This window comes from Leucoraja erinacea, unplaced genomic scaffold (assembly GCF_028641065.1).
Source record: "Leucoraja erinacea ecotype New England unplaced genomic scaffold, Leri_hhj_1 Leri_84S, whole genome shotgun sequence".
In the NCBI taxonomy this organism is placed as follows: domain Eukaryota; kingdom Metazoa; phylum Chordata; class Chondrichthyes; order Rajiformes; family Rajidae; genus Leucoraja; species Leucoraja erinaceus.
In genome coordinates, this window is record NW_026576784.1 from 227914 (window position 1) to 372092 (window position 144179).

The following is a 144179-nucleotide window of genomic DNA, read 5'->3' on the forward strand; positions in this document are numbered from 1 at the left end:
ACACATTCCCATTCCCATAGTGAAGTCTCTGTCCTGGGCCTTCATCACCAGAGTGAGACCACACAAGCAAACTGGAGGAACAGCACCTTATATCCTGCTGGGGTAGTTTACACCCCTGCGGCTTAAACATTGAATCCTCCAATTTTAGATAACACTCTCTCCTGTATCCCCCCCCCCCCCCCCCCAACTCCCCCCCCCCCCCTACTCCCCCCTCCCACTACTCAGCCCCCTCCACCTGCATCCATCATTTGAGCTTTACATTCCCCCTCTCCGTGATGTGATCAGCCACCCTTTGTCTCCTTTTGTTCCATGGTCTTGCGTCCAGTAAGTTTGGTCGGGGAATCAGGATGATATCATGCTGGTGGCATGAGCAGTCTTCTGGAGTTGGTGACTTGTCTATACGTCTGCGCTCTGCTGGCTGATGTGGTCAACCCTTATGTGGAGAGAGGTAAAGCAAACATAGCCGACAAAACAAAGTCGTGAGGGTGCCGGACATCTGTGGCAATGCTCCACAACTTGGGCAGTGACCAGAGAGAGACAGAATGAATGTTTCCCTTCAGTGAAGCTGCAATAGCCAAGTGCAGAGTGCCAGACTTGGCTGCTTTCCCATTTGAGATTACTACTACAAATGCCCCCTACACTATCTGTTCATTCTTCCAGGTGTTACAGAGTGTTACAGTGAATCTCCCCCTGAATCCACTCAGTTTCAGGGCAGTGCAAGAACCCATCTGGTGAGTCCGATGCCAAACTATCAGGATTTGTGAATTATTGGAATGTTCCCGTACCAGAAACATCAGCTCTGTTTCTCTCTGGATGTTGTGTGATATTATTCAAATGTTTTAATGGATACTGATCTCATTTCAATATTACAGTATGTAGATCTCCCGGTGAATCACTGATGGAAAGTTTAAAAAACGGTAGCGTTCAGAGAACTGCTTAACTGTGGTGGTCATTTTATGTCATTTCACAGGAGTTCGGATTGTTTGGTGAGAATAATTTCCATCGGACTGGTTCATGGCCAGTGTGTCTCAGTGCACAGGAAGCACCTTGTAGAGTTCTCCACTGCCCACATCACAGTCTTGGCCACTTTGTCCACTCTCCTGGAATAATTCCAAGTTTAACATGACTCATCATGCATCAGACTGTGGTCACCCTCATCACCAGTTCTCTGCCCGTACCTGTCTGCTGCCTCTGGTCATTTGGCCGTAGTTGGCTAAGAATGTGCAGGATGGTATAAGCGCAGTAATGATTGGACACAGATAACACTGGCCGGTTGCCTTGCCCACTGCTGTGTGTCCTGGAAGTGTGTGAGCCTGTGTTGCGATTCCGATTGTCCTTCTGATCATCAATGTCCTTTGATTTCTCATAGTTCAGAACCTTCCACTGCTGGTTGACAGCTTGCCAGCGCTTAAATATACGGTAAACCGATGGCCCTTCGTGAATGATCAGTCCTGAAAAAAGCAGCAGAAAAAACACTCAGAACCTGTGTGATTATTGTAGACAGCTCAATCCCAGCTCCTAAATATACTGGAGTCACGTCAGTGTGAAGCAGTATGGCACGCAGCCCATTCACCTCCAGCCAATATTAGCCCAGCTATGTAAGCTCAACTCTTCCTGATGCTGGAAACTTGACATAGACTTCATATTTGAAGAAGCATCTTCAACCTGAGATGTTTTCTGCAAATGTGTGCAGAGTGTTGCCGGTATTTTCTGTGACAATCCTCGTCAGTATTAATAGTGGAAGCCAAGATATTGAAGCCATTGCTGCTGCTCTAGTCAGTGCAGATAGAAGTGTTTGTCCATCTTTGGGTTTTGGTTCTAGCAGGGGTAGTAGTGGAGGGGCTAAGGAAGATGCATAATGATCTAAATGCGAGTTGTGGCAGAGGTTGGCGGGAAGGGAGTGCATTTGCTTCAACTCATTTTGTATTCTGACTATTTTGTGATTCTCTGGTTCAGGTGCAAACTCGTTCCAGCCAATGTCCCTCCTGGAGCCAAACAGCCAGTACAGTTTTATTCATTTTCAGTATCTGGATATCTGCATTTCATCATCATATCTAACTACCATTGAGAAGGTGGTGGTGTTTAAGAAGGAACTGCAGATGCTGGAAAATCGAAGGTAGACAAAAATGCTGGAGAAACTCAGCGGGTGCAGCAGCATCTATGGAGCGAAGGAAATAGGCAACGTTTAGGGCCAAAACCCTTCTTCAGACTGGGGGTTTCGACCCGAAACGTTGCCTATTTCCTTCGCTCCACAGATGCTGCAGCACCCGCTGAGTTTCTCCAGCATTTTTGTGTATCTGAGAAGGTGGTTGTGGCTGGTCGGTGAAGGAGCTCCCACCCACCATGCTGTCTCCAGCTGCCCGTGACGTGTGATTTGGAGCGGGCAATGTTTCTGTACCGTTGTTGTCCGTTGTTACTGAGTATAGGAGCAGGGAGGTTCTACTGCAGTTGTACAGGGTCTTGGTGAGACCACACCTGGAGTATTGCGTACAGTTTTGGTCTCCAAATCTGAGGGAGGACATTATTGCCATGGAGGGAGTACAGAGAAGGTTCACCAGACTGATTCCTGGGATGTCAGGACTTTCTTATGAAGAAAGACTGGATAGACTCGGCTTGTACTCGCTAGAATTTAGAAGATTGAGGGGGGATCTTATAGAAACTTACAAAATTCTTAAGGGGTTGGACAGGCTAGATGCAGGAAGATTGATCCCGATGTTGGGGAAGTCCAGGACAAGGGGTCACAGTTTAAGGATAAGAGGGAAATCCTTTAAAACCGAGATGAGAAGAACTTTTTTCACACAGAGAGTGGTGAATCTCTGGAACTCTCTGCCACAGAGGGTAGTCGAGGCCAGTTCATTGGCTATATTTAAGAGGGAGTTAGATGTGGCCCTTGTGGCTAAGGGGATCAGGGGGTATGGAGAGAAGGCAGGTACGGGATACTGAGTTGGATGATCAGCCATGATCATATTGAATGGCGGTGCAGGCTGGAAGGGCCGAATGGCCTCTACTCCTGCACCTAGTGTCTATGTTTCTATCTAGACCTTGGTTGCAGGCTGTTGACAGTAAGAGTGAATAACCTTGGTGTATTTTGTCAATGGGGCCCGTTGTAATTGCTGGGGTGGAGGGAGGTTGATGGTGAGGGTGGCTGATGGGTTGGAAACCATATGGCCAGCTCTGTGTCTCCCTCCTCGATGGGGTAATGGGCCCACTGAGCAATTGCACATTTATCTGTTGCATTTCAGACACGGCTAACACATCCATGATAATCCCTGTTACTGCTCTTCACCTGCCACTCCCGTTCCTTGTCCACTCTTCTAGATGTCTGTGACAGCCTTAACCTCCATCACACACACTGTGCTCTCCAGACGTCAACCTCTCTCTGTATTAAATATCTCCTGGAAACTCCCTTGTTGCTCTCCTTGAACCTGTCACCTCTAGTCACAGTGTGGAAGCTGTGTGGTCAAATTAGGTCCAACTTGCCCACACCGACCAACATGCCCCGTCTACACAAGTCCCACCTGACTGTGTATGCCTCATATCCCTCTAAACCTGTCCTATCCATGAACCTGTCCAAGTGTCTCTAAAATGTAATAGTCCCAGCCTCAACAACCTCCTCCGGCAGCTCATTCCATACACCCACCGCCCTGTGCAAATATGTAACCCCTCAGGCACCTTCTTTCCTCCCCCCCCCTTCATCTTGAACCTGTGTCCTCTGGTCCTCGATTCCCCTACTCTGGGCAAGAGACTCTGTGCGTCTACCCGATCTATTCCTCTCATGATTTTATACACCTCTATAAGATCTCCCCTCATCCTCCTGCGCTCCATGGAATAGAGACCCAGCCTACTCAACCTCTCCCTGTAGCTCACACCCTCTAGTCCTGGCAACATCCTCGTAAATCATCTCTGAACCCTTTCCAGCTTGACGACATCTTTCCTATAACACGGTGCCCAGAACTGAACACAATTGTAAAAACTGTAACCTGGCCTCCCCACTTCTGGACTCAATACTCTGACTTGATGAAGGCCAATGTGCTGCAAGCCTTGTTGACCACCTTATCTACCTGTGACGCAACTTTCAGGAACCACCTGCACTTCTAGATCCCTCTGGTAATATAGTCTTTGACACCGTGCCACAGGGAAAATACCTTATTATCCATCCAATCAATTTTGTATACATCACATTCATAGAAACACAGAAAAATAGGTGCAGGAGTAGGCCATTTGGCCCTTCGAGCCAGCACCACCATTCAACATGATCATGGCTGATCATCTAAAATCAGTACCCCGTTCCTGCTTTTTCCCCATTTCCTATAATTCCTTTAGCCCTAAGAGTTAAATCTAACTCACTCTTGAAAACATCCAGTGAATAGGCCTCCACCACAAATGGAATATTGGCCTTTATAACAAGAGGAGTCGATTATAGGAGCAAAGAGGTCCTTCTGCAGTTGTACAGGACCCTGGTGAGACCACACCTGGAGTATTGTGTGCAGTTTTGGTCTCCTAATTTGAGGAAAGGACATCCTTGCTATTGAGGGAGTGCAGCGTAGGTTTACAAGGTTAATTCCCGGGATGGAGGGACTGTCATATGCTGAGAGAATGGAGCGGCTGGGCTTGTACACTCTGGAGTTTAGAAGGATGAGAGGGCATCTTATTGAAACATATAAGATTATTAAGGGTTTGGACACGCTAGAGGCAGGAAACATGTTCCCGATGTTGGGGGAGTCCAGAACCAGGGGCCACAGTTTAAGAATAAGGGGTAAGCCATTTAGAACGGAGATGAGGAAACACTTTTTCTCACAGAGAGTTGTGAGTCTGTGGAATTCTCTGCCTCAGAGGGTGGTGGAGGCCGGTTCTCTGGATACTTTCAAGAGAGAGCTAGATAGGGCTCTTAAAGATAGTGGAGTCAGTGGATATGGGGAGAAGGCAGGAACGGGGCACTGATTGGGGATGATCAGCCATGATCAAATTGAATGGCGGTGCTGGCTCGAAGGGCCGAATGGCCTCTACTCCTGCACCTATTGTCTATTGTCTATTGCCCTCTGTGGCAGAGAATTCCACAGATTAACAACTCTCTGGGTGAAGACGATTTTCCTCATCTCATTCATCTACTTCACCATATAACCATATAACAATTACAGCACGGAAACAGGCCATCTCGACCCTTCCAGTCCGTGCCGAACACATATTCTCCCCTGGTCCCATATACCTGCGCTCAGACCATAACCCTCCATTCCCTTCTCATCCATATAACTATCCAATTTATTTTTAAATGATAAAAACGAACCTGCCTCCACCACCTTCACTGGGAGCTCATTCCACACAGCTACCACTCTCTGAGTAAAGAAGTTCCCCCTCATGTTACCCCTAAACTTCAGTCCCTTGATTCTCAAGTCATGTCCTCTTTTCCCCTACTTCAGGGAAAACAAGCCCAGTAACTCCTCTGGTGTTGGGAAGAAGTGCAGATGCTGGTTTACATCAAAGGTAGACACTAAATGCTGGAGTAACTCAGTGGGACTGGCAGCCAGTGACTACTCCTACCTGAAACATTCCAACCAACCCACACTCTCCTCTGTACCATCATATCATTCCTGGAGTGTGCCAGAACTGCCTGCAATATTCTAGCTTTGACCCAACCAAGGTTTGTAATGTTTCAGCAAGGTCTCTCTACTCTTAGCTCCGGTGTCCCGGCTCATGAAGCCAAGTATCCTGTAAGCCTCCTTCACCATTTTATCTACCTGCTTGATGAATGTGAACACTGAAGAACAGGTGTATTGTATCTAGTGTAAGCAGTGGTGGACTGACCAGGGTGTCAGCTTGCCCAATGTGTAGTGGACCCTTGTAGTGGTGGGTGGGCTCCCTTTGTCTCCTGGCAACCAATATTTTTAGGCCCAGCCCGCCACTGAGTGTAAGCTCATCGCTGGCCACATTGTAAATACAGACGGTGGCTCAGAGGTAGAGCTGCCGCCTGACAGCGCTTGCAGCACCACAGACCCGGGTTCCATCCCGACTACGGGCGCTGTCTGTACGGAGTTTGCACGTTCTCCCCGTGACCTGCGTGGGTTTTCTCCGGGCGCTCCGGTTTCCTCCCACACTCCAAAGACGTGCAGGTTTGTAGGTTAATTGGCTTTGGTGTCAATGTAAATTGTCCCCAGTGTGTGTGTAGGATAGTGTTAGTGTGCGGGGATCGCTGGTCGGCACGGACTCGGTGGGGCCGAAGGGCCTGTTTCCGCGCTGTGTCTCTAAACTAAAAACTAAAACTTAAACAAAAAGTGCTGGAAATGCTCAGCAAGTCAACCAGCATAGAATTGTGCTGCATCTAAACAGGCCATTCGGCCCAACTTGTCCATGCTATCCAGTGGGCACCCTTCTGCATTAACCCCATTGCCTAACATTTGGTCCATGTATCTAGCTCAATTCCAGCCAGAATTAGCAGCAGATGCACTAACTGCCCACATTAGTCCTGGTGCTAAGGTGTTGACAATGGATAGGATTATTTCAAATGAATGTTTGTTCTTGCATAACCAATGTTAGTGTGGTCCTGTTCTGATGAATGACAATGGTAATACTGTATTTCAGCAGAGGTAGCATCACAGATCATCTGACCCAAGCTGTGGTCTAAAACAATGTATCATCCACTTTGGTGCTGGAGTCACCTCTATTCTCGCCAGTGTAGCATTAGAATCAATTTCATTTCTAGTGTAGATTAATATTGGCACAGGTTCAATTCTCACCAGTATTACGTCACGTTTGGCCCAGCCACGTTTGGCCCAGTCACGTTTGGCCCAGTGGCCCAGTCACGTTTGGCCCAGTGGCCCAGCCACGTTTGGCCCAGTCACGTTTGGCCCAGTGGCCCAGTCACGTTTGGCCCAGTGGCCCAGCCACGTTTGGCCCAGTCACGTTTGGCCCAGTGGCCCAGTCACGTTTGGCCCAGTCACGTTTGGCCCAGTGGCCCAGCCACGTTTGGCCCAGTCACGTTTGGCCCAGTCACGTTTGGCCCAGTCACGTTTGGCCCAGTCACGTTTGGCCCAGTCACGTTTGGCCCACCCACGTACGGCCCATCGGCTTATTGACGTTTGGACCAGTCACGTTTGGCCCAGTCACGTTTGGCCCAGTCACGTTTGGCCCAGCCACGTTTGGCCCAGTCACGTTTGGCCCAGTCACGTTTGGGTCACGTTTGGCCCAGTCACGTTTGGCCCAGTGGCCCAGTCACGTTTGGCCCAGTCACGTTTGGCCCAGCCACGTTTGGCCCAGTCACGTTTGGCCCAGTCACGTTTGGCCCAGCCACGTTTGGCCCAGTCACGTTTGGCCCAGCCACGTTTGGCCCAGTGGCCCAGCCACGTTTGGCCCAGTCACGTTTGGCCCAGTCACGTTTGGCCCAGTCACGTTTGGCCCAGTCACGTTTGGCCCAGTGGCCCAGCCACGTTTGGCCCAGTCACGTTTGGCCCAGTCACGTTGGCCCAGTCACGTTTGGCCCAGTCACGTTTGGTCCAAAGCCACGTTTGGCCCAGTCACGTTTGGCCCAGTCACGTTTGGCCCAGCCACGTTTGGCCCAGTCACGTTTGGCCCAGTCACGTTTGGCCCAGTCACGTTTGGCCCAGTGGCCCAGCCACGTTTGGCCCAGAGCACGTTTGGCCCAGTCACGTTTGGCCCAGTGGCCCAGCCACGTTTGGCCCAGTCACGTTTGGCCCAGTCACGTTTGGCCCAGTGGCCCAGCCACGTTTGGCCCAGTCACGTTTGGCCCAGTCACGTTTGGCCCAGTGGCCCAGCCACGTTTGGCCCAGTGGCCCAGCCACGTTTGGCCCAGTCACGTTTGGCCCAGTCACGTTTGGCCCAGTCACGTTTGGCCCAGTGGCCCAGTCACGTTTGGCCCAGTGGCCCAGCCACGTTTGGCCCAGTCACGTTTGGCCCAGTCACGTTTGGCCCAGTCACGTTTGGCCCAGTCACGTTTGGCCCAGTCACGTTTTTGGCCCAGTCACGTTTGGCCCAGTCACGTTTGGCCCAGCCACGTTTGGCCCAGCGGCCCAGTCACGTTTGGCCCAGTCACGTTTGGCCCAGTCACCACGTTTGGCCCAGTCACGTTTGGCCCAGTCACGTTTGGCCCAGTCACGTTTGGCCCAGTCACGTTTGGCCCAGTCACGTTTGGCAATTAAGAATCAGCAGACATAGGGTTAAGGTGAGGGGGGGAAAGATTTAATAGGAACCTGAGAGATAGATTTTTCACACAAAGTGTGGAGGGTGAATGGAACGAGCTGCCTGAGGAAGTAGTTGAGACACGGACTGTTGTAATGTTTAAAAAACATATCGACAGGTTTGTGTGACCCTCTTCAGAGCCTTTCTTCGCAACTTGAAACATCACCTATCCATGTTCTCCACAGGTGCTGCCTGACCCGCTGAGTTACTCCAGCACTCTGTGTTCTTTTGTGTATCTGCAGTTGCTTGTTTCTACATCAGTATCATTCTGCATCTTAAGACTGTCTCCCCGCTATCATAGGACACAGAACAGTCCAGCGCAGGAACAGGCCCTTCGGCCCGCGATGTCCGTGCCGTACATGATGCCAATGTAAATGAATCTCTTCTGCCGGCATGATCCGTATCCCTCCATTTCCCACATATCCATGTGCCCGTACAAAAGCCTCTTCAGCACACGGTAATGTGCTCCAGGCATCCACCACCCTCTGTTAAAAACATTGCCTCACACATCTCCTAGTCACAGAGTGATACAGTGTGGAAACAGGCCCTTCAGCCCATCTTGCCCACACCGGCCAACATGCCCCAACTACACTAGTCCCACCTGCCTGCGCTTGGTCCATATCCCTCCAAACCTGTCCTATCCATGTACCTGTCTAACTGTTTCTTAAACAATGCAATAGTCCCAGCCTCAACTACCTCCTCCGGCAGCTCGTTCCATACACCCACCACCCTCTGTGTGAAAAAGTTACCCCTCAGATTCCTATTAAATCTTTTCCCCATCACCTTAAACCTGTGTCCTCTGGTCCTCGATTCCCCTACTCTGGGCAAGAGACTCTGTGCATCTACCCGATCTATTCCTCTCATGATTTTATACACCTCTATAAGATCTCCCCTCATCCTCCTGCGCTCCATGGAATAGAGACCCAGCCTACTCAACCTCTCCCTGTAGCTCACACCCTCTAGTCCTGGCAACATCCTCGTAAATCTTCTCTGAACCCTTTCCAGCCTAACAATATAGACAATATCTTTCTATAACACGGTGCCCAGAACTGAACACAATATTCTAAATGCGGTCTCACCAACGTCTTATACAACTGCAACATGACCTCCCAACATCTATACTCAATACTCTAACTGATGAAGGCCAATGTACCAAAAGTCCTCACCTTAGTTTCCGATGGCTGCATCCATATTGTGACCCCCCCCCCACCCCCATCCAGAGGCACATTCATGCCTGCATTCACACCGTCAAAGCCCACATGTATTGAGTATGTATAAGAGATTGATTGAAGAGGACCTACCGATGCAGACAATGTCCATGAATCCATACATTCCATAACAGATCTGGAAGAGAAGGTCCTGTCTCTGCCACTTTGCTGAAGGACTGATTGTTGACCACACCAACCAAGAGATGCTTGCCATCAGGAACAAGGATCCAAGGATTGCAGCTGCAATCTGTACTCTCTCAATCACTGTCAGGGATATTGCCTGCCACTGAAGAAGGAGCAGAAAGAGATCAAAGTCTTTAATACAGGAGTAAATCAGGGCCTTTTTATTTTCACCATGTAATTGATAGTTTACTTATATAACAAACATGAATGTAAAATCTGCACATTAGGGATTGGCAGTGAATATTCGTACTGCAATCAATGCAACGAGAATGGGTACACAAAATACAAACTCAGCATGGTTTTATACAGGATAAAGGTGGCAGAGAAGCTTCTGGGGGAATTGCAGAGGGAACGGTTGCAGACAGAGTTGCCAGAGGCTGGACAAATGGAGGTGAATGTGGAAGAAAGAACTGCAGGTGCAGGTTTAAATCAAATGTAGACACAAAATGCAGCCTGAAGAAGGGTCTCGACCTGAAACGTCACCCATTCCTTCTCTCCACAGATGCTGCCTGACCCACCCGCTGAGTTACTCCAGCACTCTGTGAAACGTCACCTATCCATGTTCTCCACAGATGCTGCCTGACCCGCTGAGTTACTCCAGCACTCTGTGAAACGTCACCTATCCATGTTCTCCACAGATGCTGCCTGACCCGCTGAGTTACTCCAGCAGTTGTGGACATGCTGTAGGTAACAATTAAAACAGTGGTAGACAAAAATGCTGGAGAAACTCAGCGGGTGAGGCAGCATCTATGGAGCGAAGGAATAGGTGATGTTTCGGGTCGAGACCCTTCTTCAGACCCACCCTCACATCAGTATGAAAAAGGGTCTCGACCCGAAACGTCGCCTATTTTCTTTGCTCCATAAATGCTGCCTCACCCGCTGAGTTTCTCCGGCATTTTTGTCTATTTTCGATTTTCCAGCATCTGCAGTTCCTCCTTAAACATTTAGAACAGTGGATTGTTTGATGGGTGTTGGCGTAAGAATGTAAAAAACAAAACTGTGAGGAGGTCTCTGGTCCCAGAACTACTCTGTAATCCTGACAGATCGTAGCTACTTCCCAACCTCAGCCCCACCTCCCGGCTATTCCCATGTTTTCCCATTTCCCTGTTGTCCAAAACTTGTTTTCAGACTTGATGCTTTATCAATAAGCAGCATTTGCATCCTTCTCCGACGAAGATTTATCACCCTATGTCACAGAAACCTCTTACCTCAATCCTAACTCACCAGATCAGGTCTGACCCGAAACGTCACCCATTCCTTCTCTTCAGAGATGCTGCCTGTCCCACTGAGTTCCTTCTTGCCATAGAGGGAGTGCAGAGAAGGTTCACCAGACTGATTCCTGGGATGTCAGGACTGTCTTATGAAGAAAGACTGGATAGACTCGGTTTATACTCTCTAGAATTTAGGAGACTGAGGGGGGATCTTATAGAAACTTACAAAATTCTTAAGGGGTTGGACAGGCTAGATGCGGGAAGATTGTTCCCGATGTTGGGGAAGTCCAGGACAAGGGGTCACAGCTTAAGGATAAGGGGGAAATCCTTTAAAACCGAGATGAGAAGAACTTTTTTCACACAGAGAGTGGTGAATCTCTGGAACTCTCTGCCACAGAGGGTAGTTGAGACCAGTTCATTGGCTATATTTAAGAGGGAGTTAGATGTGGCCATTGTGGCTAAGGGGATCAGAGGGTATGGAGAGAAGGCAGGTACGGGATACTGATTGTGGATGATCAGCCATGATCATATTGAATGGCGGTGCAGGCTCGAAGGGCCGAATGGCCTCTACTCCTGCACCTAATTTCTATGTTTCTATGTTTCTATATTTCCTCCAGCATTTTGTGTCCACCAATGCTTACTAGAAACTGATCCAATTTCCAGACCTTCCGTTTGAATCATAGGGTTATTGAATCAAAGAGTCACACAGCGTGGTGTATGGCCCTTCGGCCCACCTTGCCCATGCTGACCAACATGCCTCATCTCAAGGAAACAGCTACTCACCATAACTCCTCTAGCTGCTCTCTGCCTCAGTAAGATCATCTCTCAACTCCCGCAAATACAGATCAATATTATTCAGTCTCTCCTCATCCCAAAGATGCACGCAGATCAGGATGAGAATCTCAAACTGTAGTACTGACAGTAAACCTGAGCAGACCGTTCCAATTGACTTCTGAAGTTCAGTTTCAGCTTCTATATTTTATTCTCTAATCCTCCTTCAATGATGAGATCAGTTTAATTTGTCACCATGCTCAGTGCAAACATTTTAGCTACAGGTGGTGGGCGGCACAGTGGCATCAAGGTAGAGCTACTGTATTACAGTGCCGTAGACCCGGGTTCGATCCTGACTACGGGCGCTGTCTGTACGGAGTTTGCACGTTCTCCCCGTGACCTGCGTGGGTTTTCTCCGAGATCTCCGGTTTCCTCCCACACTCCAAAGACGTACTGGTTTGAGGGTTAATTGGCTTCGGTGTAAATGTAACTTGTCCCCAGTGTGTGTGTAGGATAGTGTTAGTGTGCGTGGATCGCTGGTCGGCACGGACTCGGTGGGCCGAAGGGCCTGTTTCCGCGCTGTATCTCTAAACTAAACCAAACTACATTATGGACAAAAGGACCCGTTTCTGTGCTGTTCTGTGTTCCATGTTGCCCGGCCTCTCTCCAATGTGTCCATCGAGTTGTGAGTCTGTGGAATTCTCTGCCTCAGAGGGCGGTGGAGGCCAGTTCTCTGGATATTTTCAAGAGAGAGCTAGATAGGGCTCTTTAAGATAGTGGAGTCAGGAGATATGGGGAGAAGGCAGGAACGGGATACTGATTGTGGATGATCAGCCATGATCATATTGAATGGCGGTGCTGGCTCGAAGGGCCGAATGGCCTCTACTCCTGCACCTATTGTCTATTGTCTCTTTCCATTCCTTATGTTCTTCTTTGTGTCGTCTGTTTTTCTTTTTATGAAATGTTTTGTGCATTTAGTTGCAACATTTCTTTACCATTTGTATTAATTTGCTGATCAACTTGACTTGCCTTTAATCAAGGTCTACTTGTCTTCTGTCTAGCCCAGTCCGGCCACCACCTACTCTCTTTGTGTCAACCTACACCCTACAGTAGTTGTCCAGTTTGTCAGGACAATAGTCCAAGCCTGGATTATGTTTCCCAATGAAATAGCTGTGTGTTTCCCCAAGACAGGGGTTCAAGTTGTTGCCCTCAGTGTAATTTAACTTTCATCTGATCATAACTTTTCCAGTGGCCAATGGTCAGGGTTTATCCTCTTGGCTGAATCTCATTATTATTCTCATCATTATTCTCTTGGTTGCAGCTCATTGCTCAGAGATTGACAGCCGTGATCACAATGAATAAATGTGGGTAAATGTGAGGTTATCCATTTTGGTGGAAATAACAGGAAAGCAGACTATTATCTTAATGGTGGCCGATTGGGAAAGGGGGAGATACAGCGAGACCTGGGTGTCATGGTACACCAGTCATTGAAGGTAGGCATGCAGGTGCAGCAGGCAGTAAAGAAAGCGAATGGTATGTTAGCTTTCATTGCAAAAGGATTTGAGTATAGGAGCAGAGAGGTTCTACTGCAGTTGTACAGGGTCTTGGTGAGACCACACCTGGAGTATTGCGTACAGTTTTGGTCTCCAAATCTGAGGAAGGACATTATTGCCATAGAGGGAGTGCAGAGACGGTTCACCAGACTGATTCCTGGGATGTCAGGACTGTCTTATGAAGAAAGACTGGATAGACTTGGTTTATACTCTCTAGAATTTAGGAGATTGAGAGGGGATCTTATAGAAACTTACAAAATTCTTAAGGGGTTGGACAGGCTAGATGCAGGAAGATTGTTCCCGATGTTAGGGAAGTCCAGGACAAGGGGTCACAGCTTAAGGATAAAGGGGAAATCCTTTAAAACCGAGATGAGAAGAACTTTTTTCACACAGAGAGTGGTGAATCTCTGGAACTCTCTGCCACAGAGGGTAGTTGAGGCCAGTTCATTGGCTATATTTAAGAGGGAGTTAGATGTGGCCCTTGTGGCTAAGGGGATCAGGGGGTGTGGAGAGAAGGCAGGTACGGGATACTGAGTTGGATGATCAGCCATAATCATATTGAATGGCGGTGCAGGCTCGAAGGGCCGAATGGCCTCTACTGCTGCACCTATTTTCTATGTTTCTATGTTTCTATAACAGCAACAAAGGAAGAGACACAAAGCTGGAGTAACTCAGCAACAAGACTGGCTTAACGCATGGGCACGTTGGGCAGTTGCCCGGGGCCTCATGAGCATAGGGGCCCCATGTATGTTGTGACTTGCTGTCAATAAATAAATCCTGGATTACAAGCACGGATTGAACAACTGAATGAGTTCACCATCTATGTCCCCTGTGCTGGACACAGCCTGAACTTGGTGGGTGTTAATGTGTTGTCTACAGACTGTAAGATTCTTTAACTTGGCTCAGTGCCTGCATTCCTTTTCTCTGCTTCTACACATTGATGGAATGTTCCGGCATCATCTTTAGGTTGACCATGTTGTGGCCAAGCATCTGTCTGACACGAGATGGCCGTCACATTTTGATGCAGTTCATGTTGAAGAAGGAACTGCAGAAGCTGGAAAATCGAAGGTAGACAAAAATGCTGGAGAAACTCAGCGGGTGAAGCAGCATCTATGGAGCGAAGGAAATAGGCGACGTTTCGGGTCGAGATCCTTCATCAGACAAAGAAGTTTGACCCGAAACGTGACCTCTTCCCTCGCTCCATAGATGCTGCCTCACCCGCTGAGTTTCTCCAGCATTTTAGAAACATAGAAACATAGAAATTAGGTGCAGGGGTAGAGGCCATTCGGCCCTTCGAGCCTGCAACGCCATTCAATATGATCATGGCTGATCATCCAACTCAGTATCCCGTACCTGCCTTCTCTCCATACCCCCTGATCCCCTTAGCCACAAGGGCCACATCTAACTCCCTCTTAAATATAGCCAATGAACTGGCCTCAACTACCCTCTGTGGCAGAGAGTTCCAGAGATTCACCACTCTCTGTATGAAAAAAGTTCTTCTCATCTCGCTTTTAAAGGATTTCCCCCTTATCCTTAAGCTGTGACCCCTTCTCCAGCATTTCTGTCTACCTTTGATGCTGTTTGTGGAGGTTTGGAGAAAATTAAATGCACTGGATTCTGTAGCAGCTGACACTGAACAGGAAGTGAACACAAGGCAAGAGGCAGAAGGGTTGAGCGGGAAAATGGACAACCTGGAGACGATCTTTCTCACAATTCTCTGGAACAACATTCTGGAAAGAGTGAACAGAACAGGTAACGTTCTGCAGTCACAGAATGTTGTTGCCATGAATCTTCTCGAGTCTCTGAAAACCTGGCTTCAGGAAATTAGACACAAATTTAGTGAATAGGAATTGAAAGCCAGTAGGTGTCCAGATTCAGATTATAGTGATGTGAAAAAACGGGAACGAAAGTGAAGGCAGGGTCACATTGAATGGTGGTGCTGGCTCGAAGGGCTGAATGGCCTACTCCTGCACCTATTGTCTATTGTCTATTGTGTCTTACTAGATATGAGTTGGATCTTATAGAAACTTTCTGGATCTTATAGAAACTTACAGGATCTTATAGAAATTTACAGGATCTTATAGAAACTTACAAAATTCTTAAGGGGTTGGACAGGCTAGATGCAGGAAGATTGTTCCCGATGTTGGGGAAGTCCAGGACAAGGGGTCACAGTTTAAGGATAAGGGGGAAATCCTTTAAAACCGAGATGAGAAAAACATTTTTCACACAGAGAGTGGTGAATCTGTGGAATTCTCTGCCGCAGAAGGTAGTCGAGGCCAGTTGCTGGCTATATTTAAGAGGGAGTTAGATGTGGCCCTTGTGGCTAAGGGGATCAGGGGGTATGGAGAGAAGGCAGGTACGGGATACTGAGTTGGATGATCAGCCATGATCATATTGAATGGCGAATGGTGCAGGCTCGAAGGGCCGAATGGCCTCTACTCCTGCACCTATTTTCTATGTTTCTATGTTTCTATGACGGATCAGAAGTAGAGGATCAAAATAATTTTGTACAACTTGTGTTTCCCAATGTTGAGATTGGACTCTGTATTCATTGTATGATGGTGACCAGCTGTGCTGAGGAACATTCATTTTCAAGACTGAAACATTAATAAATCAGCTTGGCAGCCCAATGGGGCGCAGCGTTTGGCAGCCCAATGGGGCAGCAACGTTTGAACTGGCTTTAGTTTTATCGACCATTTAGATTTTTATTCCTGTGAGTGGTTGTGTAGGTCGGGGCCCCAGTGCTCTGCTTTGCCCGGGGGCCCATAATGCTGTTAAGACACCCTTGCTCAGCGGGACAGTCAGCATCTCTGGAGAGAAGGACTGGGCGATGTTTTTGGTCGAGACCCTTGTTCAGGCTGACAGCAATAACACTGATAAAGGAAATGATGTTGATGAGAACCCAACTGCGGGGAAGTGGAGGACAAACGAGGACAAACACAGGACATTAGAGAAGGGAAAGGGGAATTCAAAATATCGTGTAGACCCGTGAAGAGGAAAATAATTGTCAGAGGAGAGATGAAGCCAATCAAAGATCACCAGCAAATGTTCTCATGAAGTAGGGTTGAGTTCCAGGGACAGGTTGGGCTGGCTGGGACTTTATTCAGAACAGGGGGATATAGGGTGATCTTATAGAAGTGTATTAAATCATGAGGGTACTTGATAGAGTGAATGCACAGAGTCCTTCACCCAGGAGAGAGAAATGAGGAACTAGAGAACAGCAGGGAAACAGGTCCTTTGGCCCAGCTTGTCCATGCCAATCAAGATGCCCCATCTCCACTAATCCCACTTACACCAGTCCTATTCAATATTGCCCCACTCACTTTAAACCTAGGTTTCCTAGTTCCTAAATACCCAACCCTGGGTAAAAGATTCTGTATTCGCCCTATGTGCTACCCTTGTGGTTTTATACATACACCTCTATAAGATATCCTTGCATCTCCCTGCATTGCAAGGAAGGAAGTCCCAGCCACCCCAACCTCTCCCTGTAGCTCAGGCCCTCAACTCCTGGCAATGTCTCGGTAAATCTTCTCTGCATGTTTCCATTTTAATAACATCCTTCCTATAGCAGGGTGAGCAAAACTGAACACAATGTGACCTCACCAGCGTCTGTACAACTCTAACATAGAATCATAACTTTTATACCCCTGACTGATGAAGAGCATTGTACAAAAAGCCTCCTTTACCACCCCATCTACCTGTGATACCATGTTGTGGGATCTATGCACCTGTTCTAGTTCCACAACATACTCCTGGGCCTTCAATTTACTGTGAAGCCATTCCTGAAAGACAAATACGCCTAAGATTTTGGAAGAGGCTAAACATGAATAAAGAACGTGCCCCAGAAACTGTACTTCACAAAGTTAAATCTCCAATAATACATTTGAAATGATTGAGGGAAGTAGAGGTAGGAACTGCGACGGCGTGGGCCCAAACCTTTCATGGATCCACAGACTCACAACTCTCTGGGAGAAAAAGTGTTTCCTCGTCTCCGTTCTAAATGGCTTACCCCTTATTCTTAAACTGTGTGGCCCCTGGTTCTGGACTCCCCCAACATCGGGAACATGTTTCCTGCCTCTAGCGTGTCCAAGCCCTAAACAATCTTATATGTTTCAATGAGATACCCTCTCATCCTTCTAAACTCCAGAGTGTACAAGCCCAGCCGTTCCATTCTCTCAGCATATGACAGTCCCGCCATCCCGGGAATTAACCTGGTGAACCTACGCTGCACTCCCTCAATAGCAAGAATGTCCTTCCTCAAATTAGGGGACCAAAACTGCACACAATACTCCAGGTGCGGTCTCACTAGGGGCCTGTACAACTGCAGAAGGACCTCTTTCCTCCTATACTCAACTCGACCCGAAACGTCGCCTATTCCTTCGCTCCATAGATGCTGCCTCACCCGCTGAATTTCTCCAGCATTTTTGTCTACTTTCCATTGTTCCAGCAGTTCTTTCTTAAAGATAGAGTTTTAGCCTGCTGTACCTGCATGCTTACTTTCATAGGCTGATGAACAAGGACCCCCAGATCCCGTTGTACTTCCCCTTTTCCCAACTTGACACCATTTAGATAATAATCTGCCTTCCTGTTTTTGCTACCAAAGTGGATAACATAGAAACATAGAAACTAGGTGCAGGAGTAGGCTATTCGGCCCTTCGAGCCTGCACCGCCATTCGATATGATCATGGCTGATCATCCAACTCAGTATCCCATCCCTCACATTTATCCACATTAAACTGCATCTGCCATGCATCTGCCCACTCACCCAACCTGTCCAAGTTACTCTGCATTCTCATAGCATCCACCTCACAGTTCACACTGCCACCCAGCTTTGTGTCATCTGCAAATTTGCTAATGTTACTTTTAATCCCTTCATCTAAATCATTGATGTATATTGTAAATAGCTGCGGTCCCAGCACCGAGCCTTGTGGGTACCCCACTAGTCACTGCCTGCCATTCTGAAAGGGACCCGTTAATCCCTACTCTTTGTTTCCTGTCTGCCAACCACTTCTCTATCTATGTCAGCACTCTACCCCCAATACCATGTGCTCTAATTTTGCCCACTAATCTCCTATGTGGGACCTTACCAAATGCTTTCTGAAAGTCCAGGAACACTACATCCACTGGCTCTCCCTTGTCCATTTTCCTAGTTATATCTTCAAAAAATTCCAGAAGATTAGTCAAGCATGATTTCCCCTTCGTAAATCCATGCTGACTCGGACCGATCCTGTTACTACTATCCAAATGTGCCGCTATTTCATCTTTTATAATTGACTCCAGCATCTTCCCCACCACCGATGTCAGGCTAACTGGTCTATAATTCCCTGTTTCTCTCTCCCGCCTTTCTTAAAAAGTGGGATAACATTAGCTACCCTCCAATCCACAGGAACTGATCCTGAATGTTTGAACTTCCAAAATACATTTTATAGACAGTAATAAACGTGTAGATGAGACAGACTGTGTAGATAAGTGGCAAAGGTAGGAAGAATGAGAAGAGACGATATAAACTTCAGTGCAACATTCTAAACATGTTATAGAAATAAAGGGTTCCAGGTAAAATGTGTAAGAAAGAACTGCAGGTGCTGGTTTAAATCGATGATCGACACAAAATGCTGGAGTAACTCAGCGGGATATGCAACATCTCTGGAGAGAAGGAGAAGGGTCTCGACCCGGAATGTCACCCATTCCTTCTCTCCAGAGATGCAGCCTGGCCCGCTGAGTTACTCCAACATTTTGTGTCTATTTAAAGAGGTCCAGGTATATATGTTTAAACATAGAAACATAGAAACATAGAAATTAGGTGCAGGAGTAGGCCATTCGGCCCTTCGAGCCTGCACCGCCATTCAATATGATCATGGCTGATCATCCAACTCAGTATCCCGTACCTGCCTTCTCTCCATACCCCCTGATCCCCTTAGCCACAAGGGCCACATCTAACTCCCTCTTAAATATAGCCAATGAACTGGCCTCAACCACCCTCTGCGGCAGAGAGTTCCAGAGATTCACCACTCTCTGTGTGAAAAAAGTTCTTCTCATCTCGGTTTTAAAGGATTTCCCCCTTATCCTTAAGCTGTGACCCCTTGTCCTGGACTTCCCTAACATCGGGAACAATCTTCCTGCATCTAGCCTGTCCAACCCCTTAAGAATTTTGTAAGTTTCTATAAGATCCCCTCTCAATCTCCTAAATTCTAGAGAGTATAAACCAAGTCTATCCAGTCTTGTTTAGAGATACAGCATGGAAACAAGTCCTTTGGCCGACTGAGTCCACACTGACCAATGATCCCGCTACACAATAGGGACAATTTACAGAAGCTAATTGACCTACAAACCTGAATGTCTTTGGATTGTGGGAAGAAACTGGAAACCCACGCGTTCATGAGAAGAATCTACAAACTTTGTACAGACAATGCCTTTGATCAGGATAGACCCCGGGTCTCTGGCGCTGTGGCAGAACTCTACCACTGAGCACCATATCGAGCATAGTTCATTGAAGATATATACAGAATCTTGGATTCTATAGATAGTCCTGACACTGAAACATCACCACACCTCTAGTGGAGCAGTGTGCAGTTCTGCGTGTCCATATTTAGGGTACAGTTGCTGCACCACCGTGATTCCAGGTGCGAGAGACCTTTGTTCTGTGGGTCTACGGGACCTTTATTCTCCGTTACAGGGGAGGTTTGAACAGACTTGAGGGAGGAGTTTAAAATCATGAAAGATGGCAAAATCTTTAAGAATAAGGGGTCGGCCATTTAGAACGGAGACGAGGAAACACTTGTTTCTCACAGAGAGTGGTGAGTCTGTGGAATTCTCTGCCTCAGAGGGCGGTGGAGGCCGGTTCTCTGGATGCTTTCAAGAGAGAGCTAGATAGGGCTCTTAAAGATAGCGGACTCAGGGGATATGGGGAGAAGGCAGGAACGGGGTACTGATTGGGGATGATCAGCCATGATCACATTGAATGGCGGTGCTGGCTCGAAGGGCCGAATGGCCTCCTCCTGCACCTATTGTCTATTGTCTATTGACTATTGGCTATCTCACAACTCAGCAATCCGGTTTTAATTCTTTCCAACGGGATCCCACCACCAGCCACATCTTCCCATCTCCACCCCTTTCCGCAGAGACCGTTCCCTCCGTAACTCCCTGATCAACTCGTCCCTTCCCACCCAAACCACCCCCTCCCCTGGTACTGTCCCCTGCAACAGCAGGAGATGCAACACCTGTCCCTTTACCTCCCCCCTCGACTCTATCCAAGGACCCCGACAGTCTTTCCAGGTGAGGCAGAGGTTCACCTGCACCTCCTCAAACCTGATCTACTGTATCCGCTGTTCCAGGTGTGGACTCCAGGCTTGGCGATCGTTTCGCTGAACGCCTCCGCTCAGTCTGCCTTAACCTGCCTGATCTCCCGGTTGCTCAGCTCTTTAACTCCCCCTCCCATTCCCAATCTGACCTTTCTGTCCTGGGCCTCCTCCATGGCCAGAGAGAGGCCCAGCGCAAATTGGAGGAACAGCACCTCGTATATCGCTTGGGCAGTTACACCCCAGCGGTATAAACATTGACTTCTCTAACTTCAAGTAACTCTTGCTTTCCTTCTCTCTCCATCCCCTCCCCAGTTCTCCGAACAGCCTTACTGTCTCTGACTACATTTTATCTCTGTTTGCGTCGTTGTTAGCTTCAACCAACCAACAATGATCTATTCCACATTTTCCTTGATCTCAATTCCCTTTGTCCTGTTTTCACACCTCACACTTCCTTATCTATGTACCTCCCACTCCCCAGGCATCAGTCTGAAGAAGGATCTTGACCCGAAACATCACCCATTCCTTCTCTCCAGAGATGCTGTCTGTTCCACTGAGTTACTCCAACATTTTGTTCCTAATCCCATTTTAATCCTGAACTCCAGTGTTGACTGTGTGGAGTTTCCATGTTCTCCCTGTGACTGCTAGGGTTTCCTCTGAGTTCAATGATCTGCTCCCATTTCCTCCTCTATAAGGTCACCCCTCAACCTCCAAATCCAAGCCTTTATTCCCTTGAGCACAGGAGACTGTGAGATTATATTATAGTGGAGTATAAAATCACCAGGGTGAATGTTTTGTTTAGTTTAGAGATACAACATGGAAACAGGCCCTTCAGCCCATCAAGTCCATGCCAACCATCGATCACCCGTTCACACAAGTTCTATGTTATCCCACTAGGGACAATCTACAGAGGGCAGACCTGCACGTCTTTGGGATGAGGGATGAAATGTATCAATCCATTACTTATATTCTCAGTCAATAGAGAGAAACTGTTCCCCACTAGTGGAAGGGTCTTGAAAGGAAGAACAGAGAAAGATCGTAACTGGCAAAAGAATCAAAGAGATGTGGAACAATGAATTACGCTGTGGTTGGCTGGTATCTGAAACTGCCAGAGGGGAAATAAGGCCTGTGATGGTGGAGAGGGAAATGGATTTGTGTTTGAAAAGAGAGAATTGACAGAGAAGACAGGAATGTGAGCAACAGGATTGCTTTTGCATGGACCTGGCATTGACTTGCACGCATTCTTCCTCACTCTACACTCTGGGATTAGAGTTCGGAGTTAACTGGTGGAAGTATCAAGTATTACTGAAGATATTCTTGCTCATTCAACAAGTAACTGGGATCTGGAAGCCACCAAGTGCAGGGATGGGAGAGACATCAATCCTCACAGGGATTAGATGTAGAAGCAATGATTTAAAAAAATCCTTGACCAATATTTGAAGAATCTTAACTCACGAAGCTGTGGACCAAGACCAGCCGGTGGGATTGACGACCACATGACCTCAGGCCGTTCCTTAGGCTTCTATGTTTCCCCGGTACTATCCTATCACGGTGGGTACAGGGTGAGGATATTGCTGCCGTATTCACAGCTGAACAGGGAGAGTCACGGGTGGATATTACATCCTCTCAACTCTGTTACCAGTTTGTAGAAATCTAACATATTTACAAGTAGAAAGATTGGAAAGGCAGGAACGGGATACTGATTGTGGATGATCAGCCATGATCACATTGAATGGTGGTGCTGGCTCGAAGGGCCAAATGGCCTCCTCCTGCACCCATTGTCTATGTTTCTGTGGGACATTACTGGTCCCTGACCTTTGATGAAATTAAATGAAGACGCAATGATGTTTGTCAATGAACCTAAACTAGCAGAGAGCTTGACAATGACAAATAAAACTCTGGCACACCTCCCTCTCTACCCCCTCCTCTCCCCCCTCCCTCCCCCCCCCCATCTCATACCATCTCCCCCCCCCCCCCCCACACCTCCCCCCCGCAACTGCGCGTTGATGGGATGGGACCCAATGGGTCCCCTTGGTCTAGTGACAAATAAAAGTCTGGCATGCAGGAAGATATCAATAGATGGGTTTGGGGAAATGTGATCTAATGCATGGTGGTGGGAAAAGAAGGCAAGGGAATTTCAGAGAAATGATAGCGTAAAGAAGTGTTGAGAAGCAGAAGTAACGTTAGTGAATAACACAAAGTCCTTGTGAGGAACAGGGCAGATCAACAAGGAGGTTCTGATGAAAGATCATTTATCGGAAACGCTAACTCTCCACATGGAGGCAGCTTGACCTTCTGTGTTTTCCCAATGTTTTCTTAGCTCGAGATCAGTAATGAGGATAGACACAAAATGCTGGAGTAACTCAGCGGGACAGGCAGCGTCTCTGGAGAGAAGGAATGGGTGACGTTTCGGGTTGAGACCCTTCTTCTGATTGAGGACGTACGTTTATGTCCATTGTGAGGCTGAGATAAGATAAGTCTTTCCCCAGGCCAGGGGATTTTAGAACAATAGACAACAGATGCAGGAGGAGGCCATTTGGCCCTTCGAGCCAGCACCGCCATTCAATGTGATCATGGCTGATCATCCCCAATCAGTACCCCGTTCCTGCCTTCTCCCCATATCCCCTGACTCCGCTATTTTTAAGATCCCTCTCATCCTTCTGGCAGGAGGAAAGGAGGCAAATTAAAACCAAGGTAGACGGATGTTTGGTACCTGGAGAGGGTTCTTGGCACTGATAGCGATGACGTGGTATTTGTAGTAACACAACTCACAGCTCCACGATCCTCGCTCACCGATCCATTTGATCAGACACGGTTGGTGCGTGCAGCGAACTGAGCCAGCGCAGCGACATGGACTCAGCAGATCCCCCTGGAGAACAAAGACACAGTGTAGGTGTAGGTGTAGGTATAGGAGTAGGTGTAGGTGTAGGAGTAGGTGTAAGTGTAGGTGTAGGTGTAGGTGTAGGTGTAGGTGTAGGTGTAGGTGTAGGTGTAGGTGTAAGTGTAGGTGTAGGTGTAGGTGTAGGTGTAGGTGTAGGTGTAGGTGTGGAGGTGTAGGTGTAGGTGTAGGTGTAGGTGTAGGTGTAGGTGTAGGTGTAGGTGTAGGTGTAGGTGTAGGTGTAGGTGTAGTGTAGGTGTAGGTGTAGGTGTAAGTGTAGGTGTAGGTGTGTAGGTGTAGGTGTAGGTGTAGGTGTAGGTGTGTAGGTGTAGGTGTAGGTGTAGGTGTAAGTGTAGGTGTAGGTGTAGGTGTAGGTGTAGGTGTAGGTGTAGGTGTAGGTGTAGGTGTAGGTGTGTAGGTGTAGGTGTAGGTGTAGGTGTAGGTGTAGGTGTAGGTGTAGGTGTAGGTGTAGGTGTAGGTGTAGTGTAGGTGTAGGTGTAGGTGTAGGTGTAGGTGTAGGTGTAGGTGTAGGTGTAGGTGTAGGTGTAGGTGTGGGTGTAGGTGTAGGTGTAGGTGTAGGTGTAGGTGTAGGTGTAGGTGTAGGTGTAGGTGTAGGTGTAGGTGTAGGTGTAGGTGTAGGTGTAGGTGTAGGTGTAGGTGTAGGTGTAGGTGTAGGTGTAGGTGTAGGTGTAAGTGTAGGTGTAGGTGTAGGTGTAGGTGTAGGTGTAGGTGTAAGTGTAGGTGTAGGTGTAGGTGTAGGTGTAGGTGTAGGTGTAGGTGTAGGGTAGTGTAGGTGTAGGTGTAGGTGTGTAGGTGTAGGTGTAGGTGTAGGTGTAGGTGTTTGTGTAGGTGTAGGTGTATGTGTAGGTGTAGGTGTAGGTGTAGGTGTAGGTGTAGGTGTAGGTGTAGGTGTAGGTGTAGGTGTAAGTGTAGGTGTGTAGGTGTAGGTGTAGGTGTAGGTGTGTAGGTGTAGGGTAGGTGTAGGTGTAGGGTGTAGGTGTAGGTGTAGGTGTAGGTGTAGGTGTAGGTGTAGGTGTCGGAGGAGTAGGTGTAGGTGTAGGTGTAGGTGTAGGTGTAGGTGTAGGTAGGGTGTAGGTGTAGGTGTAGGTGTGTAGGTGTAGGTGTAGGTGTAGGTGTAGGTGTAGGTGTAGTGGTGTAGGTGTAGGTGTAGGTGTAGGTGTAGGTGTAGGTGTAGGTGTAGGTGTAGGTGTAGGTGTAAGTGTAGGTGTAGGTGTAGGTGTAGGTGTAGGTGTAGGTGTAGGTGTAGGTGTAGGTGTAGGTGTAAGTGTAGGTGTAGGTGTAGGTGTAGGTGTAGGTGTAGGTGTAGGTGTAGGTGTAGGTGTAGGTGTAGGTGTAGGTGTAGGTGTAGGCGTAAGTGTAGGTGTAGGTGTAGGGTGTAGGTGTAGGTGTAGTGTAGGTGTAGGTGTAGGTGTAGGTGGTGTAGGTGTGTAGGTGTAGTGTAGGGTAGGTGTAGTGTAGGTGTAGGTGTAGGTGTAGGTGTAGGTGTATGTGTAGGTGTAGGTGTAGGTGTAGGTGTAGGTGTAGGTGTAGGTGTAGGTGTAGGTGTAAGTGTAGGTGTAGGTGTAGGTGTAGGGTGTAGGTGTAGGTAGGTGTAGGTGTAGGTGTAGGTGTAGGTGTAGGTGTAGGTGTAGGTGTAGGTGTAGGGTGTAGGTAGGTAGGTGTAGGGTGTAGGTGTAGGTGTAGGTGTAGGTGTGTAGGTGTAGGTGTAGGTGTAGGTGTAGTGTAGGTGTAGGTGTAGGTGTAGGTGTAGGTGTAGGTGTAAGGTGTAGGTGTAGGTGTAGGTGTAGGTGTAGGTGTGTAGGTGTAGGGTGTAGGTGTAGGTGTAGGTGTAGGTGTAGTGTAGGTGTAGGTGTAGGTGTAGTGTAGGTGTAGGTGTAGTGTGTAGGTGTAGGTGTAGGTGTAGGTGTAGGTGTAGGTGGTGTAGGTGTAGGTGTAGGTGTAGGTGTAGGGGTGTAGGTGTAGGTGTAGGTGTAGGTGTAGGGTAGTGGTAGGTGTGGTAGGTGTAGGTGTAGGTGTAGGTGTAGGTGTAGGTGTAGGTGTAGGTGTAGGTGTAGGTGTAGGTGTAGGTGTAGTGGTGTAGGTGTAGGTGTAGGTGTAGGTGTAGGTGTAGGTGTAGGTGTAGGTGTAGGTGTAGGTGTAGGTGTAGGTGTAGTGTAGGTGTAGGTGTAGGTGTGTGTAGTGTAGGTGTAGTGTAGGTGTAGGTGTAGGTGTAGTGTAGGTGTAGTGTAGGTGTAGTGTAGGTGTAGGGTGTAGGTGTAGTGTAGGTGTAGGTGTAGGTGTAGGTGTAGGTGTAGGTGTAGGTGTAGGTGTAGGTGTAGGGTGTAGGTGTAGGTGTAGGTGGTAGTGTAGGTGTAGTAGGTAGTAGTGTAGGTGTAGGTGTAGGTGTAGGTGTAGGTGGTAGGTGTAGGTGTAGGTGTAGGTGGTGTAGGTGTAGGTGTAGGTGTAGGTGTAGGTGTAGTGTAGGTGTAGGTGTAGGTGTAGGTGTAGGTGTAGGTGTAGGGGTGTAGGTGTAGGTGTAGGTGTGTAGGTGTAGGTGTAGGTGTAGGTGTAGGTGTAGGTGTAGGTGTAGGTGTAGTGTAGGTGTAGGGTGTAGGTGTAGTGTAGTGTAGGTGTAGGTGTAGGTAGGTGTAGGGTAGGTGTAGGTGTAGGGTGGTGTAGGTGTAGGTGTAGGGTGTAGGTGTAGTGTAGGTGTAGGTGTAGGTGTAGGTGTGTAGGTGTAGGTGTAGGTGTGTAGTGTAGGTGTAGGTGTAGGTGTAGGTGTAGGTGTAGGGTGTAGGTGTAGTGTAGGTGTGGTAGGTGTAGGTGTAGGTGTAGGTGTAGGTGTAGGTGTAGGTGTAGGTGTAGGTGTAGGTGTAGGTAGGTGTAGTGTAGTGTAGGTGTAGGTGTGGTGTAGGTGTAGGTGTAGGTGCAGGTGTAGGTGTAGGGGTAGGTGTGGTGTAGGTGTAGGTGTAAGTGTAGGTGCAGGTGTGGGGTAGGTGTAGGTGTAGGTGCAGGTGTAGGTGTAGGTGTAGGTGTAGGTGTAGGTGTAGGTGTAGGTGTAGGTGTAGGTGTAGTGTAGTGTAGGTGTAGGTGTAGGTGTAGGTGTAGGTGTAGGTGTAGTGTAGGTGTAGGTAGGTGTAGGTGTAGTGTAGGTGTAGGTGTAGGTGTAGGTGTAGGTGTAGGTGGTGGTGTAGGTGTAGGTGTAGGTGTAGGTGGTAGGTGTAGGTGTAGGTGTAGGTGTAGGTGTAGGTGTAGGTGTAGGTGTAGGTGTAGGTGTAGGTGTAGGTGTAGTGTAGGTGTAGGTGTAGGTAGGTGTAGGTGTAGGTGTAGGGTGTAGGTGTAGGTGTAGGTGTAGGGTGTAGGTGTAGGTGTAGGTGTAGGTGTAGGTGTAGGTGTAGGTGTAGTGGTGTAGGTGTAGGTGTAGTGTAGGTGTAGTGGGTGTAGGTAGTGTTGTAGTGTAGGTGTAAGTGTAGGGTGTAGGTGTAGGTGTAGTGTAGGTGTAGGTGTAGTGTAGGTGTAGGTAGGTGTAGGTGTAGGTGTAGGTGTAGGTGTAGGTGTAGGTGTAGTGTAGGTGTAGGTGTAGGTGTAGGTGTAGGTGTAGGTGGTGTAGGTGTAGTGTGTGTAGGTGTAGGTGTAGGTAGGTGTAGGGTGTAGGTGTAGGTGTAGGTGTAGGTGTAGGTGTAGGTGTAGGTGTAGGTGTAGGTGTAGGTGTAGGTGTAGGTGTAGGTGTAGTGTAGGTGTAGGTGTAGGTGTAGGTGTAGGTGTAGGTGTGGGGGTAGGTGTAGGTGTAGGTGTAGGTGTAGTGTAGGTGTAGGTGTAGGTGTAGGTGTAGGTGTAGGTGTAGGTGTAGGTGTAGGTGTAGTGTAGTGTAGTGTAGGTGTAGGTGTAGGTGTAGGTGTTAGGTGTAGGTGTAGGTGTAGGTGTAGGGTGTAGGGTGGTGGTGTAGGTGTAGGTGTAGGTGTAGGTGTAGGTGTAGGTGTAGGTGTAGGTGTAGGGTGTAGGTGGTGTAGGTGTAGTGTAGTAGGTAGTGTAGGTGTAGGTGTAGGGTAGGTGTAGGTGTAGGTGTAGTGTAGGTGTAGGTGTAGGTGTAGGTGTAGGTGTAGGTGTAGGTGTAGTAGGTAGGTGTAGGTGTAGTGTAGGTGTAGGTAGGTGTAGGTGTAGGTGTAGGGTAGGTGTAGGTGTAGGTGTAGGTGTAGGGTAGGTGTAGGTGTGTAGGTGTAGGTGTAGGTGTAGGTGTAGGTGTAGGTGTAGGTGTAGGTGTAGGTGTAAGTGTAGGTGTAGGTGTAGGTGTAGGTGTAGGTGTAGGTGTAGGTGTAGGTGTAGGTGTAGGTGTAGGTGTAGGTGTAGGTGTAGGTGTAGGTGTAGGTGTAGGGGTAGGTGTAGGTGTAGGTGTAGGTGTAGGTGTAGGTGTAAGTGTAGGGGTAGGTGTAGGTGTAGGTGTAGGTGTAGGTGTAGGTGTAAGAGTAGGTGTAGGTGTAGGTGTAGTGTGTAGGTGTAGGTGTAGGTGTAGTGTAGTGGTGTAGGTGTAGGTGTAGGTGTAGGTGTAGTGTAAGTGTAGGTGTAGGTGTAGGTGTAGGTGTAGGTGTAGGTGTAGGTGTAGGTGTAGGTGTAGGTGTAGGGTGTAGGTGTGTAGGTGTAGGTGTAGGTGTAGGTGTAGGTGTAGGTGTAGGTGTAGGTGTAGGTGTAGGTGTAGGTGTAAGTGTAGGTGTAGGTGTAGGTGTAGGTGTAGGTGTAGGTGTAGGTGTAGGTGTAGGTGTAGGTGTAGGTGTAGGTGTAGGTGTAGGTGTAGGTGTAGGTGTAGGTGTAGGTGTAGGTGTAGGTGTAGGTGTAGGTGTAGGTGTAAGTGTAGGTGTAGGTGTAGGTGTAGGTGTAGGTGTAGGTGTAGGTGTAGGTGTAGGTGTAGGTGTAGGTGTAGGTGTAGGTGTAGGTGTAGGTGTAGGTGTAGGTGTAGGTGTAGGTGTAGGTGTAGGTGTAGGTGTAGGTGTAGGTGTAGGTGTAGGTGTAGGTGTAGGTGTAGGTGTAGGTGTAGGTGTAGGTGCAGGTGTAAGTGTAGGGCCACAACATGGGTACGTAACACCACACACACTCACTCACTCACTCACTCACTCACTCACTCACTCACTCACTCACTCACTCACTCACTCACTCACTCACTCGCCGCTTCCACACAGGAACATTCTGTTTACTTGCCAACAACCTGGTCATTCAACACTACAAACATCAACTCCACTTGGAACTCTCGACTGTCTTGATTGCACTACTTTTGCATATTGTGTTTTTAAACTTATTGGACTTTTTTTTGTTTGTTTGTGATGTTAAGGATTTAAGAGAGAGTTAAAAAGGATTTAAGAGGGAGTTAGATACAGCTCTAGGGGCTAGTGGAGTCAAGGGATATGGGGAGAAGGCAGGCACGGGTTATTGATAGGGGACAATCAGCCATGATCACAATGAATGGCGGTGCTGGCTCGAAGGGCAGAATGGCCTCCTCCTGCACCTATTTTCTATGTTTCTATGTTATCTATAGAAAACTATGTTTACACAAATGTCGTGCTGATGCAAGTAAGAATTTCATTATTCTGTGGGTTAAATCAGGCAAAGCCGGATCTTAAGGGTAATCCAGAGATGTTGGGAAAGCGAGAACAGTAGTGGATTAGATGATCAGCCACAAAGGGTCAAATGTCTGCCCTCATGTGAACCTCTTTGTTAGAGATGGTTTTGTTTTGGGGTCAGTGCGAATAGTGGCAACATTTGTTTGTGCTGTTTGTGAACCTGAACTATCTCTCACCATCAATACTTGGTAAGATAACCTTCATCTATCCAACACTGCCCTGTGATCCCATCAGTTACTGGAAGTAGTGACAGGCCTTCATGAACAAAGATCTGACTATGTTCAAACGTGTTCACGTGGAAACAATTCAATGACATCAACCTATTGTCATTTCCATGTCATTTCATTGTGTTACCCCAGTCATCCCTCCCACGGGTATAAAGTTGTCCTTCTGTCTAGAAGCTGCGTGGACATGGGCTGAGAAGCTGCGTGGACATGGGCTGAGAATCTGCTGCGTGGACATGGGCTGAGACTGCGAGGAAGCTGCGTGGACATGGGCTGAGAACTGCGTGGACATGGGCTGATAATCTGCGTGGAAGCTGCGTGGACATGGGCTGAGAAGCTGCGTGGACATGGGCTGATAATCTGCGTGGAAGCTGCGTGGACATGGGCTGAGAATCTGCGTGGAAGCTGCGTGGACATGGGCTGAGAAGCTGCGTGGAAGCTGCGTGGACTGAGGTCCAAGAGCAGGGCAAGTGACCACTCACCTGCTCCGGGCCCTGGAAGCAGATTCGGCATTGAGGGGACGTGCAGCCACTGGCGATGCTGCTATTGAGAGACACTCGGTCTTCGCCTTTCCTGCCATAATAGTCCTCGTCCGAAGGACTGGCCGGAGCCGCGGGCTGGTCGTAGCCGCTGGCCTCTCGCCCCTGACCGTTGTCCACGGCCACCACCGCGCGGTCCGGCCGCCACTTGGTCCATTTGACAGTCGCCGACCGTGTGTTAGTGGACGGCACATTGGCGGACCGTGAAACCTGGTCGTAATTCATGGCAGACGGCGGGGGGGCGGGTCGCCGGAGGGGCAGAAGCTTCAAGTCATTGAACAACATGTGGCAGCGGCACTTCATCCGGACCTGGCGCAACATCTGTGTGGTCTGACCCAACAATGAGCGGCTGCTGAAGGCCAGGCCCGGCCACGGGACAATCGGGTCGAACCTAACCCGCTCCAACCCGGGATTCCGGCTCAGCCCCACACTGGAATCGGCGGTCCGATCCTGACCCGGGCGAGTCCGATCCTGACCCGGGTTAGTCCGATCCTGACACGGGCGAGTCCGATCCTGACCCGGGTTAGTCCGATCCTGACCCGGGTTAGTCCGATCCTGACCCGGGTTAGTCCGATCCTGACCCGGGTTAGTCCGATCCTGACCCGGGTTAGTCCGATCCTGACCCGGGTTAGTCCGATCCTGACCCGGGTTAGTCCGATCCTGACCCGGGTTAGTCCGATCCTGACCCGGGTTAGTCCGATCCTGACCCGGGCCGATCCGATCCAGATCAATCCTGACCCGGGGGTGGGGGTGGCGGGTCAGATCCAGAACAGTCCTGAACCCGGGCGGGTCCGAGCTGCAATAATCCTGACCCGGGTGGATCTAATCCGGATTTAATCCTGGCCCGGGCGGGCCCGAGCTGTCGTGCCCCGGTACTGGGTGACGAGAGCCCCGATGGTCCGGGGAGAGAAGCTGCCGGATCGCTGGACGTGTTTTCGCCGATGTTTGCGCTCACGATGTTGGGTCCATTTTCATCTCCGAGCCACAAAGAGCGGCTCCGGCATCGGGCAGATCCCGCATCTACCCCGGGTGGGTGCGATCCCTGGGCCGGGGCTGGGGCCGGGGCTGGGGCTGGGGCTGCTCCTGCTCCGGTTCAGGCCCGCTCCACAGCTCCACAGCTCCACAGCTCCACAGCTCCACAGCTCCACAGCTCGGCTTCTCTCTCCAACCCGATGCCTTGTCGCAGCTCCGGCTTGATGCCGCTCCAGGTCCGGCCCCTCCCGCACGGCGCCGCTTCACATCCAGTCTCCGACTCACTGCTCGCCTTCTCGGCCTCTCTGGCCCCAGTGTCGCCTCTGTGGGACTGCCCCCTCCCGTCGGTCCGTGCACCGCGCCTCCAGCTCCGGAGATATTCAGCACCAAGGCAGCGGACAGCTCCCGCCCCGCCCGCCCCGCCCGGCCCGGCCCGGCCCGGCCCAGCCGCCTCTCCCCGCCCCTTAAAGCGGCCGCTCCTCCACCGCCCGCCCGCTCACCCCCCGCTCATTCCCAGCGTCTCTCCCGACCGACAACTGCCCGCATTCTGCCCCCAGAACCAGAAGCGACGGCGAGTGTTTTAATCCGACATGAAGAATATTTCCGCAATGGGAGACTCCGAGAGGTGAGCGAGTATCTGCTCAATCCAGCGGCCAAAGTGACCGATAACTGGCCTCCTGTGGCCGTCCGTGGGCCGGACCAAGACTCAAACCCCTCACCGGACTCGGCCTGAAGTCTGAACAAGAGTCCCGACCCGTTCCTTCTCTCCAGAGATGCTGCCCGTCCCGCTGAGTTACTCCGGCACTTTGTGTCTACCTTCGATGCCCGTACCACTGGGGCATGTGAGATGCTGTTCCTCCAATTCCTCACTCTGACAGTGGAGGAGGCCCAGGACAGAAAGGTCAGTATGGCGATGGCAGGGGCAGTTAAAGTGTTGAGCAACAGTCAGGTCTGGCTGCCCTGACAGAGGTGCAACTGTTGTGGGCTCTGGAGGAGGCATGGTTCTGCCAGAAAGGATCTCATCTTTACTACCAAATGCACGCACCTCTGACCTGTCAGAGTTCACATCATGTATGGATCTCTATCACAGAACGGCTGCCGAATGCTCGGGATGGTGGCAGAGTAGACTTGATGGGCCGAATGGGCTAATTCTCCTCCTATCGCTTATGAACTCACTCCTCCAACCTTGTTATTCAGCCTTGTAAACTCTTTCCGTTCTGATTTATATCCAACTGCCTTTTGGACATGTCCACTCCCCCCGGTAATATTCCCTTGGCCTGTACATTCAGGAGCCCAGCTGCTTGGCATGTAAAAAATAATTTCCATTGCCATTTTTTGTTATTTTGCTAATTATCATTCAAAGTGCCCTATTCAGAGTCACAGAGTTACAATGCAGGGTAATGGATTATTCAACCAGTCTCATCCATGACAATCAAATTACACAAATAAGCTAGTCCCACTTGCCTGTGTCTGGTCCATATCCCACCAAACTGTCCCCATCCATGTACATGTACATCCGTGTGCTTGATCATCTGTGTACTTATACATCTGTGTACGTGTACATCCATGTACTTGTGCACGCACATCCGTGTAATTGTACATCCATATACATGTACATCCGTGTACTGGTACATCCATGTACTTGTACACGCACATCTGTGTAATTGTACGTCCATGTACATGTACATCCGTGTACTGGTACATCCATGTACTTGTACACGCACATCCGTGTAATTGTACGTCCATGTACATGTACATCTGTGTACTGGTACATCCATGTACTTGTACATGCACATCTGTGTACTTGTACATCCGTGTATGCGTACTTGCACATCCATGTACGTGTACATCTGTGTAATTGTACATCCGTGTTCATTAATAATGCAGGTACATTCCCGGGACGTGATCAAGTGTATCCTAGTGAATTGTGAGAAGCAGGTGAAGGAATTACGGGGCTACAGGCAGATATAAGTAGGCACAAAAAGCTGGAGTAACTCAGCGGGACCGGCAGCATCTCTGTATCGACAGGCACGGGTATGGTGCTGGAGGACTGGAATGTTGCGCATTTATTTAAGAAAGGTTGCAAGGAAAAGCTTGGGAACAACAGGCCAGTGAGCCTTCCATCAGTGGTGGGTGTTATTGCAGGGATTCTGAGAGAGGATAGAGTCATAGAGCCATACAGCATGGAAACAAGCCCTTCGGCACAACTTACATATGCCGACTGACATGCCCCATCTACACTAGTCCCATCGACCTGTGTTTAACCCATATCTTTCTAACCCTATCTTATCCATGTACCTGTTCTTTTTTTTTTTTAATGTTGTGATAGTCCCAGCTTCAACTACCTCCTCAGGCAGCTCGTTCCATAGACCACCACCCTTTGGTAAAAAAAATGTTGGCCCTCAGGTTCCTATAAAATCTTTCCATCCTCACCTTAAATCTTTAACCTCTGGTCCTCGATTCCCCTACTCTGGGTAAAAGACTCTCTGCATCTACCCGGTCTATCCTCTCATGATTTTATACACCTCCATAAGATCACCCATCATCCTCCACCTTCTTGACCACCATATCTACCTGTGAGGCCATTTTCAAAGACCTATGTATCTGCACTATGAGACCCCTCTGCTGTACAACAGAGCACTGCCATTCACTCTCTAGGCCCTGCAATGGTTAGACTTCCCAAAATGCAACACCTCACACTTATCTGTATTAAGTTCTATCAACCATTCCTCAGCCCACCTGCCAAACGGATCAAGCTTCTCCTCCAATTTCTGACAACCATCATCACTATCTACAATGCCACCAACATTAGTGGCATCTGTTAACTCACGAATCATGCCTTGTACTCCCTCATCTAAATCATTGAAATAGGTGCTAGGTACATTTCAAAAGGAAGGATTGATTAGGGAAGAGGGCTGATGGAGTCTGAAGAAGGGTCCCAACCCAACATATTTCCTGTTGATTCCAGCACCTTGTTTTGCTAATGTTTCCCTCTGTAGTGTCTCCACCGAATAGGGAATCAGGTCGCACAAATTTGAGTGAATTTTTTGATGTAAACAAAAAGTTTGCTGAGGGCAGTGCAGTAGATGGTGCCCATAGTCTTTAGCAAAGCCTTTGACAAGGTGTTGTATGGGAGTCTGGCCTCGAAGGTTAGAGCACATGTCATAGGCAATAGGTGCAGGAGTAGGCCATTCGGCCCTTCGAGCCAGCACCGCCATTCAATGTGATCATGGCTGATCATCCCCAGAGTGATGGGATGGACACGGAATCCAGGGTGAGCATATAATTGGTAGGCAGGTGAAGGTGAGGGTTTCTTTTCAGACTGGAAGCCTGTAATTGTTTTCCATAGATTCACTATTTGTATTAATTATTTTTAGATGTGAATGAGATGTCTCTGTACTGTACACTGACAATGACAATTACAATTGAATCTGAGATTTGAGTATAGGAGCAGGGAGGTTCTACTGCAGTTGTACAGGGTCTTGGTCAAATGAGTTTATTGTCATGTGTCCCTGTATAGGACAATTAAATTCTTGCTTTGCTTCAGCACACAGAAAAATAGTAGGCATTTACTACAAAACAGATAAATGTGTCCATATACCATGACATAAATATATACACACATGAATAAATAAACTGGTAAAGTGCAAATAACAGAAAGTGGTTATTAATAATCAGAGTTTTGGCCGAGCCAGGTTTAATAGCCTGATGGCTGTGGGGAAGTAGCTATTCCTGAACCTGGCTGTTGCAGTCTTCAGGCTCCTGTACCTTCTACCTGAAGGTAGCAGGGAGATGAGTGTGTGGCCAGGATGGTGTAGGTCTTTGATGATACTGCCAGCCTTTTTTGAGGCAGCGACTGCGATAAATCCCCTCGATGGAAGGAAGGTCAGAGACGATGATGGACTGGACAGTTTACTACTTTTTGTAGCCTTTCCCTCTCCAGGGCGCTCAAATTGCCGAACCAAGCCACGATGCGGCCTACTGCACCTATTTTCTATGTTTCTATGTTTGGAGATGACACTAAAATTGGTGGACAGTGAAGAAGGTTCACGACGGTTCCTAAAGGATCAGCAGGCCCAATGGGCTGAGGGATGAGTGTAATTCTGACTATTGCCCTATGTCCCCCCCCCCCCCCCCCCCCCCCCTTAGAATCGGACCGCCAGCTGCCGTCGGCCCCTCTCCCCTACAGATATACCGTACAACACGAGGGGGGACTTCATTGACACAACAAATAGTGAAAGGTCTGAATAGAGTGGATGTGGAGAGGAGGCCTCCACTAGTGGGAGCGTCTAGGACCAGGGGGCACAGCCTCGGGATAAAAGGATGTTTCTTTAGGAAGATGAGGAGGAATTTTCTTCGTCAGAGGGTGGTGAATCTGTGGGATTCATTGTTGGTGGTGGAGCTCAAGTTAAGTTAAGTCAAGTCACATCTCGTTGGCCAAAGTGCTTTACATTTGTTATATGAATAGTATAAACAAACAAACTACATACATATATACATATAGCCTTCGCTCAGTGGACGTCAGGAAAGGCTTGGTAGTATAGATAGATACGTTTTTAGTCTTGACGTAAAGGAGTCGATGGAGGGGGCAGTTCTGATGGGAAGGGGGATGCTGTTCCACAGTCTAGGGGCTGCAACCGCTAAGGTGCGGTCGGTCGCCCCTGAGCTTATGCCTGGACCGCGGGATATTCAGCAGCCCCAAGTCGGCCGATCTGAGGGGCCTGGAGGTGGAGTGGTTGGTGAGAAGACTTTTAATGTAGGAGGGGGCAAGCCCATTGAGGGCTTTGTAGACATAGAGGAGGGTCAGGTCAATGTATTTAAGGCAGAGAGATAGATAGATTGTTGATTAGTGCGGGTGTCGGGGTTACGGGGAGAAGGCAGGAGAATGGGGTTAGGAGGGAGAGATTGATCAGCCATTATTGAATGGTGGAGTGGACTAGATGGGCCGAATGGCCTGATTCAGCTGCTGTCAATTATGACCCCTGAACCCTTTGACTTTGACGTCACGCGTCATCACTGATTGGTTGTCCCGCCCGTCAATCATGGCGGCGCCAGGTCCCGCCCCCCGCGGCCTAGTCGGCGGCACAGCCTGGAGCTCGCGTAGCGGCCGCGCCGTCACAGGAGCAGCGCCATGTCCGCCGGCCCCTGAGCGACGAGCAGAAGCGGCGGATGGAGGAGAACCGGCAGCGGGCGCTGGCCCGGCGGGCCGAGAGACTGGGCCTGTGTCGGCGGCAGGAGGGCACCGCGCCGGCGGCCGCGATCCAGCCCGACCCCCAGGCTGTGCCCGGGCCTAGTGCTCAGGCCCCGGACCCAGCCCCAGCCCCGCCGGCCCCACAGCCTGGGCCCTGGAGCCCGACTCTGACCCTGACCCCGCCCGGTGCTGGAGCCGGTGCTGGAGCCGGAGCTGGAGCCGGTCCCCGCCGTCCCCGCGCTCCCCGCGGCCCCAGGGCTCCCCGCCCCAGGGCTCCCCGCAGTCCCCGCCGTCCACAGGCCGCGAGCCCCGGCCCGGCGCAGGGCGGCTGCGGGAGTCCCGGCCCCTACAGCGGCAAGTGCCTCGAGGACGGACCGCAGCGCTTCCGTGTGGAGGTGGGATTCAACTCGGAGCTGCTGGCCGCCTTCCGCAGCGTCGCTAGCCGGCAATACGGTAATGGGGGTGGGGGTGGGGGTGTGGGGGTGAGGGGTTGAGGGTGGTGGGGGTGAGGGGTGGGGGTGTGGGGTGTGGGTGTGAGGGTGGGGGTGGGGGGGGGTGAGGGTGTGAGGGTGTGGGGGTGGGGGGTGGGGTGAGGGTGTGAGGGTGAGGGGGTGTGGGGGTGAGGGTGTGAGGGTGTGGGGGTGAGGGAGTGGGTGAGTGGGGTGTGAGGGGGTGGGGGGGTGGGGGTGTGGGGGGGGGTGGGGGGTGTGAGGGTGAGGGGTGTGGGGGGGTGAGGGAGTGGGTGAGTGGGGGGGTGTGGGGTTGAGGGTGTGGGGGTGTGTGGGGTGTGGGGGTGTGGGGGTGTGGGGGGGTGTGGGGTGTGGGGTGAGGGTGTGGGGTTGTGGGGGGTGTGAGGGGTGTGGGGGTGTGGGGTTGAGGGTGTGGGGTTGAGGGTGTGGGGGGGGTGGGGTTGAGGGTGTGGGGTTGATGGTGTGGGGGTGTGGGGTTGGGGTGTGGGGGTGAGGGTTGTGGGGTGGGTGTGTGGGGGTGAGGGTGTGGGGGGGGTGTGGGGTGTGGGGGTGAGGGTGTGGGGGTGGGGTTGATGGTGTGGGGGGTGAGGGTGTGTGGGGTGAGGGTGAGGGGTGTGGGGGGAGGGGGTGTGGTGGAGTGGGCGGGGGTTAGGGTGAGGATGTGAGGGTGGGGGTATGAGGGGTGAAGGTGAGAGTGGGTGGGGTTGAGGGAGTGGGTGAGGGTGTTGGGGTGAGGGTGGGGGTGTGTGAGGAGGTGAGGGGGTGAGTGAAGGGGTGGGGGGGTGGGGGTGACAGTGGGTGTGAGGGTGTGGGGTATGAGGGTGAAGGTGAGAGGGGGTGGGGTTGAGGGAGTGGGTGAGAGGGGGTGTGGTGGAGTGGGTGGGGGTTAGGGTGTTGGGGTGGGGGGGTGAGGGTGGGGGGGGTGTGAGGGTGGGGGTGGTGTGAGGAGGTGGGGGTGGCCGTTAGGATACAGTGAAGGGAGTCGGTTTGTGGGGAGAAGGCAGGTTTAGGAGGGAGAGATAGATCAGCCGTGATTGAATGGCGGAGTAAACTCGATGGGCCGAATGGCCTAATTCTGCTCCTAGAATTTATGAACATGAGTCGTGCCATCTGTCAGGGGATCAGCAGGAATAAGGGAGATCTTGCAGCATCAGGGACCCAGGCAACATTCCTTCTCTCCAGAGATGCTGCCTGTCCCGCTGAGTTACTTCAGCATTTTGTGTCTATCCCAGACAACATTAACTCAGTGGACATGGCAAGGCAATGAAAAGAAAAAGGCTGCAAAACACAATAGAAAGTAAGCCGATGGTCTTGCGAGGTGGTCTGTAGTGTTCCATTGCTGAAGTTGGATTAGTGTTGTGCGGTTGGTTTAAGAAGCTGGTGGGTGTAGGGAAGTATGTGTTCCTGAACCTGGTCGTGTGGGACTTCAGGCTTCTGCACCTCCTGCCTGATGGAAGGAGTGAAAAGAGAGAAATGGACAAATAACGTTTCTTCAGATATCAGTATCTGCAATCTCCTCTGTGATATTCATGGAATTTGAAGCAGCGAACTCTCTCGATTTCTTGCAAGTCCTGCCACACCAGTCTGTAACTCCAGCTTAGTCTAGAATTGACTTTATGCATGTGGTAGCTTTCAAGAGGTTGCACCTGGACTTCTTGTATGACTCTGGATTGGTAGTCCTACACTGATCTAGCCCTCAGCAGATGAGGAATCTCTGTTCACCCAGGGCTCGGAGTGGGGAAAGAGACAATGGTCCACATGTTTCTATCATATGTACAAGGATGATGAGATCCAGGTACATTGCAGCAGCACATAAGCTCAGATAACACACAAAATACCCAAGGCTGTGCAAAAATTAAGACATTAGTGCAAAAACCTAAAAAATGAAGTCTGTGATGACTGGCATATTCAGTCGAGTGATTCGAAGCAGTTCCATGACAGTTCCGCTGCCTCCCCCGACCAGCACATTGTAGTGTGTTAGAAGGAACTGCAGATGCTGGTTTAAACCGAAGATAGACATGGAGTAACTCAGCGGGACAGGCAGCATCTCTGAAGAGAAGGAATGGGTGTCTCTTTGGGTCGAGACCCTTCTTCAGACATTGTCCTCTGCTGGTGTCATTCTCTTCAGTCTTTGTGGGGTGGACGGAGCAGAGGAGGCAAAGCCCGGTGGTCAGATTTTCCAAAGACGGTTGTCCATGCATTAGGGTTAGGGGAATGGAAGTTAGGGAATAGAATGTTGGTCTATTTTCACGTTCACAAGTTATAGGCGTAGAATTAGGCCATTCGGCACATTGAGTCCACTCCGCCATTCAATCATGGCTGATCTCTGCATCCTAATCCCATTTCCCTGCCTTCTCCCCATAACCCCCAAAGGGAATGGGATATGAGTTTAGGAAAGTCTTCTTCCAATGGACATTTTTAAGACCAGACATCATAGACTGATACGGCACAAAAATAGGCCTTTTAGCCCACTAGCCAGGCACTGATAATCAAACACCATGAATTCTACACAATCACTATTTTATTCTCCCTAAATTCCCATCAACTCTCCACAGATTCTCCAATAAATCTGTACATTAAGGGTTAGACAATAGACAGTAGACAGTGGGTGCAGGAGTAGGCCATTTGGCCCTTTGAGCCAGCACCGTCATTCATGGCTGATCATTCCCAATCAGTACCCCGTTCCTGCCTTCTCCCCATATCCCCGGACTCTTCTGTCTTTAAGAGCCCTATCTAGCTCTTGAAAGTATCGACAGAACCTGCCTCCACCACCCTCTGAGGCAGAGAATTCCACAGACTCGCCACTCTCTGAGGGTTGATTGGCAATGCCAATTAATCTACCAGGTTGCATGTGTTCTGGATGTGGGAGGGAAATAAATATCTGGAGGAAAGCCATGCATGGACATGGAAAATGACCAAAGTGGAAGTCGGGATTGACGTAAATGAGGATGGTTGCTCTACCAGCTGTGCCATGGATCTGCTCCAGGAACACAGTTGCAGCATCGTTGTGTAACGATGGACAAACTGCAGACAGTTCATGACAAGTTCCCTCGGTTGATTCTTGGTATAAAGATTGAGCAGGATTGGGTTTATGGTGTTTAAGAAGGAACTGCAGATGCTGGAAAATCGAAGGTAGACAAAAGTGCTGGAGAAACTCAGCGTGTGCAGCAGCATCCATGGAGCAAAGGAAATAGGCAACGTTTCGTGCCGAAACGTTGCCTATTTTCTTCACTCCATAGATGCTACTGCATCCGCTGAGTTTCTCCAGCATTTTTGTCTACCTTGGGTTTATGGTAATCGGCCAGGTTACCTAGTGTTACATATTCATTTGCATTTGACTGCATTAATGTTATTGTTCTATTGCCAGTACATATGATCATTAAACACTAACTATTGACTTGAAATGTAGAACTATATTGAAACAAATGTAGAGTTATTGCACAGAAACAGGGCCTTTGGCCCAGCTCATCCATGCCGGCCATCCACGCTTGTCCCATTTGCCCCATATTCCTTTAAACCTTTCATACCCATTTATCTGCTGATGTGTCTTTAAAATGTCATTATTATCCCCGCCTCAACTACTTCCTCTGGCAGCTCATTCCATATACCCACCTCTGAAAAGGTTGCCCCTCAGGTTCTTGAAAGAAAACTGGCAGTGAACATAAAAATTGATTGCAAAAGTTTTTATAGATATGTGAAAAGAAAGAGATTAGTTAAAACAACTGTAGGTCCCTTGCAGTCAGAAACAGGTGAGTTGATCATGGGGAACCAGGATATGGCGGACCAATTGAATAACTACTTTGGTTCCGTCTTCACTAAGGAAGACATAAATGATCTGCCGGAAATAGCAGGGGCCCGCGGGTCAAAGGAGGTGGAGGAATTGAGTGAAATCCAGGTTAGTCGGGAAGTGGTGTTGGGTAAATTGAATGGATTAAAGGCCGATAAATCCCCAGGGCCAGATAGGCTGCATCCCAGAGTACTTAAGGAAGTAGCTCCAGAAATAGTGGATGCATTAGTAATAATCTTTCAAAACTCTTTAGATTCTGGAGTAGTTCCAGAGGATTGGCGGGTAGCAAACGTAACCCCACTTTTTAAGAAGGGAGGGAGAGAGAAAAGGGGGAATTTACAGACCAGTTAGCCTAACATCGGTAGTGGGGAAACTGCTAGAGTCAGTTATTAAAGATGGGGATAGCAGCACATTTGGAAAGTGGTGAAATCATTGGACAAAGTCAGCATGGATTTACGAAAGGTAAATCATGTCTGACGAATCTTATAGAATTTTTCGAGGATGTAACTAGTAGCGTGGATAGGGGGAGAACCAGTGGATGTGGTGTATCTGGACTTCCAGAAGGCTTTCGACAAGGTCCCACATAAGAGATTAGTATACAAACTTAAAGCACATGGCATTGGGGGTTCAGTATTGATGTGGATAGAGAACTGGCTGGCAAACAGGAAGCAAAGAGTAGGAGTAAACGGGTCCTTTTCACAATGGCAGGCAGTGACTAGTGGGGTACCGCAAGGCTCAGTACTGGGACCCCAGCTATTTACAATATATATTAATGATCTGGATGAGGGAATTGAAGGCAATATCTCCAAGTTTGCGGATGACACTAAGCTGGGGGGCAGTGTTAGGTGTGAGGAGGATGCTAGGAGACTGCAAGGTGACTTGGATAGGCTGGGTGAGTGGGCAAATGTTTGGCAGATGCAGTTTAATGTGGATAAATGTGAGGTTATCCATTTTGGTGGCAAAAACGGGGGCAGATTATTATCTAAACGGTGGCCGATTGGGAAAGGGGGAGATGCAGCGAGACCTGGGTGTCATGGTACACCAGTCATTGAAGGTAGGCATGCAGGTGCAGCAGGCAGTAAAGAAAGCGAATGGCATGTTGGCTTTCATAGCAAGAGGATTTGAGTATAGGAGCAGGGAGGTTCTACTGCAGTTGTATAGGGTCTTGGTGAGACCACACCTGGAGTATTGCGTGCAGTTTTGGTCTCCAAATCTGAGGAAGGGACATTATTGCCATAGAGGGAGTGCAGAGAAGGTTCACCAGACTGATTCCTGGGATGTCAGGACTGTCTTATGAAGAAAGACTGGATAGACTTGGTTTATACTCTCTAGAATTTAGGAGATTGAGAGGGGATCTTATAGAAACTTACAAAATTCTTAAGGGGTTGGACAGGCTAGATGCAGGAAGATTGTTCCCGATGTTGGGGAAGTCCAGGACAAGGGGTCACAGCTTAAGGATAAGGGGGAAATCCTTTAAAAACGAGATGAGGAGAACTTTTTTCAACACAGAGAGTGGTGAATCTCTGGAACTCTCTGCCACAGAGGGTAGTTGAGGCCAGTTCATTGGCTATATTTAAGAGGGAGTTAGATGTGGCCCTTGTGGCCAAGGGGATCAGAGGGTATGGAGAGAAGGCAGGTACGGGATACTGAGTTGGATGATCAGCCATGATCATATTAAATGGCGGTGCAGGCTCGAAGGGCCGAATGGCCTACTCCTGCACCTAATTTCTATGTTTCTATGTTTCTTATAAAATCTTTCCCCTCTCACCTTAAATCAAAGTCCTCTGGTTCTTGATTCCCTGAAAAGGTTCTGGTTAAAAGGTTTAGGTTTATTATAGTCACATGTACTGAAGTACAGTGAAAAGTTTTGTTTTGCATGCTATCCATCTGCTCAGAAATTCGACTATTACATTTTTAAAAGGTGGGGCAGAGGGTGAGTTGCTGCCTTGCAGCCCTAGAGACCCAAGTTCTATCCTGACTAAGAGTGGTGTCTGTATGGAGTTTGTACGTTCTCCCCGTGACTGCGTGTGCTCCAGTTTCCTACCACATCCCAAAGTTGTAGTTTTGTTGGTTTATTCATTTTTATAAATTGTCCCTTGTGTGTAGAATGCAAAACTGGGATAACATGGAACTAATGTACAGGTGATCATTGGTCGGCATGGGCTCAGTGGGCCGAAGGGCCAGTTCCACACTGTATCTCTAAAACTAAAATATAAAAAAACATGAGTAATTACAATCAGTTCACCATCTACCTGTGTTCACCATCTACCTGTGTTCACCGTCTACCTGTGTTCACCGTCTACCTGTGTTCACCGTCTACCTGTGTTCACCGTCTACCTGTGTTCACCGTCTACCTGTGTTCACCGTCTACCTGTGTTCACCGTCTACCTGTGTTCACCTGATAATTATAGCCTGACAATGCCGGTATAAAGACCAGGATTCGCCTTTACTGTCATTCTTTGATTTCAGATGCAGCCACCAAGACGTGGAGCTTCAGTCTGGGCGATTATGGCAGCTTAAGTGAGTACGGAGTGTAGATGGTATCTGATAGCATGGACGGATAGAGACCATTCTACACTTCTTTGTCTACATCAGTGATATAATGGAGCCAATGTCTTTAGGGTGGGGTTGTGTTTCTCAGGCTTGTCACCCTCTATGGGCAGTCTGACGATGAATCCTGACCTGAAATCTCACCTATCCATGTTCTCCACAGATGCTGCCTGACCCACTGAGTTAATCCAGCACTCTGTGAAACGTCACCTGTCCATGTTCTCCACAGATGCTGCCTGACCTGACCCACTGAGTTACTCCAGCACTCTGTGAAACGTCACCTATCCATGTTCTCCACAGATGCTGCCTGACCCGCTGAGTTACTCCAGCACTCTGTATTCTACCCTCATTGAAAGTACTGGGTCCCTCACATTGGAGAAGTTGGACAGGCTTGGATTATTTTTTCTAGAATGCCAGAGATTGCGGGGAGACCAGGGAGAAGGATGAAAATATAAAATACTAAGATAAGAGTTTAGTTCAGAGACACAGCACAGAAACAGGCCCTTTGCCCACCGAGTCCACGCCGACCAGCAATCCCGGTACACTATCCTACACACACTAGGGACAGTTTACAATGATACCAAGCAAATTAACCTACAAACCTGTACGTCTTTGGTGTGTGGGAGAAAACTGGAGATCCCGGAGAAAACCCACGCAGGTCATGGGGAGAATGTACAAGCTCCATACAGACAGCACCGAACCCCGGTCTCTGGTGCTGTGAGGTAGCAACTCTACCACTGTGCCAGATAGGCAGGTGTTTTTACACAGAGTGGCGAGTGCCTGGAACTTGCTGCTGGGAGTAATGGTGGCAGCAGAATTGCTGCTTTACAGAGCCACAGTGCCAGGGTTTGATCCTGACTGCGGGCACTATCTATACGGAGTTCGCAGGTTCTCTCTGTGACTGCGTGGGTTTTGTCCAGGTGTTCCGGTTTCCTCCCACACTCCAGCTTGTAGGCTAATTGGCTTTTGTCCCTAGTGTGTAGGCTAGTGCCTGTGTATGGACTGATTGCTGTTTGGTGCAATATGCACCATGGAAATGGTGACCTTTCTATCCATATAGGGTGCCTCAGGAAAGCAGCCAATACACAATAGACAATAGGTGCAGGAGTAGGTCATTCGGCCCTTCGAGCCATTCAATGTGATCACGGCTGATCATCCACAATCAGTACCCCATTCCTGCCTTCTCCCCATATCCCCTGACACCGCTATCTTTAAGAGCCCTATCTAGCTCTCACTTGAAAGTATCCAGAGAACCTGCCTCCACCGCCCTCTGAGGCAGAGAATTCCACACTCACAACTCTTTGTGAGTTAAAGTGTTTCCTCATCTCAGTTCTAAATGGCTTACCCCTTATTCTTAAACTGTGGCCCCTGGTGCTGGACTCCCCCAACATCGGGAACATGTTTCCTGCCTCTAGCGTGTCCAAACCCTTAACAATCGTATATGGTTCAATAAGATCCTCTCTCATCCTTCTAAACTCCAGAGTGTACAAGCCCAGCCGCTCCATTCTCTCAGCATATGACAGTCCTGCCATCCCGGGAATTAACCTTGTAAACCTACGCTGCACTCCCTCAATAGCAAGAATATCCCTCCTCAAATTTGGGGACCAAAACTGCACACAATACTCCAGGTGTGGTCTCACTAGGGCTCTGTACAACTGCAGAAGGACCTCTTTGCTCTTATATTCCACGACTCTTGTTATAAAGACCAACATGCCTTCACTGCCTGCTGTATCTGCATGCTTGCTTTCATAGACTGATGAACAAGGACCCCAGATCCCGTTGTACTTCCCCTTTTCCCAACGACGCCATTTAGATAATAATCTGCTTTCCTATTTTTGCTACTAAAGTGGATAACCTCACATTTATCCACATTAAACTGCACCTGCCATGCATCTGCCCACTCCCCCAACCTGTCCAAGGCACCCTGCATTCTCATAGCATCCTCCTCACAGTTCACACTGCCACCCAGCTTTGTGTTATCTGCAAATTTGCTAATGTCACTTTGAATCCCTTCATCCAAATCATTGATGTATATTGTAAATAGCTGCGGTCCCAGCACCGAGCCTTGTGGCACCCCACTAGTCACTGCCTGCCAGTCTGAAAGGGACCCGTTAATCTCTACTCTTTGTTTCCTGTCTGCCAACCCATTTTCTATCCATATCAGCACTCTACCCCCAATACAATGTGCCCTAATTTTGCCCACTAATCTCCTATGTGGGACCTTATCAAATACTTTCTGAAAGTCCAGGTACACTACATCCACTGGCACTCCCTTGTCCATTTTCCTAGTTACATCCTCAAAAAATTCCAGCCAACATAATGAAAGACCACTCACACCCTCGTCATTCTCTCCTTTACAAAAGCTTGAAAGTGCACACCACCAGATTGAAGGACACTTAGAAACATAGAAACATAGAAATTAGGGGCAGGAGTAGGCCATTCGGCCCTTCGAGCCTGCACCGCCATTCAATATGATCATGGCTGATCATCCAACTCAGTATCCCGTACCTGCCTTCTCTCCATACCCCCTGATCCCCTTAGCCACAAGGGCCACATCTAACTCCTTCTTAAATATAGCCAATGAACTGGCCTCGACTACCCTCTGTGGCAGAGAGTTCCAGAGACACCTCTTCCTCATTGTTATCAGACACGTGCCCAGGATGAACTCCCAACCTGCCTTGTCATACCCATTTTATGGTAAGCATTTTCTCTGCAGCTGTGACATTATATTCTACATTCTGTTTCCTTGTTCCCTCCTGTTCTCGGTGTCAGTGGAGCAGATAAAGTCTATCCCAAACGTTACGTTGAAGCCATTGGATGGAATGCAAGAAACAGACGGCACCACCAGCAATTCACCAAGTACCAGGAGAAAGCTGAATTTGGCACTTGGTACAAACCAGCTGGTGAAGGTGGGCAAGAACTGGAAGTCACCTGGTGCAGGTGTACAGGGGCGAATCCTCCTCATCTCCAGGTCCCGCTGTGAAGTGGCAATCGCTTTCCATGCAGAGGTCGTGGCTGTCTTCAAACGGGTGAATTCCAGGAATTATGGTCAGTTTCTCCCAACTTCATCAGCAGCCATTTCACACTCTCTCCACCTGAGACTTCTCACCCCTTGCTGCTTCTACAGTTCCCACTCCCCCACCACCAACCACACCCCACCCACCCACCACACCCCCCACCCCACCCCCTCCTCACCCCCCACCCCCCCCCCCTCACCTCACCCCCACCCCCTCATCTCACCCCCCCTCACCCTCATCCCCCCACCCCCTCACCCCCCTCATCACCTCACCTCTTACCCCCCACCCCCTCCTCACCCCCCACCCCCCCCCCTCACTCCTCACCCCCCCACCCCCCCTCCCTCCTCACCCCCACCCCCCCCCTCCTCACCCCCACCCCCCTCCTCACCTCCACCCCCTCACCCCCCCCCCCCCCCCCTCATCACCCACTCCCCTCACCCCCCCCCATCCCCCACCCCTCCTCACTCCCCACCCCCTCATCTCCTCACCCCCTCACCCCCCACCCCTCTCCCCCTTACCCCTCAACCCCCACCTGATCTTCCCGCCTTAAATCCTCCTTCTGCATTTCCGTAGTTCTGAAGGTTTTTCTTAAACTTGTTTTTAATCAGCGTCTGATATTTATGAATTTTATTGGATCATAGATATGAAAACAAGAAATTGGAGCTTCCTTCTGGAGGATTACAAAGTTCTGGGTGAGTGGCGTCTATAGATGTGTCCTCTGCTTAATCCACCTCTCTGACTTGTTCACCCAAACCCCTTATACCTTGTAGTTAATGGCGAGGACAGTCGATGAGAAGTTATTCAGAGTACAGACATTGTGGGCTGAAGGGCCTGTTCCTGTGCTGTACTGTTCTATGTTGTTGTCTGGAGTATCTAACCTGTGCACACATCTGGCTGTGGGAACTGGTGATGGTCCTCGTGAATGAGGCTGAAGCTGTGAGCAGCTGTGGGGAGGTTGGTGCCTGCCGCTTATTCGTGCAAGTCTGGCTTTACCTATAGATAGTTCTGGAGTGTCGGATGGGAGATAATTATTAGAATTGCTGCACGCTGTCCTCTAGAAGTCAATAAACAATGTCCTCAAGTTAAAACAACCTGCTGGGACAACTCCGCGGGTCAGGCAGCATCTATGGAGGAAAAGGGATGAAGAACTGGATCAGACCTAATGCAGTGTCTCGGACAAAAACCTTTGTTTTTGCTCAGGATTATATTTGATAATGTTCTTCATGGTGAACTGACCCAATGGATTAAGACGCACACCATTAACAGTGAGTGGATTGTGTGGATTCACAACTGATACAAGACGGAGGGTTGTGGTGGAAGACAATATTCAGGCAGGAAGTCTGCCCGGTGGAGTTCCGCTGGATCTGTACTGGAACCTCTGCTGTTTGTGACTTGGACGTAAACATAGATTGGTTAGTAAGTTTGCCGATGACATCAAGATTGTTGGGGATCTGGACTGTGAACAAATAGACAATAGGTGCAGGAGTAGGCCATTCGGCCCTTCGAGCCAGCACAGCCATTCAATGTGATCATGGCTGATCATCCACAATCAGTACCCCAAGGCAGGCTGTCAACGACTACAGCGGGATATAGATCAGCTCCACAAGTGGGGATGGAGGGGGGGGAGGGGGGGGGTGAGATGGCAGATGGAGATGTGAGGTGTTGCACTTTGGGACATGGAATGTAATGAGAAGATATACAGTAAATAATCCAGAACAGCGTTGATGTACTGAGGGATTTTGGGGTTCAAGTGTATAACCTCCTGAAAGTGGCAACATAAGTAGTTGGGTTGTAAAGAAGGCGTACGTTGCGCTTGCGTTCATAGGTCGTGGCATTGAAACGGCCAACTCCAGTAGCAAGTGTGTTGAGCTTCACCCACACTCCTCTGGGGAGGTCAGACCCTGGACAGCGTTTATCTGGTGATGAGATGTAGCTGTGTAATGGAGATGAGGTTGCCTTCCATTCCTGTGACCACTTGGTGGCTATCCAAGGATGGTTAGGATGGAAAAGACGGCGTGGGTTACGCTTGCCTTCATAGGTCATGGCATTGCATTTTCAGAGTCAGGAAGTCACCATGTAGCTTTATAGGACAAGCTTGGGTCAGGCCGCATTTGGAGTGTTGCGTGCAGTTCTGGTCGCCCCCATTACAGGAAGCATGTGGGGGCTTTGGAGACATTTGGTGCAGAGGAGGTTTACCAGAACGATGCTGGGGTTAGGGCTGTGCGGGCTCCTACATGCAGAGGTTGGACAGTTTTCTCTGGAATCCTGAAGGTTCTGGGGAGTCCTGATAGAAAGATATGAAATGATGAGAGGCGAAGATAGGGTAGAGAGTCGCAACCTTTTCACCTGGCTAGAGGGTGCCTGGAACGCGCTGCCAGGGCTGGTGGTTCATGCAGATATGATAGTGGTGTTTAAATAACTTTAGGATCGCACATGAATATGGAGGGATATGGATTATGTGCCTGGCTAATAAAAGTTGGACTTGGCATCATGTTCGGCACAGACACTGTGGGTCGAAGGGCCTGCTCTTGTGCTGTACTGGTCTATGTTCAACGTTGGCAGTGTCTTCTAACTCCACAATGTCCTCAAACTGAATATTTATTTGTTACCTTTGTCTACAAGATACTTGGATCATGGACTGTGTTTCTCTTGACCAGTGCTATCTAACCAGGTTACATGTTGCAACTCTGACACAGTGATGGATGCCAGCAGCAAATAGAACAGTCCATGCCGACCAACAAGACTCATCCACACTAATCTCACTTTATTCTCACCATCTCATCAAATCCTCCCAAATTCTACCACTCGCCTACACGCCGCAACCCGTTTTAATCTGCACCCCCCCCCCCCCCCCCCCCCCCCGCCAGTTTTGGGATGTGTGTGGAAATGGGGACCAATCGACAGCACTTGAAATCCAGGTTAAATACAGGTCATGACCAACATAACCCTCCCCCCTCCACCCCCATCCCCATCCATCTATATCCCTTCTGATTCCACACGTTGTGTATCTTCACTCCTTTATCGCACAGCCTTTTACCTTCTTCCCATCTCTGTTTTTTGTTCAATCATATGCCAATTAAATCCCCCCTCGCCTGTATCCACCTATCACTTGCCCAGCTTTGTCCTGCTCCATCTCTTCCAGCTTTCTCTCACTTACCACAATCACACTGAAGAATGGTCCTGACCCAAAACATCGTCCATGCACGTTCTCCACAGATGCTGCCTGACCCTCTGAGTTACTCCAGCACTCTGTGTCTTTATCCAGCAATTGCAGTTACTTTTGTCCACATTCGAATCTGGTCATGTCAGGTGAAGTGGCGGGGATTTACACCTGTGCCAGGTGACGGGGATTTATCCAGCCACATGCAGCCTCTAATGTCTCTTCCTTTGTAAAGTTGATGTGCTTCTGGGTCTCTATTTTGCCTTCTCTGAGCTTCACTGTCACTGGAACTGTAAATCAATAAATACTCAATGAGACAGACAATGCCCCTGGGAGGCAGAAATAATGAATGTTTCAGATCAGAGATCTCCCTATAGGATAATACTGAGGGATCACTGAATCATGAAAGAGGTATAACTGAGGAGACTTCATCTGGTGCAGGACAGGACAGATATGAGGGAATGTACCATGACTGGTAGACCACCATACCACAGTGAGTGGCAATAGACATTGGGTGCAGTAGGCCATTTGGCCCTTCGAGCCAGCACCGCCATTCACTGTGATCATGGCTGATCATCCACAATCAGTACCCCGTTCCTGCCTTCTTCCCATATCCCCTAACTCTGCTACCTTTAAGAGCTCTTTCTAACCCTCTTGAAAGCATCCAGAATTGGCCTTCACTGCCTTCTAAGGCAGAGAAATCCACAGATTCACAACTCTCTGGGTGAAAGGGTTTTTCCTCATTTCTGTTCTAAATGGCCAACCCGTTATTCTTAAACTGTGGCTCCTGGTTCTGGACTCCCCCACCATTGGGAACAGGTTTCCTGCCTCTAGCGTGTCCAAACCCTTAATAAACTTATATGTTTCAATAAGATCCCCTCTGAACAAGGTGAACAAGGATGCCCAGATCTCGGTGTACCTCCCCTTTTCCCAACTTGACACCATTTAGATAATAATCTGCCTTCCTGTTTTTGCCATAGTGGATAACCTCACATTTATCCACATTAAATTGCATCTGCCATGCATCTCACCCAACCTGTCCAAGTCACCCTGCATTCTCATAGCATCCTCCTCACAGTTCACACTGCCACCCAGCTTTGTGTCATCTGCAAATTTGCTAATGTTACTTTTAATTCCTTCATCTAAATCATTAATGTACATTGTAAATAGCTGCGGTCCCAGCACCGAGCCTTGCGGTACCCCACTAGTCACTGCCTGCCATTCTGAAAGGGACCCGTTAATCCCTACTCTTTGTTCCCTGTCTGCCAACCACTTCTCTATCCATGTCAGCACTCTACCCCCAATACCATGTGCTCTAATTTTGCCCACTAATCTCTTATGTGGGACCTTACCAAATGCTTTCTGAAAGTCCAGGTACACTACATCCACTGGCTCTCTCTTGTCCATTTTCCTAGTTACATCCTCAAAAAATTCCAGAAGATTAGCCAAGCATGATTTCCCCTTCGTAAATCCATGCTGACTCGGACCGATCCTGTTACTGCTATCCAAATGTGCCGCTAGTTCATCTTCTATAATTGACTCCAGCATCTTCCCCACCACCGATGTCAGGCTAACTGGTCTATAATTCCCTGTTTCTCTCTCCCGCCTTTCTTAACAAGTGGGATAACATTAGCTACCCTCCAATCCACAGGAACTGATCCTAAATCTATAGAACATTGGAAATTGATCACCAATGCGTCCACGATTTCTAGAGCCACTTCCTCAAGTACCCTGGGATACAGACCATCAGGCCCTGGGGATTTATCAGCCTTCAGTCCCATCAGTCTATCCAACACCAGTTCCTGCCTAATGTGGATTTCCTTCAGTTCCTCCGTCACCCCAGATCCTCTGGCCACTACTATATCAGGAAGATTGTTTGTGTCCTCCTTAGTGAAGACAGATCCAAAGTACCTGTTCAACTCATCTGCCATTTCCTTGTTCCCCAGAATAAATTCACCTTTTTCAGTCTTCAAGGGTCCAACTTTGGTCGTAACTAATGTTTTCACCTTCACATACCTAAAGAAGCTTTTACTATCCTCCTTTATATTCTTGTCTAGCTTACCCTCGTACCTCATCTATTCTCCCCGTATTGTCTGTTGTTCTGTAAACATTACCCAATCCTCTTGCTTCCCGCTCATCTTTGCTACGTTGTACTTCTTCTCTTTTATTTTTATACTGTCCCTGACGTCCCTTGTCAGCCACGGTCACCCCTTACTCCCCTTGGAATCTTTCTTCCTCTTTGGAATGAACTGATCCTGCACCTTCTGTATTATTCCCAGAAACACCTGCCATTGTTGTTCCACTGTCATCCCTGCTCGAGTCTCTTTCCAGTCAACTTTGGCCAGCTCCTCCCTCATGGCTCCATAGTCCCCTTTGTTCAACTGCAACACTGACACCTCCGATTTTTCCTTCCCTCTCTCAAATTATAGATTAAAACTTATCATATTATCCCACGAGGACACGATTTTGACATTGAATGGCGGTGCTGGCTCAAAGGGCCGAATGGCGTACTCCTGCACCTGTTGTCTATTGTCTATAAATATAATGTCGTCGTGGGATCGTAGAGCTGTGCAGCCCAGGAGCAGCCCACAATATCTGTACTAAATATGATGCCGTTAAACTAATGTCAGTCTATACATTATCCATGTCCCTCCATCCCTTGCATATCCATGTCCTAAAAGCCTCTTAAAGACCCGGAGCGTGGCCTTGCATCACCCGGCGCGGCTTTAATGGCTGCAGGACACTTACCATCGCCTGCCGGGGGCTTTGACTCTGACATCGGGAGGAGATTGGGGAGTGCAGGGGAGAGATAAGACTTTGTCTTCCATCACAGTGAGGAGGAGATTCGCTGTGATGGATGTTTGTGTAAATTGTGTTGTGTCTTGGTTCTTCTACTTGTGTGTATGACTGCAGACAACAAATAAATTGTATTGTATTGTAAATGCCACTATTGTATCTATCTCCACCACCATTTCTGACAACGTGTTCCAGGCACCCACCACTCTCTGTCAAAATAAACAACTTGCTGCTCACAGCTTCAAACTTTCATGCCAGCCTTAAAGCTGTACCCTCTAATCTTTGACGTTTACACTCTGGGAGAAACGTTCTGACCATCCACCCTGTCTATGCTTCTCACAACTTCACATGCTTCTTTCAACCTCTGGCGGCACTCCAGAGTTTGTCTGACCTCCTTATAGGCAACACCTTGTAATCCCGGCAGCATTCTGGTCATTCACCTCCACATCCTTTCCAAAATCTTCACATCCTCCCTGTAACGGGTTCCAGAATTGCACACAATGCTCCAAATATGAGCGAACCAAAGTCTTATCAAGTTGCAACATGACTCTGCCTCTTGTCCTTGGTGACCCGACCGATGAGAACGAGGTCCCCACAGATGAGGATGTGATCCAGACCGATGAGAGCGAGGTGACTCTTGTACTGAGTGTCCCGACTGATTCAGGGAACCAATGATCCCTTGAGTGGATTGAGGGGATTTTGTGCATACAAATGCTGTAGTTTCTCCTTCATTAACTACAGTAGCTACATTTGCCATGGACGTTTGGCATGGTGGTTTGAGATATCCTCACGTTTTGTAAGTTGTTGCTGAAAGTTGTGTTTGTTATTTCCCAGTTGAGGAACTGTTGAAGATCCCTGGTGTGCAGGTGGAGCCTCTGCCCCGTGGTGTACTGGAGGTATTCTTGCCCCAGTTCCAGAAGACTTGCCCACACCCTGTGGCAATTCCAGATGCTGATCTGTCTGATGTTGATTCTAAATTGGTGCAGAGCCTGATGCCCTTCCAGAGGGACGGAGTCAAGTAGGTCATTAGTTAATGTGAATACAACTAACGTGGAGGGGGGGAGGGGTTAACATAAATCTTCACTGGGGGCGGTTAACATCACTAGACCCTGGAGATAGCAGGAAGACAAGACAAGGTGAGGCAAGATGACTCTCGTGGAAATAACAGGACAGGTCACAATACAGTTGTGGGAAGAGAAGCTATTGCTGGTGACCCATTGAGTGACTCATGGCCGTACAATATGGCTGTAATCTGGAATACGTGGCCTGGTAGAAGCAGATAGTTTAATCGGCAACATACCAAGAGCTAGTAAATAGGGTTAGTTCAGGGAAGGTTCCATGACTGACTGTTTGTCAGCTTGTCATTGCCAGCCATCAACCCGATGCTTGACTGCCCTGGGTCTGTGGGCAATGTTGGGGTGATGTTGGGGCAATGTTGGGGTGATGTTAGGGTGATGTTAGGGTGATGTAAGGGTGATGTTGGGGTGATGTTAGGGTGATGTTGGGGTGATGTTGGGGCAATGTTGGGGATGTTGGGGTGATGTTGGGGCGATGTTGGGGTGATGTTGGGGTGATGTTGGGGTGATGTTGGGGTGATGTAAGGGTGATGTAAGGGTGATGTTGGGGTGATGTTAGGGTGATGTTGGGGTGATGTTGGGGCAATGTTGGGGTGATGTTGGGGCAATGTTGGGGTGATGTTGGGGCGATGTTGGGGTGATGTTGGGGCAATGTTGGGGGTGATGTTGGGGTGATGTTGGGGTGATGTTGGGGTGATGTTGGGGTGATGTTGGGGTTGGGGCGATGTTGGGGTGATGTTAGGGTGATGTTGGGGTGATGTTGGGGTGATGTTGGGGTGATGTTGGGGTGATGTTGGGGCGATGTTGGGGCGATGTTGGGGCGATGTTGGGGCGATGTTGGGGCGATGTTGGGGCGATGTTGGGGCGATGTTGGGGCGATGTTGGGGCGATGTTGGGGCGATGTAAGGGTGATGTTGGGGCGATGTTGGGGCGATGTTGGGGCGATGTTGGGGCGATGTTGGGGTGATGTTGGGGTGATGTTGGGGCGATGTTGGGGCGATGTTGGGGCAACGTTGGGGCGATGTTGGGGCGATGTTGGGGTGATGTTGGGGTGATGTTGGGGTGATGTTGGGGTGATGTTGGGGTGATGTTGGGGCGATGTTGGGGCGATGTTGGGGTGATGTTGGGGCAATGTTGGGGTGATGTTGGGGCAATGTTGGGGTGATGTTAGGCCTGATGTACACGCTCGCCTTTTCATAGACTGGTCTTTGTGTCTCGACAGTTTTGCTATTTCACGTGAAGGCCGGCTGCTGCTTGCTGATGACATGGGGCTTGGGAAAACTCTGCAGGCCATCTGTATTGCTGCTGTGTACCGTAAGGAGTGGCCAGTGCTTGTGGTGGCTCCATCCTCTGTCCGATTCACCTGGGCACAGGTACAACCATTCAGTGGACAGGACATTTCAACACGCTCAGTCCAACATTGTAATCAAGCGAGCTCAGAGCTCTCAGTGTGACATCTCCGAGCGTTAGAGCTGCTGCCTTACAGTCCCAGAGACCCGGCTCCAATCCTACACATGCTGTCTGTACCGAGTTTGCACGCTTTGCTTTCCTCCCGTACTCCAAAGACGTGATGATCAATTTACTTCTGTAAACCTAGTGTGTAGGGTGTAAAACTGGGATAACATAGAACTAGTGTGTAGGTGATTGTTGGTTGCCGTGGACTTGCTGGGCCGAAGGGCTTGTTTCCACACTATCTCTAAACAAAACTAAATGAAGGGATAGAAACACCTTGGTGTATAAATTGGGGCTGAAGTCTCAGTGTGTGTCCAGGAGCCCGTTAATAATGTGATTTGCAGGAGATGCCAGGGCAGTTGCTCTGCCAGGGGTGGGGTTAGAGGCAGCTACGATGATGCCAGGGGTGGGGGTGGAGGCAGGGACGATGGTGCCAGGGGTCGGGGACGGAGGTACGGTGGTGGTGTTTGTTTAAGAGTCTTTAGATTGGCACATGGATCCGCAGGAAATGGAGGGATATGGACCACATGCAGGCAGAAGAGATTAATGACACAGGCATTGTGGGCGGACGGGCCTGTTCTAAGCACCCCAAGATCAGGCTGCCCGTAGTATGTGAGTGATGGCTGGAGCCTGTATTTTGGGTAGAACCTCCTGCCGCACATTGGTGGGTGTAAATGGGTGGAGTGCAGTTTGTGGACTAGATGTTGTTGTCGTTCGACAGGCTTTCAGCCGCTGGCTGCCCTCAGTGGACGCTGACACCATCAACGTGGTGAAGACTGGGAAAGACCAACTCTCCTCCCCCACTGTCAACATCATCAGTCACGACCTGCTGGCCCGGCTCAGCAAGCAGCTGACACAGAGGCAGTTTCAGCTCATCATTGTGGTACGTGTGTTTACTTGCTCTTCCCCACCCCAGGTATGCCCACAGCAGCCCCTACACCCACATCTGCTGCCCACAGCAGCCCCCACGCCTACACCTGCTGCCCCTGTGCCCCCACACCTACACCTGCTGCCCCCTGTGCCCCCACACCTACACCTGCTGCCCCTGTGCCCCCACACCTACACCTGCTGCCCACTGTGCCCCCACACCTACACCTGCTGCCCCCTGTGTAACACACACCTGCTGCCCCCACACCTACACCTGCTGCCCCTGTGCCCCCACACCTACACCTGCTGCCCCTGTGCCCCCACACCTACACCTGCTGCCCCCACACCTACACCTGCTGCCCCCTGTGCCCCCACACCTACACCTGCTGCCCCTGTGCCCCCACACCTACACCTGCTGCCCCCTGTGCCCCCACACCTACACCTGCTGCCCCTGTGCCCCCACACCTACACCTGCTGCCCCCTGTGCCCCCCACACCTACACCTGCTGCCCCCTGTGTACACACACACCTGCTGCCCCCACACCTACACCTGCTGCCCCCTGTGCCCCCCACACCTACACCTGCTGCCCCCACACCTACACCTGCTGCCCCCACACCTACACCTGCTGCCCCCACACCTACACCTGCTGCCCCCTGTGCCCCCACACCTACACCTGCTGCCCCCTGTGTAACACACACCTGCTGCCCCTGTGCCCCCACACCTACACCTGCTGCCCCTGTGCAACACACACACCTGCTGCCCCCTGTGCCAGGCACACACCTTACCCCATATCACAATTAACTACATTGGCTGCTGCAGGATAATATCTGGATGCAGGAATGCCCTTGATGGAGATGAGTACTAATCTTCACAGTGATGTGTACTAACCCAGCAGAGGAGGCAACTGAGCACATGCATTCATTTATATTGGGCTTCTAGTCATGGTTCCACTGCACGGAAACAGGCCCTTCAGCCTAACCAGTCCGTGCTGACCAAGGCATCCATCGGGGCTAGTCTCATTGACCCATAGCCCTTGGGATCTTTCCTACCTATATATACGTTGCTGCTTATTTATTATTATTTATCCTATTTTGAACACGTGTAGTTTGATTTTCATTTTGCACACGGACCATGTGGAGACAATATTCCTAATATTGTGTTCAGACTTGCTGATTAGGCGAGTTAGTTCTGGATTTAGCTCTGGCACAGACAGATACCATTTGTTCAACATTCTGCCACGCACAGTATCCGCTGTTTGAATTTGACATTTGCGTTTCTTTCTCGTGTCTTAGGATGAATCTCATTTTCTGAAGAACATGAAAAGTGCTCGATGCAAAGCTGCTCTTCCTCTGCTCCAGGTATCTTCCCATCTCCCCCTCCCTTGGGAACAGATTCCCTTCTACAAAAGTGATGCGGTTGGTAGAGCCGTTCCCTCACAGCACCAGAGACCCAGGTTCGATCCTGACCTCAGCTGCTGTCTGTGTGGAGTTTGCACGTTCTCCCCGTGACTGCGTGGGATTCCTCTGGGTGTTCCGGTTTCCTCCCACATCCCAAAGATGTGCTGGTTTGTAGATCAGTTGGCCTTGTGTGCAGAGAGTGGATGAGAACAGCTGGTGTGAATGGGTGATCGCTGGTCAACGTGGACAGTTGGTGAAAGGGCCGGTTTCCATGCTGTATCACTAAACTCAACTCTAGTCCTTGGAGAGATCTGTAAAGTCAAATGTCCAAAGTCTAATCTAAAGATTGAAACGCACTCGAGCCCAACCTCTACATAACAACCAAGATGTTTTATCTGCTCTAGTCCCGTTTATCTGCACTCAGCTCAAATCCTTTACATTTACTAGCCCTATAACTGGCCAAATTCAGCATTTCCCCAATCACTGCTACCAGTTTTTACAGATGCATTGTAGAAAGCATTCTAGCAAGAGTCAAGAGTGTTTTATTGTGATATGTCCCAGATAGGACAATGATCTTACTTGCTGCAGCACAGGTTTCATCACAACTTGGTTTGTCAGCTGCTCTGCTGAAGACTGCAAGAAATTGCAGAGAGTTCTGGATGCAGCCCAGTCCATCACACAGACCAGTGTCCGCCCTCACCGTCGACTAACTCTACACTTCACGCTTCATCGGGGATGCAGCCGACATTATCAAGCGGCTCTTACACGCCGGCCATTCCCTCCTTTCCCCTCTGAAGGATATAAAATAGCTGGAAGCATGTACCACCAGATTCAGGAACAACCTCTTCACAGTCCACTGAGATCATAGTTTTAAATGGACCTCCCAAGCTAAGGATGGATTCTCCATCCCAATCTACCTCATTGCGGCCATTGAGTGAGTTTTTGTCTGCATTTTCTCTGTAGCTAACACTATGTTCATGTTTCTCGTTGCACTACCTGTTGTACTTGTGTGGGGCTTGATGGTAAACATGCATGGTATAATGTCCATCTAAAATCTTTCCTCTCACCCCACTGTCTAGTTTTAGACTCCCAACCTTGAGTAAAGGATGTAACTATACACTTTCTCTATGGCCCTCTATTTTATATTGTGGGCGGAGCACCAAGGCAAATTCCTTGTATGTGAATACTTGGCCGATAAACGTATTCATTCATTCTCTACAAGGTGATCCCTCAAACCCCTGGCTCCAGGGAAAGATGCCAACCTATCAGCCTCTCTTTATACCTCAAGCCCGCCAATCCCAGTTTCATCCTGCTCAATCTCATCTCCACCCAATCCAGTTTATGTTATCTCTGCCCTGCACCCGTGCAACCAGAAATGTGTGCAATGCTGCCCAACGACCCTATAGCGGACAAGATAGATAACTTGACGAACAAGACGCAGTACGGCCATGGGCAGATTCATGGGTCATGTTCGGCCCCATTTCCATAACCGGTTTCCGTCTCCGCACCGAAGATCCCGTAGCGGAGCAAGGATACTAGTGCGGAGACGGAAGCCGGTTACGGAAACATCCTCGTAAAAATAAAAGTTATTTGGTAAAAATCTTCTCATTTTCAGAATTTTAATTTATTAACACAAACTGTTCCCCCGCATCGTTGATTACACTGCGGGTCGGGTCGGGTCGGATCGGGTTACTGAAATGGATGAAAAAAAAGGCCCATGTTCTGTTCCGTTGCGTACAACACGTCATCACATTGCATTAGCAGGAGTGATCTATCTTATCTATAGGATCTTTGATGCTGCCTGCGGTCTCACCAAGGTCCTTAGCTTTGCCTTTTCCTCATGCTGCCTTGCCCTTCTTCAGGTCACCCCTCGATCACCGCCACACCCCCCCCTTTCTCCCCTCCCTTTGTCTCTCTTGTGGTTCATTGTGATCGGAACAGCTTTCTTAAAAAGCAAATTAAAAATAAACGCAGTCCCTGTTGCATTGTGGTTGTTGTCGAGGGCTGTGAGCAGCTGCTTCTGAGTGAGCCTTGGATTTAATGAGTCAAACAGTGAGAAGCTGAAACCAGCTTGACAACTCCTCCCCCCCTCCAAAGGCTTTAAGCAGTCTATTCTTTAGTCTTTAGCCAGAGGGTGGTGAATCTGTGGGATTCTTTGCCACAGACGGCTGTGGAGGTCACAAGTCAGTGGATATTTTTAAGGCAGAGATAGATAGATTGTTGATTAGTGCAGGTGTCAGGGGTTATGGGGAGAAGGCAGGAGAATGGGGTTAGGAGGGAGAGATAGATCAGCCATGATTGAATGGCAGAGTAGACTTGATGGGCCGAATGGCCTAATTCTGCTTATGATCTTTTCCCCCAACCATGGCATCGGATTTAATAAAACCGAGGTGAACTCACCGACTTGATCCATTTCACCACCGACACTCAAATACACCTGGACCATATCCGACATCTCCCTACCGTTCCTTGATCTCACCATCTCCATCGCAGGTAACAGACTACTAACTGACATCTATTACAAATCCACTGACTCCCACAGCTATCGTGACTACACTTCTTCCCACCCTGCTTCCTGTAAGAACTCCATCCCCTACTCCCAATTCCTCCGTCTATGCCGCATCAGCACCCATGATGAGGTGTTCTAGACCAGGGCATCGGAGACGTCCTCATTCTTCAGGAAATGTGGGTTCCCTTCTTCGATTATAGATGAGGCCGTCATCAAGATCTCCTCTATATCCCCACTCGTAGCAAGGACAGAATCCCCCTTGTCCTCCCCTTCCTCCCCATCAGCCATCACATACAAAATAGAATCCTCCGACATTTTCGCCACCTCCAGCGAGATCCCACCACTGGCCACATCTTCCCATCTCCTCCCCTTTTGGCTTTCCGCAGAGACCGCTTCTTCCGTAACTCCCTGGTCAATTCGTCCCTTCCCACCCAGACCACCCCCTCCCCAGGTACTTTCCCTTGCAACCGCAGGAAATGCCACACCTGTCGCTTTACCTCCCCCCTCGACTCCATCCAAGGACCCAAACAGTCTTTCCAGGTGAGGCAGAGATTCACCTGCACCTCCTCCAACCTCATCACTGTATCTGCTGTTGTAGGTGTCACCTTCTCTACGTCGGTGAGACCAAGCTTATGCTCGGCACATTGCCAGAGTGAGGCCCAGTGTAAATTGGAGGAGCAGCACCTCATAGTTCTCTTGGGTAGTTTACACCCCAGCGCTATGAACATTGACTTCTCCAATTTCAGGTAGTCCTTGCTTTGTCCCTCCTTCCCAGCTCCCTCCCCCCCCCCCCCCCCCCCCCCCCCGACATCAGCCTGAAGAAGAAACATGGCCTGTTCCTTTTCTCCATCGATGCTGCCTCACCCGCTGAGTTTCTCCAGCACCTTTTGTCTACTGAGATTTTTCAATGTTATGTTTTGCTTCACTTTATAATATTGAGGTTGAATTTGCTGCACATTGTTGATGTTTCAGCATCCTGGTCCATTCCTGATGTTCCTCACAGCTGTACCTATACGGTACACAACCTATGTGTAGCTAAATGGTGAAGATTATTTAGTGCTTGTGTTATCCAGGCTACTAACGGAAGCAAGGCTTTGCTCTCTACATCTGACACCTTGCTACTAAGATGCACACTGACTGGCAAGCACCATTTTGCTCTCAATGAGAACATGGGGACAATTTAAAACATGGGATTAAAGTGTAAATAGGAATTTGATGGTGGGCCGAAGGGCCTGGTTCATCTTTACGTGACTAGGGTCACATTCCCCTCCAGTTGCCCCAGATTTATCTGCACCTGGGGCAATGCATGGCAGCCATCTAATTACCAAACCACCCATCTGTGGGACGTCACATTGAGAACGTGCAAACTCCTCACAGTCATTGATTCTGGGTTGCTGGAGCTGTGAGGCAGCTGCAGGGGTAGCTCCAGCACTGAAATCATGAAGAATAGATCAGGTAGATGCAGAGTCTCTTGCCCAGAGTCGGTGAATCAAGGACCAGAGGACACAGGTTCAAGGTGAAGGGGAAAATATTTAATAGGAATCACAGAGGGTGGTGGGTGTATGGAATGAGCTGCCAGAGGAGGTAGTTGAGGCTGGGACTATCCCAACATGTAACAAACAGTTGGGTACATGGGTAGGAGGGATATGGACCAAACGCAAGCAGGTGGGACTAGTGTAGCTGGGACATGTTGGCTGGTGTGGGCAAGTTGGGCCGAATGGCCTGTTTCCACACTGTATCTCTCTATGACTAGTGTAGCTGGGAGATGTTGGCTGGTGTGGGCAAGTTGGGCCGAAGGGCCTGTTTCCGTGCTGTATCTCTCTATGACTAGTGTAGCTGGGACATGTTGGCTGGTGTGGGCAAGTTGGGCCAAATGGCCTGTTTCCGTGCTGTATCTCTCTATGACTAGTGTAGCTGGGACATGTTGGCTGGTGTGGGCAAGTTGGGCCGAAGGGCCTGTTTCCGTGCTGTATCTCTCTATGACTGGTGCTCCTGGTTCTCTAGTGTCTCTTCATTGGCTTGGTCTGGGGAGGTGACACAACACAGGACTAAAGCTGCTCCGAGACTCCCACTAACTATTTTATTTCTCATTGGCAGGCTGCAAAGAGACTGGTGCTTCTGTCGGGGACACCCGCCATGTCGAGACCGGCTGAGCTGTACAGCCAGATCACTGCTGTCCAGCCCACCCTTTTCCCCAGCTTCCACCACTTTGGAATGCGCTACTGTGATGCCAAGCAGGTGAGGGGCAGCTCAGCTCAGCTCAACACAAGATGTAGAAGGAAGATATTTAGCTCCAGGTGGCTACTTTGCCATTCATAAAATGCACAAGTTCCCTGCACTAACCTCATATTCTATGATTCAAATCTACCAGCCTCTGTCCTGAGCCCTTTCACTGCTGAAGGTAGACAAACGTGCTGGAGAAACTCAGCGGGTGCAGCAGCATCTATGGAGCGATGGAAATAGGCAACGTTTCGGGCCAAAACCCTTCTTCAGACTGATGTGGGGTGAGGGGGGTTGTGGAAAAGAAAGGAGATAGGAAGAGGAGGAACCTGAGGACTGAGGGAGAGCTGAGAAGGGGAGGAGAGGAGGAGACAGCAAGGACTACCGGAAATTGGAGAATTCAATGTTTATGCCGCTAGGGTGCAGACTGCCCAAGCGGAATATGAGGTGCTGCTCCTCCAATTTCCGGTGGTGCTCACTCTGGCCATGAAGGAGGCCCAGGACAGAAAGGTCGGATTCGGAATGGGAGGGGGAGTTGAAGAGCTGAGCCACAGGGAGATCACGTTTGTTAACGCGGACCGAGCGGAGGTGTTGGGTGAAACGATCGCCAAGCCTTCGCTTGGTTTCACTGCTGATTTTGAGAGTTCTAGATGTCACAGGCAACATTATCTCTGCTTTCACCCTGCCAGGCACTAAAATAATTCTGTGTGTTTCAGAGATGACCTGTTATTCCTCTAAAGCTGAGGGAGTTTAGGTCCAGTAAGCTCACTGTCTCTGTAGACCACAAACCTGCCACCTCAGCTATGGGTCTGGCCAGTTGTCGTGACACTTTCATAAGGTCATAAGGGATAGGAGCAGAATTAGGTAATTCGGCCCATCTAGTCTACTCCACCATTCAATCATGGCTGATCTATCGAAGATTGACACAAAATGCTGGAGTAACCCACCGGGGCAGGAGGCATCTGAAGGATGAGTCTGAAGAAGGGTCTCGACCCGAAACGTCACCCATTCCTTCTCTCCAGAGATGCTGCCAGTTACTCTAGCATTGTGTGTCTATCTTCGGTTTAAACCAGCATCTGCCGTTAGTCATAGAGTGATACAGTGTGGAAACAGGCCCTTCGGCCCAACTCACCCACACCGACCAACAATGTCCCAACTACACTAGTCCCACCTGCCTGCGCTTGGTCCATAACCCTCCAAACCCGTCCTATCCAAGTACCTGTCGAACTGTTTCTTAAACAAAGGGTTAGTCCCAGCCTCAACTACCTCCTCCGGCAGCTCGTTCCATACACCCACCACCCTTTGTGTGAAAAAGTTACCCCTCAGATTCCTATCTTTTCCCTGGCAAAGATTACTCGTTAAAAAGTGTTGGATCAATTAGTGTGACAAAAAGTGATCATTCCCCAAGACACGATGACTTCCATCCCATGTCTGTGATCTGCTGAAGTGTCTCCCCCTTGCCCCATCCATGTCTGTGTTGCTGCAGTGTCTCCCCCTTGCCCCATCCATGTCTGTGATCTGCTGCAGTGTCTCCCCCTTGCCCCATCCATGTCTGTGTTGCTGCAGTGTCTCCCCCTTGCCCCATCCATGTCTGGGGTCTGTGATCTGCAGTGTCTCTCCCTTGCCCCATCCATGTCTGTGATCTGCAGTGTCTCTCCCTTGCCCCACCCATGTCTGTGATCAGTGTTGCTGACGTTTTCCCAACCCTCCCTCCTGCTCCTCTATTTGGCAACATTACAGCGTTCTTCCTTCGATCTGCCGCTATCTTTGACTTCTCTTGATGGCGTCTGCTGTACCAGTGTTCCTGCTGTACATTATTTGGCATCAAAGTGGCATTTATTACTTGTAAATGATGTATAAACTGTTTAAATCCTAGTCATTGCTAGTTTGCCGTCATGTTTTATGGTTCCATACTCTGCCAGAGGCAGCTCATGCTCCTGTCATCAGATTCAAGTCTCTAGAATCAGATTGAGCTAAATCATATTCAAATTTAATTTAAAATTGATTTTATTATGATCACTGTCCCTCAAGCACCTTCACAAGGAGATCGTCAATGAATCTTTCATTTGTCACAATGGAAATATCATTTGCTGCCAGTTGTCTCCTTCACTGGAATCTAGAACTCATCCTCCAAACCATTACTGCTCCTTTAGTTTGCCTGGTCTACGTGCAGATTCAAATCTTGTTACATGCTTGCTGCTCCACTGATCTATTCGATGCCCTGTTCAGATACCCATGTATACCTCTTACTGTTTCCTTCCCCATGCTATTTCTTTACTCTGCCCAAACCAATTCTACCCTCAATTCTACCCACCCACACCGTCTCACCCCATCCACCTACAGTCCCCACCACCCACCCTTGTCTACCCCCCACCTACAGCCCCTACAGTCCCCACCACCCACCTACAGTCCCCACCACCCACCTGCTAACTCTGCTCCCTTGCTCACCAGTTACGTTGGGGCTGGGATTATTCCGGATCGTCCAACCTCCAGGAGCTGCGGCTCCTGCTGCTGGAATCATTGATGGTGCGGCGCCTGAAGTCGGATGTTCTGTCGCAGTTGCCGGCCAAGCGACGCAAGGTGGTCCTTGTGGAACCTGAGGGTGTGAGTGCCAAGGCCAAGGTGGCTCTGCAGGCAGCAGCACAGGCCATGACCGGCCACAAAACGGTGGGTGCTTCCTGCTTCACTGAGGGAATGATCTTGTCAATGGACAGAGAAAACTATTCATAGTTTTATAGTTTATTTCAAAATTCTCCTCTTCCTTATGTAACAGAAACGTGAGCAAAAGGAGGCACTGATGGTTTTTTACAATCGCACAGGAGAAGCAAAGATTCGATCCATTATGTGAGCAAATTCCTACCTTGTATATGAACGGCGTTGGCCTTGCTGCCCTGTATATAACACGGGGACCTGGCAGATGTGACATCCTACCCTTGTCCTCAATGTGGAAGGTGCAGAAAAATCTTCACATGTTGCAGTGGCACTTGTGGTGAACTCAGAGCCTGACGGGTGCAACCGAATCATTAAAGTGCCAAAGAAACGGCTGCTTTAGCCTGGAATGTGCTGGCTCAGTGAGGCAGCTTCATTGGCATGGAGGAGTTCGGACAAACTCATCTTAGGGCATGTTGTAGGAGGTGACAATGATGGTTGGCCAGTCGATGTGGTTCAACAAAAGGACACAGAGTGATGGAGTAACTCAGCGGGTCAGGCAGCATCTGTGGAGAAAATGGATAGGTGACGTTTCACAGAGTGCTGGAGTAACTCAGCAGGTCAGGCAGCATCTGTGGAGAACATGGATAGGTGACGTTTCACAGAGTGCTGGAGGAACTCAGCGGGTCAGGGCAGTATCTGTGGAGAACATGGATAGGTGACGTTTCACAGAGTGCTGGAGTAACTCAGCGGGTCAGGCAGCATCTGTGGAGAACATGGATAGGTGACGTTTCACAGAGTGCTGGAGTAACTCAGCGGGTCAGGCAGCATCAATGAAGCGAAGGAAATAGGCAACGTTTCGGGATGAAACCCTGAAGGAAATAGGCAACGTTTCGGGCCGAAACCCGCTGAGTTTCTCCAGCACTTTTGTCTACCTTCGATTTTCCAGCATCTGCAGTTCCTTCTTAAACAGTCTCTCAATGGAATCGTGAAGCTGGCTGGCGGGTGAAGATAGACACAGAGTGCTGGAGTAACTCAGCGGGTCAGGCAGCATCTGTGGAGAACCTGGATAGGTGACGTTTCAGAGTGCTGGAGTAACTCAGCGGGTCAGGCAGCATCTGTGGAGAACATGGATAGGTGATGTTTCTCAGAGTGCTGGAGTAACTCAGCGGGTCAGGCAGCATCTGTGGAGAACATGGATAGGTGACATTTCACAGAGTGCTGGAGTAACTCAGCGGGTCAGGCAGCATCTGTGGAGAACATGGATAGGTGACATTTCACAGAGTGCTGGAGTAACTCAGCGGGTCAGGCAGCATCTGTGGAGAACCTGGATAGGTGACGTTTCAGAGTGCTGGAGTAACTCAGCGGGTCAGGCAGCATCTGTGGAGAACCTGGATAGGTGACGTTTCAGAGTGCTGGAGTAACTCAGCGGGTCAGGCAGCATCTGTGGAGAACCTGGATAGGTGACGTTTCAGAGTGCTGGAGTAACTCAGCGGGTCAGGCAGCATCTCTGACATGGATGTGACATTGCAGGTCGAGACCCATCTTCAGACAGATTGTTGGGGGGGGGGGGAGGAGAAAGCTGGAAAAAGGGGAGTGGCAGGTCAGTGGGGCAGGTAATAGGTGGACATAGGCAAAGGGGTTGTTCGATAGGCAGACAGTTAGAACAAAGGCCAGATTGTGATTAAAATCTGTCTCACACCTTCTGCTCTTATTTCTGGCCTTTGTTCCAACTGTCTGCTATCAATCATCCCCTTCACTGTGAAGCCAGAGGTAGGAGAGGAGCTGGAGGGGAGAAGTAGGTGGGGTGCAGAGGAGGGGAGGGAAGGACGTTTAGTTAGAGGCTACCTTAATTTGCAAAGTGGAATATGAGATGCTGTTCCTCCAGTTTGTTTGTGTGTGGCCTTACTCTGGCAATGGAGGAGGCCCAGGACAGAAAGGTCAGTGTGGGAATGGGAATGTGAGTTACAATCACTAGCAACTGGGAGACCAGTTGGCCTGTCATATTCTGCTGATCTGAAATCTGATGAAGAGGGATCTAATGTCCTGGCACGTGAGCTATTAAGGTAATAAGTAGTTGGGAAAGTCGACAACGTTACTGTTCATTGCAAGGGACGTTGAATAATAAAGTAGGGAAGTTACTGTAATTATAAAGGCATCAATGAGATTACATCTAGAGGAGTGTGTAAAGTAATGGTCTCACTCATGAGTTCATTGGTTATAGGAGCAGAAGTAGGCCATTCGGCCCATCAAGTCTACTCCATTCAATGGTTACATGGTTACAATCATGGCTGATCTAGCCTTCCCACTCAACCCTATCTATTGAAGATTATTTAATATTATAAACAGTTTAGAGAACATTTACGACTAGAATTGGCAAGTTATCATGTGAATAGAGATTGGACAGACAAAGCCTGAATCCACTGGAGTTTGCAAGAGGAAGGAACATTTATATTCTTAAGGCAGAGATTGACAGATTCTTGATTACGGGTGTCGGGTTATGGGTCAAAGGCAGGACATTGGGGTTGAGAGGGGAAGATAGATCAGCCATGATTCAATGGTGGAGTAGACGTGATGAAGAAGTTGGAATGGAATTGATTGAAACGTATGATCCTGAAGGCCCTGACAAGTTGGGTGTGGAGAGGATGTTTCCTTGTAGGATGATCTACGTCAGAGGTCATCCACGCCTGAGGTCCTGGGTCTTTGGAATTCTTATCACGAGCTGGAGTAGTCCCTTGAAGTTTCAACCATTTTATTAGACAATCGATTGTAACCATGTCTGCCTTTCCATCGTATTGCTTGTCAAGTATTCATCTGACTCAACCATCGAGAACAATTTAGTTTTAAATGGGTGAGCCTGAGTTTCACATGAACTCGAGTGTAACAAATACACACAAACTGAAGCCAGTCAGCTGATTCCTTGCACGGCTCATTTGTATTGATTTCCTAACTAACGTCACATTTGGCCTAAAAACTCCCCCCCCCCCCCCCCCCGATAACCTCGCCTGCCCAGCTGAGAGTCCAGCTCTGTCCACTCTGAGCAAACCCGAATAATTGGATGAATCTTTTTTTCCAGAGAATACGTGTGGGATTTGTTGGAGAGTGGTCGGGAGAAGTTCCTGGTGTTCGCCCATCATCGGGTAGTTCTGGATGCGTTGTGTACATCTCTGGAAGACAAGGTAATGGCAGCAATATGTGATGGAGAAAGGAGGGGAAAATGTTCAGAGGTTTGGAATAAGAAACAATTGCTGGTGGCAGCAGGTTTACTAACTAGAGACCACATCTGTGGTCATCTGCAGAAATAAAAGTGTGGTGGCTCAGTCCAAGCAGTCTGTTGTGCTGGGAATGCAGTGTGTTGTGCTGGGAATGCAGTGTGGGTTGTGCTGGGAATGCAGTGGTTGTGCTGGGAATGCTGGGAATGCAGTGTGAGTTGTGCTGGGAATGTAGTGTGTTGTGCTGGGAATGCAGTGTGTGCTGGGAATGTAGTGTGTTGTGCTGGGAATGTAGTGTGTTGTGTTGGGAATGTAGTGTGTTGTGTTGGGAATGCAGTGTGTTGTGTTGGGAATGCAGTGACAATGTGCTGTGAGAGGGGACGGCTGGTTATTTTCCAAAGTGAACTGGATGGATGCCTGCTGGAATTAGCAATGTATTTGAGGGAGAGGGGAGGGGGAGAGAGGAGGGTGGGGGGGAGGAGGTGGGGGGTGGGGGAGAAGGGGAGAGGAGGAGGGGGAGAGGAAGGGGAGAGGGGAGGTGGGGTAGAGAGGGGAGAGAGGAGAGAGGGGGGGAGAGAGAGGATACCGATGTTAGACTACTGGGGGGGGGGGAGAGGGGGAAAGGAGGAGGGGGAGAGAGGGGGGAGAGGAGGGGGAGAGGAGAGGGGAGGGAGAGAGGGAGGGGGTGTAGAGGGGGAGAGGAGGAGGGTGGGGGAGAAGGGGAGAGGAGGGGGGAGAGAGGGGGGGGAGAGGAAGGGGAGAGGGGAGGTGGGGTAGAGGGGGGAGGGGTAGAGGGGGGGGGGAGAGGGGGGGGGGGGGGGAGTGGAAGAGGAGGGTGGGTCAAGCACAATGTGGCTAATTGGATAGATCTCTTCCAGAACAATCTGGTTTGTTGCATTCGCCCTCAAAGCAAGGCCGACCTCCCCCTGATGGAAGCTGTGCCCAGCGTTGTTCCCCACCAACCTCTCTCTGGCTCCGTCCACATCATAACTCACTGTCTTCCAGATTGTCGTATGGAGGGCGGGGCACCCTGCCCATCAGGGGAGTGGGCACAACCCCATCACACTCTGGGTTACACACTATACAGTTATTTCTGCATTTAAAACAATGTAATAGCTTTAATTAAATGAAAGGCTTGCTGTCTACAACCCTTTAAGAAAAATAATAGATGTAGATTGTGAGCAGCTGGGCTCAGCACCATTCCCTGCAGCTCCCACTAGTCACAGACTCCAATACAACATTCACCTATTTATATCAATGGCTTCTGTTCACAAACCAGTTCTCTGTCCACACCTATAGACAATAGGTGCAGGAGTAGGTCATTCGGCCCTTCCAGCCAGCCATACATTACAGTACATTACATGTAATGCCACGCAGGGTATCTAATCATTAATTTAGTGGTACTTTATCGAAGATGTGAATATCCAGCTACAACTTGTGAACGAGTTAGTCGTTCGTCTCTTCTGGTCAGAGCCGATTCCATCAGTCCGTCGTGATTCTGCCCATTCTATTATTTACTAAGTGTCTTTTACCAATTCATGAATGGATTCTTGCATTTACCTTACCACTAATGTCACCTAATCTCTCTGTTTATAAGATAGGTTTGACAACATTAAGAACTGAATTAGTTATGTCGGAATAATCAGGCTTGCTGGGGTGGGAGATTGCAACCTTCACGTGGTCCACCCTGTTTTGACGAATGCAATCAAACAGAAGATCAAACAGAACAAGTTGTCTTTCAAGGAACTGCAGATGCTGCAAAATCGATGGTACTCAATGCTGGAGAAACTCAGCAGGTGCAGCAGCATCTATGGAGCGAAGGAAATAGGCAGATTTACAACCTCCTCTCTGAGTCTATTTCCTTCGCTCCAGCACTTTTGTCTACGTTCAAGTTGTCTTACAACTTTAGCCTGTGTACGCCAGACACAAGAAGAAGTAATCAGGTTTGCTGCCACTTCCTCCCTCAGGGCCGGGCCGGGCCTGACCTCGAGCTGACATCTGACCTGGGGCTTTGTCCCACCGTGGCTCCATCTGTTGTCACTCATGGTTCAGTCGGTGATTGTATTGCCAATGTACTTTGTACAGAGCTGTGTCAATCCAGGCTTTAATCATATTGTGCGTTATCCACAGGACATTGCATTTATCCGCATTGATGGCTCCACTTCTTCAGCTGAGCGCCAGTCTCTGTGTGACCACTTCCAGTCTTGTCCCACACGCTGTGTTGCCGTGCTCTCCATCACTGCCGCCAACATGGGCCTCACTCTCTCGTCCGCTGACCTGGTTGTCATCGCTGAGCTTTTCTGGAACCCTGGTGGTGTAAGTGTCACTGTAAATCTTCATCAGTTTCCACCAGACTCATTGTTATTCAGTTGTTACATAGAAACATAGACAATAGGTGCAAGAGTAGGCCATTCGGCCCTTCGAGCCTGCACTGCCATTCAATATGATCATGGCTGATCATCCAACTCAGTATCCTGTACCTGCCTTCTCTCCATACACCCTGCCACAAGGGCCACATCTAACTCCCTCTTAAATATAGCCAATGTACTGGCCTCGACTACCTTCTGTGGCAGAGAGTTCCAGAGATATGTTGCATTTGTTATTCTATTGGAGACTTTCAACGTATCTTTCATCAGACTTGACTGGACTTTATCTTACACTGAATGTTAATCACGTTATCCTGTATCTGTAGACGGATTGGTTGAAATCATGTATAGAGTGATTTCACGAAAGGTCACTGGGTCATAGGTCTTCACGCACGGAGCCGCAAAATCCAACTGGGGTACAAACGTCACTTCCTGTACATGTTATTAATGCTACAAACGCGTACTTTCAAACCTGTTAAAAACCGCGAAAACGGTTAGTTTTTGCGTTGTAAATAACTGTGCCAGTCGGGGTGACTATGAGACACAGCTATCCTACTTTAGGGTTCCAAAGATTAAGATAAACAAAGGTAATGAGAAGAGAGATTATGGCGTTTGCTCACTGCATTTCATCAAAACTAAGGCATTATTGATGTTTTGATGAAATGCAGCCAGCAAACGCCATAATTCCCGATATTTTCTATCTTTATATCTGCACGGCCAACAACTTCCGCTGTTGTTGCCCCTTCAGCTCTCTCTTCTCATTACCTTCGTTTTTCTTAATCTTGTCATTAAACAACCTGCTTGTCGCCTGCCTTGGATTTTGCGGCTCCGTGCGTGAAGACCTATGACCCAGTGACCTTTCGCGATGTTGCTGGGGCAGGGGGTCTGTGTCTCAACACGAGGGGGTCTGTGTCTCTACACGAGTGTGGGACTGACAACTTTGTTCTCTTGTTCCTGGATTCAGACCCTCTTTCAGGCTGAAGACAGAGTGCATCGTATTGGCCAAACAAACTGTGTGAACATCCACTACCTGGTGGCCAGAGGCACTGCCGACGACTATATCTGGTGAGTGCAGTGGGCAGCAGATGCCTCCATCTGTGGGCCAGTTACATGCCCCATCTCCATCTGAGGACCTCAGCCATTTCCTCTACCATCTTGTCTTGAAGATATTTAAGTGTTCCCACCCACGCTCTCTATGCTGCTGAAGGGCCTCAGTATTTTTAGTCTATGCCTCGCTATTGTTCCTTTCTTTAACTGCTCAACCCTCGGTATTCTCCTCACCCAGGGTTCCACGGACTCTGATGCAGAGGCATACAGCTGTCCAGCATGGAAACAGGCCAACTGTACTGGGCTAAGCCCGTTTGACAGCATTAAGGTTAGGCTCATATCCCTCTAAACCCTTCACATAGATAGATCTGTGTATCTGCTTCCCTCACTTCCTCTGGCTGCTGGTTCCAGATACAGACTAACATATACATAACATTCCATAACATCCTTGAAACGTAGAATTATGGTCACTATCTCCAAAATGGTGCAGGAACACAGTGGGACTCAGTGGCAGCAACAGGATGGTTAATGTTTTGTGCATAAATGGCGGATCAGGACTGGGAGTGCAGAGGAGAGAGAGTCGATATAAAGAGGAAGAATGTGAGACATTTCACTCTATAGGTGGGGAGGTGAAAGAGGGGGGGGGAGGGGGCATGGTTGTGTGCTGAGTATAATATGTTACAGTGACTGTCAGATCATTTTGTTACCAAGGCGACTCTGAACGTTCCCTTTCACTCTGTACAGGCCAATGATCCAGGAGAAACTAAATATTCTTGGACAAGCCGGACTATCGGGAAGCAACTTGTCAGACCTTGAAACCACCGATTATTTTCACCAGGTAAATATCGCTGCCAATTCCTACATCACAATAACGTTGATCTGCCTTTGGTTTGTTTGCAAAAAGTAACAAAATGAAGTAAACTGAACGACTGCATTTCACGTGGCATTGAGCTCCAACTGGCACGATGCCAACTTGCCCGATAGTTTCCCTCCAACATTACGCTCGCTTTATCTATCTTCATCCATTTATGGGCTCCATGTCACTGTACACTGTACACTGACCACCCTGGTCATTCACATCAAATATAAAGAGTTGAGATCCCTCAGGCACGAATGTTACATTGTGTTAGCCAGTTAATCTTCTGTCCATACCAGCCAGCAGTTCCCACCTCAAGAGCTTCCACATTTCACAGTAACCTTCCTTACACTTCCTCCAACACTGCTGGGCATCTCAGTACCTATTATACATCGCTGATTCACCCAGTGTGTGTTGATACATCAAAGTACAATAGACAAAAGGCCACCTGTTCTCTATTCTCTGTTGTCCTTTGATGTGTTAATCTAATTAATCTAATACATACATATGTAGTATTGCAGAGGGCACAAATGTTAGTGCAGATAGTGAAGAATGGGGACAGCTTGAAATGAATCATTTACAGACACTGGCCAGAAAAATGGCAGATGGAGTGTAATCTGGCCAAGTGTGAGGCGTTGTAATTTGGGGGGAGGTTCATGCGGGACCCTCTGGAGCATTGATGTACAGACAGATCTTGGGGTCCAAGTCCACAGCTCCAATGTAAAATTCTGTCACATTACATGTGACCAAGGGATATCTTTGTGCTGAGGTCATTAACAGAACTGGAATTGTGTGACAGGACAGGACAAGTCTGTGTTGGCTCCAGAATGTCATCTTCAAAGCAATGTCATGAAAACTTTCTGCAATCTCCTTTGCCAATCTGATTCTTCCCAGCGAAATGTAAATGAACATCCCCTCTGCTTGTTGCTGGAGCTGGATATGCTAGAGTTTGGTTTTAACCAGGACCACGTCTGTCTACATTGTTGCTGGAGCTGGATATGCTAGAGTTTGGTTTTAACCAGGACCACGTCTGTCTACATTGTTGCTGGAGCTGGATATGCTAGAGTTTGGTTTTAATCAGGAACCATGTCTGTCTGCAGGGTGTGAAGCAAACACAAATACTGGACTTCTTCAAGTTGGGTAACGGCGATTGGGAGGAGGTGAGTGACGAAGCCCTTCTCCTGGAAGCTGCTGATGCCAGTATGGACTCCGGCCCCAGCACCGTCAAGCACAAAGAGCAAGAGCAGCCTGACACCACGACCAAGCACAAGGAGCAGCCTGACACTCCGAACAAGAAGAGAAAGATTGAGGAATATTTTGGGAAATGATGCAGTAGTTTGGAATAAGACTTTGGCCTGTATTAAAATCCCTGTGATGGGTGGGTGGGTGAGAGTGTGAGTGAGAATGTGTCTGTGTCTGTGTCTGTGTCCGTGTCTGTGTCCATGTCCGTGTCTGTGCCGAGCTCTTCCAGACCCGTGGTCACACAGACCCTTTACTAGTTGCACAATTTGTAAATAAAATTGACTGAGCTGGAGTAGAGGCTTGTGTTGTGAAGACAGACACAGAGTGCTGGAGTAACTCAGTGGGACAGGCAGCATCTCAGGAGAGAAGGAATGGGTGACGTTTCGGGTCGAGACCCTCTTCAGTTGGGAAATTTGTCTGGAGTGAAGTGATCTGACTGATGTTTACACCAGGCCTCTGATCAAAGTCTGGACACATTGCTTCTTAAAACAGTAATAAAATAATGCCAAGAACTAGTCTGTGTCATTGTCTTGATTAATGGATCGTATTATGTACAATGTGGTTCCAGTCATAATAAAACTGTTTTTTTTAAAGTGTGGAAGTTAATGCTTTGTTTTAAGATTAATTAATAATTGCTCCATTAATTAGAACAGGAAGTTTGAATGTTAGTTGAGAAGGACTACAGGGACAAGTCAGGGTCTACAGGCTGTTGAGCTGAACATCAGTGCTGGGATGGTAACTGCAGGGCTCTGAAGGAGCATGTTTCCCACATTTGCAAAGGCAAGGACTGATTAGGCAACTTCGCTCTCAAAGTAGAGTGTTGATGAGGACAGGGGGGATGATGGACATGTCTACATGGAATGAAAGCCGGCACCTCTATGCAGAGCCACAGAAGAAGGTCCTCAATGAGTATTTCTCCTCTGTATTTACCGAGGAGAAAGATAGTAGGATGGAGGAACTTTGTTCAGTCAATGAAAGTGTCTTGAGAGCAGTCAGTGTTACCGTTGGAGAGGTGCTGAAGGTACTATCGTGTGTGAAGGAAGGTACACAAATCTCCAGGGCCTGATCAGATATATCCAAAGACATTGTGGGGAACCAGCGAGGAAATTGCCAGGAAAGAGCCCTGATTGAAATTTATGAGTCGTCTTTAAATACAGGAGAGGTGCCGGAAGACTGGAGGGTGGCAAATGTTGCGCCTCTATTCAAGAAGGGCTGCAGGTAAAATGCTGGGAACTATAGGCCGGTGTGCTTCACATCTGTAGTTGGTAAGTTACTGGAGAGTATACTGAGGGATAGGATATACAGGCATTTAGATGGGCAAGGGCTGATTAGGGACAGTCAGCATGGTCTTGTACGAGGGAGGTCGTGCCTCACAAATCTGAATGAGTTTTTTGAAGACGTGACCAAAAAGATTAATGAGGGCAGAGCTGTAGATGTTGTTTACATGGACTTCAGTAAAGCATTCGACAAGGTTCCGCATGGTAGGCTGCTCTGGAAGGTTAGATCGCATGGGATCCAAGGAGAGATAGCTGAATGGATAGAAAATTGGCTCCATGGAAGGAAGCAGAGGGTGATGGTGGAAGGTTGCTGCTCAGACTGGAGGCCTGTGACTAGTGGTGGCCTCAGGGTTCAGTGCTGGGCCCGTTACTGTTTGTCATCTACAGCAATGATTTGGATGAGAACATACAGGGCAAGTTTAGCAAGTTTGCTGATGATACAGAAGTGAGTGGTTTTGCAGATAGTGAAGATGGTTGTGAACGATTGCAGCAGGATCTGGATCGATTGGCCAGGGGGGGCGGAGAAATGGTTGCATTTGGGAAGTCTACACAGTAAAGGGTAGGGCAATGGGGAGTGTTTTAGTGAAGACGGATCTAGGAGTGCAGGTGCTTGAAGTTGGAGTCGCAGATAGATAAGGTGGTCAAAAAGATGTTTGGCACATTGGCCTTCATCAGAGTATTGAGTATAGAAGTTGGAAGGTCATGCTGCAGTTGTATAAGATCAACGTTGGTAAGGCTGCATTTAGAGTATTGTGTTCCTGTTAGGGGGAATATATTGTCAAGATGGAAAAGTACAGAGAAGATTTACGAGGATGTTGCCAGGACCTGAGCGTCTGATCTACAGTGAGAGGTTGAGTAGGCTGGGTCTCTATTCCTTGGAGCGCAGGAGCCTGAGGGATGATCTTATAGAGGTGTATAAAATCATGAGAGGAATAGATCGGGTAGATGCACAGAGTCTCTTGCCCAGAGTAGGGGAATCGAGGACCAGAGGACACAGGTTTATGGTGAAGGGGGAAAGATTTAATTGGGATCTGAAAAGTAACTTTTTCACACAAAGGGTGGTGGGTGTATGGAACAATCTGCCAGTGACTTCATCACTTCTGGCACCTTGGCCTCTAGCCTCCCAACCTCCCCCCCCCCCCCCCCCCCCCCCCCCCCCCCGTACGGCCCGATTTTTATCCTCTCTCCAAAATACACAAACATAATTGTGCTGGCAGACCCATTGTTGCTCCTTGTTCATGTCCCACCAAACTAATTTCCATATACCTCGACTCCATGCTATCCCCTCTGGTCCAATCCCCCCCACCTCCTCCCCCCACCACCAATGTCCAAGACATGACTGCCTTCTATTTTTCCAGCATCTGCAATTCTTCCTTAAACAAACTGCCAGAGGAGGTAGTTGAGGCTGGAACTATCTCAAAGTTTAAGAAACAGTTAGACAGGTAGATGGATAGGACATGTTTGGAGGGATATGGACCAAGCGCAGGCAGGTGGGACTAGTGTAGATGGAACATGTTGGTCGGTGGCATGAAGGGTCTGTTTCCACACTGACTCTGGGGACTTTAGCAAGGCTTTCGACAAGGAACCAATGTCCTCCATTTACCCATCCTGCCTGAGTTCATTTGTAATTGGCCCTGATAGAGTCACAGAGTAATACAGCACGGAAACAGGCCCTTCGGCCCAACTTGCCCACACTGGCCAACATGCCCCATCTACACTAGTCTCACCCACGGCTGGCCTTAAGCCAATTGGACCAATTACTCCCAATTGGGCCCCGTGCCTAAGGGGGCCCCGCCCGCGCTAGAGTAATCTATTCGCAGTTCGCATTATTTAAAAAAAACGTTTTCTTTGGCATGGTGACTGATCAAAGTTTCTAGAGGTCGTCAGATTTATGTTTGTTTCCATCTCATGGTGTGAGTTTCCCAACTGTCGAGTGGAAACACAGCTGACTGGATCTTACTACTAGCTGATTAATTTTGTGTGAGACCAATAAATGAGGTGAGTTTTAGTGAGCAAGATATAAACCATACATCTGAAATATGAAGTCACTGATTATCGGAAGATTACAGTAAAGAGCGGTACGAAATGTTCATAAAACATCAGGTAAAAGATGAGAGCATAAGGATAAAATTAGCTACAATAAATGGGATGGGATACAACTTTTCAAACTCTGTGTGGTGTAACGGAGGGAGGTTAGATGCAGAGAAAAGTAAGCCATAATGAAAGAGAACCTAACAATCAAAATAGCTGTAAATCATAGGAGTGGATACGACTTTTCTACATGTGTGCGTTCATTTTCAACCCCTCACTTCTGACGTCTCTGAGGTCCCCACCTGCTTTAAAAGGGCATCAATTATACCGGTGCCCAAGAAGAGTAAACATAGAAACATAGAAATTAGGTGCAGGAGTAGGCCATTCGGCCCTTCGAGCCTGCACCGCCATTCAATATGATCATGGCTGATCATCCAACTCAGTATCCCGTACCTGCCTTCTCTCCATACCCTCTGATCCCTTTAGCCACAAGGGCCACATCTAACTCCCTCTTAAATATAGCCAATGAACTGGCCTCAACTACCCTCTGTGGCAGAGAGTTCCAGAGATTCACCACTCTCTGCGTGAAAAAAGTTCTTCTCATCTCGGTTTTAAAGGATTTCCCCTTTATCCTTAAGCTGTGACCCCTTGTCCTGGACTTCCCTAACATCGGGAACAATCTTCCTGCAAAAGGTGACGTGCCTCAACGACTATCGACCAGTGGCACTAACGCCGGTGGTGATGAAGTGCTTTGAGAGGTTGATCATGGAGCAAATCAACTCCTACCTTGACAAAAACCTGGACCCACTGCAGTTCGCTTACCGCCACAACAGATCAACGGTGGATGCGATCTTGCTGGCCCTCCACTCCGCTCTGGACCACTTGGACAACAAAAACTCATGTCGGGCTGTTTTTCATCAATACAGCTCGGCATTTAACACAATCATCCCCTCCAAGCTGGTTACCAAACTCGCAGAACTGGGTCTCTGCGCATCCCTCTGCAACTGGATCCTCGACTTCCTCATTCACAGACCACAGTCTGTTCGTATTGGTGGAAATGTGTCAGCCTCGATAACAATCAGCACGGGAGCACCTCAAGGCTGAGTGCTCAGCCCCCTGCTGTACTCACTCTATACTCATGACAGCGTAGCCAGTCACAGTGCGAACTCCATCATCAAGTTCGCTGACGACACCACTGTTGTGGGACGTATCACTGATGGGGATGAGTCAGAGTATAGAAGAGAGATCGAGCAACTGTCCATATGGTGCCAGCACAATAACCTGGCCCTCAACACCAGCAAAACCAAGGAACTGATTGTGGACTTTGGAAGGAGTAGGAGGGGGACCCACAGCCCCATTTATATCAACGGGTCGATGGTTGAAAGGGTCAAGAGCTTCAAATTCCTGGGCGTACACATCTCTGAAGATCTTTCCTGGTCCCAGAACACTAATGCAATTATCAAGAAAGCTCATCAGCGCCTCTACTTCCTGAGAAGATTACGGAGAGTCGGTTTGTCAAGGAAGACTCTCTCTAACTTCTACAGGTGCACAGTAGAGAGCATGCTGACCGGTTGCATCATGGCTTGGTTCTGCAACTTGAACGCCCTGGAGCGGAAAAGACTACAAAAAGTAGTAAACACTGCCCAGTCCATCATCGGCTCTGACCTTCCTTCCATCGAGGGGATTTATCACAGTCGCTGCCTCAAAAAGGCTGGCAGTATCATTAAAGACCCACACCATCCTGGCCACACACTCATCTTGTATTCTTGTACTTCCGGTGGCGCTGGTGCCAGCAGCCTCCACCTACAGCCCGGTATCTTTTTGTTTTTTTGTTTATTTTGTTATGTTAAAAGTGTATTTTTTTTGTGTTTTTTGGTGTCTTTATGTGGGGGAAGAGGGCACGGTGCGGGGGATACCGTACTTCAGCCGCTTCCTGGTGAGGACGCGACTATTATTCGAGTCGCGTCCTCGCCCCCCCCCCCCCTCCCCCCACAGCGGCCTACCTACCTGGATTGGCGCGGCCTTTCCTGCCGGGATTGACCGGAGCTCCAGCAGCGGCGGGACAGTGCTGGAACATCGCGGGGCTGGCGATGCCTTACCGGGGGTCGCCGTCTGGAGCCCGGAGTGCTGGACCTGCTGCCGACATCACGGAGCTGCGGTTTGCGGAGCTCCCAACGCGGGCGGCGCTGATGGACAGCGCAGGGTCCTGTGACTCTGCCCGGCTCGACCTGCGGACTCGGGAGCTGCAGACTCCGGCAGCGGGAGGCGGCTGATCAGAAGGTCCGGGCCGCTGAGGAGGAGGATGCTCACCGTCGGGGCTCGGCGTCGGCGTTCCACCAGCCCGGCGTGAGGGCCTGAACATCGGGCCACCCGGGGCGGCGACTGCGGGTGCTCGGAAGGCCCCGACCACGGATGAACACGGAGGGGAGGCTGGCTGGACTATGGTGCCGTCCTCACCTGGGTGCCATTTATGTTATGTTGTGTTGTGGACTTCTGTATTTGTGCTTTTGTTAAATTTTTAATTCAACTTCAATTTTATTTTTTAATATGTTTTATTATTTATTTATTATTTATTTTTATTATTTTTCTTGTGATTTTTTTTTTTTTTAACGATACTGCTGTACGGGAAATTCATTTCGTTGTCTCAAAGTGAGGCAACGACAATAAAATTTGAATACAAGAATACAAGATCTCCCTGCTACCTTCAGGTAGAAGGTACAGGAGCCTGAAGACTGCAATAACCAGGTTCAGGAATAGCTACTTCCCCACAGCCATCAGGCTATTAAACCTGGCTCGGACAAAACTCTGATTATTAATAACCCACTTTCTGTTATTTACACTTTATCAGTTTATTTATTCGTGTGTGTATATATTTATATCATGGTATATGGACACATTGATCTGTTTTGTAGTAAATGCCTACTATGTTCTGTGTGCTGAAGCAAAGCAAGAATTACATTGTCCTATACAGAGACACATGACAATAAACTCTCTTGAACTTGAACTTGAACTTGACTGCCTGTCAGTCTCTGTCTCTTTCTCGCACGCGTGTCGGGACGGGTCGGGTCGGGTTGGGTGATTCAGATCGGGTTGGTTGGAGTGGTTTTGAGATCCCACTTGACACTTGCTATCGATGCCAAATTTGGTCCAGATCGGTAAAGTAGTTTCCGAGATTCCCGTGCGGACACAGACAAACAGACAGACTTCTTTGTTTAAGAAGGAACTGCAGATGCTGGAATATCGAAGGTACACAAAAATGCTGGAGAAGGTACACAAAAATGCGGGTGCAGCAGCATCTATGGAGCGAAGGAAATAGGCAATATTTTGGGCCGAAACCCTTCTTCAGACAGACTTCTTTGCTTTATATATATATAGGGGGGTTGCACGTAAGGTCACTGGGTCATAGGGCTTGACGCACGGAGCCGCTCAATCCATCTGGAGGACATCCGTCACTTCCGGTATATGTTATTAATGCAAGAAATGCGTACTTTCCTACCTGTTAAAAACCGCCAAAATGTTGAATATTTACGCTGAAAAAAATTATGGAAGTCGGGGTAAGTGTGGGAGACATGTACCCAACTTTAGAATTCCAAAAGTGAAGTGAAATGAAGGTAAACAGAAGTGAGAGCTGAAGGGGCAACAGCAGCTAAAGTGCTTGGTAAACATTGGCTGTGCAGATATCGGAATTGAAAATATTGGGAATTATCGCGTTTGCTCACTGCATTTCATCAACAGTAAGGTATTATTTGTGTTTTTTTCTTGATTCCTTGGGTATCTAAAAAGTCTCAGAAGTGATCAATCTGGCTGTAAATTTTTCTTCAGATGCGTTTTCATTTTGTATGTAAAAACCCACTTGAGAACCATGGGCGATTTAAAAAATTTACAGCCAGATTTATCACTTCTGAAACTTTTTCCCACCACCTCCAGTTTAAATTCCATTTGGAATATTTTGGAGGACCAAGAAACCAAGAACTCGCAGGCACATTTTAAGCGCACATTTTCATTACTTTCCATTCTACCATAGAGATATAAAGTCTATAATAGACTGATTCCTGGGATGTCAGGACTTTCATATGAAGAAAGACTGGATAGAGTCGGCTTGTACTCGCTAGAATTTAGAAGATTGAGGGGGGATTTTATAGTAACTTACAAAAATCGTAAAGGGGTTGGTCAGGCTAGATGCAGGAAGATTGTTCCCGATGTTGGGAAAGTCCAGGACAAGGGGTCACAGTTTAAGGATAAGGGGGAAATCTTTTAGGACCGAGATGAGGAAAACATTTTTCACACAGAGAGTGGTGAATCTCTGGAACTCTCTGCCACAGAAGGTAGTTGAGGCCAGTTCATTGGCTATATTTAAGAGGGAGTTAGATGTGGCCCTTGTGGCTAAGGGGATCAGAGGGTATGGAGAGAAGGCAGGGATGGGATACTGAGTTGGATGATCAGCCATGATCATATTGAATGGCGAATGGTGCAGGCTCGAAGGGCCGAATGGCCTCTACTCCTGCACCTATTGTCTATATTTCTAGTTGTATTTCTATGATTCTACAGACCTTGGTGGGAACCTGGGGCTCAGCAACATGGTGCCCCACTGGTCCCGGTCCCGGTCCCGGTCCCACCTGCCCGCGCTTGGTCCATTCACCCACCACCCGCCGTTGCTCAGCAACACTTCCTGCCAAAGATCCTCCCACGGGGCAAGATGGGCCACATTACGTGTTGTAGCTCCGGAGCGAGAGGATCCTGGGCATTTCCCCCGGCCATTTTAGTAACCGGAACCGACCCGGCCTGACTCGGAGTGTAATCAACGTTGCGGGGCAACAGTTTGTGTGCGTGATATAGGGTTAGATTCATCATTCTGTTAGTTCTTGTTAAAGAATAAAATGTTAATAAATTTTTCTTCAGATGCGTTTTCATTTTGTATGTAAAAACCCACTTCAGAACCATGGACGATTTAAAAAATTTACAGCCAGATTTATCACTTCTGAAATGGTGGCCGATTGGGAAAGGGGGAGATGCAGCGAGACCTGGGTGTCATGGTACACCAGTCATTGAAAGTAGGCATGCAGGTGCAGCAGGCAGTAAAGAAAGTGAATGGTATGTTAGGTTTCATTGCAAAAGAATTTGAGTATAGGAGCAGAGAGGTTCTACTGCAGTTGTACAGGGTCTTGGTGAGACCACACCTGGAGTATTGCGTACAGTTTTGGACTCCAAATCTGAGGAAGGACATTATTGCCATAGAGGGAGTGCAGAGAAGGTTCACCAGACTGATTCCTGGGATGTCAGGACTGTCTTATGAAGAAAGACTGGATAGACTTGGTTTATACTCTCTAGAATTTAGAAGATTGAGAGGGGATCTTATAGAAACTTACAAAATTCTTAAGGGGTTGGACAGGCTAGATGCAGGAAGATTGCTCCCGATGTTGGGGAAGTCCAGGACAAGGGGTCACAGCTTAAGGATAAAGGGGAAATCCTTTAAAACCGAGATGAGAAGTTTTTTTTCACGCAGAGAGTGGTGAATCTCTGGAACTCTCTGCCACAGAAGGTAGTTGAGGCCAGTTCATTGGCTATATTTAAGAGGGAGTTAGATGTGGCCCTTGTGGCTAAAGGGGGGGGGGTCATGGAGAGAAGGCAGGTACGGGATACTGAGTTGGATGATCAGCCATGATCATATTGAATGGCGGTGCAGGCTCGAAGGGCCGAATGGCCTACTCCTGCACCTAATTTCTAGGTTTCTATGTTTCTATGTTTGACTCTTTTCCCGGCCCCGTTGCCTAGCGACCGCGTCGCCGAGCGGCGAACCCTGACGTCATATCCAACAGCACGGGGCGCATGCGCGACTGTGTGATACCGCGCGTGCGCAGCTTGCCCCGCCCTCTCTGCCGGAGCCGCGACCATGGTGAGTGTCATGGCCGAGACCCGGGACCCGGGGCCGGGCAATCCGGCTCCATCCGCCGCCATCCGGACTCATCCGGCCCCTGTCCGGCCCCGTCCGGCTCCATCCGCCCCCGTCCGGCCCTGTCCGGCTCCATCCGACCCTGTCCGCCCCCTGTCCGGCTCCAACCGCCCCTGTCCCCGCTCCGCACTCACGGCCGCATCCACCGCCTCCCGTGCCCATCCGACCGTTTACAGCGGGGCCTGGAGACTGGGGCGGCGGGGGAACAGTCCGCGGGGTCGGCGTGATCTGGGGAGGTGGAGGAGGGTCGGGGACCCGGGCGGGGAGTTTGGGGGCGAAACAGGGTTTGGGGGGTGGGTGGGGGACCCTGACTTGGGGGTGAGGGGGGGGGGTCCCAGTCCATGGGGGGGGGGGGGGGGGGTCAGGGTCCCAGTCCAGGGGGGGGGGGGGGGTCCCAGCCCTGGTCCTGTGGGTGAGGGTGACCTGGGGAGAGGGAGACCCCCTGACTGACGGCTGATCTATGACAGGCGAAACGAACGAAGAAAGTTGGGATTGTGGGCAAGTACGGCACTCGGTATGGAGCGTCGCTCCGTAAAATGGTAAAGAAGATCGAGATCAGTCAGCACGCCAAATATACCTGCTCCTTCTGCGGGAAGGTGAGTGACAGTGCAGTACTGAATGGGTGCCGCTCCTGATACCACATGATGTAGCCTTGTGCTAAGTATCCTACCCGGTCAGGACCGTAAACTCTGAACTCACCAGGGCGTAAATACTTTTTTTTAAATGTAAATACTGGTTCTGTTGTGTAGTTTTTGCACAATCCGCAGGCATTGCCACTTACATTTCACTGTACATCTTGTATGTGTATGTGACATAAAGTTGACTTGGTGTGCCCCAGGTCCATTCATAGAAACATAGACACCAGGTGCAGGAGTAGGCCGTTCGGCCCTTCGATTTTCAATATGATCATCCACAATCAGTACCCCGTTCCTGCCTTCTCCCCATATCCCTTGATTCTGTTAGAGCTAAATCTAACTCTCTTAATATACCCAGTGAATTGGCCTCCACTGCCTTCTGTGGCAGAGAATTCCACAGATTCACAACTCTGGGTGAAAAAGTTTTTCCTCATCTCAGTCCTAAATGGCTTTCCCCTTATTCTTAAACTGTGACCCCTGGTTCTGGACTCGCCCAACATCGGGAACATTTTCCCTGTATCTAGCCTGTTCAATCCCTAAGAATTTTATATGTTTCTATAAGACCCCTCTCATCCTTCTAAATTCCAGTGAATACGCGTAGTTGATCCTTGGACCCACCTGGACAGAAGGAATGTGTGACGCTTTGGGTTGAGACCCTGGCTGCTTGTCCTGCTGAGATAAGCCAGCATTTTGTGGCCCTCTATGCTGCGCCTGCCCTTGGACACTGACGATCTGTCTGTGTCTGGCGTCTGCTTCGGCTGCTCTTGAGTTTTAAGACACTTGAACCTCTGGGTGATCATTTGCAACGTTCTGTAATAAGCCAATTCAGCTTTCTTACTCTGGAGCTGTGGTGGGAGGTTGGTCCGTGGGTTGTGGGGTGTACACGGGTCCTGGTGTCTGGGTTGTGGGTGTACACGGTGTGGGTTGTGGAGTGTACATGGATCCTCTCCTGGTGTCTGGGTTGTGGGTGTACCGGAGGCGCTGTAGCTGCCTGTTGTTCAGCGCACCAGTTGTGCAAGTTATATCGGTCATTCTCACTAAAGGTGATTCCTGTCTCCGACAGACTAAGATGAAGAGGAGAGCTGTTGGCATTTGGCATTGTGGATCGTGCATGAAGACTGTGGCTGGAGGAGCCTGGGCCTACAAGTAAGTGGTGGGATACAGGGAGTGTGCACTGTTCCTGTCTCTCACCCACACACACACACATCCACACTGACCCAAAATAGGGATGTGGATCATGTACGTGCGTGCGTGCAGACAGAGGGGATTGATCCAATTTAACATGGTGCCTGACCTGGCACAGACATTGTGGCTCAAACTGCTTGTTCCTGTGCTGTGTAATGTAAATCCCGTACTAGAATACTTCTAATCTGTTCACAAGCTCGCTTTGACGAGGGCGTGTATAATGGCATCTTTGTCGGCATGGGCAAGTTGGGCTGCAAGACTTGTTTCCGCCCTCTGTGATTAACGTCTGCGACTTGCAGTCGATTCCAAACCCTGGATACTGAGTAAAACACTAACCTAACATCCACCTTGTTCCTGATGCTCATCTTTTTTAAAGTATCCCGTGTCAATAGACTATAGGTGCAGGAGTAGGCCATACGGCCCTTCGAGCAAGCACCGCCCATTCAATGTGATCATGGTTGATCATCCCCAATCAGTACCCCATTCCTGCCTTCTCCCCATATCCCCTGACTCCGCTATCTTTAAGAGCCCTATCTAGCTCTCTCTTGAAAGCATCCAGAGAACTGGCCTCCATCGCCCTCTCAGACAGAGAATTCCACAGACTCGCCACTCTCTGAGAAAAAGTGTTTCCTCGTCTCTGTTCTAAATGGCTTACCCCCCATCACACATGTCGTCACATTTATTTATATAGCACATTTAAAAAACAACTCTCATTGGCCAAAGTGCTTTACATTTGTTATAAGAATAGCACAACAAAACAAACAACATACATATATACATGTAGCCCTCACTCAGACGACGTCTGGAAAGGCTTGGGAGTATAGATAACTTTAGTCTTGACTTAAAAGACCCCTGATTCTTAAACTATGGCCCCTGGGTCTGGACTCCCCCAACATCGGGAACATGCTTCCTGCCTCTAGCGCGTCCAAACCCTTAATAATCTTATATGTTTCAATAAGATTCCCTCTCATCCTTCTAAATTCCAGAGTGTACAAGCCCAGCTGCTTCATTCTCTCAGCATAGGGCCCTGTACAACTGCAGAAGGACCTCTTACAAGATACATTTAATTGTCACATGTGCCAGATGGCACAGTGAAATGAAATTCCCATACAGCCATACAATAAAAATAAAGAACACACCACACTATAGAATTTGGCATAAAATATCCCCACACAACAGAATCAAAGTTCCCCACTGTGTGGGAAGGCACCAAAGTCAGTCACTTCCTCCACTGTTCCTCGTGGTCAGGGCCTCCCCGTGCCCTCCGCAGTTGCAGCTACGGGCGGCCCGATGTCCAGGACCGCTCGCCGGGGTGATACAAGTCCGACGTCGGGGACTCGGGGACGTCCTCAGCGGCGTGGACACCAGAGTCAGCCCCCTCCTACCGGAGTCGGCGGCTTCCAAAGTCCGCAGGCCGCACCGGGTGGAGACTGCTGCTGGAGACCCTCTGCAAGGTGCCCCAGGTCTCCACGATGCCGTTCAGCGCCGCCCACGTTGGAAGCTCCGCACCAGAGCTCCACGATGTTGGAGCAACGGCCCAACGCTCCGGAGCTCCAACCGGCGGCACAAGACGGCATCGCCCGCTCCGTGGTGACTCCAGCGCTGCGCCGCCGCTGTAGCAGCCCTGGTCCGGTCCCCGGTCCCCGGCAGGAAAGACCGCTCTGATCCAGCTGGTAGGCCGCAAGGTGGGGGGCGAGGACACGACTCGGTGAAATAGTCGCGTCCCCGCCAGGAAGAGACTGGGAGACGTTTCCCCCCTTACCCTGCCCCCCCTCCCCCACATAGAAAAGTAAAAGTTTCCCCCTAAAACAGACTTTTAGACTAACTGAAAATTTAAAAAAAGATAGAAATGACAGACAGGCTGTAGGTAGAGGCTGCTGCCAGTGCAGCGCCCCTAGTGGTAATGCTCCTATACTCAACTCCTCTTGATATAAAGGCCAACATGCCATTCACTTTATTCACTGCCTGCTGTACCTGCATGCTTACTTTCAGTCCTAGTATTATCTAAATTCAAGTTTAAGGTGAGAGGGAAGAGTATTAATGGGATTTGAAGGCTAAATTTATCACGCTGAGTAGTTGGTGGCTGGAATATTAGAGCACCTGGACAGGTACTTGAATGAGCAGGACATGCAGGTAGGCACGTGGGATTAGTGTGGATAGGCATGGCCAGTCTAGAAGTGATATGCTGGACAACTTTATCATTCTGTGACTCTCGTCTTATATATACTGGTTTCTACATTCTAAACCAGACATACTCTCTATCAACTATCCTCTACTCATTGCTACTCCCGATGATGACCCCAGACTGCAGTTGTACAGGGCCCTAGTGAGACCACATCTGGAGTATTGTGTGCAGTTTTGGTCCCCTAATTTGAGGAAGGACATTCTTGCTATTGAGGGAGTGAAGCGTAGGTTTACCAGGTTAATTTCCGGGGTGGCGGGACTGACATATGGTGAGAGAATGGAGCGACCGGGCTTGTATTCACTGGAATTTAGAAGGATGAGAGGGAATCTTATAGAAACATATAAAATTCTCAAAAGGATTGGACAGGCTAGATGCAGGAAACATGTTCCCAATGTTGAGGGGGTCCAGAACCAGGGGGCACAGTTTAAGAATAAGGGGTCGGTCATTTAGGACTGAGATGAGGAAAAACGTCTTCACCCAGAGAGTTGTGAATCTGTGGAATTCACTGCCACAGGAGTGAGGCCAATTCACTAAATGGGGCAGCAGCTTGCGGGGCTGAATGGCCTCCTTATTCTTGTGCGCTGTGTGTTTGACCAGAGCCCTAGTAAACCGAGGGCAGAGGTCACCCAGGGGGCGATGGGTGTGGGGGTCGGTCCTCAAGGCTGGGTCCTGGGCTCAACTATCTTCAGTGACCTAAGCTGTAAAGTGTGCCAAGATTTATGAGGATGTTGCCAGAACTCAGAGCATGAAATAGAAGGAGAGGTTGGGCAAACTAGGACAGGAGGATGAGGGATGGTCTTACAGAGGTCTATCAAATCGCGAGAGCAATAGATAGGATGAATATTGCCCAGAGTCAGGAAATACTAGGGGACTGAGGATCCAGTGGAAGGGCGTAACTGAAGGGAATCCACATTAGTCAGGAAATGGTTTTGGGTAAACTGTTGGAACTGAAGGCAATAAAACAAGAGTGTTTTATTGTCATATGGATAGAAGAATGAAATTCTCACTTGCCCAGGGCCTGATGGTCTGCATCCCAGAGTACTCAAGGAGTGGCCCTAGAAATCGTGGATGCATTGGTGATCATTTTCCAATGTTCTATAGATTCAGGATCAGTTCCTGTGGATTAGGGTAGCCAATGTAACTCCACTTTTTAAGAAAGGAGGGAGAGAGAAAACAGGGAATTATAGACCAGTTATCCTTACATCGGTGGTGGGGAAGATGCTGGAGTTGATTATTAAAGATGTTATAGCAGCACATTTGGATAGCAGTGACGGGATCGGTCAAAGTCTACATGGATATATGAAGGGGAAATCATGCTTGACTAATCTTCTGGAATTTTTTGAGGATGTAACAAGTAGAATGGATAAGGGAGAGCCAGTGGATGTGGTGTATTTGGACTTTCAAAAAGCCTTTGACAAGATCCCACACGAGATTAGAGCACATGGTATTGGGGGTAGGGTATTGACACAGAGAACTGGTTGGCAGATAGAAAGAAGAGTAGGAAATAAGGGGTCCTTTTCAGAATGGCAGGCAGCGACTAGTGGGGTACCTCAAGGGGTTAGATTTACCTCTCAGGGCTAAAGGAATCAAGGGATATGGAGGAAAAGCAGGAACGGGGTACTGATTTTAGATGATCAGCCATGATCATATTGAATAGCGATGCTGACTCGAAGGGCCGACTCTGCCACCTATGTTTCTGTGCAATAGATAATCCTGACGCACACTGGTGGTTGAGCGGAACTTTGATGTGGTCACACAGACCATACCTGGAGATGGGCTCTTCTGCCCCGCATGTCTGTGCCCACTGTCCATTTGCACTGATGGTGAGGGGGGGGGGGGGGGGGGGTCTTCTGCTGCCCGTATGGAATGTTCAGGGGGGTCTGGCTGGGGGAATGATGGTGTCTGCCTCTCTCTGATGGTCTTGTCTTTCCCACCCCAGCACCACCTCGGCTGTGACAGTGAAGTCTGCCATCCGTCGCCTCCGGGAATTAAAGGATCAGTGAACATCTACTGGGAATATCTCGTGTATGTCATCGAAGCTGTTAATTAAAGTGTAATAAAACCACTACCACCTCCGGCTATTTATTTCCCATCCAGACACAAAGCTGGAGAATGTATAATGGGGAGACAAGGGCCCTGACCTGCCTTGTGGTGGGGTTTGTAATGGGGGAGGGCAGGGCCCTGGCCTGCCTTGTGGTGGGGTTTGGCTGGAGGGCAGGGCCCTGGCCTGCCTTGTGGTGGGGTTTGTAATGGTGGAGGGCAGGGCCCTGGCCTGCCTTGTGGTGGGGTTTGTAATGGTGGAGGGCAGGGCCCTGGCCTGCCTTGTGGTGGGGTTTGTAATGGTGGAGGGCAGGGCCCTGGCCTGCCTTGTGGTGGAGGTTTGTAATGGGGGAGGGCAGGACCCTGGCCTGCCTTGTGGTGGAGGTTTGTAATGGGGGAGGGCAGGACCCTGGCCTGCCTTGTGGTGGGGTTTGTAATGGGGAGGACAGGGCCCTGGCTTGCCTTGTGGTGGGGTTTGTAATGGTGGAGGGCAGGGCCCTGGCCTGCCTTGTTGAGGGGTTTGTAATGGGGAGAGCAGGACCCTGGCTTGCCTTGTTGTGGGGTTTGTAGTGTCTGGAGATTGCTCTCTGGTCCTTGTCGCATTCGGATTAGCCCTAACACTGACCTTCATGCAGGAGAAGGTGATGTGTTCTCCCAGATCTGGTTTGCGGCAGGAAGTAATACCAAGCCAGGGGCCTGTTGCACGAGTTCCTTCTCACAGAAATCCAAGCATTGCAGAAGTGAATCAGCACCTACTGGAAGCCCTGGGCTCAGGCAGCCTTTGGAAAAGATTCAGGGGTTCACCAACAACTTGTTCCACTGGACACCTCTCAACTGGAACGGAACGAAAGGCCTTGCAGGAAGTTTACTCGAGGTTGGAGGTGTTGGTATGCACAGCATGTAACAGGCAACAGTAGGAATGAGCAGCACAACTGCACGGGTTAGTTTAATGATATCCTGAAACATCAACATTGTTGACTTGAAACACATCAAGATGAATAAATCTCGGGGGCAGACCAGGTACAAGAACGTTTTGGATCATGGATGATACTGGGTCCATCATTTCTTCTTATTTATATCAATTATTTTAGTTGGATACAATTATAACAGTTAAAAGACACAACCTGGATTGGAAAGGTTTGTAAGGATATTGCAAGTGAGTACAGGCTGTTAAACATGGACATGTTGGAATGAAGGGCCTGCTTCTATGACTATTAATTAGCCAAGGGGCTAGAAGACTGAAGGATGTCTGTCCACAAGGCTGTGGGTCTTAATGGGGAAGTTGCTGCAATAGAAGAGATTTATTTGGGGTTGGAAAGGGAAGGACTGGTTCGGTTTAGTCAGCATGTATTTGTGCATGGGAAATTATAATGCATACGTGAGTTATTTGAGGTGACAGAGCAGGGCTGTAGACATCGTCAACATGACGTTAGTTGGGCCTTTGACAAGATACTGCATGGGAGGCTGGTCCACAAATTTAGAATACATGCAATGCAGAATTGGATTGATGGATTAGTCTCAGAGAGGAAGTGGAGGGCCATGTAAACAGCGGTGCGATGCAGGGATCGCTGCTGGCCGCTATTGTTCATCCTATGATATGGAAAAGAATATGTGATTGGGAAATATGCAGCGGTGTTGGCAAAGAAGGTTCGCTTAATGTCACGTGTAGGAAGCAACTAGATACTAGTTTACACCAAAGATAGACAAAGTGCTGGAGTAACTCAGCGAGACAGGCAGCATCTGGAGAGAAGGAATGGGTGACGTTTCGGGTTGAGACCCTTCAGACTGAGCCTTGTTACAACAGTATCTAGAGCAAGTGGGCAAAGGAATGGCAGATGGGATTTAATTCGTGATGGATTGTGGATGATTTATCAGGCCAGGACGTAATCAATTCCAGTGCCCTGGAGTGTCATTGGACTGCAGGATCTTGGAGTAAACAGCTCCTCGAGCATAAGGTTGGTTTGTCTTCACCAGCCGGAGCATAGGAATTGGGATATCAAGTTCCGGGTGCACAAACAGCAGATAGACACAAAAAGCTGGAGTAACTCAGCGGGATAGGCAGCATCTGGAGAGAAGGAATGGGTGACGATTCAGACTGGTGAAGGGTTTCGACCCAAAACGTCACCCATCCCTTCTCTCCAGAGATGCTGCCTGTCCCGCTGAGTTACTCCAGCTTTTTGTGTCTACGGTTTAAATCAGCAGCTGCAGTCCCTTCTTACACGTTGGTTGGACTGTTGGCAGTTCTGGTCACCGTGCTATAGAGGTTTAATTTAGAGATAGTGTGGAAACAGGCCCTTCAGCCCACTGATTCCACACTGACTAATGCTCACCCACACACCAGAGTTATTCGACACATTACAGACAATTTACAGAAGCCAATTCACCCACAAGCCTGGATGCCTTTGGAATGTGGGACAAGTCCAGAACCAGGGGCCACAGTCTTAGAATAAAAGGGAGGTCATTTAAGACTGAGGTGAGAACAAACGTTTTCACCCAGAGAGTTGTGAATTTATGGAATTCCCTGTCACAGGGCAGTGGAGGCCAAGTCACTGGATGGATTTAAGAGAGAGTTAGATAGAGCTCTAGGGGCTAGTGGAGTCAAGGGATATGGGGAAAAGGCAGGCAGGGGTTATTGATTGGGGACGATCAGCCATGATCACAATGAATGATCGAAGGGCCGAATGGCGTCCTCCTGCACCTAGTTTCTACATGGTCACGGGGAGTGTGGTCAAACTCCGTACAGACAGCACCGACTCTTCCACCAAGGGACTGGGTTCCTTTTCGCTCTTCATCATTGTGAAGACTTCCTTGCATCAGCCCACCTACTCCACATCAGACACCAGTGGCTCCTCACTGCACCATTGACAAGCCCCACACCCACATCAACGTTCCCCTTTAGGATTGAGCAAGGAAATTCTGAGCCATGTTATTTGTTTACACATTCTTTACTACAGTTAAGTAGAAAAATGCTTGTATATTATGTGCAGTAATAAGCAGGTGGTGAGAGGGGAAGGCCCGTCTACCTGTACTGCCTAGATGATTAGATCAATAAATATGTTTCATTTAATAACCGGGCTGTCGGGTGAACTATGTCCCACCCGGCTCCCCTCATTAGAAGGCGGCCTGTCTCAGCCAGCACCATTCATCCACAAGAATCTCCCCCTCATCACACCAATGCTGAGTCTGTCTAACGCACCCTCCCCACCCTGACAACGAGGGAGGGGGCGATGTGGGAACTAGAGGGGGCAGGCGGGCGGGCGAGCACGAATGGGGAGCGTTGGGAGCCAAAGGGGGGACGGGGGAAGGGGAGAGAGTGATGGGGACGGGGGAAGGGGAGAGAGTGAACACTCAACGGCTGTTTACTGATTTCTCTCTCGGATGTAAACATGAATAAACATTAAATAATTATTTTATATTACACTGAAAACAGTATTTCACAACATTCAAATAAAACCATTAACCTGGACCCTGCGTCCAGAGCAGCCCGAGAGAGGGAGGCTTACACGGACACCCCCCCCCCCCCCCCACAGTCCAGCCTCACCCCCCCACATGGCCCGACCCCTCCCCCTCCCCCCATCACCTGCCTGACACACACTCACCCCCCCCACACCCCCCATGCCTCACCCCCACATGGCCCTGCCTCCCCCCCCCCCCCCATGGACCTGACTGACCCCCACACGGTCCGGCCTGACCCCCCACAGTCCAGCCTCACCCCCACACGGCCCGACCTCCCCCCCCCCCCCCCATGGACCTGCCTGACCCCACACGGCCTCACCCCCCCACATGGACCAGCCTGACCCCACACGGTCTGGTCTCACCCCCACAGGGCAGCATCCTCCTCCCTGTCAGATGAGGAAGAACTTCTTCACCCAGGGTTGTGGATCTGTGGGATTCTCTGCCTCATCCCAGTATCCTGGCTTCCCGTCTACAATCCCAGACCCCAGCGTTCCAAATCCTACCGTGCCCACTTAACTCTCCATCGCTCTGTGCCGACGTTCCCAATCCCGGTCCCAGGCCCGGAACGGTCGATCACTATCCCGATCCCAAGCTGTGCTCCCGACCCTGGGCCCCAGGTTTTCTGCAGGTGCAGTGAGAGCAGGGACCAGAGTCAGCAGCCCCCCCCCTCCCCTAGGGCTGTGGGACCACCCTCGGCCTGTTTACCTCAGACCCCGGGGCCGGGACGAGGCTTGGACCTATGCCTCTGGACAGTGGCCCCTCGCAGTACGTGTGGGGGAGATGGGGCCGTGAGATGGGGTGGAGGTGGAGACAGGGGCATGAGATTGGGGGGGATGGGGAGTGGGGGCAGTGGGTGGTGGTGGAGATGGGGGCATGAGATTGGGGGGGGGGCAGGGGAGATTGGGGAACGGGAGGGGTGGGGAGTGGTGGTGGAGACAGGGGCATGAGGGGGGGGGTGGGGGTGGGGGAGTGGGTGGGGGGTGGTGAGATGGGGGCATGGGATGGGGGGGGTGGGGAAGTGGGGGGGGGGCAGGGGGGGGTGGTGGTGGAGATGGGGGCAGGTGGGTGTGGGGTCTGGGGGGCCCACACACCGCAGGGCACCTCCACAGGGGGCCAGTCACAGGTAGCCGAGGGAGGGCAGAGCGAGTGTGAGGGATGCAGTTTGCTACCCCATGGGAAGGGGGGGAGACACGGTGGGGGGAATGCCGGGGGTCTGGACGCAGGGGTGTCGCTGGGATGGGGTGAGGGGACAGACTGGGGGACATTGCACTCACTGACAGACGGACACACTGACTGACACCACACGACACGGGACTGGGGACCGGGGTCACATGCTGACAGAGCAGCCCACACACATACACACACGGAGCAGGAGCAGCTACAGTGAGGGGGCGGGGCTGTGGGGGGCGGGGTTACAGTGAGGGGGCGGGGCCACTGTGGGGGCGGGGTTACAGTGCGGGGGTGGGGTTACAGTGAGGGAGGGCTATACTGAGGGAGCAGGGGTTAGGGTGGGGCTACAGTGAGGGGGCGGGGCTACAGTGAGGGGGCGAGGTACAGTGAGGGGCGGGGCCACAGTGAGGGGGTGGGGCTACAGTGAGGGGGCGGGGGCTACAGGGAGGGGGCGGGGCTACAGCGAGGGGCGGGGCTACAGTGAGGGGGCGGGGTTAACGAGGGGCGGGGCTACAGGCGAGCGAGGGGCGGGGGTACATTGAGGGGCGGGGCTCACATCGAGGGGTGGGGTTTAGTGAGGGGGCGGGGCTACAGGGATGGGCGGGGCTACAGTTGGGGGCGGGGCTACATTGAGGGCGGGGCTGGGACCACATGCTGGGCTCCATGCCACGCTATGACCAGAGCGCGGGCGGTCAGTGTCACTAGCTGTCATCCTGTGGTCCGGTCGGCGTGGGCTGTGAGGGGCCGGCTTGCCCACTCCCCAGTCGGCCCCCCTCCTCCAGGCCCAGCTCTGTGTCCATCTGCTCCAGCTCGCCCTGGTCGAGTAGCTCAAAGTCATCCAGCTCTTCGTGTAGAGGTGGCTCTGAGCCGAGTCCCAGCCCCAGCCCTGCAGCCGCTGTTTGGAGGTGCAGGCTCTGGTCTGGCTGGGCGGGCAGCAGCTCGGAGCTGTGTGTATGGCCGTCGGTCAGATGGCCGGACAGAAAGGAGGTCAGCGTGTTCTGTACTACAGTGCTGAGGGCAGAGGCCACCATCTCCTCACTGAAGCCGTGTAGAGCGGAGCCCAGCGTTGAGGGCTGGCTCCTCCGGGCCTGGCTCCCATTGAAGTGCGAGTTCACAAAGTGCAGGGGGGAGGTGAGGGCGTCGGTGAAGAAGGGCGAGTCTCGAGCCGCAAGTCGGGCAATGCCGTGAGACGGGCTCCCGTCACCAGACAGCTCTTCCACCGATGGAAACTCAGCCAGGTCCCTGGCAAAGGCCTCCTCTGGTTCACTGTGGATACTCTGGCGCTCCAGGTCTGGAAACACAAGCAGGGTGAAAGCTGGAGCCCCAGCGACCCACACACCCAGGCCCACACACACACACACACGCCCCCACACACACACAGGACCCCACACACACAGGCCCCCAAACACACACACACACACACCCCCACACACACACACACACACACACACACACACACACACACACACACGCACACACACCTACACACACACACACACACCCACACACACACACACACACACACACACACACACACACACATGGACACCCACATACACACAGACACAAACACACACAGGCCTCGCACACAACACACACACACACACACACACAGGCCCCCAAACACACACACAGGACCACACACACACACACACACACACAGGCCCCCAAACACACCACAACACACACACACACACAACCCCCACACACACACACACACACACACACACACACACACACACACAAGGACCCCAAACACACACACACACAGGCCTCCAAGCACACACACACAAACAGGCCCCTAAACACACGCCCACACACAGGACCCCAAACACACACACAGGCCCCCAAACACACACACACACAAACAGGCTCCTAAACACACACACACACACACAGGCCCCCCAAACACACACACAGGCCCCCAAGCACACACACACAAACAGGCTCCTAAAACACACGCGCACACACAGGACCCCAAACACACACACACGCACACACAGGCCCACACACACAGGCCCCCACGCGCGCGCACACACACAGGCCCCCAAGTGCACACGCGTGCGCACACTGACTTTGGTGCCTTCCCACACAGTGGGAAAACTCTGATTCTGCTGTGTGTGGATGTTTTATGTTAAATTCTATCGTGTGCTGTGTCCTTTATTATTATTGTATGGCTGTATGGGGATTTCATTTCACAGTGCCATCTGGCACATGTGACGAATAAATGTATCTTGTACGCACACACACAGGTCCGCGCGCACACATGCATGCACGCATGCACACACACACGCACACGCACAGGCCCACACGCACACAGGCCCACACACACACACAGGCCCCACACACAGGTCCACGGGCACACACACAGGTCCCCACGCGCACACACACAGGCCCCCGCGCGCACGGGCCCCCACGCACACACAGGCCCACCCGCGCACAGGCCCCCGCACGCACACACACACACGCACACAGGTCCCCGCACGCACACACACACACACCCACACGCACACAGGCCCCCGCATGCACACAGGCCCCACACACAGGCCCACGGACACACACACACACACAGGCCCAAACAGACACACACAAGGCCCCCACGCACACACAGGCCCACGTGCACAAAGGCCCACGCGTGCACAGGCCCACCCGCGCACACACACACGCACAGGTCCCCCACACACACACACACACGGCACACACACACACACACACACGGGCACAGGCCCACACACACACAGCACACACACAGGCCACACACACACACAGGCCCACCACACACACACACGCACAGGCCCACACACACAGGCCCACACACACACAGGCCCACACGCACAGACCCCACACACACACGCACAGGTCCCCCACACGCACACACACACGCACAGGCACACACACACAAACCTGCACACACATACGTACACACACACAAACACACATGCACAACCACACACACATACACCCACACCCACACACACCCCCACACACACACACCCACACGCACACAGGCCCACGGGCACACACGCACACACAGGCCCAAACAGACACACACAGGCCCACACACACACACAGGTCCACAAAGGATGCTGGTTTACACCATGGAGACAACATGCTGTTGTAACTCAGCGAGACAGGCAGCATCTCTGGAGAGAAGGAGTGGGCGACGTTTCCTGTCCAGACCCTTCTCCAGTGTTTATATGGTTGGGTTGTGAGAATCCTTTCCTGTTTTGGTGATGAGAGGGGGTGGTGAATGTTGAACGCGGTTGACTGCAGTATGAGGGCGTTCCCACAGAGAATGAGATGGTAACGTTGGGCTGTCCTTGGACGGAGCAGTGTGTCAGACTGGGGTGCTGGGTGGGTGGGGGAGCTGTCTTGATGGGCAGAGGTTGTGTAAATGTCCGGACCCCGCCTTACCTTCTGACACATCAGAAAGCTGCGGCGTTGTTCCTCGCGACACGGTGAATCCCCCGCTCTCCAGGATGGAAGCCTCCTCATCTGATAACTCAGAGTCCGTGATCGCAAAGGCCAGAGCTGTCGTCCTGACATCCACCTGTAAGCATCAGGGCGGGCGGGGGGGGGGGGGGGGGGGGGAAGAGAGAGAGAGGGGGAGAGGGGGGGAGATAGATAGATCAGCCATGATTGAATGGCAGAGTCAACTTGATGGGCCGAATGGCCTGGTTCTGCTCCCGTCACTTATCAACATGAGTGTCCATCACACACCAGCAATCACACAGCAGGCACAGCACTGCCCACAGGGCCACCAATACAAACCTTCACTCCAATACCCCCATCATCACATCCCATACCTTTCTCCTGCCATTCTTGCTATTGAGGGAGTGCAGCGTAGGTTCACCAGGTTAATTCCCGGGATGGTGGGACTGACATACGATGAAAGAATGGATCGATTTGGCTTATATTCACTGGAATTTAGGATGAGAGGGAGTCTTATTGAAACATTAAAAATTCTTAAAGGATTGGACAGGCTAGATGCAGGAAACATGTTCCCGATGTTGGGGGAGTCCAGTACCAGGTTAAGAATAAGGGGTCAGCCATTTAGGACCGAGTTGAGGAAAAACTTTTTTCACCTAGAGAGTTGTGAATCTGTGGAATTCTCTGCCACAGAAGGCAGTGGAGGCCGATTCACTGGATGTCTCCAAGAGAGAGTTAGATTTAGCTCTTAGGGTTAAAGGAATCAAGGGATATGGGGAGAAAGCCGGAACGGGGTACTGATTTGAGATGATTAGCCATGATCATATTGAATGGCGGCGCTGGTTAGAAGGGCCGAGTGGCCTACTCCTGCACCTATTGTCTATGTTTCATACTAAATCTTACCAGTTCCAAAAAGCAATTCCCAATAAATGGTGAAATCTAGCATCAGGGCAGAGATTGCTAACCTTGAGGTTAAAGGTTAATTCAGCACAATCATTGCTGCTAATTAACGAGAATGTTGTGGTGATGATGTAAATAAGTAGCTGCATGAGTGCCACAGATCTGTGCGCATCCACAGCTGCATCTCTGGAACTCTCTGCCACAGAGGGTAGTTGAGGCACAGTTCATTGGCTATATTTAAGAGGGAGTTAGATGTGGTCCTTGTGGCTAAGGGGATCAGGGGGTATGGAGAGAAGGCAGGTACGGGATACTGAGTTGGATGATCAGCCATGATCATATTGAATGGCGGTGCAGGCTCGAAGGGCCGAATGGCCTCTACTCCTGTACCTAATTTATATGTTTCTATGTTTCTATGCATGACGGCCACAAATCTGTGAGCATCCACGGCTGCATGAGTGCCACAGATCTCTGCATCCACGGCTGCATGAGTGTCACAGATCTCTGCATCCACAGCTGCATGAGTGCCACATATCTATGAGCATCCACAGCTGCATGAGTGCCACAGATCTCTGCATCCACGGCTGCACGAGTGCCACAGATCTGTGCGCATCCACAGCTGCATGAGTGCCACAGATCTGTGCGCATCCACAGCTGCATGAGTGCCACATATCTGTGAGCATCCCCGGATGCATGAGTGCCACAGATCTTTGCGTGTCCAGAGCTGCAGGAGTGCCACAGATCTGTGCGCATCCACGGCTGCAAGAGTGCCACAGATCTGTGCGCATCCAGTGCTGCACTGCAGGCTGCGGAACCTGTGAGCAGACCAATACCTTGGGGTTGAAGCAGGAAAGTTCGGCCTCACTCTCGCTCTCCGTCTCAGCCGTCGGCTCATCACAACTCTCCGCTTTCACCAGCAACTTCTCTGAAACACACAAACCACAAACAGCAACAAAGTCCTTGAGATTAGCAACTAAACTGTCTATCTCCCGTGTAAACTAGCATCTACAGTCCTGGACATGAGATCTGGAGCCGTGTGGGGAGAGCAGAAACGGCGTTAGAGCATGGGTGAGGAACAAGGTGAAAATAAATGGTGAAAAACTGGACAAATGATACACAGACTAACAGTGGTGAGATGAGGGTGCAGGGTGTGAAGGAGATTGTTATGGGAAAGCACCCTGATAAAGCAAGGATGTTTTAAGTTGAAGATTTGTGAGGATGTTGCTGGAACAAGAGCCAGAGCTCGAGAGGCCAGGACATTATTCCTTGAGCACAGGACGGTCTTTACCCCCAAAGTAGTGGAATCAAGAACTAGAGGATACAGGGTTAAGGTGAGAGGTAATCTGAGGGGCAACTTTTTCCACACAGAGTGATGGGTGTATAGAACAAGCTGCCAGAGGGGATAGTTGAGGCAGGTACTAGAACATTTGAGATATTTGGAAAGGTTTAGATGGTTATGGGCCAAATGCAGGCAGATATGACTAGTGTAGATGGGGCATCTTTGTCTGCGTGGGCAAGTTGGGCTGAATGTCCAGTTTCCGTGCCTGATTACTATACGGCTGTAATGGGACTGTGAATGAAGAGATAGTATGGACTCATCCTTTTTCTCCAGAAAAGCTGCCTGACCCACTGAGTTACTCCAGCATTTTGTCGATCTTTGATATACGAGCATCTGCAGTTCCTTTCTACACAGCGGGGTATAGATATGATCCTCGGGACACTGTTGGTGGCATGTCTGGTCTGGGGACAGCAGTGGCATGGAGTCTGACTCTGGGGGGCAGTGTGGTAGAAGGGTGGAGAGGGGCAGAGCAATAGTGACAGGAGGCCCGTTAGTTGGGGGTAGAGGCAGGAGATTCTGTGGCAGCAAGCAAGGCTCCAGGATAGTGTCAGCACCACTTTTAGCCACAAGATGCGGCACGTTTCACGAGGCTCAGTCGTACATTAACTGTGAAGGGCGAGCATGACTTACTCTTCCTGTCTCTCTGACGGTGCTCAGTGCTGCCTTTCATGCTGTAGTCCAGTTTCATTAACACAGGTTCCAAACCCGTGTACATCCTCTGAATGAGCTCGTGATAAACCACCAGGGGCCACAGCAGCAGACTCAGGACTGCAACAAACAGCAGAGAATCAGAGAATGACATTTGAACAATCCCCACCCACAGCCTGGATCTTCCCCCCCATCCCAGCCAATGCCTGGTTGTCCTGTTTGATCGGTCAGTCACGCAAACTGTCCACACTGACCAGATGTCTATCTGAGCTCGTCCCATTTGCCCGAGTGTGGCCCATTTCCCACTGCACCTGTCCGTGTACCTGCCCGTGTACCTGCCCGCCCACCTGTCCGTGTACCTGCCCGTGCACCTGTCCGAGCACCTGAGCACCTGTGTACCTGTCCGTGTACCTGCCCGTGTACCTGCCCGAGCACCTGCCCGTGCACCTGCCCGCGCACCTGTCCGTGTACCTGCACCTGCCCGTGTACCTGCCCGAGCACCTGTCCGCACACCTGTCCGTGTACCTGCCCGTGTACCTGTCCGTGTACCTGCCCGAGCACCTGTCCGTGTACCTGCCCGAGCACCTGTCCGTGCACCTGCCCGTGTACCTGCCCGTGTACCTGCCCGAGCACCTGTCCGTGTACCTGCCCGCGCACCTGTCCGTGTACCTGCCCGCGTACCTGTCTGGTGCACCTGTCCGCACACCTGTCCGGTGCACCTGTCCGTGTACCTGTCCAAGTGTCTTCCACTTTCTTCTTCTCCCCTCATGATGTTATATCCTTACACGGCCACCCTTCAGCTCCTATGATCCAGTGACAAGAGACATGACCTTCCCACGTTCTCCCAAAACTATGATCTTTTTACACGTCTTTCAGATCTGTCCTTACTTTGACTCCCGATACTATCTACCTCTTTGACGTCCCTCGGACTATTCTTGATTGGACTCTGCTGGCTTTACCTTGCACTAAACGTTATTCCCTCATCATGTATCTGTACAATGTAAATCGATTGATTGTAATCATGTATTGTCTTTCCGCTGACTGGTTAGCACGCAACAAAAGCTTTTCACTGTACCTCGGCACACGGGACAATAAACTAGACTGAAACTGAAAACTCACGCCTACCAATTCCAGTGACGTCCATGTGAATCTTTTCAGCTGAATGACTTCCTTCCAATAGTTGGGCAAACAGAACTACGAAAAATACTCTGTGTCATCTCAACAATGACGTGTAGAACCAAGATGACATCCAATCCTGCACACTGCCCTGACTGATGGAGCCAAGCCCAGCTCATCACCTTCATGTTCCTCTAGCACTCTCCGCTCAATATTCTCCACAACCTGCCATTGACTTTGTATGTCCTGCCCCGTTTACACTTGTTGTCACAGTAACCCACTTCACTCTGCACCACACACTGACTTGGGTCATCCATAAAGTTACCCACCATGTGAACAACACCGCCATTCAAATCAAGTACAAACAAGAGTGGACTCGGCACTGATCCCACGACACACCACTGGTCACAGGCCTCCAAACTGAAAATAACCCTCCCCTATCAACACTCCAAACTGCCCAGCTCACTCTGGACCCCACATAGTCTAAGCTTCTAGGCTAGCTTACCATGCAGGACCTGTTCAAAGGCTTTGCTAAAGTCCATGTAGACAACATCTACTACACTGCCCCCATCAGTCCTCTTAGTTAGAGATTGCCTGAATACCCGGCCTCTGTTCCGTGCAGTGAGAGGGGCCGATACCACAGTGTGGTGGGGATATATATTATTGCCACCAGCCCCTGGAGCACACGGCTCTGACCCCGACCCCTGGAGCACACGGCTCTGACCCCGACCCCTGGAGCACACGGCTCTGACCCTGACCCCTGGAGCACTGTCCGGCTCTGACCCTGTACCTGTCCCCTGCACCTGCCCGTGCACACGGCCCTGTACCTGACCGTGACCTGCCCTGGAGCACACTGCTCTGACCCTGACCCCTGGAGCACACGGCTCTGACCCCGGCCCCTGGAGCACACGGCACCTGACCTGACCCCCGAGCACCGGTCTCTGACCCTGCCCCTGGACCACACGGCTCTGTCCATGCCCCGGCCCCGAGTACCTGTCTCTGACCCTGCCCCCGACCTGTCCGTGCACCTGCCCTCTGACCCTGACCCGTGTACCTGCCCGAGCTCTGACCCTGACCCCTGGAGCACACGGCTCTGACCCTGACCCTGAGCACCTGTCCGAGCACCTGTCTCTGACACCTGCCCTGGAGCACCTGGCCGTGACCTGTCCGACACCTGACCCCGACCCTTGGAGCACACGGCTCTGACCCCGACCCCTGGAGCACACGGCTCTGACCCTGACCCCGACCCCTGGAGCACACGGCTCTGACCCTGACCCCTGGAGCACACGGGCTCTGACCCTGACCCCTGGAGCACACGGCTCTGACCCTGACCCTGACCCCTGGAGCTCCACGATCCTCTGACCTGACCCCTGGAGCACACGGCTCTGACCCTGACCCCTGGAGCACACGTCTCTGAGATCTGACCCCGACCCCTGGAGCACACGGCTCTGACACTGACCCTGACCCCTGGAGCACATGGCTCTGACCCTGACCCCGACCCCTCGGGGGTCACGGCTCTGACCCTGCCCCCTGGACCACACGGCTCTGACCCTGACCCCTGGAGCACACGGCTCTGACCCTGACCCTGACCCCTGCTGCACACGGCTACCTCTTTGATGTCCCTGGAGCACATTCTTGATTCTGACCCTGACCCTGACCCCCTAACGTTACACCTCATCATGATCCTGACCCCTGGAGCACACGACCCTGATCATGTGACCCTGACCCCTGGAGCACATGGCTCTGCACCGGGAACCGGACTGAAACTGAAAACTCCCTGGAGCACACGGCTCTAAACCTGGTCCTGGACCACACAGCTGACCATCACGCCCTGGAGCTTTTCACGGCTCTGACCCTGACCCCTGGAGCACACGGCTCTGACCCCGACTCCTGACCCCTGAAGCACACGGCTCTGACCCCGGACCCTGAAGCACACGGCTCTGACTGATGGCCCCTGGAGCCCAGCGACTCACCTTCCTGACCCCTACCTGTTCCTCTAGCACACGGCTCTGAATATTCTCCCCTGGAGCCATTGACCCTGACCCCGACCCCTGGAGCACACGGCTCTGACCCAGTGACCCACTTCACCCTGGACCACACACGACTTCTGACCCTGACCCCGACCCCATGTGGAACAACACGGCCTGATTCTGACCAAGTACCCTTGAGTGCACACGGCACTGACCCACGGCCCACCCCTGGAGCACAGGGCTCCAAACTGACCCTAACCCTCCCCGATCAGCACACGGCTCTGCCCTGCTCACCCTGGACCCCACATAGTCTGAGCTTCTGACCCCGACCCCTGGAGCACACGGCTCTGACACTGACCCCTGTAGACAACATCTACTGACACTGCCCCATCGTCCCCTAGTTAGAGACGGCTCTGAATACCCCGCCCCTGTTCCACACAGTGAGAGGGGACCACCACCCTGGGGATACACGGCTCTGACACTGACCCCTGGAGCACACGGCTCTGACCCTGACCCCTGGAGCACACGGCTCTGACCCTGACCCCTGGAGCACACGGCTCTGACCCTGACCCCGACCCCTGGAGCACACGGACCCCTGGAGCACACGGCTCTGACCCTGGCGTCTGCAGCAGAACAGGCTCCAGCTGTTCACACCAGCGTGCAATGCTGCTGTCTTGCTGGGGGAGGTAATAGCCAGCTGCTACCCAGTTTTGCTACAATGATGGGATTATTGTAATTCCCAGCCTGGCTTGTCTAGCTCTACAATATGGATATTCCCTTGGGATAAACATACTCACTGAAGATGTAGGATATCATGATTCCAGGAATATAGTGTCCGATCGCAGCCGTTGCTGAACAGCCAATGCACATCTTCAGACAGAACTGAGAAAATGGGCAGAGGATGCAAAGTCAGTGACGACAAGGCACCAAGCTGCCAATCACAAACCCACAAGGCAGGGGTCCATGCAGTGAGGAGAACTCCCACCCTCCTCACTCGCTGCTTGTGTAGTTCAGCCTGCAACGCCACTCCGTCCCGTCACATCTGACACGAGCACACACACGTATGCACGCACGCGCGTACACATGCGCATGTACGCAAGCACATGTACGCGCACACACACGTACGCACACTTGTACGTGCACGCACACACGCGCCAGCACACGTACGCACACGAACACGCGCGCACACACACGTACGCACGCAAACGCGTACACATATGCACGCACACACACATATGCACGCACGTACACGGGCAAGCACACACATGTACGCACACGTACGGACGTGCACACATGTACGTACGCACACGTACGCCCGCATACACGCACGCACACGTGAGCACACGTACGCACGCACACACAGATGTTCGCACACGCACACGTAGGCAAACACTTACGCGCGCACACTTACGCACGCACGTGCACACCTTCTTGGTAGCATGACCCACCTTGCCCGGGTTCTGCCTCTTGTACTCCAGCACTTCCTTCAAGTAGAGGTGAAAGGCCACCCAGCTCTCTGCGAGACAGTGGCAAAGGTCTGGCAGTCGGAGCAGACGAGGCCGTGTGGAACTCCCATCACTGGATGCAAAGAGAGAAGCAACAGATTAATCTACAGTGCAGGCAGGACTGAGGTGGCAATGTGGATGACTGTACTGTACAGGGAGGTGGTGATTGCAGCAAGCAGTGGCCACACATTCACACAGCATTTAGATGGGGGGTTCAGGAGACCACCCGTTGGCATGTCCTGGGGCTGTGTGACCTTTGTGAAGACCAGTGCACACTGCAGAGCAGGGAATCTTCAGGACCTGTTATTTGTACACTACAGTGATCCAGTCATCCGGCCCAGACACTAACCTCAAACCTGTGACGGCACTACTTGGCTGGAAGCATTTTATTGGAGGAAGCACCTCGGAGAGTCAGGCCACCTAACTGGTCATTACCACAGTGTCACATCAGAAACCACTGCACATGGAAACAAGGGCCTTCTGCAGCAGAATCCCAGATTCACAACCATCTGGGTGAAAAAGATTTTTCCTCATCTCAGTCTTAAATGGCCTACCCTTTATTCTTAAACTGTGGCCCCTGGTTCTGGACTCCCCCAACATCGGGAACATTTTTCATGCATCTAGCCTGTCCAATCCTCTAAGAATTTCATGTTTCGATAAGATCCCCTCTCATACTTCTAAATTCCAGTGAATACAAGCCCAGTCGATCCATTCTCTCAGCATATGACAGTCCCGCCATTGCGGGAATATACTTGTAAACCTACGCTGCACTCCCTCAATAGTAAGAATGTCCTTCCTAAAGTTTTGAGACCAAAACTGCACACAATACTCCAGGTGAGGTCTCACTAGGGCCCTGTATAACTGCAGAAGGACCTCCTTGTTCCTAAACTCAAATCCTCTCGCAATGAAGGCCTACATGCCATTAGCTTTCTTCACTGCCTGCTGTACCTGCATGCTTTCAGTGACTGATAAACAAGGACCCCCCAGATCCTGTTGTACTTCCTCTTTTCCTAACTTGAGACCATACAGATAATAATCTGCCTTCTTGTTCTTGCCACCAAGTGGATAAACTCACATTTATCCGCATTAAACTGCATCTACCATGCATCTGCCCACTCACCCGACCTGTCCAAGTCACCCTGCATCCTCCTCACAGTTCACACTGCCACCCAGCTTTGTGTCATCTGCACATTTGCTAATGTTACTTTGAATCCCTTCATTCAAATCATTGATGTATGTTGTAAATATAGCTGCGGTTCCAGCACTGAGCCTTGCGGTACCCCACTAGTCACTGCTGGTCCCAGCACCGAGCCTTGTGGTACCCCACTAGTCACTGCCTGCCATTCTGAAAGGGACCCGTTAATCCCTACTGGGTGCAGGCAGAATCTCAAAGCAGAAATCCCTCAGCCTCCCCACTACTACACAGCAGTGGTCTCTCCCGCTCACTACTACACAAGCAGTGGTCTCTCCCGCTCACTACTACACAGCAGTGGTCTCTCCCGCTTACTACTACACAGCAGTGTCCTCCCGCTCACTACTACACAAGCAGTGGCGTCTCCCACCCACCATTATCCCTCCCCTGGGCCACATCTTCACACCAAGTACTCTGGTCTGAATGAGCTCTAGTCTTTAGCAACATCTATGAATGAGCCCAGAGCTTGAGTGGCCAGCACTGCCCAGGACATGGATAGAGTAGTGTGTGTAGTTCTGGTCCCTGCACTGTGGGAAGGATATGATTGCATTTGTAAAAGAGATGCATTAGATTGCATTTGTTTTCCATGGAGGAGAGGAGACTCACACAGGCATGAACAACTGAGTGATGTAGATAGATTTGTTAACAGGAAACATTTTCCCCATACAACATTGGGCTGAAAAGTAAGAGGTTCAGTGGGGGGCGGAGAAGGATTTTTTCAACAGATGGAGTCTGGATCGTACTGCCGGAGGGGACGATGGAGGCAGGTAATTTTACAAGTGTCCAGATTAGTGCATGGAATGGTGAGAACAAGCTGGTAAATGGGATTAGTGTAGATAAGCGCTTGCTGGTTTGGCATGGTCGGGGTGGACTGGCGGGCCTGTTTCTATACTATACGACTGACTATCCAAGCCCACACTCCTAGCCCATGAGACTCCATTTTAATAACCTCCTTAACGAAAAGCTTTGCCAAACGATTCATAAAACCTTCATGGCCAACTTTCTCTGCATCTCTGTCAACATCTTTGTTACTTCAACAACAAATTCAAGCTAGGCCACAGTTTGCCTCTTGCATACATTGTTATTTTATTTCAAGTCTCCCCAACTACCTGATTATTCTAATATTAAATTGATTATGAGGTATGCAGCTCCTTGAATAAGGATTGTCAATCCTCAGACATCCTTCCACCAATGTATATGACCAGAAGATGAGAGTTGCCATCGCACATCCCTGGGTAATTGGAGCAGATAAATTATCCTCAGCCTCTCCAATATTTCCTGTCCAATAGATCACCTCCAGCATCTCCACAACAGGTATTTTGACAAAGACTAAATACTCAAGAAGACAAAACCTTGTCTAGCTCCTCCAAGCAAACACCTTCACCTTCTCTGCTGCAACTCTGCATCTTTGGGTTATCTGGTTATTATTGAAGAGAAGATGGAGACACAAGTAACTGCAGACACTGCAATTTTGACTCATCAGGTCAGGCAACATGGATGGGTTGGTTAGTAACACGATGTAAATGTGGACAGGTTGGTCAGTAAGTTTGCAGTGACACAGATATTGCTGGGGTCACAGACTGAGAGGAAGGTAGTCAAAACTATACAGCGGGATATAGATCAGCTGCAGAAATTGTAGTTTTAATCCAAACAAATGTACGGGCAAATACAATGAATGACATGACCCCAACAACATTGATGTACAGAGGTATCTTGTGATCTAAGTCCAGAACACAAGTAGATAGAGCAGTAAGGAAGGCAGACAGCATGCCACCTTTCATTGGTTGGAGCATTGAGTATCAGAGTCAGGGAGTCATGTTGCAGCTTCATGAGCTTCATGAGCAAAGAGGTCCTTCTGCAGTTGTACAGGGCTCTAGTGAGACCACACCTGGAGTATTGTGTGCAGTTTTGGTCCCCTAATTTAACGAAGGACATTCTGGCTATTGAGGGAGTGCAGCGTAGGCTTACAAGGTTAATTCGCGGGATGGCGGGACTGTCGTATGCTGAGAAATGGAGCGGCTGGGCTTGTACACGGATGAGGGGATCTCATTGAAACATATAAGATTGTTATGGGTTTGGACACGCTAGTTCAGAAACAATGGTTCTGCACTTAAAGAAAGAATGCACTGACTGCCAATAATGACGGCATTATGACCGTGGCTAAATGAGACATTTAAAACTGAATGGATGCAGGAAACATGCAATGGAAGACATTTTAAAGACTGCATGGTTCCCGATGTACCAGTTTGGGGGGAGTCCAGAATAACAGGGAAACAGGGGGGCCACAGTTTAAGAGTAAGGAGTAAGCCATTTAGAACGGAGACGAGGAAACACTTTTTCTCACAGAGTGGTGAGTCTGTGGAATTCTCTGCCTCAGAGGGCGGTGGAGGCTGGTTCTCTGGATGCTTTCGAGAGAGCTAGATAGGGCTCTTAAAAATAGCAGTCAGTGGATATGGGGAGAATGCAGGAACGGGGTACTGATTGGGGATGATCAGCCATGATCACATTGAATGGCGGTGCTGGCTCGAAGGGCCGAATGGCCTACTACGGCACCTATTGTCTATTGTATATAATACTATGGTTAGTCTGCATGTGGAGTTTGTGGAGTTAGTCTTCATGTGGAGTTTTACGTGCAGTTCTGCTCACCCCATAACAGGAAGGACATGGAGGCTTTGGAAAGAATGATGCCTGGATTAGGGAGTATTAGCTACCGGGAGATTGGACAGACTTGGATAGTTTTCTCTGGAACACTGGGAGAACTGACAGAAGTGCATGAAATTGAGAAGCGTGCAAGTGTTTTGGGCTAGCATGGTGGCGCAGCAGTAAAGTTGTAGCCTCACAGCGCCAGAGACCCGGGCTCAATCCTGTTTACAGCTGCTGTCTATATGGAGTTTGTACATTCTCCATGTGACCATGTGGGTTTTCTCTGTTAGCTTCTATAAATTGCAATTCCTCCCCAGTATCCAGGTTGGGAACCCTTGGTGTACAGGGCGATTGCTGACGGTGCGGACCTGGTGGGTCGAAAGGCCTGTTTCCGTGCTGTATCCAAGTCTCAAGATACTATAAACAGTCAGAATCGTTTTTCCCCAGGATGGAAATGTCAAACACTAGAGGTCAAAGCTTTAAGGTGAGAAGGGCAAAGTTGAAAGGGAAGTTGCTTTATACTGATGATGTTGAACTCTACCCATCTGCCAATAAAAGCTCCCTCACACCTGTATCCACCTATCACTTGCCAGGCTTTGTCCCGTCCCAACCACTTTTCCAGCTTTCTTCCCCCAAATCCATCATGAGGTTCATCCCTGTCACAGATGCTGCCTGAGCTGCTTTGTTCCTCCAGCACTTTGTATTTTGGATTCATTTCATCTATTCCTGGCAGCATTTCCCTTTTCACAGATGCTTCACCCCTGAATAGTTTTTCTTTCACGATGTTCCTGGAGGACACTGCCAGGATTGGTTGTGGAGGCAGATACAGCAGTGGCATTTAGGAGACTTCTGGATAAACACATGGATATGTAGGGAATGGAGGGATATGGATTATAGTGCGGGCTGATTTGGTCTTGGTTTTGGCATCATATTTGGCCCAGGGCCGTGTTTCTGTGTTGTTCTGTGTGTGGACTGATAATGAACAATGCTTTAGGTCAGGACCACAGATGTAGGAGATTTGCAGTTCTGCTTTAGATCAGGACCACAGATGCAGGAGGTTTGCAATTCTGCTTTAGGTCAGGACCACAGATGCAGGAGGTTTGCAATTCTGCTTTAGGTCAGGACCACAGATGCAGGAGGATTGAAGTTCTGCTTTAGGTCAAACGTTACTTTATGTTGGTTGATTTATTTGCATTTCATGTTTCTTCTTCACTTCTCAGCTTCTTGTAACCCGATTCTTGTTTGAAGTATTTAGTTTTTTTTTATTTCTATCACATTCAGTATCCCAACTTTGTCATCATTTAGAATTGCGGACCTGGTGGATTGAGAGGGGATCTTATAGAGAACTTACAGTCAAATTCTTAAGGGGTTGGACAGGCTAGGGCAATGAAAGGAAGGTTGCTTTATACCGATGATGTTAGGGAAGTCCAGACAAGGGGTCCACAGCTTAAGGATAAAGGGGAAATCCTTCCCCCAAATCCATCAAAACCGAGCTGATGTTCCTCCAGCAAGATTCACTTTTTTCATCACAGCATTTTTCCTTTTCAAAGTGGTGAATCTCTGGAACTTTCTCTGCCACAGAGGGTAGTTTGAGGCCACTTCATTGGCTATATTTAAGAGGGAGTTAGATGTGGCCCTTGTGGCTAAGGGGATCAGGGGGTATGGAGAGAAGGCAGGTACGGGATACTGAGTTGGATGATCAGCCATGATCATATTGAATGGTGGTGCAGGCTCGAAGGGCCGAATGGCCTACTCCTGCACCTAATTTCTATGTTTCTATGTTTCTATTCAAGAAGCTCTGGCTTTGGTTCTCCGACCTTTTCTTGCTTGTGGGAAAGTGGTCAGCTTGTACCTGAACCAAACAAACTGCTGCAGGAACATCTGTGGGGTGGAGGGGTGATCAATGTTTTGGGTCGAGGCCCTGTGTCAACCCAAAACAACAACCTCCATCCAGAGTTCCGTCATCAGCTGGTTTTGTGCTCCAGGTTCCAGCATCTGTAGTGTCTTGGAGTCACAAGCCCTTTGGCCCGACTCATCCATGCCCCATCTAAACTACCCCCATTTGCCTATATTTGGCCAATCTCCTGCTGAACCCTTCATTGTACCTGTACAGATGTCTTTTATTTGCACCCACTTCTTCCTCTGGCAGCTCACTCCATATATCCACCACCCTCCTAGAAGAGGTTGCCTCTAGAAATCTTTCCCACTCTTACCTTAAACCTCTGCCCTCCAGTAATACACTCCCCTATCCTGGGGAAAGACTGTGGGTAATCACCTTCTTTGTACCTCTCATCAGTTTAGAAACTCTTCCTTTAACATTGTTGTAATCATTGATGGGTAATTAAAATCACGCAATCTCACCACACTTCTGTTTCTTGTACATCTGAAACTCCCACTAATCTGCTCCCCTCCCCTCCATTGTAAGTCTACCATTCCCATCACATTGCACCTGTTACTGTTAAACTGTACCCACACACACATCCTACCCATACTTCCCAAAATGACAATACCTGTCTGATTCACCAACCCACTCCCCCTCCCACCACATCCTCTGCCCAGCCCTGGGGCTGCACAATCTGCATTTGTCTGCGGCTGGTGCAGAGGGAACGTACCTGACGTCTTCATCCACTGGATGTTGAACTGCGGAGATAAAACGGACAAAGATGATCACCTTGAGCACACAGTGAGGGTAACTAATTGTGGGGCAGGGGGTGGATGGGGTACAGGGTCTGGGTAGAGAGAGACTGCAGAGCACAGCCAGGGTAACAACAGAGACAGGGGCGGGTGAGGACCGATGGGGTGGCAGCGTATTGGGGTATTTAGTAATAGGGGTACAACTGGTTATGCGAGTGTGCTGCAGACTTACCCATGATGCACCAGGCATGTGAGACGTACCCATCAAAGATCCTATAGCAAGATAGACCACTCCTGCTAAATGCAATGAGCTGATGTGTAGTACGGAACAGAGCAGAATATGGCCCTTTTTTTCATCCATTTCAGAAACCCAACTCGCAGTGTAATCAACGTTGCCGGGGAACAGTTTGTGTTAATAAATTATAATTCTGAAAATGAGGAGACGATTTTTACCAAATAACTTTTATTTTTACGAGGATGTTTCCGTAACCGGTTTCCGTCTCCGCACTAGTATCTTTGCTCCGCTACGACGGGATCTTTGGTGCGGAGACGGAAGCCGGTTACGGAAATGGGGCCGAAAATGACCCATGAATCTGCCCATGGCCGTACTGTGTCTTTTTCGTCGAGTGGACTATCTTGCCCGCTATAGGATCTTTGGTACCCATGATGCACCAGGTATGTGAGTGCAGTGCAGACGTAAGTGCAGACGTACCCATGATGTACCAGGTATATGAGACTTACCCATGACACGGGCCAACACACCACTCTTCCAACGATCCAGCAACAAAATGCCCAACAAAGATGAACTGATGAGGAAGATCGGCCGCAGGGAAGTGGAGGAAAACAACCTGTTGACAAAGGCATCGTTCAGCATCGATTGATAGAAAGAAGATCTAACCATCACCATTCCCCTGCACCCCAACTCTGCCAAGTCCACACCCAATACCTGCCTCACCTCTCTACAGCGGAGTACTGAGATTTAAGTACTTAGTATGTGATAAAACAGGAGGGCCCCATTCATCCCCTCATAGAACAATTTAGCACAGGAACAGACCCTCTGGCCCAGAATACCAACACCATTCATAATGCCAAGTTAAACTAACATCCTTGCCTGTGTGTGATCCACATCACTCCATGCCCTGTTCACCCATGTGTCTTTATCCAAGTCTGGCAAATGCCACCATCATATCTATCACCACCCTTGCCAGCCACGTTTCTGCACCCATCAGTCTCCCATTCCCTTCTCACCCTCCAGTCTTTGACATTTCCACTCTGGGGAAAAACGTTTTGATTGTCCACCCTGTCAATGTTTCTTGTAATTGTAGATATTATTATCATGCCTCAACTCAACCTGACATTCCAAAGAAAATTATCCCACTATTGTTAACTTATGACAATGACAGCTAATAGCCTGTAACCCTGGCAGCATCCTGGTAAACCTCTGCTGCACCCTCTCCAAAGCATTCATAAACCTTCCTGCAATGGGGTGACTAGAACTGCACAAAATCATCTAAACATGGCCTGGCCAAAGCCTTATAAAGCTCCAACATGATTGTGCTCTTCATCCTTGCCACTTTCAGGGAACTGGACCCCAACGTCCCTCCGCAAGAACTCCCCTGCTATCCCATGTCAAAGATGTACTGCGCAAAAACTGCCTCTATGTCCAATCTGGTCTACATTGAACAAGTCAACATTGAACAAATAAAAAAGCCCTGGCCTATCCAATCTCTCCTAATAACTCAAGTGCACCAGTTCTAGTAAAATGCTCGTGAATCTTGTCTACATCTTTTACAGCTGAATGCCATCCTTCCAATAACTAGTATACAGAGCCCTAGTGAGACCACACCTGGAGTATTGTGTGCAGTTTTGGTCCCCTAATTTGAGGAAGGACATTCTTGCTATTGAGGGAGTGCAGCGTAGGCTTACAAGGTTAATTCCCGGGATGGCGGGACTGTCATATATTCTGAGAGAATGGAGCAGCTGGGCTTGTATAATCTGGAATTTAGAAGGGTGAGAGGGCATCTCATTGAAACATATAAGATTATTAAGGGATTGGACATGCTAGAGGCAGGAAACATGTTCCCGATGTTGGGTGAATCCAGAACCAGGGGCCACAGTTTAAGAATAAGGAGTAAGCCATTTAGAACGAAGATGAGGAAACACCTTTTCACCCAGAGAGTTGTGAGTCTGTGGAATTCTCTGCCTCAGAGGGCGGTGGAGGCCGGTTCTCTGGATGCTTTCAAGAGAGAGCTAGATAGGGCTCTTAAAGATAGCAGAGCCAGGGGATATGGGGAGAATGCAGGAACGGGGTACTGATTGTGGATGATCAGCCATGATCACATTGAATGGCGGTGCTGACTCGAAGGGCCGAATGGTTTACTCCTGCACCTATTGTCTATAGTACAGGAACATACTTCCCTAAAAGTGGCAACACTAGCGGGTTTTATTATCATGTATACCAACGTACAGTTAACAGCATTGTTTTGCATGCTATTTAAACAGATCAGACATACCATACATAAATACATTTCCGTCAAGTCAACTGATGTACTGCGCAAAAACTGCCTCTATGTCCAATCTGGTCTACATTGAACAAGTCAACATTGAACAAATAAAAAAGCCCTGGCCTATGCAATCTCTCCTAATAACTCAAGCGCACCAGTCCTAGTAAAATGATTATACGTGAATCTTGTCTACATCTTTTACAGCTGAATGCCATCCTTCCAATAACTAGTATACAGAGCCCTAGTGAGACCACCTGGAGTATTGTGTGCAGTTTTGGTCCCCTCATTTGAGGAAGGACATTCTTGCTATTAAGCGAAAGAATATAGTTCTCAGCATTGTAGCACATCAGTTCCAGAGACAAAGTCCAATGTCCGCAATGGGGTAGAGGTGAATCGGACAGTACCCTAGCTTATGGAAGGACCGTTCAGAAGCCTGACAACAGAGGGGAAGAAGCTGTTCCCGAGTCTGGTGGTGTGTGTCTTCTAGCTTCTGCCAGATAGGAGCAGAAGGGAGGAATGACTGGTGCTGGGACTAAGCCCTGGCAGGTATGCTTTTACCCGTCATAACATCAAATGCAAGAGTTGGTGCACTGAGGCTGACGGATCACCTTAGGAATCCATTACATCACCAGGGGGATGTATATGTTGGATAATCAGAGCATAGACTAAAGATGAGAGGGGAATCATTTAATAAGATCCTCAGGGGCAACTATGCCCACTGGTTGGTGGGTCTATGGAACACTGCCAGAGGAGGTAGTTGAGGGCAAAGGGCAAGGCAGGCAAACACAAGGAAGCTTGGCTGGCGACAGAAATAGAGGCATTGGTCAAGAATAAGGATGCATGGGACAGGTATAGGCAGCTGTGATCTAGTGTATCCCTGGATGAGTTTCAGGAACTAAGGAGCAAAGTAAAAAAGGAAATCAGAAAGGCAAATGGGGGCCAGGAGATAGCTCTGGCAGGGAGCATTAAGGGCAATCTCAAGAGATCTTATGAATATATTAGGGGGAAAAGGGTAACCAGAGAGGGTGGGGCCCCTTAAGAATCAAAGCAGTCACCTCTGTGTGGAGCCGTAGGAGATGGAGTATTTCTCCTCTGTATTTACTGAGGATGGAGGAACTTTGTCCCGTCAATAGAAGTGCCTTGAGAGCAGTCTGTGTTGTGGTCGAAGAGGTTCTGGATTACTAACGTGTAGGAGGTAGACAAATCTCCGGGGCCAGATCAGATACATCTGAGGACATTGTGGGAAACTAGAGAGGAAATTGCGGGAGCCCTGATTGAAATTTAGGAGTCGTCCTTAAATACAGGAGTGGCATTTAGGAGACTTCTGGATAAACACATGGATATGTAGGGATATGCATTATAGTGCGGGCTGATTTGGTCTTGGTCTTGGTTTTGGCATCATGTTTGGCCCAGGGCCGTGTTTCTGTGTTGTTCTGTGTGTGGACTGTGTGCGTGAACAATGCTTTAGATCAGGACCACAGATGCAGGAGGTTTGCAGTCCTGCTTTAGGTCAGGACCACAGATGCAGGAGGTTTGAAGTTCTGCTTTATGTCAAGCGTTACTTTATGTTGGTTGATTTATTTGCATTTCATGTTTCTTCTTCACTTCTCAACTTCTTGTAACCTGATTCTTGTTTGAAGTATTTAGCTTTTTTATTTCATCACATTCACCAACTTTCTCATCATTCAAGGAGCTCTGGCTTTGGTTCTCCGACCTTTTCCTGCTTGTGGGAAAGTGGTCAGCTTGTACCTGAACCAAACAAACTGCTGCAGGAACATCTGTGGGGTGGAGGGGTGATCAATGTTTTGGGTCGAGGCCCTGTGTCAACCCAAAACACCAACCTTCATCCAGAGTTCCGTCATCAGCTGGTTTTGTGGACATTGAGGACATTGTGGGAAACTAGAGAGGAAATTGTGGGAGCCCTGATTGAAATTTAGGAGTCGTCCTTAAATACAGGAGAGGTGCCGGAAGACTGGAGGGTGGCAAATGTAGTGCCTCTATTCAAGGGCTGCAGGGAAAAATAGGCTGGTGAGCTTAACATCTGTAGTTGGAAAATTACTAGAGGGTATTCTGAGGGATAGGTTATACAGGAATTTAAACGGTCAAGGGTTGATTAGGGATAGTCAGCATGGTTTGTATTTGGGAGTCTCACAAATCTGATTGAGTTTTTTTTTGAAGACGTGACCAAAAAGGTCGATGAACTGTAGATGTTGTATACATGGCCTTCAGTAAGGCTTTCGACAAGATTCTGCATAGTAGGCTGAACTGGAAGGTTAGATCGCATGGGGTCCAAGGAGAGTTGGCTGAATGGGTAAAAAATTGGCTCCATGGAAGAAAGCAGAGCATGGTGGAAGGTTGCTTCTTGGACTGGAGGCCTGTGACTAGTGGTGTGCCTCAGGGTTCGGTGCTGGGCCCGTTACTGTTTGTCATCTACATCAATGATTTGAATGAGAACATACAGGGCCACATCTCTAAGTTTGCAGATGATACAAAGCTGGGTGGCAATGTGAGTGGCAAGGAGAATGCTATGAGGCTGCAGGGTGACTTGGACAGGTTGGGCGAGTGGGCAGAAGCATGGCAGATGCAGTATAATGTGGATTAATGTGAGGTTATCCACTTTGGAGGCAAGAACAGGGAGGCAGATTATTATCTGAATGGTGTCAGATTAGGAAAAGGGGAGATGCAACAAGACCTGTGCGTGCTTGTACATCAGTCACTGAAGGTAAGCATGCAAGTACCACAGGTAGTGACGAATGCCAACGGCATTTTGACTGAGAGGAGTTGAGTATAGGAGCAAGGAGGTCCTACTGCAGGTGTACAGTGCCCTTGTGAGAACACACCTGGAGTATTGTGTGCAATTTTGGTCTCCTAATTTGAGGAAAGACATTACTGCTATTGAGGGAATGCAGAGGAGGTTCACCAGGTTAATTCCCAGGATGGCGGGACTGACATGATGAAAGAATGGGTGGACTGGGCTTGTATTCACTGGAATATAGAAGGACGAGAGGGTGGAAGCATATACAATTCTTAATGGATTGGACTGGCTAGATGCAGGAAAAATGTTCCCCATGTTGGGGGAGTCCAGAATCAGGGGTCACAATTCAAGAATAAGGATAGGCCTTTTAGGACTGAAATGTGGAAAACTTTTTTTACCCAGAGAGTTGTGAATCTGTGGAATTTTCTGCCACAGAAGGCAGTGGAGGCCAATTCATTGGATGTTTTCAAGAGAGTTAGATTTAGTTTTTAGGGCTAACGGAATCGAGGGATATGAGGGAAAAAGCAGGAACGGGGTACTGATTTTAGATGATCAGACGTGATCATATTGAATGGCGGTGCTGGTTCGAAGGGCCAATTGGCCTACTCCTGCACCTATTTTTCTATGTTGCTATGTTCTATTAGCAAACTTGCAGATGATATAAAAGTGGGTGGTTTTGCAGATAGTGAAAATGTTTGTGCAGCAGGATCTGGATCGATTGGCCAGGTGGGTGAGGAATGGTTGATGGAATTTAATACAGAGAAGTGTGAGGTGTTGCATTTTGGGATGTCTAACGTGGGCAGGACCTACACAGTGAATGGTCAGCCTCTGGGTAGTGTTGTAGAGCAGAGGGATCTAGGAGTACAGGTGCATGGTTCCTTGAAGGTCGAGTCGCTGTTGTACAAGACGTCAGTGAGGTCACATTTAGAGTATTGTGTTCAGTTCTGGGCACGGTGTTACAGGAAAGATGTTGGAAAGGGTAGAGAAGATTTACAAGGATGTTGCCAGGGCTAGAGGGTCTGAGCTATAGGGAGACGTCAAGTAGGCTGGGGCTCGCCATGGAGACGTCGCCCGCCCGCCCCCGTACCTTGGAGTGCAGGAAGATGGGGGTGTGATCTTATTGAGGTGCATAAAGTAATGAAACAAATAGACCGGGTAGATGTACTGAGTCTCTTGCCCAAAGGACATGGGTTTAAGGCTTTTTCACACAAAGAATGGTGGGTCATAAAGTCATATGTGATAGGAGCAGAATTAGGCTATTCGGCCCATCAAGTCTACTCCACCATTCAATCATGGCTGATCTATCTCTCCCTCCTAACCCTATTCTCTTGCCATAACCACTGACACCCAGACTAATAAAAAAAAACTACTATGCCTTAAAAAATATCCATTAACCTGGCCTCCACAGCCTTCTGTGGCAAATAATTCTAAGACTATGACCCCCACCCCCCCGTTCTTCTAAACTCTAGCAAGTACAGGCCATCAAACATTCATCATATGTGGGTGCATGGAACAAGTTGCCTGGGGTGGTAGTTGAGGCTGGGACTATCCCAGCATTGATGAAACAGTTAGACAGGTACATAGATAGGACGGGTTTGGACGGATACGAACCAAACTAAAGTAGGTGGGATTAGTGTAGCTGGAACATGTTTGCTAGTGTGGGCAAGTTGGGCCGAAGGGTCTGTTTCCACGCTGTATCACTCCAAGACTCTATGAGGCAGGTATAATCACAACGTTTAGAGTTACATGGATAGACAATAAGTGCAGGAGTAGGCCATTCTAGCCAGCACCGCTGTTCAATGTGATCATAGCTGATCATCCCCAATCAGTACCCCATTCCTGCCTTCTCCCCACATCCCCTGACTCCGTTATCTTTAAGAGCCCTATCTAGCTCTCTCTTAAAAGTATCCAGAGAACCGGCCTCCACCGCCCACTGATGCAGAGAATTCCACAGACTCACAACTCTGTGTGAAAGTGTTTCCTCATCTCCGTTCTAAATGGCTTACCCCTTTTATTCTTAAACAGTGCCTCCTGGTTCTGGACTCCCCCAACATCGGGAACATGTTTCTTGCCTCTAGCATGTCCAAACCCTTAATAATCTTATATGTTTCAATAAGATCCCCTCTTATCCTTCTAAACTCCAGAGCATACTAGCCAAGCCGCTCCATTCTCTCAGCATATGACAATCCCGCCATCCCGGGAATTAACCTTGTAAACCTACCCTGCACTCCCTCAATAGCAAGAATGTCCTTCCTCAAATTAAGGGACCAAAACTGCACAATACTCCAGATGTGGTCTCACTAGGGCCCTATCCAACTGCAGAAGGACCTCTTTGCTCTTATACTCAACTCCTCTTGTTATAAAGGCCAACATGTCATTCGTGTTCTTCACTGCCTGCTGTACCTGCATGCTAACTTTCATTGACTGATGTACAAGGACCCCCAGATACTATTGTACTTCCCCTTTTCCCCAACTTGACACCATTTTGATAGTAATCCGCCTTCCTGTTTTTGCCACCAAAGTGGATAACCTCACATTTACCCACATTAAACTGCCATGCATCTGCCCTTTCCCCCAACCTGTCCAAGTCGCCATGCATTCTCATAGCATCCTCCTCACCTCACACTGCCACCCAACTTTGTGTCATCTGCAAATTTGCTAATGTCACTTTGAATCCCTTCATCCAAATCATTGATGTATATTCTAAATAGCTGCGGTCCCAGCACCGAGCCTAGCGGTGACCCACTAGTCACTTATAGAAACTTACAAAATTCTTAAGGGGTTGGACAGGCTAGATGCAGGATGCTTGTACCCGATGTTGGGGAAGTCCAGAACAAGGGTCACAGTTTAAGGATAAAGGGGAAATCTTTTAGGACTGAGATGAGAAAAACATTTTTCACACAGAGAGTGGTGAATCTCTGGAATTCTCTGCCACAGAATGTAGTTGAGGCCAGTTCATTGGCTGTATTTAAGAGGGAGCTAGATGTGGCCCTTGTGACTAAAGGGATCAGGGGGTATGGTGACAAGGCAGGTACAGGATACCGAGTTGGATGATCAGCCATGATCATATTGAATGGCGGTGCAGGCTCGAAGGGCCAAATGGCCTACTCCTGCACCTATCGTCTATGTCTATGCCTGCCATTCTGAAAGGGACCCATTAATCCCTAGAAAAGGTTTAGAAGGGTTTCAACCTACGGGCACATGGCACAGACATCTTAGAAACATAGAAAATAGGAGGAGGCCATTCGGGCCTTCGAGTCAGCACCGCCATTCATTGTGCTCATGGCTGATCGCCCCCTATCAATAACCCGTGTCTGCCTTCTCCCCATATCCCTTGACTCCACTGGACACTAGAGCTCTATCTCGGTGGGCATTTACGAGTTGGGTCGGTGCTTGTTTCCACGTTGTATGTCTCTATGATCAGGACTGTACACAGTGTTGGGGATGGTCTCTCAGCCCCGGGGGTTACTGTGGAGACGGCGCCAGCTGATGGCGGAGGTCGATGCGGGGGCTGCCGAGTGAGTGCAGAGGGCGCGGGGTCTGAGCGGACTGGCGCTGCGGGGAGGAGGCGGACACGGTGCCGGGGCGGACGATGCTGCTCCGGTCCCCACTTTACCAGAAGACGCCGCTGAGGCCGAGCAGCATGAGGCCGCTGTGCGCCGGCCGCTCCCACACCAGCAGCCGCTGCAGCAGCAGCAACCCCGGCTCACACTGGGCCAGCATCCGGCCGAGCCGTTCCTCCGCCCGCTGTAGATCGCCGCTGTCCTCGGGGCCCGGGCCGCCGGCCGCCTCTCCGCCGGGGCCAAGCCGCTCTCCCCCCCTCCTCCTCCTCCGCCGCTTCCTCCTCCTCCGCCCCGGGCCTCACTGCCTGTCCGCCGGGGCCCGGCCGCTCGCCCTCCGCCGCCGCCTCTCCATCTGCCCCCGGCCGCTCCGCTGCCGCCGCTGCTTCTGCCCCGGGCCCGGGCCCGAGCCCGCTACTCGCCGCCGCTGCTCCTGCTTCTGCCCCGGGCCACAGCCCGCTGCTCGCCACCTCGGGCCCGGGCCACAGCCCGCTGATCGCCGCCGCTGTCTCAGTCTCTGTCCCGGGCCGCAGCCGCTCTCCCTCCGCCGCCGCCATCTTGTGTTGTTGTGGTTGCGTCACTGGCCGGAAATCGTCACATAGTGGGGCGGGGCGTCCGGCCGGTAACCAGGAAGTGGGTCGGCCCCGGGGGCGGGCGGGCGGCGTCTCCATGGCGACGGGGCCTAGCGTTGCCAAGGCCTGGACCAGACCAGGGATGGGCGGCGGCTCGATGGGGGAATGAGGACCGGTTGTAGCCGGGGATGGGGTAGGGTGGGCAGCAAAGATTATAGAGCAGAGCTCTAGATTATATTATATTATATTATAGAGCTCCTCTATAATCTTTGGTGGGCAGTATCCCCATGGGGAAAGGAGAGGGGAAGGCACACTACAGGGCGCAGGGAGACGACTACATCTCCATGGGATGTGCCTGGAGAAAGATGGTGAAGATGGAGAGAGAGTAGAGCTGCAGTCTCACACACTCAGGAAGATGGCCAGTGAGTCTGGTTGCGTGGTCAATGGTGAAGGGTGATCTGATCAATGCTCAGGCTAGCAGGGTAGAAGGTGAGTTGAAACATAGAAATTAGGTGCAGGGAGTAGAGGCCATTCGGCCCTTCGAGCCTGCACCGCCATTCAATATGATCATGGCTGATCATCCAACTCAGTATCCCGTACCTGCCTTCTCTCCATACCCCCTGATCCCTTTAGCCACAAGGGTCACATCTAACTCCCTCTTAAATATAGCCAATGAACTGGCCTCGACTACCCTCTGTGGCAGAGAGTTCCAGAGATTCATCACTCTCTGTGTGAAAAAAGTTCTTCTCATCTCGGTTTTAAAGGATTTCCCCCTTATCCTTAAGCTGTGATCCCTTGTCCTGGACTTCCCCAACATTGGGACCAATCTTCCTGCATCTAGCCTGTCCAACCCCTTAAGAATTTTGTAAGTTTCTATAAGATCCCCTCTCAATCTCCTAAATTCTAGAGAGTATAAACCAAGTCTATCCAGTCTTTCTTCATAAGACAGTCCGGACATCCCAGGAATCAGTCTGGTGAACCTTCTCTGCACTCCCTCTATGGCAATAATGTCCTTCCTCAGATTTGGAGACCAAAACTGTATGCAATACTCCAGGTGTGGTCTCACCAAGACCCTGTACAACTGCAGTAGAACCTCCCTGCTCTATACTCAAATCCTTTTGCTATGAAAGCCTACATACCATTCGCTTTCTTTACTGCCTGCTGCCCTGCATGCCTACCTTCAATGACTGGTGTACCATGACACCCAGGTCTCGCTGCATCTCCCCTTTCCCAATCGGCCACCATTTAGATAATAGCCTGCTTTCCCGTTTTTGCCACCAAAATGGATAACCTCACATTTATCCACATTATACTGCATCTGCCAAACATTGAGTTTGAGCTTAGTTTATTGTTACGTGTAGCGATGTACTTTGAAAAGCTATTTTGTTGCGTGCTAATCAGACAGTGGAAAGACTGCCCATGACTACAATCAAGGCATCCACGGTGTAAAAATACAGTCATAGAGTGATACAGTGTGGAAACAGGCCCTTCAGCCCAACGCCCACACCAGCCAACAATGTCCCAGCTACACTAGTCCCACCTGCCTGCGCTTGGTCCATATCCCTCCAAACCTGTCCTATCCATGTGCCTGTCTAACTGTTTCATAAATGATGGGATAGTCCCAGCCTCAACTACCTCGACTGGCAGCTTGTTCCATACACCCACCACTGTGTGAAAAAGTCTTGAACCTATGTCCTCTGGTCCTCGATTCCCCTATTCTGGGCAAAGAGACTCTGTACGTCTACCCGATCTATTCCTCTCATGATTTTGTACACCTCTATAAGATCACCCCTCATCCTCCTGCGATCCATGGAATAGAGACCCAGCCTGTTCAATCTCTCCCTGTTGCTCACACCCTCTAGACCCGGCAACATCCTCGTAAATCTTTTCTAAACCCTTTCAAGCTTGACAATATCGTTCTTATAACACGGTGCCCAGAACTGAACACAATATGCTAAATGCGGTCTCACCAACATCTTATACAACTGCAACATGCCCTCCCAACTTCTATAATCAATATTTAAGAAGGAACTGCAGATGCTGGAGAATCGAAGGTACACAAAAAAGCTGGAGAAACTCAGCGGGTGCAGCAGCATCTATGGAGCGAAGGAAATAGGCAACGTTTCGGGCCGAAACCCTTCTTCAGACTGTTGCCTATTTCCTTCGCTCCATAGATGCTCCATAGATGCTGCTGCACCCGCTGAGTTTCTCCAGCTTTTTTGTGTACCTTCTATAATCAATACTCTGACTGATGAAGGCCAAAGTGCCAAAAGCCTTTTTGACCACCTTATCTACCTGTGACTCAACATTCAAGGAACCATGCACCTGTACACCTAGATCCCTCTGCTCTACAACACTACCCAGAGGCTGACCATTCACTGTGTAGGTCCTTGTTCGACGTCCCAAAATGCAACACCTCACACTTTTCTGTATTGAATTTTTTTCAAGACGTAACCAAAAAGGTCGATGAGGACTGAGCTGCAGATGTTGTATGTACGGACTTCAGCAAAGCATTTGACTAGGTTCCACATGGTAGGCTACTCTGGAAGGTTAGATCGCATGGGATCCAAGGAGTGATAGTTGAATGGATGGAAAATTGGCTTCATGGAAAAGAAGCAGAGGGTGATGGTGGAAGGTTGCTGCTCGGACTGGAGGCCTGTGACTAGTGGTGTGCCTCAGGGTTTGGTTACTGTTTGTCATCTATATCAATGTTTTGGATGAGAACATACAGGGCAAGATTAGCAAGTTTGTGGATGTACTATCCCTAATCAGCCCTTGCCCATCCAAATTCCTGTATAACCTACACCTCAGAACACTCTCCTGTAACTTACCAACTACCAAATGCCCTGGACATTTTATGATTTTTTTTTTCCTACTTGTATTTAATGTTGCTTTTTTAACCTGCACTTGTTTTTTAAACTATTCGTACTGTTTTTATCAGTAACTGGATTGTTTTTATTTATGCGTGAAATGTTTAAGTTTTTGTGTGCGATGCTCCGGTATTCCCTGAGAAACGTCTTGTAATTTTGCACGGTACAATTGTTGCTTTGCATGATGACAATAAAAGGATGATAATGATAATACACAGGTTAAGCTCACCGACCTATAGTTCCCAGTATTTTCTCTGCAGCCCTTCTTGAAAAGAGGCCCAACATTTGCCACCCTCCAGTCTTCCGGCACCTCTCCTGTATTTAAGAATTTCAACCAGGGCTCCCTCTGCAAGGGAGGAGAGGGAGTGAGAATAGGGTGTGGGGATATAGATGGTCTGATCAGATACTTGGACAGGTACATGGATAGGAAAGGTTTAGAGGGATATGGACTAAATGCAGGCAGGTAGATGGCATGGGAAAATTGGGACGAAGGGCCTGTTTCCATACTGTATGATTCTGCAAACAAAAGCACTCGGTCAACTTTGTTTAAGTGAGAAGGAGGATGTATCAGAGGCACCTGTGTGGAAAATCTCTTCATTACCTGGGTTTGACAGAGACTCAGGAAGTTGGAGATGGAATGGAATAGCTTTCTTCCAGTGGGAGGAAGGCCCATTGAGGCAGCAGAGGAAGTTAGTGGACACATGGGTATTAGATTCAAGATTCAAGATTCAATTTATTTGTCATTTGGACCCCTTGAGGTCCAAACGAAATGACGTTTCTGCAGCCATACATAGAAACATAGAAATTAGGTGCAGTAGGCCATTCGGCCCCATCGAGCCTGCACCGCCATTCAATATGATCATGGCTGATCATCCAACTCAGAATCCCGTACCTGCCTTCTCTCCATAACCCCTGATCCCCTTAGCCACCAGGGCCACATCTAACTCCCTCTTAAATATAGCCAATGAACTGGCCTCAACTACCCTCTGTGGCAGAGAGTTCCAGAGATTCACCCCTCTCTGTGTGAAAAAAGTTCTTCTCATCTCGTTTTTAAAGGATTTCCACCTTATCCTTAAGCTGTGACCCCTTGTCCTGGACTTCCCCAACATCGGGAGCAATCTTCCTGCATCTAGCCTGTCCAACCCCTTAAGAATTTTGTAAGTTTCTATAAGATCCCCTCTCAATCTCCTAAATTCTAGAGAGTATAAACCAAGTCTATCCAGTCTTTCTTCATAAGACAGTCCTGACATCCCAGGAATCAGTCTGGTGAACCGTCTCTGCACTCCCTCTATGGCAATAATGTCCTTCCTCAGATTTGGAGACCAAAACTGTACGCAATACTCCAGGTGTGGTCTCACCAAGACCCTGTACAACTGCAGTAGAACCTCCCTGCTCCTATACTCAAATCCTTTTGCAATGAAAGCTAACATACCATTCGCTTTCTTTACTGCCTGCTGCACCTGCATGCCTACCTTCAATGACTGGTGTGCCATGACACCCAGGTCTCGCTGCATCTACCCCTTTCCCAATCGGCCACCATTTAGATAATATTCACCACTTTCCAAATGTGCTATCCCATCTTTAATAACTGACTCTAGCAGTTTCCCCACTACCGATGTTAGACTAACTGGTCTGTAATTCCCCATTTTCTCTCTCCCTCCCTTCTTAAAAAGTGGGGTTACGTTTGCTACCCGCCAAACATTACAACACAAATAGACCCAAGACACAACATAATTTATACTCTCCACTGCACCCCCCCCCCCCCCCCCCCCCCCCCCCCCCCCCCCGATGTCAGAGTCAAAGTCAAAGCCCCTGGCTGGCGATGGCGATTGTCCCGCGGCCATTAAAGCCACGCCGGGTGATGCAAGTTGCTGGCCTTTCTGACAAGATGGTGATGAAGGGAATAGTCAGAGATGTTAGCCACCAATCTATCTCCTGAACTGGAGACAGGGGTATGAAGAAGGGGAAGGGGGGATATAGACCATGTAAGTGAAACTGGGCACCTCCTGCACCCACACACAACTCACTGACTTCATCCATTTCACCACTAACTTCCATCCGGCACTCAAATACACCTGGACCATTTCCAACATTTCCATACCATTTCTTGACCTCACTATCTCCATCGCAGGTGATAGACTTCTGACTGACATCCACTATAAACCTACTGACTCCCATAGCTATCTGGACTACACTTCTTCCCACCCTGCTTCATGCAAGGACTCCATCCCCAACTCCCAATTCATCCATCTACGCCGCACCTGCACCCAGGATGAGGTGTTTTACACCAGGTCATCTGAGATGTCCTCATTCTTCAGGGAACGGGGGTTCCCCTCTTCTACTATAGATGAGGCTCTTACCAGGGTCTCTTCTATACCCCATGACTCTGATCGCATCCCCCATCCCCCCACTCATAACAAGGACAGAGTCCCCTTTGTACCTTCCACCCGTCACATACAACAAACAATCCTCCAACATTTTCGCCACCTCCAACATGATCCCAACACTTGCCACATCTTCCCATCTCCTCCCCTGTCTGCTTTCTGCAGAGACCGCTCCCTCCAGAACTCCCTGGTCAATTCATCCCTTCCCACCCGAACCACCCCCTCCCCTGGTACTTTCCCTTGCAACCGCAAGAAATGCTACACTTGTCGCTTTACCTCCCCCCTTGACTCCATTCAAGGACCCAAGCAGTCTATCCAGGTGTGGCAGAGGTTCACCTGCACCTCCTCAACCTCATCTATTGCATCCGCTGCTCTAGGTGTCAGCTGCTCTACATCGGTGAGACCAAGCGTAGGCTTGGCGATCGTTTCGCCTAACACCTCAGCTCGGTTCGCAATAACCAACCTGATCACCCGGTGGCTCAGTACTTCAACTCCCCCTCCCACTCTGTATCCGACCTTTCTGTCCCGGGCCTCCTCCATGGCCAGAGTGAGGACCACCGTAAATTGGAGGAGCAGAACCTCATATTTCGCTTGGGCAGTTTGCACCCCAGCGGTATGAACATTGACTTCTCTCATTTCAAGTAGTCCCTACTTTCTCCTCCCCGTCTCAGCTCTCCCTCAGCCCACTGGCTCCACCTCTTCCTTTCTTCTACCCGCCCCCCCACCCTCACATCAGTCTGAAGAAGGGTTTCGACTCGAAACGTTGCCTATTTCCTTCGCTCCATAGATGCTGCCTCACCGGCTGAGTTTCTCCAGCATTTTTGTCTACCAAAGACTAGAGGGCCTAGGTTTAATGTGCGAGGGGCAACATTTAAAGATTTGCGAGGTAAGAATGTTTGTACACAGCATGGTAGGTTCCTGGAATTGGTGTGTATGGGACCTGAGACCAAATGGCAGTCAGTGTGTGTGTGACCCGTCCCCCAGTGTATGTGGGACTGGAATGCAGTGAGTCAGGAGCTGTGCGTCAGGCTGTGGGGGTGGGCATTTGGGCTGGGTGTGGCCAGTTGTGTGTTGTTTGTGTGAGTGTGGCCCACTCTCTGCTGGAGGCTCTGTCTCCAGCATCCTCTGTGTTGTCCGTGCTGCCTGTGGGAGGGGGGGAAGCAGAACTTCCAACCGTGTGAAAGTCCAGAGTCCCAGCTGTGGCGCAGGCTGATCCATTGCTGGCTGAGGAGGGGCAGAGTACAGCCGCACTGTGGGAGGGGCAGGGATGAGGGAGGGGGAGGGGGGATGAACGGGGGGGGGGGGGGGGGGGGGGGGGGGGGTGAAGGGGAAGGGGGGTGAGGGGGGGGGTGAGGGAGGGCCGGACTGTTTTTTGTTGTCGTTTTTTTTTAACCAAAAATAATGTAATCATTTATGAATAATATTTACAATACAGAATAAACGGAAACAAAATCCACCACCACCATATAATCCTAACACATACATCTACATACTAAATAAACCACTATATAACTATGTTACAATCCCCATCCAGGATGATGCCCAGCGGTCCCGGAACTCCCCCTGGGTGCCCGTGGACAGCGTGTAGTCCCTCTCTAACCCCACCCAGGCGTGGACGTATCCCCGGGAAAGGGGTGGGTGGGCAGCGGCTCAGGCAGAGCCCCCTTCAGCCTGGCGCCGTGACTCATGGATGGCCAGTTTGGCCAGGCCCAGGAGATACCCGACCAAGACATCTTCAGCCCCGCTCTCTCCCCTATGCACAGGGTGTCCAAAGATGAGGAATGTGGGTGAGAAATGCAGCCAGAAGGCAAAGAGCAGCCCCTTTAGATACTGGAACAGGGGCTGCAGCCTCACACACTCCATGTACACGTGGTACACACACTCTTCCAGCCCGCAACAGTGGCAGGCGAATCTGTGAACCGCCAGAGAAACAGGTTGCAGGGAACACCTCGGTGCAATACCCTCCACCACAGCTCCCCAATGTACAGGGGGAGAATCCCTGCGTAGAGGGACACCCACAGGGGGCCCCCCCCCTCGCGACCGGAAGGCAATCCGGTGTGGAGGAGGAGCCGGTACAGGACACGCCTCCCTGCATCTCGAAGGGAAATGAAGGGTGTCGAAGAAATGCAGCTCATGTTGTGTGGGTTGACACTGTGTGTGTGGGGACAATGTTGACACTGTGTGTGTGTGTGTGTGTGTGTGTGTGGGGACAATGTTGACACTGTGTGTGTGTGTGTGTGGGGACAATGTTAACACTGTGTGTGTGTGTGGGGACAATGTTGACACTGTGTGTGTGTGTGTGGGGACAATGTTGACACTGTGTGTGTGGGGACAATGTTGACACTGTGTGTGTGTGTGGGGACAATGTTAACACTGTGTGTGTGTGTGTGGGGACAATGTTGACACTGTGTGTGTGTGTGTGGGGAGAATGTTAACACTGTGTGTGTGTGTGTGGGGACAATGTTGACACTGTGTGTGTGTGTGGGGACAATGTTGACACTGTGTGTGTGTGGGGACAATGTTAACACTGTGTGTGTGTGTGGGGACAATGTGTACACTGTGTGTGTGTGTGTGGGGACAATGTTGACACTGTGTGTGTGTGTGTGGGGACAATGTTGACACTGTGTGTGTGTGTGTGGGGACAATGTTGACACTGTGTGTGTGTGTGTGTGGGGACAATGTTGACACTGTGTGTGTGTGTGTGTGTGGAGACAATGTTGACACTGTGTGTGTGTGTGTGGGGACAATGTTGACTCTGTGTGTGTGTGTGTGGGGACAATGTTGACACTGTGTGTGTGTGGGACAATGTTGACACTGTGTGTGTGTGTGTGTGTGGGGACAATGTTGACACTGTGTGTGTGTGTGGAGACAATGTTGACACTGTGTGTGTGTGGGGACAATGTTGACACTGTGTGTGTGTGTGGAGACAATGTTGACACTGTGTGTGTGTGGGGACAATGTTGACACTGTGTGTGTGTGTGTGGGGACAATGTTGACACTGTGTGTGTGTGTGGGGACAATGTTGACACTGTGTGTGTGGGGACAATGTTGACACTGTGTGTGTGTGTGTGTGTGTGGGTGGGGGGACAATGTTGACACTGTGTGTGTGGGGACAATGTTGACACTGTGTGTGTGTGTGTGTGGGGACAATGTTGACACTGTGTGTGTGTGGGGACAATGTTGACACTGTGTGTGTGTGTGGGGACAATGTTGACACTGTGTGTGTGTGGGGACAATGTTGACACTGTGTGTGTGTGTGTGTGGGGACAATGTTGACACTGTGTGTGTGTGTGGGGACAATGTTGACTGTGTGTGTGTGTGTGTGTCTGTGAGTGTGGGTGTGTGTGTGTGTGTGTGTGTGTGTGTGTGTGTGTGTGTGTGTGTGTGTGTGTGTGTGTGTGTGTGTGTGTGTGTGTGGGTGTGTGTGTGTGTGTGTGTGTGTGTGTGTGTGTGTGTGTGCGTGTGTGTGGGTGTGTGTGTGTGTGTGTGTGTGTGGGGGACAATGTTGACACTGTGTGTGTGGGGACAATGTTGACACTGTGTGTGTGTGTGTGTGTGTGTGGGGACAATGTTGACACTGTGTGTGTGTGGGGACAATGTTGACACTGTGTGTGTGTGTGTGTGGGGACAATGTTGACACTGTGTGTGTGTGTGTGGGGACAATGTTGACACTGTGTGTGTGTGTGTGTGTGTGTGGGGACAATGTTGACACTGTGTGTGTGTGGGGACAATGTTGACACTGTGTGTGTGTGTGTGTGGGGACAATGTTGACGCTGTGGGAAGTTGGACTCTTCTGTCCTGAACGTTTGAATGAGCGTGAAGACCACAGACAGGAGCAGGGACACAGATTGCAACTGATCGGTGAGAGGAACAGAAGTGACAGGAGGAAACATTAGTGAGTGTTTGGGTTGGGAAGGGGTCAGTATCTGGGAGGAAGAGGTCCCTGGGGCTGCTGGTGGACGTGGGAGGATGGGTCTGGAGAATTGTTGTTAAATAGAGGCTGGGCTGACAGTGGCTGCATGTGTGTGGGCGCATGTTGGTGTGTGGGGTGACTGCATGCCTGCATGTGTGCTGCAACCATTCTGCAGGTCTTTCATCACAGACAAGACAACTCAGCCATGCGTGGCTCCTTATACAGAGTGAGGTGGTGAGGAATGGGTTAAATGTACTGCTTTCTATATTTATCCAAGGTCAGAGACTGGGAGCTTCCAGGCCAAGCCCACAGCTGTATGTTTACTGTCTGCTGGACCCTGCTGTGTGCAGGCAAGATACACGCACGCATACATACCAACATGCACACGGACACACGCATACATACCAACACGCATATAAACGCACGCATACATACCGACACGCACATGGCCACACGCAAACTCCAGACATACATGCACTCACACAGAGAAAGTCACATGTGTACAAACGGACACGTCACAAACATGCTCACACAGAGCATACACATTCATACATACATTCACACGTGTGTATACGTACACATGAGTACACAGACTCTATCACAGGAGGGTTGAAGTGTCGGCCTTGCTGTTGTGCTCTAGCTAAGTTACATATATGGGATCTTTCTCCTGAGAATGGATTTTCCATCAAACTCTCAGCTGGTGGAAGGAGTCAGGTTATGTAATAGAGGGTTGGTTTTTACAGAGGCCTGTGACTGTAGGGAGTGCCTCAAGGCTTGTTGTTGGGTCCACTGTTATTTAGAGTCATCACCATACCGTGTGGAAACCTGCCCTTCGGCCAAACTTGTCCACGCTGACCTGCATGCCCAATCTACAAGTCCCACCTGCCCATGTTTGGCCCATAACCCTCTAAACCTATTCTATCCATGTAACTGTCTAAATGTATCTTAAACATTATGATAGTACCTGCCTCAACTACATCCTTTGTCATCCTAAAGTGCAAGTGAAATGAATTTGCCAGCAGCGGTGCAATGATAAAGAGCACACAATACACAATAAATATTTAACACAAACATCCACCACTGTGGTGGAAGCACAAAATTTGGTCAGTCCTCCTTCATTTTCCCCCTGTGCACCGCTGCGGGCGTCCAGATGTGCAGACAAGGTAAGTCCAGGTAAGTCCTGAATCGGTGCCTCCCCACCGGAGACCGCGGCTTCAAGATGGTGTAGGCCGCAGGCCGGCGGTCGAAGATTTAAAGTCCCCGCCGTGCCGCAGCGAAGCACAGAGACCGCACCGCAGTCGGACCAGGGAGAGGGCAGGGCCGGTAGAAGTTAGCCGGCAGTCGGAGCTCCCCTCCAGGGATCCCCGGCGGGGGACCCCGCTCAGGATGGTAAGTCCACGCCGCGCCCGCGGTAGAAGTTGGCCGCGGGACGGCGGTCAGAGCTCTTCTCCGATATAGAACAAACTAGACTAAGTGGGACCCGTTGGGTCCCTGTCACACAGGAGGCCTGGTCCCCCAATGCACCACGGTCCCCAATGCAATATTCCACCACTCACCCATTCCCCCAATGCAACCCAGCCCCCCCAACACAATATTGCTTCCTCCACAGGTCATTCATTGTTAGCTGTGGTTTAGATCCCGTTGTCTTGACGATTGGACTAGTTTGCATAGTGTGTATGTGTGTGAGTGTGAGTGTCTGTGCGCGTGTGTGTGTGTGTCTGTGAGTGAGTGTGAATGTGTCTGCGTGTGTGTGTGTGTGTGTGTGAGTGAGTGTGTGTGTGTCTGTGTGTGAGTGAGTGAGTGTGTGTGTGTCTGTGTGTGAGTGTTTGTGTGTGTGTCGTGTGTGTGTGTGTGTGTGTGCGTGTGTCTGTGTGTGTGTGTGTGTGTGTGTCTGTGTGTGCGTGTGTGTGTGTGCGTGTGTCTGTGTGTGTGTGTGTGAGTGTGTGTGAATGTGTCTGTGTGTGTGTGTGTGTGTGGCTGTGTGTGTGAGTGTGTGTGAATGTGTCTGTGTGTGCGTGTGTCTGTGTGTCTGTGTGTGCGTGTGTGTGTGTGAGTCTGTGTGTGTGTGTTACTCAAACTCCATGCAAACTGCTCGGCCACCCTGCAACCTGACACTCCCTCCCTCTGCCTGCACCAGCTCAGCCGCTGCTCAGCCTGTCCCCGTCCTGTCTAACTGCTCGTTGCTGCAGCTCAGCCCGTCCCTGCCCTGCCCACCCGCCTGCTCACTGCTGCCGCCCCCCATGGCGATGTCCATGACTTCTGCATGGGTGCAAGAGGTACCACCGATGCAGTCATCAATGTAACAGAGATTTCCACTGAGTTACTCCAGCTCTTTGTGCAATTCCTTGTTTCTAGGACGTGATCTAAGTGTGTATGATCATGAGAGGCAGAGAGATAGGGCAGGTAGTCAGAATATTTTCCCCATTATCTCCATATCAAAAACAAAACTGCATAGGTTAACATGATGGGAAGGGGTTTTATAGAAGTCAAGAGAGACGGCCCATGCTGGAAACTAGAACAAAACAGAACACTGGAAGAGCTCAGCGGGTCAAGCAGCATCTGTGGAGACGAAAGGTGAAAGGGATGTTTTGGGCCAAGACCTACATTAGGACTGAGGGAACAGCAACCTGGGCTGATGTACCTGAGAATAGTCTTTATACCATTGGATTGAAGGTTCCAAATGTTCAATCGCTCCCCTCCACTCACACTCTGCCTGACCCAGTGGGATCCCACTCCTCTCTACCCCTTCCTGCTCTCTGTAGTATTCCTGGTGTTCTCATCCTTTCCCACCCACCCTCCACATCTCCTGGCCTTTCCCCCCTGCAATCCCTGTCCCCTACATCTCCTCCCTTGCCTCCATCCACAGATGTTCATCCACACCTCCAGCTGCTCCACTGCTCCCAATGTGGCCTCTACATGCGTGAGACCAAGCTTCGACTAGGTGACCACTCTGTGCACAATGGCCACCTGGTGCTTTGAGTTGTCTGTTATATTAACTCCCCCACATGGTCCTGTCTGTCCTCAGCCCCTCCACTGCACCACAGAGGACAAGCGTAAATTGGAAGAACTTCATCTTGTTTCCACTTGGACAGCCCAGAACCCAACGGTAGGAATGTTGAATTCTCCAGTCTCAGGTAACCCCCCCCCCCCCACTCAGTGAACCTCCACCATGTGGTAGATCTAACGCCCCCCCCCCCCCATTGATCATCCATCTAACGCTCCCCCCCCCCCCCCCCCTCCCCGATAGAAACATAGAAATTAGGTGCAGGAGTAGGCCATTCGGCCCTTCGAGCCTGCACCGCCATTCAATATGATCATGGCTGATCATCCAACTCAGTATCCCATCCCTGCCTTCTCTCATCCATCCCCCCCTGATCCCCTTAGCCACAAGGGCCACATCTAACTCCCTCTTAAATATAGCCAATGAACTGGCCTCGACTACCCTCTGCGGCAGAGAGTTCCAGAGATTCACCACTCTCTGTGTGAAAAAAGTTCTTCTCATCTCGGTTTTAAAGGATTTCCCCCTTATCCTTAAGCTGTGACCCCTTGTCCTGGACTTCCCCAACATCGGGAGCAATCTTCCTGCATCTAGCCTGTCCAACCCCTTAAGAATTTTGTAAGTTTCTATAAGATCCCCTCTCAATCTCCTAAATTCTAGAGAGTATAAACCAAGTCTATCCAGTCTTTCTTCATAAGACAGTCCTGACATCCCAGGAATCAGTCTGGTGAACCGTCTCTGCACTCCCTCTATGGCCATAATGTCCTTCCTCAGATTTGGAGACCAAAACTGTACGCAATACTCCAGGTGTGGTCTCACCAAGACCATGTACAACTGCAGTAGAACCTCCCTGCTCCTATACTCAAATCATTTTGCTATGAAAGCTAACATACCATTCGCTTTCTTCACTGCCTGCTGCACCTGCATGACTACCTTCAATGACTGGTGTACCATGACACCCCGGTCTCGCTGCATCTCCCCTTTTCCTAGTCGGCCACCATTTAGATAATAGTCTGCTTTCCTGTTTTTTGCCACCAAAATGGATAACCTCACATTTATCCACATTGTACTGCATCTGCCAAACATTTGCCCACTCACCCAGCCTATCCAAGTCACCTTGCAGTCTCCTAGCATCCTCCTCACAGCTAACACTGCCCCCCCAGCTTAGTGTCATCCGCAAACTTGGAGATATTGCCTTCAATTCCCTCATCCAGATCATTAATATATATTGTAAATAGCTGGGGTCCCAGCACTGAGCCTTGGGGTACCCCACTAGTCACTGCCTGACATTGTGAAAAGGACCCGTTTACTCCATGTAGTACATCTAACGCCTCCCCCATCAGTGATGCTCCATCTAACGCCCCCCACCACATGAACCTCCATCAATATGGTAGATCTAATGCTCCCCCCTCACTGATCATCCATGTGGTAGATCTAACACGCCCCCTCATCGATCATCCATGTGGTAGATCAGAGTGAGCAGTTGTCAGTGGAGTTGTGATTACCCCCTGCCCCTCTGCCGCCCCCCCCTGGGGGTACAGCTGGTGCATGGCCCACGCAGGTGCCACTCAGAGTCACCAGCGTGTAAACGGTGCCCCTGCCCAACTTGCCCACACACCAACCAACATGTACCATCTGAAAAGGGTCCCGACCCGAAACTTCACCTATTCCTTCTCTCCAGAGATGCTGCCTGTCCCACTGAGTTACCTTGGTGTCTATGTTCCAACCACACTAGCCCCTCTACACCTGTGCTGTCCATGTACCTGTTCAATGTTGTTATCGTACCTGCCTCAACTACCTCCTCTGGCAGCTCATTCCGTACACCCACCACCCTCAGTAGAAGATGAGGGGGGGTCAGTGAATGATGGGGGGGGGGGGGGTCAGTGAATGATGGGGGTCAGTGAGTGAATGATGGGGGGTCAGTGGATTTTTTGGGGGGGGGTCATGTAAGGTCAGAGGTCGCTGGGGCTGGGGGGGGCATTAATTACCCTGGAGGTTCTGACCCACTTCTGAGAGTCTGGACACAAGGAACTGCAGATGCTGTAATCCGGAGCAAAGCACGGAATGCTGGAGGAAGCCAGCGGGCCAGGCAGCATCTCTGGAGGCTAAAGGGTCCCGACCCTGTCCATTCCCTCCACAGATGATGCTCGATCCGCTGGGGTCCCCCTGCAATTTGTGCTTTGACCTTGGTCGTGAGAGGTGGGACGGGGGTGGAGGGTCCCCGGAGAGTCGCGGGTTGTCGGGGAGCCGCAGCTGGCGACATGTCTATTGTCCGCCCGCCGCTTGGTCGTGAACGAGTTAAACCGTGAGGAGGGGCCGAGGGAAGGGAACGAGCCGGGTCCACGAGAGGAGAGAGAGCGGACACTGGCAGCGGGAGAGACGGGCGGAGCAAGACAAAGCAAGGGGAGAGAGGGGGAGACACAAGGAGAGAGGAGGAGAGGAGGGAGATAGAGAGAAGGGGACGGGAGAGAGGGGAGGGGGTGGAGAGAGGAGGAAAGAGACGGGGATAGGAGTGCTGAGGGGAGTGGAGGGAGAGAGAGAGGGAGAGGGAGAGAGGGAGTGGAGGGATAGGGATAGAGGGAGAGAGAGGGAGAGAAGGGGGAGAGATGGAGGGATAGAGGGAGGGAGGGAGAGAGACAGAGGGAGGGAGTGGGTTGGGGTGGAGCCGTCGTTCTGTGCCTCGGTTCCCGGGCGGGCGGGGACCAGCAGCGTGTGAGCCCCGGGCCGGACAGCGCTGACCATGGAGTGGACCCGCAGCGAGGTGAGTGAGAGACGGCCGCGCCCCAGGACCCGGCTCCGGTCAGCGTCCAGCCCGGGACACAGTCTACAGCGGCCGGAGGGAGGGAGCGCCGCGTTCGGGTGGCCGGCCGGCCGGCCGGCGTCAGCTGGTAACTATGGCTCGGTGCCTTGTCCGGAGATGGAGAGTGTCGTTTAATTATTGCCCCGTGTACCGAGGTACAGTGAAAAGCTTCTGTTGCGTGCTAACCAGTCAGCGGAAAGACAATACATGATTACAATCGAGCCGTCCACAGTGTACAGATACAGGGTAAAGGGAATAACGTTTAGTGCAAGGTAAAGCCGGCAAAGTCCGATCAAGGATAGTCCGAGGGTCACCAATGAGGTAGATGGGAGGTCAGGGCCGCTCTCTAGTTGGTGAGAGGACGGTTCAGTTGCCGGGAAGAAACTGTCCCTGAATCTGGAGGTTTGCGTTGGTTTTCACACTTGGAGTCATAGAGAGATACAGCACGGAAACAGGCCCTTCAGCCCAACTTGCCCACACCGGCCAACATGTCCCAGATACACCAGTCCCACTTGCCTGTGCTTGGTCCATAACCCTCCAAGCCTGTCCTATCCATGCAAGACATTATTGTGTCAGAAGGAACTACAGACGCTGGTTTAAATCGAAGATGGGCACAAAAAGCTGGAGTAACTCAACGGGACAGGCAGCATCTCTGGAGAGAGGTGATGTTTCAGGTCGAGAAGAACGGTCTCAATGCGAAACGTCACCCATCCCTTCTCTCCAGAGATGCTGCCTGTTCCGCTGAGTTAGGCCACTAGTGTACCTCTTGCCCGATGGGAGAGGAGAGAAGAGGGAGTGACCGGGGGGTGAGACTTGTCCTTGATGATGCTGCTGGCCTTGCCGAGGCAGCGTGAGGTGTAGATGGAGGCGATGGAAGGAAAGCTTTTCTACGGTGCATCTGTAGAAGTTGGTGAGAGTTGTTGGGAAGATGCTGAACTTCCTCAGCCTCCTTGGCTGTTGCTTCAGTGTGGGTGGTCCAGTGGTTGCTGATGTTTACTCCCAGAGTTCCACGGGTTCCAGTTGGGATGTGCTTTACTCCCAGAGTTCCACGGGGGTCCAGTTGGGATGTGCTGTCAGGATCTCTCCACATTCCATAGTTCCATGGGGGGGTCCAGTTGGGAGGGGGGGTGTTGGGATGTGCTGTCAGGATCACTCCACATTCCATCAGCTCCTGCACACGGTGAAGGGCCTCCAATGCATTAGTCATCATCCCTGGGGTCTCTCTCTCTTCCCCCCCACCCCTGTGATCCTACTTCCTGTATGGGAGCAGCCCTCTGACCACATCCCAGACTGGGAAAAGTTGCCGGAGAAAGACAGAGTCACACAGCACAGAGACATGCCCTCTGCCCAACGCATCCATGCCGACTAAGATGGATATCTGAGCAGGGCCTGAGTTACTGGGAGAGGTTGGACAGGTTAGGACTCTGTTCCTTGGAGTGCAGGAAGCTGAAGGAGGATCTTATCGAGGTGTATAACATCATGAGGGGAAGAGAAAGTGAAGGCAGCACCTGTGGTGGGAATGTGTAGGGTCGGGGCTGATTCACTGAGTCCAGCCAACTCTCCTGTGGGCCATGGATACACGGTTAGCTTGGTAGAGCAGAATGTTGGAGAGGAGGGTTATTGATCTTGGCAGCCTGTGACCAGTGGAGTGTTGCAGGGGTCGGTGCTGGGTCCTTTATATTAATGATAGTATTGGATGACAGTAAATCTGCATTTGGCACCAAGATTATGATGTCGTGTCCAGTGAAGAAGGTTGTCTAAGATGAACTGGGGGATTGTCCGGGCCAAGGGATGGGAGCTGGAATTTAACCCTGTCAACCCTGCATTTAGTAAGATAAACCATGGTAGATCCTTGGAGAGTGTTGTGGAGCAGGACACCTGGCTACAAGCACATAATCCTCTGCTAGTGGTGACGTGTGGACAAGGTAGTGAAGATGACGTTTGATACACTTGCCTTCATCGCATGGGGCATTGAGTGCAGGAGTTGGAGCATCATGGGGAAAGATTTAAGACACAGAGGGTGGTCACTATATGGAATGTGGATGCTACAAGGGTGGTCACTATTACATTACCACACACACCTATGGGTAGAACAGGGTTAGAGGGATAAAATGCAACTTGGTTGGTGTGGAGGGCATGTTTCCATGCTGTATGACTGACCAAGTTGGGATTGTGCAACATCCAAATGGTGGCATTGCCATACGCCAACTATCTGTGCCTCTTGGTAGAGGTTGCCAGCATGGGAGATGCTGTGGGGATGGCCTATGTAGACAATGCACAGTGCAGCCACCGTGCATGCGATGAATGTTTTTGGGGGTGGTGGTTGGGGGGAGGGGAATGGAGGAGGGATGGTTGGAGGAAGGTGGTGTGGAAGGTGGGGGAGGGAGGGGTGGAGGGAGGGAGGGGGATGGAGGGAGGGGGGAATGAGGTGGGTGGGATGCCGATTGAGTAGCTGCTTTGTCATGGATGGTCATGGAGTGATACAGCGTAGAACCAGGCCCTTCGGCCCAACTTGCCCATACTGGCTAACATGTCCCAGCTACACTAGTCACAGAGTGATACAGCGTGGAACCAGGCCCTTCAGCCCAACTTGCCCACACCGACCAACATGTCCCAACTACACTAGTCCCACCTGCCCGCCTTTGGCCCAGATCCCTCCAAACCTGGTGTCGAGCTTGTTGAGATTTGTTGGAGCTGCACTCACCCATGTAAGTCACCCAGATGATCAGCCATGATCACATCGAATGGTGGTGCTGTCTCGAAGGGCCGAATGGCCTACTCCTGCATCAATTGTCTATTGGAAGAGCAGCGGGTTCCATCAGACTCGTGATGTGTCTTGTAGATGGGAAGATGTTGGGTGTGAAGGGGTGATCGCCATCTCTCAGACCTGTCCATGTCAACCTAGTGCTTTTGTAGCTGGTCTTGTTGAGTTTCCTGCACTCTCGCCAGGCCAGTGACGAGAGGACATAGAAACATAGACAATAGCTGCAGGAGTAGAGGCCATTCGGCCCTTCGAGCCTGCACCGCAATTCAATATGATCATGGCTGATCATTCAACTCAGTATCCCGTACCTGCCTTCTCTCCATATCCCCTGATCCCTTTAGCCACAAGGGCCACATCTAACTCTCTCTTAAATATAGCCAATGAACTGGCCTCAACTACCCTCTGTGGCCGAGAATTCCACAGATTCACCGCTCTCTGTGTAAAAAATTATTTTCTCATCTCGGTCCTAAAAGATTTCCCTCTTATCCTTAAACTGTGACCCCTTGTACTGGACTTCCCCAACATCGGAAATAATCTTCCTGCATCTAGCCTGTCGAACCCCTTAAGAATTTTGTAAGTTTCTATAAGATCCCCCCTCAATCTTCTAAATTTTAGCGAGTACAAGCCGAGTCTATCCAGTCTTTCTTCATATGAAATTCCTGCCATCCCAGGAGTCTGGTGAACCTTCTCTGTACTCCTTCTATAGCAAGAATGTCTTTCCTCAGATTAGGAGACCAAAACAGTACGCAATACTCCAGGTGTGGTCTCACCAAGACCCTGTACAACTGCAGTAGAACCTCCCTGCTCTTATACTCAAATTCTTTTGCTATGAATGCTAACATACCATTTGCTTTCTTCACTGCCTGCTGCACCTGCATGCCTACTTTCAATGACTGGTGTACCATGACACCCAGGTCTCGCTGCATCTCCCCTTTTCCTAATCGGGCACCCCACTAGGACCTCACTGCTCTTCCTCATTGTTGGGAAGTCCCCATGAGGTGGGGCAGCTGTGACAATGGACAATGGCCAGCTGTAAACCGCTGCACAAACCCTGGGCTTTTCCCAAGTGGGGATGAGAGGAGACTGTGGCATGTGCATGAGCACCACTGGTGATTGACCCCAATCCATAATGTGCAGGAAGGAACTGCAGATGCTACTTTAAACCGAAGATAGACACAAAAAGCTGGAGCAACTCAGCGGGACAGGCAGCATCTCTGGAGAGAAGGAATGGGTGATGTTTTGGGTCGAGACCCTTCAATCCATAATGCCCCAGGCTCAGACACCATCTTATATGATAGTTACCAGTTCATCTCGCCAACACTGTCACCAACACCTGGGCACGATGGCCAATCCCACCTGCTTCATCATCTCAACCCAAGGTTAATTCCCGGGATAGCGGGACTGTGATATGCTGAGAGAATGGAGCAGCTGGGCTTGTACACACTGGAGTTTAGAAGGATGAGAGGCTATCTCATTGAAACATATAAAATTGTTAAGGGCTTGGACACGCTAGAGGCAGGAAACATGTTCCTGATGTTGGGGGAGTCCAGAACCAGGGGCCACACGGTTTAAGAATAAGGAGTAAGCCATTTAGAACGGAGACGAGGAAACACTTTTTCTCACAGAGAGTGGTGAGTCTGTGGAATTCTCTGCTTCAGAGGGCGGTGGAGGCCGGTTCTCTGGATGCTTTCAAGAGAGAGCTAGATAGGGCTGTTAAAGATAGCGGAGTCAGGGGCTATGGGGAGAAGGCAGGAACGGGGTACTGATTGGGGATGATCAGCCATGATCACATTGAATGGCGGTGCTGGCTCGAAGGGCCGAATGGCCTCCTTCTGCACCTATTGTCTATAACCCACAGAGTGTTTCTGGCATTTCCTGCTCTTCCTCACCCCTGCATCTGCCCACTCTGAGAGACCATGAGGATGGTGTACAAGTTGCTGTATGCTGCATCTAACCCATGCCCTGGATTAGGATTGGAGATGGTTTCATATTGCCATGTGCACAGAGAAACTGTGACAAATGCTTTGTGTGCTACCCAGGTAAACCACACCATGGGATTAGAGTAGAGAAAGTGCATGTAGTGTTCGCGCTCCAGAGACAGTGCAGGTAAACAGTACAAGGACCACAGCCAGAGAGATTGGGAGATCACGGCTTTGTGGATGAACTGTAGCAAAGGGACACTAATGTTTATGATATTTATTAATGTTTGCAGATGAATGTAGGAGGTGTGATTGGTTAGTTGTAGCTGATGTGAACATTGTTGGAACTGCAGATGGGGGGAGGGTGATCTCAGATTACAGGAAGATATCGACCAGATGCTAAATGCTCCGAGCTGTAGCAGATGGAATTTAATCCTGATGAGTGTGAAGTGATGCACTTTGCAAGGACATTAGTAAGGGTTGACTCATTGAATTATACAACACAGAGAGAGGCCCTTTGGCCCAATCGTCCATGCTGGCCTAGGTGCCTACCTGAGATAGTTCCATTTCATGTTCATTAGTGATAGGAGCAGAATTAGGCCATTCGGCCCATCAGGTCCACTCCATCATGGCTGATCTACCTCTCCCTCCTAACCCCATTCTCCTGCCTTCTCCTCATAACCCCTGACACCCGTACTAATCAAGAATCTATCTCTACCTTAAAAATATCCACTAACTCCACAGCCGTCTGGCAATGAATTCCACAGATTCACCACCCTCTGACTAAAGTTGCTTTGTTTAGGTCAACCTTCCCCATCCACGTACTGAAGTCAAGCTCCCATCCCGGTGAATCTTTCCTGCATCTTTCTGAATCTGACAACCACTTGTTGCATGTGAATGTCCCCCAACCTATTACTGTGCCCAGCGTTCATGATGTGGCCTCGAATACATGGGCTAGACCAGGTGAAGCTGGGCAACCTTTCACCACACACTAGCCACTGACTGCCAAGGCCTGCTGCATCTCCCAGTTGCTAACCATTTTAACTCCCCAATCACACACAAACCCTTCTGTCCTGGGCTGCCTTCATTGCCAGACTGAAGGAATAGCACCGCATATTCAGCTTTGCTTTGGAAGTGTATAACACCCCAGAGCTCTCTCATCCCTGCCCCACCCCCTTGTCCTGTACACACATATTTCTCCCACTGTGCTCCTTCCAACACTCAGTTCTGAAACTGAGCCCCAAATCTCCTTTTCTCACCCCTCTTTCCCCTCCCATCCATACCCTTTCTTCCAGCTTTACATTTCACTACTCTCCTTATCTGACAGCTTTTATACTCCTTGTGCCTTTGTTACTTACTCCAGTCATCTGCCAATCACTGCCCCACCTGTATCTGTGGAATTCTCTGCCTCAGAGGGCGGTGGAGGCCGGTTCTCTGGATACATTCAAGAGAGAGCTAGATAGGGCTCTTAAAGATAGCGGAGTCAGGGGATATGGGGAGAAGGCAGGAACGGGGTACTGATTGGGGATGATCAGCCATGATCACATTGAATGGCGGCGCTGGTTCGAAGGGCTGAATGGCCGACTCCTGCACCTGTGACCACCTATCACTTTCTAGACTTTGTTCTGTCCCCACCTCTCTTCCCCCCAACATTAGTGTGAAGGGACCCGACCTGAAATATCGCCTGTCCGTTCCCCACACAAGAACTGCCCCACCCACTGAGTTGCTCGTTTTGCCCCATCCCGGGACCCTATTGGTTAATCATCACTAGAATACAGAGTGCTGGAGTAACTCAGTGGGTCAGGCAGCATCTGTGGAGAACATGGATAGGTGACGTTTCACAGAGTGCTGGAGTAACTCAGCGGGTCAGGCAGCATCTGTGGAGAATATGGATAGGTGACGTTTCACAGAGTGCTGGAGTAACTCAGCGGGTCAGGCAGCATCTGTGGAGAACATGGATAGGTGACGTTTGGGTCAAGATTCTTCTTCAAACTGATTGTAGGGTGGAGAGACAAAAGCTGGGGAAGGGGAGAGACAGAATTGAGAGGCAAATTGAAGAAAGGTCTCGACCTGAAACATCAGCTGATGTCAGCATGCTCTTGACCATGTTCTGCTGAGTTATACCTGCACTTTGTTGCTTTTGTGTATAAATCAGCATCTGCAGTTCTTTGTTTCTCCCTCTAAACCTTTCCTATCTCTATCTACCTGTCCAGGTGTCTTGTGTAGGTTGTCTTTTACCTGCCTCAACTACCTCTTCTGGCAGCTTGTTCCATACACCCACCACCACTGAGTGACAAGGTTGCACCTCAGGTTCCTTGTCCCTCTCTCCTTGACCCTGACATCTCACCTTGACATCTCACCTTGACCCTGAGCCCTTGCACCTTGACCCTGTGACCTCTCACCTTGACCCTGCCATATCACCTTGCCCTTCGCACCTTGACCCTGTGACATCTCACCTTGACCCTGTGCCCTCGCACCTTGACCCTGAGCCCTCGCACCTTGACCCTGACATCTTACCTTGACCCTAGCCCTTGCACCTTGACCCTGTCACCTCTCACCTTGACCCTGTGCCCTATCACCTTGACCCTGAGCCCTCTCACCTTGACCCTGTGCCCTCTCACCTTGACCCTGTGCCGTATCACCTTGACCCCGTGCCCCCAGGTTCTTCATTCCCCTATAAAACACTCTGTGCACTCACCCTATCAATTCCTCTCATGATTTTATTCACCTCGATAAGAACATCCCTCATCCTCCTGCACTGCCAATGAATAAACTCCCAGCCTGCCCGAGTCCACTCCCTGCAGCTCAGGCCCGCAAGCCCCAGCAACATCCTCGTCCGTCAATCATCTCCGCTCTATGTAACAATCACATCCGTTCCATCTGTCCAAAATGTTGCAATGGCCTCATCAACTCTATACTCAATAACCTGACAGGTCAAAGCCAATGTACCAAAACGCCCCATCAGTGCGATGCCAGTGTCGGGAAGCTGCGGCCCATCCCTGGATCCCTGTACAGTTACAACAAAGCTCTCTCACTGTGGTGATCACATCCTCTCACTGTGCAGGCCAGCACAGCATTAGGATCCCCATCTCTGTCACACAGCCCAGTCACATCCAACAGTGTCACACTTCACGGGGAGAATGGGGTTAGGAGGGAGAGATAGATCAGCCATGATTGAATGGTGGAGTAGACTTGATGGGCCGAATGGCCTAATTGTCCTCCTACCACTTATAGATACATAGGTGCAGGAGTAGGCCATTCGGCCCTTCGAACCTGCACCACCATTCAATATGATCATGGCTGATCATCCAACTCAGTATCCCGTACCTGCCTTCTCTCCATACCCCGTGATCCCTTTAGCCACAAAGGCCACATCTAACTCCCTCTTAAATATAGCCAATGAACTGGCCTCGACTACCTTCTGTGGCAGAGAGTTCCAGAGATTCACCGCTCTCTGTGTGAAAAATGTTTTTCTCATCTCGGTCTTAAAGGATTTCCCCCTTATCCTTAAGCTGTGTGACCCCTTGTCCTGGACTTCCCCAACATTGGGAACAATCTTCCTGCATCTAGCCTGTCCAACACCTTAAGAATTCTGTAAGTTTCTATAAGATCCCCGCTCAATCTCCTAAATTCTAGCGAGTATAAACCAAGTCTATCCAGTCTTTCTTCATAAGACAGTCCTGACATCCCAGGAATCAGTCTGGTGAACCTTCTCTGCACTACCTCTATGGCAAGAATGTCCTTCCTCAGATTTGGAGACCAAAACTGTATGCAATACTCCAGGTGTGGTCTCACCAAGACCCTGTACAACTGCAGTAGAACCTCCCTGCTCCTCAACTCAAATCCTTTTGCTATGAATGCTAACATACCATTTGCTTTCTTCACTGCCTGCTGCACCTGCATGCCTACTTTCAATGACTGGTGTACCATGACACCCAGGTCTCATTGCATCTCCCCTTTTCCTAATCGGCCACCATTTAGATAATAGTCTACTTTCCTGTTTTTGCCACCAAAGTGGATAACCTCACATTTATCCACTTTATACTGCATCTGCCAAACATTTGCCCACTCACCCAGCCTATCCAAGTCACCTTGCAGCATCCTAGCATCCTCCTCACAGCTAACACTGCCCCCCAGCTTCGTGCCATCCGCAAACTTGGAGATGTTGCATTCAATTCCCTCATCCAAATCATTAATATATATTGTAAATAGCTGGGGTCCCAGCACTGAGCCTTGCGGTACCCCACTAGTCACTGCCTGCCATTGTGAAAAGGACCCGTTTACTCCTACTCTTTGCTTCATGTTTGCCAGCCAGTTCTCTATCCACATCAATACTGAACCCCCAATACCGTGTGCTTTAAGTTTGTATACTAATCTCTTATGTGGGACCTTGTCGAAAGCCTTCTGAAAGTCCAGATACACCACATCCACTGGTTCTCTCCTATCCACGCTACTAGTTACATCCTCGAAAAATTCTATGATTCATCAGACATGATTTACCTTTCATAAATCCATGCTGACTTTGTCCAATAATTTCACCACTTTCCAAATGTGCTGCTATCTCATCTTTAATAACTGACTCTAGCAGTTTCCCCACTACCGATATTAGACTAACTGGTCGGTAATTCCCCGTTTTCTCTCTCCCTCCCTTTTTAAAAAGCGGGGTTACATTAGCTACCCTCCAATCATATCATATAACAATTACAGCACGGAAACAGGCCATCTCGGCCCTACAAGTCCGTGCCGAACAATTATTGTCCCTTAGTCCCACCTGCCTGCACTCATACCATAACCCTCCATTCCCTTCCCATCCATATGCCTATCCAATTATAATCCTCTGGAACTACTACAGAATCTAAAGAGTTTTGAAAAATGATCACTAATGCATCCACTATTTCTGGAGCTACTTCAGAAACTTTAACTAATCTCTTTCTCTTCACATATCTATAAAAGCTTTTGCAGTCAGTTTTTATGTTCCCTGCCAGTTTTCTTTCATAATCTATTTTTCCCTTTCCTAATTAAGCCCTTTGTCCTCCTCTGCTGGTCTCTGAATTTCTCCCAGTCCTCTGGTAGGCTGCTTTTTCTGGCTAATTTGTACGCATCATCTTTTGTTTTGATATTATCCCTGATTTCCCTTGCTATCCACGGATGCACTACCTTCCCTGATTTATTCTTTTGCCAAACTGGGATGAACAATTTTTGTAGTTCATCCATGCAGTCTTTAAATGCCTTCCATTGCATATCCACCGTCAACCCTTTTAGAATCAATCGCCAGTCTATCTTGGCCAATTCACGTCTCATACCCTCAAAGTTACCTTTCTTTAAGTTCGGAACCATTGTT

The 144179-nt window shown here is 50.0% G+C and overlaps 4 protein-coding genes across 4 annotated transcripts; 2 read left to right on the forward strand and 2 right to left on the reverse strand.

The window, feature by feature from the left end:
* Positions 1-252: 252 nt before the first annotated feature.
* LOC129694901 (E3 ubiquitin-protein ligase MARCHF4-like) lies at positions 253-30745 on the reverse strand. The gene is made up of 4 exons (XM_055631656.1): positions 29605-30745; positions 23125-23280; positions 9492-9684; positions 253-1451 (listed from the first exon to the last, which is right to left on the reverse strand). The coding sequence occupies exons 1-4, from the start codon at positions 29980-29982 to the stop codon at positions 1138-1140; spliced, it is 1041 nt and encodes a 346-aa protein (XP_055487631.1). The 5' UTR covers positions 29983-30745; the 3' UTR covers positions 253-1137.
* A 795-nt stretch (positions 30746-31540) lies between these two features.
* On the forward strand, positions 31541-73009 carry smarcal1 (SWI/SNF related, matrix associated, actin dependent regulator of chromatin, subfamily a-like 1). Its single transcript, XM_055631651.1, has 18 exons — positions 31541-31582; positions 32521-32571; positions 35710-36277; positions 42551-42601; positions 45404-45679; positions 46290-46340; positions 52439-52622; positions 53903-54053; positions 54854-55015; positions 56292-56357; positions 61003-61143; positions 63577-63792; positions 63899-63969; positions 66851-66953; positions 69117-69299; positions 70317-70417; positions 71144-71237; positions 72356-73009. Exons 1-18 carry the CDS (start codon positions 31541-31543, stop codon positions 72581-72583), a joined length of 2739 nt encoding a protein of 912 aa, XP_055487626.1. The 3' UTR covers positions 72584-73009.
* An 8544-nt stretch (positions 73010-81553) lies between these two features.
* On the forward strand, positions 81554-87825 carry LOC129694893 (60S ribosomal protein L37a). Its single transcript, XM_055631645.1, has 4 exons — positions 81554-81698; positions 82223-82351; positions 83454-83536; positions 87700-87825. The coding sequence occupies exons 1-4, from the start codon at positions 81696-81698 to the stop codon at positions 87761-87763; spliced, it is 279 nt and encodes a 92-aa protein (XP_055487620.1). The 5' UTR covers positions 81554-81695; the 3' UTR covers positions 87764-87825.
* Positions 87826-93003: 5178 nt separating this feature from the next.
* On the reverse strand, positions 93004-119289 carry retreg2 (reticulophagy regulator family member 2). The gene is given in 10 exon segments (XM_055631653.1): positions 93004-93717; positions 95841-95976; positions 97586-97677; positions 98722-98859; positions 102623-102707; positions 103274-103403; positions 109778-109805; positions 110541-110647; positions 118675-118884; positions 118886-119289. Coding segments are annotated over 10 exon segments (1920 nt in total). The 3' UTR covers positions 93004-93127.
* Positions 119290-144179: the final 24890 nt, after the last annotated feature.

Excerpts from the sequence above, each read along its gene's own strand:
- LOC129694901 (XM_055631656.1), bottom strand. The coding sequence starts at position 29,982 with ATGTTGCGCCAGGTCCGGATGAAGTGCCGCTGCCACATGTTGTTCAAT. Across the intron at positions 9,685-23,124 it reads GTGCCAAGAACCCTCTCCAG|TGGCAGGCAATATCCCTGAC; the intron begins GTACCAAACATC and ends CTCCTTCTTCAG. Across the intron at positions 1,452-9,491 it reads CATGGACATTGTCTGCATCG|GACTGATCATTCACGAAGGG; the intron begins GTAGGTCCTCTT and ends TGCTTTTTTCAG.
- smarcal1 (XM_055631651.1), top strand. The coding sequence starts at position 31,541 with ATGGCGATGGCAGGGGCAGTTAAAGTGTTGAGCAACAGTCAG. Across the intron at positions 56,358-61,002 it reads CTGCTCTTCCTCTGCTCCAG|GCTGCAAAGAGACTGGTGCT; the intron begins GTATCTTCCCAT and ends TCTCATTGGCAG. Across the intron at positions 63,970-66,850 it reads GCAAAGATTCGATCCATTAT|AGAATACGTGTGGGATTTGT; the intron begins GTGAGCAAATTC and ends CTTTTTTTCCAG.
- LOC129694893 (XM_055631645.1), top strand. Across the intron at positions 82,352-83,453 it reads CCTGCTCCTTCTGCGGGAAG|ACTAAGATGAAGAGGAGAGC; the intron begins GTGAGTGACAGT and ends TGTCTCCGACAG. Across the intron at positions 83,537-87,699 it reads GGAGGAGCCTGGGCCTACAA|CACCACCTCGGCTGTGACAG; the intron begins GTAAGTGGTGGG and ends TTCCCACCCCAG.